This window comes from Papio anubis, chromosome 13 (genome assembly GCF_008728515.1).
Source record: "Papio anubis isolate 15944 chromosome 13, Panubis1.0, whole genome shotgun sequence".
NCBI lineage: Eukaryota > Metazoa > Chordata > Mammalia > Primates > Cercopithecidae > Papio > Papio anubis.
Window position 1 is genome coordinate 35,576,176 of NC_044988.1, and position 132,252 is coordinate 35,708,427.

A 132,252-nucleotide genomic window follows, 5' to 3' on the forward strand; every position below is an offset into this window, starting at 1 on the left:
AGGTAGTACATTTCAAACACTTAAAAGAATATCAAGCCGGGCACAGTGACTCACGCCTGTAATCCCAGCACTTGAGAGGCTGAGGTCAGCATTTGGAGGCCTGAGGTCAGGAGTTCGAGACCAGCCTGGCAAACATGGCAAAACCCCATCTCTATAAAAATACAAAAATTAGCCGGGTGTGGTTTTGGGCACCTGTAATCCCAGCTACTTTGGAGACTGAGGCAGGAGAATCATTTGAACCTGGGAGGCAGAGGTTGCAGTGAGCCGAGATTGCACCAATGCACTCCAGCCTGGGTGACAAGAGTGAAACTCTGTCTGAGAAGAAAAAAAAAAAAATTGTCTGATACTTGAGATGCACTATTTAATAGATATCATTTAATTATTATGTTAAAAAGGCCTATCACTTCTGTACTGCATTGTTAGGCTAAATTGTTGTATAAACTTTTTAAATATAAAAATAAGTGGAATACTTGCAGATAATTCAATAGAGCACCCAGACCTTATGTCCAGACCACTAGCATTAAAGCCTAGGGATACTGAGTAATGCTGGAGGAAGCTGCCATGCAAGGAACCAAGTAGTCAGGATTAGAGCATTTGCTACTTCTAGGGGAAAGTCATTTGTGACAGGCATGCTAGTTGCCGACCTAAAACCCATTCTCCCCCCGCTTTTTAAAAATTAACATACTCCTGATTTTGTTTGGGGCAGTAACATGCCCAGGTAAAATACTTCCCCACACTTCTTTGTAGCTGGGAGTGAGATTTGAACCGGTTTTGGCCAGCTGCAGCAGTTACTGAGTGGAACCTATTGGAAAACATTTCAAAAGAAGCAGACTTGGATGGAATCTGCCTTTTGCTCTTTTTTTTTTTTTTTTTGAGGCAAGATCTCACTCTGTTGCCCAGGCTGGAGTGCAGTGGTGCAATCTCAGCTCACTGCAACCTCTGCCTCCTGGGTTCAAGAAATTCTCCCACTTCAGCCTCCCAAATAGCTGGGACTACAGGTGTGCCCCACCATGCCCAGCTAATTTTTTGTATTTTTAGTAGAGATGGGGTTTCACTATGTTGGCCAGGCTGGTCTCTAACTCCTGACCTCAGGTGATCCTCCCGCCTCAGCCTCCCAAAGTGCTGGGATTACAGGCGTAAGCCATTGCGCATGGTCTTTGCTCTTCTCTTTTAATCCTGACTAGAATGGGTATGTGATGCCTGAAACTGCAATAGCCATCTTGAGATCATGCGGATGAAAACTATATGCAAAGGAAGGCAAAGCAGGAAAACTGAAGGAGAACCAGTGCTTGGCTTATTACCTCTGGACTTAAATGAGAAAAGATAAATTGCTATTTGATTGAACTTCCATAGCTGGAGTACAGTTACATGCAGTCTAACTCAATTCTAACAAAAAGGGCCAAAGTGGCCTTCACTGTTGACCAAGATGACAACTGTTTCTTCAGCCATCAAAGGCAAAACTGATGATGTAACAATGGCTATTGGGTTGGTTGGTCTCATTGCCCTTCAGCTCCCACTGAACCTAGGGTATAATGGTGGTAACACTATAAAGCAGACCAAGAAAAAGGCATTCTTTCAATCAAAATGCTTTTATTAGAATACTAATAAATGCAGATAAGAAAAACACAGAAAAAGAGGAAAACACTCAGAAATGTGATTACAGATTAGGCATATTAGGAGAAAAAGAATTCTTCAGGGTATACAAAATGTAAACATTTGCCCTGGGATTTCCCACAGATGGCACAGTCCATGCGGACTTTTTTGGAACAAATATATGTCTATTAAGTCTCCAGGCTAGCCTCTATGATGTCTGCAAACTTGCCACATTAAAAGTTAAAATTCCTAAAACTTTCTATGCAAAAAACAAAGTGGCTCCCAATCCAGGCAGCTGGCACATGTGGAAGCAGAATACCAAAGCAAATCCATCTTCCAACCAGCAGCTTCGACTCCCTCCAGCTACTGTATTTACATTTACCTTGACAGAGATTACAGAGATATACACAGTATATAAAACTCCTACTTGAGGCTGGGGTGGGAGATGAAATCTTTCTTGCTTATCAAATGATCTGGGGAGAGGCATCAAATCAGTCCCTTAAACTTAGGACTAAGAAGAGGCCCTCTTTTGTTCAGAAAATGGAGACTCATAAACTTCCATGGGTGGGCAGGTACAAACCAGGTGCTGATCTCCATATATGTCATCAATCCGGGCAATTGTTGGCCAGAATTTGTTCTCTGGTTTCACGAAGGGCTGCAAAGGACAAAAGATGGAAATGCTGTGAGATGTTCTGAGAGGTTTCTCTTAGGGAAAAGGAGTGGGCAATGCTATTCCCACAGCCTAAGACACCATCAGCCCAACAAATATTCTGAGAACCTAAAATCCAACCCTACATTACCAGTGAAAAAACGAGGCATCTCCCAGGAAACATCCCTGATCACCACCCCTGCTAAGCATCCCCATGTGCTGTTGATCTCTGGATCGTTTATAGCAAAGTTGTGTTTGAAGGACTTCAACCTCTTAAAGAAGACTTTGGAATCTACGTTTATGTATGCCCATTATATCCTTAAGTTTGGATATTTAGCTGACCTTCTCTCTTTTTTTTTTTTTTTTTTTTTTTTTTGAGACGGAGTCTCGCTCTGTCACCCAGGCTGGAGTGCAGTGGCGCGATCTCGGCTCACTGCAAGCTCCGCCTCCCAGGTTCACGCCATTCTCCTGCCTCAGCCTCCGAGTAGCTGGGACTACAGGCGCCCGCCACCACGCCCGGCTAGTTTTTTGTATTTTTAGTAGAGACGGGGTTTCACCATGTTAGCCAGGATGGTCTCGATCTCCTGACCTCGTGATCCACCCGCCTCGGCCTCCCAAAGTGCTGGGATTACAGGCTTGAGCCACCGCGCCCGGCCCCTGACCTTCTCTTTTAACATATGTCTAATTTATTTGCCATGTCATTTTCCATAAATTCAGTTTATTTAAAAGTTAATTTCTCTGCCAGGCATGGTGGCTCACGCCTTTAATCCCAGCACTTTGGGAGGCCGAGGTGGGCGAATCATCTAAGGTCAAGGAGTCTGAGACCAGCCTGACCATGGAGAAACCCCATCTCTACTAAAAATACAAAATTAGCTGGGCATGGTGGCGCATGCCTGTAATTCCAGCTACTTGGGAGGCTGAGGTAGGAGAATTGCTTTAACCGGGGAGGTAGAGGTTGTGGTGAGCCGAGATTGTGCCATTGCACTCCAGCCTGGGCAACAAGAGAGAAACTCTGTCTCAAAAAAAAAAAAAAAAAAGTTAATTTCTCATACTGTGCATAAAATAAAAGTTTGAACAATTAAAAAAAAAAGCATCAGCTGGGCGCGGTGGCTCACGCCTGCAATCCCAGCACTTTGGGAGGCCGAGGTGGGTGGATCACGAGGTCAGGAGATCAAGACCATCTTGGCTAACATGGTAGAACCCTGTCTCTACTAGAAATACAAAAAGTTAGGTAGGTGTGGTGGCAGGTGCCTGTGGTCCCAGCTACTTGGGAGGCTGAGGCAGGAGAATGGCGTGAACCCGGGAGGTGCAGCTTGCAGTGAGCCGAGATCATGCCACTGCACTCCAGCCTGGGTGACAGAGCAAGACTCTGTCTGTCTCAAAAAAAAAAAAAAAAAGCATCATTTTGTTTGCCCTCCTCTCCAATGACAACCATTATCCTGAATACAGGATTTACCATTCGCATTATGTTTTTATACTATTACTGCACAGATCCGTAAACCGCACATAGCATAATTTGGCACATTTTGAACCTTCTCCCTATCTCACTCAAACAGACTACACAGAACCTTCTCCTCCATATAAGAATCAGAAAGGAAAGGAAGGTTGCATTGGGCGCCATCTCCCTGTCCCACAGTGGAGGGAAGCACATCGGTCCACTGGGCAGGACTCGTATTCAGTTTTCCCCCACTGTGTTCCCTATGAGTTCCCAGACCTGTAGTTGATACTGTATGACCTCGCCTCTGAAAGCCAATTTCTTTGCTCCTCGTTCCTCGTCAAGGCCCTTATTTCACAAGGTGCGCCACATACAGTTTCTATAATGAGGAGGCTAAGAGTGTACACCCCTCAGGATAGTAGCTGGCCCGTGCCTTCCCAGCTGGCACATTCAGGTTCAGAGAACTTACGAGTGGGAACGCTGCCACCTCTCTGGAATAAGGCCGGTCCCAGTGGGAGGAGGTAACGCAGGTCAGGGAGTGTGGAGACATCTGAGACAGAGATATGGACAGGGGAGGGGTCAGAGCAATACACTCTCTTCTCCTCCCACCCTGCACCTCAACCCTCAAGCTTCTGACAGGAGCCCAGGCAGAGAAAGCTGTGGTTTTCTTTCAATTTAGGGGGTAGAATGTGATTTGTAATTGTGAAATATTTTAAATATCAGAATGTTATGGTAATAATCATCACATCTACCACCCAGCAGAGTCTAATGAACATTCTGTCATATTTGCTTCACCTTTTAGAAAAAATTACCTACACGTTTGGAGCTGCCTGTATATCCCCTTCCCAGTGCTAACCACTCTTCTGAATTTGGTGTTTACCATTCTCATCATGCTTTTATACTATTACTGCATATGTTGATAAACAGCATATAACATAATTTGGCTCATTTTAAAATCTGATATCATCCTATGAGCAGTATTACCCACTTGTATTATAACTATTATGCTCTTTGAAATGTTTATTGCCATTGAAAGAATAGCCTAAATTGCCTAAATCCTGAAAGAAGCAGGAGTCTTCAGAGAGAAAAGAGAAATAAATGGTGGTAAGCATAATCATCTTGTATGCCTCCATGACTGTGAACACACCTCTAGAGAGGTGCCTGCCTTCTGCAAGTCACTGGTCCCTGCCCTCTCCTGCAGGCAGGCAGTTCGGGAACCTGCCCCAGCTGCTGCAGCATATCAGACTTGTTCTCTGGGTTATAGCCATGAAGACACAACCACAGCCTTCATGGTATTCTCCACTCCTGATCTTCCAGCTTAATATCTGGACTAACAAGAAACTTAGGACTCTGACCACATATACAATTAACATGTTTTAGAAGAGGTAGAGTAATGCCCAACCAACTTTTCCCCAACATGGAGCATAAACATTGTAACATCCAGTCCAAATGCTAATACAGTTTTCTCAGAGATAACTGCTCTAATATAAGAATGTGTGCTTGTGCAGAGTTTGTGATGTGAATATGTAAATCTTATTTATGCCATAATCTCACTACAGTACATCAAACAGAGACATAGAATGTTACAAATTCTCCAACTAGACAGTTGTGGACAGTTTCCACAACCACATCATCCTTGAGTAACTGCTATGCTGTTCAAGACGATGCAAACTTCAGAGTAACAACTGCATCTTCTCAGAAGAATTACCTTATTCTAGGGAAGAGTATCATCCTCAGTTGAGAGTTCAGGAGGTGCTGGTACACTGTCCAGACATCATTTTCTAGTTTAAGGAACATTTCAAGCAAAGTTCCAGGGCCTACGCACCTTCAGCGGATTGACCCTGGGGTCGATGCGGCCCTCCTCAATGTCAGCAATTTCCTGCCGAATGCTGATCATGGCATCACAGAATCTGTCCAGCTCTGCCTTGTCCTCCGACTCAGTGGGCTCAACCATGAGGGTCCCTGCCACAGGCCAGGACATGGTAGGGGCGTGAAATCCTGCAAAGGGAGACAGGAGAAATTGCCTCACTGAACGTTAGTGGCCTACCCAGTTTGGAAGAAAAGTTCCTATCCCCTTTTATACTTTATCCTAAGAAAATCATCAGATACTTGCAAATGTATGTATATGGGGATTCATCTCAGCACTGTTTATAGAAGAAAAATTTAGGAAACAACCTAATATCCAACAATAGAGGATCAAATAAGCAAATTTTACAGAGCGCCCATACAGTAAATAGACAACCATTCAAAAGTATGTCAATTTGTTAAACTGGCTAAACATTCAAAAATATTAAGTAAAAAAAGCAAGCCACATAATGATATTCCATGTCTATATATAAATAAAAGAACAAAGTACTTATATAATATATGCACATCTTATGAGGGAAGATGCCTTGAAGAAAATATAAAATGTTAACTGTAACTATGGCCAGAAAATGAGACTGGGATTTTTATTTCACTTCGATTATACTTTAGAATCTTTCAGTAATTATCATGTATTACTTGTAATTAAGAGAAATAAAAATATAGCTTATCAAAAGTTAAATAATGAGATAACAAGAGCTAAGGACTCTGGAGCAAATCTTATTGTCCCCATTTTGTATAATAAGGAAACTGAAGTTTGGCCACTATGTGGAAAGCCTTTGCCTTTACATTGAATACAGGCTCAGTGTGTTTCTGTTTCCAAAGGTTTGCACGTAAGGTGATGCAACAAGACACATAGTCAAGAGAGAGATTTCCAGGACAAAAATCAAAAACAACATTTTCCATTTCTTGTATTTTTTCTATGAAGTTTTTTTTTTTTTTTTGAGACAGAGTCTTGCTCTATTGCTCAGGCTAGAGTACACTGGCACACTCACGGCTCACTGCAGCCTCAACCTTCTGGGCTCCAAAGATCCTCCCACCTAAGCCTTCCAAGTAACTGAGACTACAGGTGCACGCCACCATAGCCGGCTAATTTTTTTGTTGTTGCAGAGACAGGGTTTTGCCATGTTGTCCAGGCTGGTCTCCAGCTACCGAGGTCAACTGATCTGCCTGTCTCTGCCTCCCAACATGCAGGGATAACAGGCATGAGCCACCGCACCGGCCCTATGAAACTTTTAAAAGCTGAAGAACAACTCCCAAGTTGAGACACCTCTGAACTAATCTTGCCCCAATGTGCAGTGGTTCTCAAATTCTGGTGAGCATCACAATTACATGGGGTACTTTCGAGTCACATCTGCATGATTTAAAAAATTCTCTACCAACATTTTATTTAAAAATGTTCAGGCCAGGCGCTGTGGCTCACACACCTATAATCCCAGCACTTTGGGAGGCCAAAGCCAGCGGATTGCTTAAGCCCAGCAGTTTGAGACTTGCCTGGGCAATATGGCAAAACCCCGTCTCTACAAAAAATACAAAAATTAGCCAGGTGTAGTGGTATGTGCCTGTAGTTCCAGCTACTTAGAAAGCTGAGTTGGGAGGATCACTTGAACCCAGGAGTTGAGCCTGTAGTGAGTCAAGATCACAACACTGCACTCCAGCCTGGGTGACAGAGTGAGACCCTGTCTCTATTTAAAAACAAAAAAAAAACAAAAAACAAAAAAAAACCCACTAACATTCAGATGAGTTGAAAGGACTGTAGGTGAGCACCCATATACCCGCCACCTAGATTCTACAATGCCGTTGTTTGCTTTATCACATATCTACTCATCCAGCTATCTGCCTTACTTTCTGATGCATTTCAAAGTACACTGCAGTCATTAGTACACTTCACTCTTAAACCCTTCAGCATACATATCATGACTAGAATTCAATATCTGTTCACATATTTTTGTGATAAAACTTACAGTGAAATGCACAAATCCTAACTGTACCACTTAATGAGTTTTGGTAAATACATATACCTTTGTCACTCAAACCAGACTGGGATTTTTTTTTTTAAGAGAACAAGCTGATTACCTTGTTCTCTTAATTCCCTGTGTGAGCAAATTTAGTCCAACATATTCTGCTGTAGTGGTTCCCATATTTTGAACCACCTGAGTTCTTGCAAAAAAAATTCCTGCATCTGGACCCTGATTCAGGAAGTCCAAGGTAGGGCCCAAAAATCTATGAGTCATAAAACATGCCAGGTGATTCTGATAATAGGTCTGATAATTAGCCTGGAACTGCTGTCTAAGGCAGTATGCCCCCAACTTGCCTGAAAGACTCCTACAGGAGCTGTGTGTTAAATATACAGATTATTAGCTCTCTTCCTTAAAAATTCACATTTAGCAGTTATGCTTAAGACCTGGAAACTGTGTTGTCATGTTCCTTGCTTTTTGACTCAGCTATTCATTTGGTCTCCCATTTATTAACACTAGGTGTTGAGTGCCTACTGTATGCCAGGCACCTGGACAATTCTGGGCTTTTGGACAAGGGTGGAAACGGTTCTATCAATCATCAAAATAACACTGAGGTCGGGAGACAACATGATTTGGAAACACTGGGTGGTAACTTCAGTTACCATTTCCCTGTGAGCCCCTCCTCTCCTTGCAAATGCTGTTGCAGTTAGATGTGTGAAGTAGGCAAGGCATCCACAAAGTGAGTGTCTTATCCTGAATCGGCCATTACCCAATCACTAGCCGGGAGGCTGTCAGGAGAAAGGAGTTCTACTGTCAGGTTACAAGAGGTGTCAAGCGGAGATCTTGAGGATGGGATTGGTAATTTCATTAATGAAGCCTTTCTCTGGCTTTCCCATCTATTATCAGTGTAACTGCATAATAAGATCATTCATTTGAGAGTGAGTCACACACGTGGGATTCCCATTACGATGCATTAGTGAAACTATTAAATTTAAAAGATTTTTCTCTTTTCTTCCCAAAACAAGTCATTAAAACTCAGATAGGACTCCATATCCATCGAATGGCAAAGTTCTCCCCAACTTAGCCTTTCTGAGAATTGAAAGATCCTTGATACCATTAATATCATTTTCATATTATTATAATAGCAATATTGGCTGGGCGTGCTGGCTCACACCTGTAATCCCAGCACTTTTGGAGACCGAGGCAGGTGGACTGCCTGAGCTCAGGAGTCCGAGACCAGCCTGGCCAACATGGTGAAACCCCGTCTCTACTAAAAATACAAAAAAAAAAAGCTGGGTATGGTGGTGGGCACCTGTAGTTCAGCTACTTGGGAGGCTGAGGCACGAGAATCACTTGAACCTGGGAGGTGGAGGTTGCAGTGAGCTGAGATTGCACCACTGCACTCCAACCTGGGCAACAGAGTGAGACTCTGTCTTCCCAACCCCCTAAAAAGCAATACGATCTTAATATTATAATATTAATAACATTGTTCACTAGGAAAATGTAGTGAGCTGAGTTGAATGAACACCCACTAATGCACAGGTGAAGGATCCATGTCTTTCAAAATGCTTCAAAGAAAGTGGCATTTTCTTTGTGAAAACTGCTACACTTATTTCTTCATCTCCAGAAGCAGCTGAAACAGCTACGCCATGACGGAGGTGGCTATAAAACTCCAATGCCATTTGTCTCTCCCACTTCGATGGGTTACTTGCTCTGCTTCCTTCACCACTACACTCACTACAACTCACTGGGGTTTCAATTTTAATCATAAACACTTCTTTTCTTGGCTGTTAATGGATTCAAGATGCATATTTTAATATCTTCTGAAGGGCAGGACCAATGCAGTCATCAGGAAACTTTTTTCTCTATTATTTTGGAGGTTGCCAAGAATCCTGAGCTCCCCATTTATCCCCCAGATCAGTTTACTGTGGTGCCTGCACTTTCCATTTGTGCATTAGGAAGTTGTCCACAGCCAGCATGGGCGGCGGCATGAATGTCAAAAGCCACTTACCATAATCCTGGAGTCTCTTGGCCACATCCACAGCCTCAATATTTGCAGACTTTTTGAAGGGTCTCGTGTCCAAAATAAATTCATGACCCACATAACCTGTTCAGGAAAGTTGTTTCAGCCCAAGGTTAGCATCAGCTTATTGTTTTACCCAAACAAATGAATAAGTAATTTAATGATTAAGTGTGTCGGCTTTTTACGTGTATCAGTGAGGACCAAGAAGCCATGGGCACTGGGTAAGTTTATTGTTGGCAATAACGATTTTAGTCTTATTACAAATAAAAATGTTTAGCACATTGGGCCGATGTGTCTGATCTTCAGCTTACTACATACCTGTGAACCTGATTATGGCTAATGGCAGGTGGGAGGCATTACTGGAACATTTGACTGGAGGTGTCTGGGGATGAGATTATTTCTATTCTGAGGACGTAAAATCTACTGGCAACAGTTAAATGCATCACATAGTCCTGATTCTTTTATACAAAATATTTCTAGAGCCATTGACACTTTTCAGCAGCTTTACCCTCAATATCAAATAATTACTTTTGAGTGTATATAGATACGGATATATCAAAGATAATATCCATAAGACACATACAGAATTTTATGTTTCTTTGAAGGACCTTTTGATGTTTGGGTTTCAGGCTGCAAACAAAGAATTAGGAATATGTGATGTCAAACAATATACTGTAAGTAACAAGGAGTTAATGAGGCCAAAGTCTGTGCAACCCAGTTCACTTTGTTCTACCAATGACATATCCCTTATTTGAAATTGTAGATCTTTATTTGAGTCTCATGTTGGCACCCAAAAGTTTTGGATTTTCAGGCCAGGCACAGTGACTCATGCCGGTAATCTCTGCACTTTGGGAGGCTGAGGTGGGCAGATCATTTTAGATCAGAAGTTCCAGACCAGCCAGGGCAACATGGCAAAACCCTATCCCTACTAAAAATAGAATCACCTGAGCCTAGGAAGTCGAGGCTGCCGTGAGCCGCGATCACACGACTGCACTCCAGCCTGGGCAATAGGAGCGAGACTCTGTCTCAAAAAAATAAATACAAATTTTTAAGAAAACTTTTAGATTTTCAGATTAGGGATATGCAACCTGTAGTTCATAAACAGACTTCTTCTCTAGGTCCAGGCCGCCAGTAGCTCCCCAGAATGAGCTACTGACCACATAACCATCATCAGGAATAAACCATTAAGTCAGCGTTTTAATAAATAGACCAATATTCCTCCGGGGCCTCCCAAATTCCACGGTCCATCAACTCATGAATTTCCTTCCAGGAAAGTATCTACTCATGAGATAATGATGTACTCCTTCTTCTTAACCCACTTTCCTCACTCTCAGCAAAAATGAATCCACTTACAGAGACTCAGAGCAAGCATAACTTCTCAAGCCTGTGAAGAATAGATCTAGTAATTAATAGCCCCTGAAAATGGTCTACGAACTGCTATGCTTCTCATAGAATGAATAAATATGAAAGAAGTCACACCTATAATCTCAGCACTTTGGGAGGCTGAGGCAGGCAGATCACTTGAGGTCAGGAGTTAGAAACCAGCCTGGCCAATATGGTGAAACCTGTCTCTACGGGAAAAAAAAAAAAAAAAAAAAATTACAAAAATTAGCCAGGTGTAGGGGCAGGCACCTGTAGTTCCAGCTACTCGGGAGACTGAGTGAGAGAATCATTTGAACCTGGGAGGTGGTGGTTGCAGTGAGCCGAGATGGCACCACTGCACTCAAGCCTGGGAGACAAAGCGAGACTTCATCCTCCCGAAAATAAATAAATAAATAAAAGAAGTGGTTTTGTTTGAAAATAAAACTATAAAGAGCCTAAGACTCTGAATATATTGAAGCTGCATACTTTTAAACCACGCTTTAAGGAAAAAAAAAAAAAAAAAACTTTAAAAAAATTGAGACAGAGGCCAGGCGCGGTGGCTCAAGCCTGTAATCCCAGCACTTTGCGAGGTGGATCATGAGGTCAAGAGATCAAGACCATCCTGGCCAACGTGGTGAAACCCCGTCTCTACTAAAAATACAAAAATTAGCTGGGCGCAGTAGCACACGCCTGCAGTCCCAGTTACTTGGGAGGCTTAGACAGGAGAATCGCTTGAACCCGGGAGTCAGAGGTTGTAGTAAGCCAAGATCACGCCACTGCACTCCAGCCTGGCGACAGAGCGACACTCTGTCTCAAAGAAAAAAGAAATTGAGACAAGGTTGAGTGCTCTGTCACTCAGGCTGGAGTGCAGTAGTGCCATCACAGCTCACTGCAGCCTTGACCTCCTGAGCCCAAACAATCCTCCTAATTCAGCCTCCTGAGAGTAGCTGGGACTACAGGTGTGTACCACCATGCTCAGCTAATTTTTGTATTTTTTGTAGAGATGGGGTCTCACTATGGCTAGGTTGGTCTCAAACTCCTGGGCTCAAGTGATCCCCCCATCTCAGCCTCCCAAAGTGCTGGGATTACAGGCATGAGCCACTGCGCCCAGCCAAAATATGCTTTCTAACAGTGATGGAGAATAAATTGTAAGGAGTGTGATTCAAAAGCAGAAAATTCAGCCAGGCATGGTAGCTCACACTTGTAATCCCAGCATTTCAGGAGACTGAGGCAGGAAGATCGCTTGAGCTCAGGAGTTTGAAACAAGCCTGGGCAGCATAGTGAGAACTTGTTTCTACAAAAAAACAAAAAATTAGGTGCAGGTGTGCCTGCCTGTAGTACCAGCTACGTGTAAGGCTGAGGTGGGAGAATCGCTTGATCCCAGGAGGCTGAGGCTGCAGTGAGCTATGATAATGTGACTGCACTCCAGCCTGGGTAACAGAGCAAGACCGTCTCTTAAACAAAATAAAACAAAATGCCCTGATTGTGACAATGATTGGAGGACGAAAGCTAATGGAAGCTCGCTGCTCAGAATGACACCAGACAGCAGGGAGGGGAGGAAGGGAGGGACACAGTGGGGGAGGAGTCACTCTTGCTGGCAGCACAAGAGGAGAGTCTTCCAAGCAGAGGTTCAGTAATAGCTGAAAGGCACCATCAAGCCAAGCCCAACACAGCACTGCTAATACCACAGTGCCATCTGAAGAGGGCCCCACCACAGCCAAGAGGTTTAGGAAGGGCTCCATTTTCTAAATGAAGTTCAGATGTTAGTTTCTAAATCCATATTCTATTGCGTTCAAATAGAAACTGCAGTGGAATTCCAGCATCTCTCTCCATCTCTACGTGAGCCCTGAAAGGGATGAAATTTCTTTTCTTTTCTTTTTTTTTTTGAAACGGAGTCTCGCTCTGTCGCCCAGGCTGGAGTGCAGTGGCCGGATCTCAGCTCACTGCAAGCTCTGCCTCTCAGGTTCGCGCCATTCTCCTGCCTCAGCCTCCGGAGTAGCTGGGACTACAGGCGCCCGCCACCACGCTCAGCTAATTTTTTGTATTTTTAGTAGAGACGGAGTTTCACCGTGTTAGCCAGGATGGTCTCGATCTCATGACCTCGTGATCCGCCCATCTCGGCCTCCCAGAGTGCTGGGATTACAGGCTTGAGCCACTGCGCATGGCCAGGATGAAATTTCAACTTGGTGGCTGTCAGAAGCCAGATCCTAAGATGTTCTTTGCAGCTTTTAGGACACACAAACCTGCTATAGGGCAATGACGGGGCAATATCAAGTGGAAATTGAATAAACCACTCAGAACCAAGTTTCAGTGTTCACAGAGTAGGTGTTTCTGCTGGACCTAACCGTGACTATAGCTGAGAAGGTACCATGTGAAAGGGGCAAGGAGGACAGGAGCGGGTGGGATGAAGGAAAAGCAAGGTAAACATTGGGCGGCTAAGTGGGAACCACCGCCCCCATATATTGATTGTCTTCTGAGGGTAAGAACAATATGGGAATGTGCTGTGGAAAAACAGGGCTTCTCAAAACTCTCCTTGAGAGAAGGGACCAGACCTTACTTATCCCCCATCCTCAAGGTGGCTGCCAAGGAATAAATGAACTCACTTGGTAACTACTCTGGAAAGCTCTGCTGGGCAATCAATGCTTGGTCAAGCCTTTTAGCTGCAATCCACAGACCATGACTAACAGAATCAAACCTCCTGGCTGTTTCCTTGTAGTTCAAGCTAGAATGAGGTTTCCCTGAGAATGAGTTCAGGTAAGTGGGACTGAGCAGGGTCACTTGTGAGCCAAGGACGTGAGGGCCCAGCCCCTGAGGCCCCTGCCCACCCATACAGCAAGGGTCACCTGGAAACCTCTGCAGGGACAAGTATTTGCAGGCAGAGTTGGGTTTGTCTGATTTAAAAAAAAAAAAAAAGGCAGATGACCTGAGGTCAAGAGATCAAAATAAGCCTGGCCAACATGGCGAAACCTTGTCTCTACTAAAAATACAAAAATTAGCCAGGTGCAGTGGCGGGAGCCTGTATTCACAGTGGGAGGCTGAGGCAGGAGAATCGCTTGAGCCCAGGAGGCGGAGGTTGCAGTGAACTGAGATTACACCACTGGACTCTAGCTTGGGTGACAGAGCAAGACTCTGTCTCAAAAAAAAAAGATAGGCTTACAAGAAATTAAAACATAAAGAAAACATTGGGATACTAACAAAGTCATCTCCTCCTACTAATGGGAACTCCATTCAGATCAAACAGTGACCTTTGCCTCCCAAAGTAGACAGCTATGGATTTTTGCAATTCTTCCTTTAAAATGTATCCTCTTGCCTGGTGCAGTGGCTCACACCTGTAATCCCAGTACTTTGGGAGGCCAAGGTGGGCAGATAACCTGAGATCAGGAGTTCGAGACCAGCCTGACCAACATAGAGAAACTCCATCTCTACTAAAAATACAAAATTAGCCAGGCATGGTAGCGCATGCCTGTAATCCCAGCTATTCAGGAGGCTGAGGTAGGAGAATCACTTGAACCCGGGAGGCAGAGGTTGAGGTGAGCCGAGAAGGCGCCATTATAATCTAGTCTGGGCAACAAAAGCGAAACTGTCTCAAAAAAAAAAAAAAAAAAAAAGTATCATCTTACCTGGGTAATTCCTCTCTTTCCTCATTCTAGCAGAATACAGTCATGCATCACTTAATGAAGGGAATATATTCTGAGAAGTGCATTGTGAGATGACTTTGTCATTGTGCAAACAGCATTGTGGGCTTACATAAACTAGTTGGTAAAGTCTACTATATATACCTAGGCTACATGGTACAGCCTCTTGCTCCTACTGTACTGAATACTGTAGGCAATTGTAACACAGTGGTCCGAATCTGTGTATCTAAACATATTTCAACATAGAAAAGATAGAGCAAAAATACGACATAAAAGATAAAAAATGGTACACCTGTGTAGGGCACTTACCATGAACGGAGCTTGCAGGACTGGAAGTTGCTCTGGATGAGTCAGTGAGTGAGAGGTGAGTGAATGGGAAGATCTAGGACATTCCTGTGTACTACCATAGACTTTGTAAACACTGTACACTTAGGCTATATTAACTTTAAAAAAAAATTTTTTTTCTTCAATAATAAATTAACCTTAGCTTACTGTAACTTTTTTGAGGCAGAGTCTCAATCTGTGGCCCAGGCTGGAGTGCAGTGGCACAATCTTGGCTCACTGCAGCCTCCGCTTCCTGGGTTGAAGCGATTATCATGCCTCAGCCACCCAAGTAGCTGGGATTACGGGTGCACACCACCATGCCTGGTTCATTTTTGTATTTTTAGTAGAGACAGGGTTTCACCATTTGGCCAGGCTGGTCTCGAACTCCTGAGTTCAAGTGATCTGCCCGCCTCGGCCTCCCAAAGTGCTGGAATTACAGGCGTGAGCCACTGCGCCTGGCCTACTGTAACTTTTTTACTTTATAAACTTTTAAATTTTTAAAAACTTTCTGATGCTTTTGTAATAACACTTAAAACACAATTGTATAGCTGTACAAAAATATTTTCTTTCTCGATATCCTTATCCTATATGCTTTCTTCTACATTTAATTTCTTTTTACTTTTTAAACTTTTTTGTTAAAAACTAAGACACAAACACACACCTTTGTCTAGGCCTACAGATTCAGGATGCTCAATATCACTGTCTTCCACCTCCACATCTTTTTTTTTTTGAGACAGGGTCTCACTCTGTCCCCCAGGCTGGAGTGCAGTGGCACCATTACAACTCACTGCAGCCTCAACTTCCCAGGCTCAAGCAATCCTCCTGCCTCAACCTTCTAACTAGCTGGGACTACAGGTGTGTGCCACGATGGCGGTTAATTTTTTTTTTTTTTGAAGAGATGGGTCTCATGATGTTTCCCAGGCTGGTCTCAAACTCCTGGGCTCAAACAACCCTCCTGCCTTGGCCTCCCAAACTGCTGGGATTGCAGGCATGAGCCACAGCACTTGGCCCCACCTCCGACATCTTGTCCCTCTGGAAGGTGTTCAGGGACACTAACACACACAGAGCTGCTATCTCTTGTGATGACCATGCCTTCTTCTGGAATACCTCCTGAAGTGACTGCCCTGAGGCTGTTTTACAGTTAACATTTTTTTTACAGTAGAAGGAACACACTCTAAAATAATGATGGGGGCCAGGCGCAGTGGCTCACACCTGTAATCCCAGCATTTTGGGAGTCCAAGGTGGGAGGATCACCTGAGGTCAGGAGTTTGAGGCCAGCCCGGGCAACATGGCAAAACCCCATCTCTACTAAAAATACAAAAATCAGCCGAGCGTAGTGATGAACACCTATAGTCCCAGCTACTGGGGAAGCTGAGGCAGGAGAATTGCTTGAACCTGGGAGGTGGGGTTGCAGTGAGCCAAGATCGCGCCACTGCACTCCAGCCTGGGTGACCAAGCGAGACTCTGTCTTAAAAAAATAAAAATAATAATAATAATAAGCATTATGTAGTAAGTACATAAACCAGCAGCATAGTCTTTATCATTATTAAGTATTAGGTGCTATATGTAAATGTAAGTGTCATACTTTTAGACAACCCATCTCAGCCTCCCAAAGTGCTTGGATGACAGGCGTGAACCACCGCACCTGGCCACTACTAAATAAAATTAAACATAAGGAAGTTTAAAATATGAACAAATAAGCAATAAGGGAAAAAACCAATAGGATGCAGTTATATATCTTTTTAAAATATGGAAACAACATGATTTTAAGCTGTGAAATCAGAGAGCCGGCTGTGAAAGAGAGTGAAGTAGACAACAGATGGGGGAACACAGTTTCCCTGGATGGGCAAGGTTAGCACTAAGAACTGGGGAAACATTGAGAGCATTGGCTACATATACTAAAACAATAAGGTCATTTTCACCTATCAAATTGGCAACGATATATTTTCTTGTTCTTCTGTCTAGTTCTCAGTCCTCACTAGGCCCCCGTGTGATGGCCACTCTCATATGTTATCACTGAGAGATAAATTGGCACAAAGTCCCTGGGAAAAAAATTGAAGCCATACGTGTCAAGAGCTTCAGTGCATTCATATCCTCTGAGATAATAATTTTTTTTCTATGACTCTCTCCTAAGGAAATTATCAGGCAAGATTCTTTAAAATTTCAAGCAAAGGATACTCATTGCCACATTGTAATAAATGCAAACAAAGGGAACAAAAACTACACAATTGGTTAAATCATGGCACATCTATACAACGGAATTGACAGTGCCACTTTCTTTTTTTTTTTTTTTTTGAGACAGAGTCTCGCTCTGTCACCCAGGCTGGAGTGCAGTGGCCAGATCTCAGCTCACTGCAAGCTCTGCCTCCCGGGTTTATGACATTCTCCTGCCTCAGACTCCCGAGTAGCTGGGACTACAGGCGCCCGCCACCTCACCCGGCTAGTTTTTTTGTATTTTTTTAGTAAAGACAGGGTTTCATTGTGTTCGCCAGGATGATCTCGATCTCCTGACCTCGTGATCCGCCCGTCTCGGCCTCCCAAAGTGCTGGGATTACAGGCTTGAGCCACCGCGCCCGGCGACAGTGCCGCTTTCAAAGATTATTTAGTGACAGGGGAAAATGCTCATAATATACAGTTAAAAAACAGGCTAAAAATTGTATTTTTAGGGTGGGTGCAGTGGCTCACACCTATAACTCCAGCACTTTGGGAGGCCAAGGTGGGAGGATCACTTGAGCAGAGGAGTTCAAGACCAACCTGGGCAACAGAGCAAGACCCCATCTCTACAAAAATATATATATAAATAAATTAGCCAGGTGTGGGGGTGTGTGCCTGTGGTCCCAGCTACTTGGGAGGATGAGTTAGGAGGATCACTTGAACCCAGGAGCTCAAGACTGCAGTGAGCTACCATGGCACCACTGCACTTCAGCCCGGACAACAAACTAATAAAACTATCTGTAGTATGATCAATTGTACAAACAAAAGAGGAGAAGAAATACAGAAAATACTAGTAATGGCTATAACTGATTGATGGAACCATGGACCATTTACATTTTCTTCGTCATGCTTTATTATTTTCCAAAATTTCCATGCTGAGCATATATACATTATTTATATAATCAGACAGAATAAATATTGAAGCTATTCCTTAAAGCCAATACACAAGCAGGATACATTTCATGGAGCAGGAGCTAAGCTAGGTTTGAATTAATTAGTAACTCTTGTCACTTCTTTAGTACCCACTTCACAGAAGCATTTTATTGTGTTGCTTAGAGACATGTTGCCCACAACTGTGTTTTCTGCTCTCTGGGAAGCATTCTCAACCAGCGCTTCTGGTTATTTGGTCCTATTCTTTTTCAAACTGTGGAACCACCCCTTTGGATACAGATTTATGAGGTAAGACCAGCCATTAAATTAAAGATCACAGCTATAGAGGTATATTCCACCTGGACCAGAGAAACCAAGATCCCATAAGCACCTTGTTGCTGTTGCCAAGGTGCGGGTGAGTGTGCTGGTTCCTGATGTCTGTCTCTCTGATCCAAGCTCCAAGTCCCGATGTCTGTTCTGCTCCCACTCTGGGCCCATAGCAAGGACTCGTATCTGGTTCTCAGTTCCAGCCTTTCCCTTCCAGGGAGACTTTGTTCCCCCATCTGTTTTTCTCTCAAAGGTATCTTCACTCTCCCTTCTCACAGCTTAAAATCATGTTGTTTTTGTAGCTAAAAAGAAAATATAACTACAACCTACTGAAGCAGCCCCCTCCTCCCTCACTACCAAACTCCCCGCAAACATGGAATCCTTCTCCCCTCTCCTTCCCGACCTCCATCCATATCTCGGCCTATTTCCATCCAGCGTCTGCCTCACCATTGTACCCAAACTACTTTCAAAGGCTACCAAAGGCTTCCTAATTGTTACAGACAAAGGTTCCTTTTAAGACTCATAATTTAAAATCAGATGTCAATCATACCTCAGTAAAAGTGGAAAAAATCTAAATAAATACACTTAGGTAAGATTAAATCAGCCACCTGCCCTTTACAGTGTCTCTCCTTACTATGCGTCATCACGTGCATTTGTCTGTTGACTGCTAGAGAAACAAAGCAGGCGCAGCCTCCACCCTCTCCTGGACCCTGGAGTCAGATGGACAGAGCCAGACAATACCCAGTGGGAGAGCAGCTGCTCCGGGGTGGGGTCGGGAGTGGGCAAGAGGAAGGAGTGGAGGCTGCAGGGAGGAGGTGGAGCCACACGGCAGCAGGAGGGCCAGGCAGGGGTGGGGAGGGAGACGCACTGTGCCAAGTGCTGCCAGGGTTCTAAAGCCGCCTCAGGTGTGGAGTGCCCCTCACCAGGCACCCGACTTCTGCCTCCCTCTTAATGTAGCCATCTACTTGAGGTGTTTTGTTCTGGCTTCTCACCTTCAATATTCTTTCCTGGGGCCTCACCGCTTCCAAGACTCAGCTATGAGGTTCTGAGCCCACAGCCCAGTGTGTAAAAGGCTGCCTGGTTTTTAGTTCCCTCCCATCACTTCCAGGGTGACTTTGTTCCCCTGCCTATTATTCCCTCTGTTGTAAGCCCTAGAGGCTAACCTTAAATCACAGGTGTGATTACAGGATTGAGGGTGTGAGCCACCACCCCAGCCCCTTGCTGCCTCTAAGGCATGTTTCCCCCTTGTGCTGTCTTAATGATTGTAACAGTCTCTTCATGAATCCCTACACTCTCCTGCTCAAAAACCATTAATGGTTATTGTCCAGCTCAAGGGTGAAGTCCAGAGCCTTCCAAGACCTTCAAGGCCCCACGCTACCTTTGCAGCTTCATCGTCATTTGCTCCCTCTCCATCATCCATCCTTCACTCCAGACCAGACAGCTTCCTTTTCTCTGGTTTGCTCCTGGGTCTCTGCTTACTCAGGCTCTCATTGGCTACACTGGCTTCCGGGCCCATCTCAAATGGCTCCAGCGAGAAGTCACTCTCAACCATTCCATCCTGCCTCTACCCAGTCTGAGTTACTCTACTCTTTCGAAGCATATCCATAGCACTTTGTAAATAATTAGCTCATAGTATTTACGTACACATTTCAGTGTTGTGGACTCTTTATTGACCCAGGCTGCTGTGTAGACTAGGAGCCTAGGAGAAACTTGCATATAGTAATGTCCCTAAACTGTTAACTACAGTGGAGTTATGGCTGGGTGCAGTGGCTCACGCCTATAATCCCAGCACTTTGGGAGGCCAATACAGGTGGATCACCTGAGGTCAGGAGTTCGAGACCGGCCTGGCCAACATGGTGAAACCCCGTGTCTACTGAAAATATAAAAATTAGCCGGGCGTGGTGGTGCACACGTGTAGTCCCAGCTACTCAGGAGGCTGAGGCAGGAGAATCACTTGAACCCGGGAGGCAGAAGTTGCAGTGAGCCAAGATCCTGCCACTGGACTCCAGCCTGGGTGACAGAGCAAGACTCCATCTCAAAAATAAAAAAATAGGCCGGGTGCGGTGGCTCAAGCCTGTAATCCCAGCACTTTGGGAGGCCGAGACGGGCGGATCACGAGGTCAGGAGATCGAGACCATCCTGGCTAACACGGTGAAACTCCGTCTCTACTAAAAAAAACTATAAAAAACTAGCCGGGCGAGGTGGCGGGCGCCTAAAGTCCCAGCTACTCGGGAGGCTGAGGCAGGAGAATGGCATAAACCCAGGAGGCGGAGCTTGCAGTGAGCTGAGATCCGGCCACTGCACTCCAGCCTGGGCGACAGAGCGAGACTCCGTCTCAAAAAAAATAAATAAAAATTTTAAAAAATAAAATAAAAATAAAAAAATAAAATAAAATAAAATTAACCAGAGTTATTTCCAAGAACTCTCTACTATTGTCTGATACGTGCTAAGAAACAGAAGTCTCTTACCCAGGTCAGAAAAGCACATCTAGATCACACTTAGTTTGGCCAAGAAAAAACCAAAGTAATGATAGATTAAAGTTGATACTTGCCTCTTGCACCCCTGAAAAGAATTCTGTAGTGTTTTTCTAATCGCTTGGCCATGTAGTTGGCATTTAATATCGCAGTTTCTGTGGCCTGTTTAAGGCCCTTGCCTCCCATCATCTGCAACAGAGGGAAAAAGAGCCATTAGCCATTGAACGGGCAAACACAAAGGTCAAGACACCAACCAAAAGACATCCCCAGATAAATTCCACCCACAAAGGAAGGCAGCTCACAATGACTCTGGAGTAAAGATGAGTGGAAAATTCCAACAAGGACATCTGTCAGATCCCTCTAAGCCTGTAATACATTTTTGTTTTCCTCTTTTAATAGTAGTTTTATGTTTTTTATTATAGTAGCAAAGTCTACAACAGAGCAAGTTGACTACTGACTACTGTGTTATCTAAAGAGAGAAAAGAATTGTTCTCATATTACATGTGTTTTGGAGTTTTTTGTTTACTATGAATTTGAGAGATCTTGATAATTGCCAGGAATCTCATGGGATCTGGGCCAATAATACCTCCACTGAAGCAATTTTGTATGGTTTATTTTCCCATTGTCCCTAGTAGAGGCTGCTTATGTTTAAAAACTGCTCAGTATTGTCCTGGTAGTTAATAGTCCCTGTGATCATAAGGGATACATGTCATCACTGCAAAGAGCTTCAAATCAAGACTGTACCAATTCTGATGGCCTGCTTTCTTCCCAGAGTGCCTCACATGTGATGGAGTTGGCATATGTATTAAATACATAATTAATGTAAAGAGAATGAGAGAACACCAAATGAAACAACGGTAGTACTTTGGTATCATTAAGGGGGTCCAAAGTTAAAAGGGGCCACATTGCTCCAGGCCAATCAAAGAAGGTTTCCTAGATTAAGAGCCAGAACTTGGCTAGAAACTTAGAAATAAGTAGAATTTGGATAGGGAAGAGAAAGGGGAAGGCATACCAGGTGAGAAGAATGGCAGAAGTCAAGGCATAGAAGGGGAGGGCACATGACTGTCATCTGGGAGTGGATGTAGGGCAAGGTGAATTGTGACTCCATTTTTAAGCCCAAACCTTCTCTAGGAAGGACTTTGACTTTGTCCAGCCAACCCCTGGCTCTCAACCTATGTCTCATGGGGGAATTTTTTTAAAATGCAGATGGCTCAAGTCCAACCCTACATATGCTCAATTTGGTTCTCCCTGGAATGGGGCCTAGGCATGTGCATTCTGAAAGAATCCCTTAAGGATTTCGTGCAGGCTAGTGAGAACCAGGTAAAGCAATAGGAAGCCAGGAGAGGCATGTGGGTGCCTAGGGTGAGTCTGGCAGTCCTGTAGGTGCGCCTGTGGAATTGCAGCAGGGAGAGAAGCAGCTAAAGCTAGAGTCCAGGGGATTAGTAACAACAGCCTGAAATAAGAGAAGGCCCAAGGCCAGAGGGGGCAGCTTAAACCCTACTTTATTTATTTAGTTTTTAAACTGAGGCACCGGCTGGTGTTCCAGGCATGTAGCCAAACCAACCTTGGGGCATTTATTTTCTATATGTGGGAAGTCATCTCCAACCCAAATATGCTCATACAAATAACCCAGATTTACAGAACCCAGAGATCAAAAGGGAAGTGGGAATTTGATTCTGCTTACAAAGAAGCAGACCTTTATTCTGATTGCTTGTGTTGTTTGCAAAACAACTTGAGTATCATTTTTAAAAGCAAGTGTCAGTCTCCGAGGTACCGAATTGTTCTGGCTTCCAAGAAACTTTTTGTGAAGAATCATAAATGCCATACTGTTCCAGAAATAAACAGCCAGTTCCACAGAGTCCTCTGGCATGATTTGCATAGATGCGTTTTGGGGGTGCTGTTTCAGTGGGAGCCCCCCTTCCTTTAAAGAGGGGCACTGCTTTGGGGAGACTGCTCTAATTAGCAGCCAAACAAGTGTTCCTATTCACAGTCTTGTTGGTTCAGGAGGTGGGTAGGCCAGTCTGAACAAGAACTGTAGAAAATCAACTCTGGCTCTGGTGTTTTTTGGGATAAGACAAAGGAAGGAAGCCTGTTCTCTGACTAATTATGCAGAGAGCACAGCACTACAAGCCCTAAAGGCCGAAGAGCTCTGGGAAACCACTAGAGAAGCAAATTACCGCTACTTTTCATCTTCTCCTCCGGCCCCCTCAAGAAATACATAGCGAAGTGAGATATATAGCAGGATCTCAGCAAAATGGAATAATTAGTACATGCACTGCTTTTCACTCAGAAGGGGCTATATAAATCCTGCAGGAAACCAAAGGACGCGGCCAGAACATCCATATGACTCATGGAACTTAGCTGTGTCTGGAAAAATATATCTGGCGCTTCAGTTTCTCTGATGTTAAACCCAGTCTGAGAACCCAAAGGAAGTAGTGTAATGAAGAAGAGATGAAATGATTTTTAGCTCATCTCTTTAGGAAGGTTTCTTCCACCCAGGTGATCAGCAATATTCTTTGAACCACATCTCAGATCATGAATTTATTTGTTTTTAAGCCAAGAAGGAAGTCTGCAGTCTCTGGTCCCCACCCATAGCTGACGTCCCTGCCCACCTGTACATACTCCCAGGCCTCACCTTGATATAAGCCCAGGAAATGGGCAAAATGGAACTGGAGCCCCAGGGGGCCGCGCTGACGGTTCCCACAGGGCAGGCATCCTCATTCCGCTTCAGTGAAATGATGGGATGATTGGGCAAAAACGGGGCAAGATGTTTCTTCCTGTATTTTTTTTTTAAGTGCAAATTCAGAAAATGTAAACGATTCAGTTTAATCTAATGGGAAGGTTCTGGGCCCTCCCAGGAAGCCCTGTTCTTAGCAGAGGAGCTCTGACAATGATAGGGACCCTCCACCTGCTGGGAGGCAGATGTTCAAGAAGCGATCCTTCCTTCCTTCCTCCTCTGCTGGAGGTCCACCAGCCATCAGTGTCCTAGGCCTCACCCAAGAACTGTGGTGGAGGACTTGATAGAGGCAGGCAGTCATGAAACAGTGAAGTTCCATGCTCCTCCCTCCCCCTCCCAGCCCCATTCCCTCACCCCTATACACTTTCCCAAGGTAGATAGAGGAGGGGCTGATGAGAAGATGCCCCATGGGCTGACATGAACATCATTGTCCCCACCTCCCTGACGGCTGAAGCACTGGAGCTCACACCCTTACTAGAAACCATCATCATCAAAATGAATGTCACTTTAACAGCAGTCAAACAAAACAAAACAACAAAACAAAAAAAACAAGAAAGAAAGAAAAGAAGAAAAAAGTAAGAAGGCCAAGCTTCCAGCAACTCTGAAAACTGGCTTCTTTAGCATATTTTGGGGAGACTGAAGCAGCTCAGGAAACAGCTGCTCTCATCATCATTTTCCCAAGATGATTTGATTTCAGTGTGAAAAGTTATCAACAGCTAAGAAACATTCCTTCAGTCCTACTCTGGCTTCATCCAATTATTTCTAGTAACAAGGTTTGTTTTTTCCTTACTTATGTGTTACTTATCTTAACACCTTACATCTAATTCACTTTCAATGGAACCATTAGCTGACTTTAAAAAAGAAAAAAAAATGCTTAGAAATCCAGAAGTCCAAAAGGCACTTTCTAGTGCCAATATTCCAGTTACAATACATATGCTCAGGAAAAGTTCCCTATTCATTATTCTGTTAATAAACCTGCTGTCTATGTGCAACTGGAAGCTCAGTGAGGCCAGATGTAATGGTTAATAAAATCTAATTACACTTCTCTTTGGACATCCCCTAAAAGCACCCATTTCGCTGCTCCTCCCCCAGATCCTACAAGTGCACTACACCAATGAGGGTATCCTCAATACATGAGGACTTTGATGGGACGAGTAGTCTATTGGGGGCCACTCCTTCATTCTGTCTCCAAAGCCATCCTGAAACCAGCAGCCCAGAACTCACACTCCGATGGGCCCCATGCCAGGACCACCTCCTCCGTGGGGAATGCAGAAGGTCTTGTGAAGATTTAGGTGCGAGACATCAGACCCAAAGTCTCCAGGGCGACAGATTCCCACCTACCACAAAGGCAAGGGCCAAAAGCAAAAGTCAAGAGCTTGGAAGCACCCTCCAGCATGAAGGCCATGACTGGCTGGTGCTGCCTTCTCCCCTCAGGGGAAAAGCAGGCAGAGCCACATCCATGGTGTTCACAGAAATGTCCTCTATCTGGCCCAGTTCTGTAGTCACAACCTGGCATCCTATAGGCAGAGTGCTTGCGGTTGCTATGGAAACAGCGATTGACCATTTAGCCCAATTTAGATTTTAAAATATGGATTTAAATACACCGTCTCTTCCTAATTATCCACACCACAATGGAAGAGAAGTGTCTGTAACACAAGAAGGAGCAGAACCTCCATGTTGTTGAAATAGGCAACTCTTCCCTGAGCAGTGCTACCTTCCCCTGCATGGTCGGCTTTGGTATGATGTATGTTACCGAATGGCCCCGTTGGGCACAATGATGGCAGGGCCTGCAGGGGCACCAGAGAGAAGGCTGAACTGAGAGAGAGAAAGCAAGACTGGCAGTTTTCCTGACATGATCCAGACACCAGACACAATATCCCACTAGCCTTCCCACCATTTGGGTGTTAGGACTAGTTTTGATGGTGGCCAAAGATACAGAATTCATTTATGCTACAGAACCAACAGACAATCCCTGGATTACGCTTGTGAAATGAATCAGAACCAAAGACAGAGTCTAAAATGGTAGGGGGAAAAAAAAAAAAGAGGCCAGGCGTGGTGGATCACGCCTGTAATCCTAGCACTTTGGGAGGCCAAGGCAGGTGGATTGCCTGAGCTCAGGAGTTCAAGACCAGCCTGGGCAACACAATGAAACACCATCTCTACTAAAATTTAAAAAAATAAATAAAAATAAATAAAATTAGCCAGTGTGGCGATGTGCACCTGTAATCCCAGCTACTCAGGAGGCTGAGGCAGGAGAATTGCTTGAACCTAGGAGGTGGAGGTGGCAGTGAGCAGAGATTGTGCCACTGCACTCTAGCCTTGGTGACAGAGTGAGACTCTGTCAAAAGAAAGAAAGAAAGAGACAGAGAGAGAGAGAGAGAAAGAGAGAAAGAAAGAGGAAAAAAGCAAACACCAATAAGAGTCACAAAAAGATTATATCACTCCTCTCCTGCAGGGGCTCCCAACAGCATTTCTTCAGAGGTTCACAATACATAGACCCTCTGTCCCCCAAGTAATCAGGATTGGGCCCTCTGAGCCCCCGTTTCACAGTGATAAAGCTGACGCCAGGATAAATGACTTTCCAAGGCCATGAGAGATCAACAACCACCAGTGGTCAGGTCACGGGTCTGAGTTCCCTCAGGCAGGAAGCCTCTCAAGAAGTCAGAATTTTTTTTTTTTTCACTTATCCTTTTTCTCAGTGGGAACTAAGGGCAGGCCTCTCCAGTTCCCACCTGAGCATTCATATTTGCCCCGTCTAGGTAGACCTGTCCTCCATGTTGATGGATGAGGTCACACACGTCACTGATGTTCTCTTCAAACACCCCATTGGTGGATGGGTATGTAATCATGATGGCTGCTAGGTTCTCCTTGTGCTTATCCACCTGTGAAAGAAAAGGGGTAGAGAAGGACATGGAGGGAGGATATGTTTCTTTCTTGGCCAAATCCTCGCCTTTTATTTTAAAGGATGAAGAAAGATGAAGTCTTGGTCTTTACATTCCTGGAACTGTCTCAAAGTACAATGACAGCAATAAAAAAACCACAGCCATTACTCCCTTCATAAATCATTCCAAAGAAATAATAAGATTCTGGCTGGGTGTGGTGGCTCAAGCCCGTAATCCCAGCACTTTGGGAAGCCGAGGTGGGCAGATCACCTGAGGTCAAGAGTTGGAGACCAGCCTGGCCAACATGGTGAAACTTCGTCTCTACTAAAAATACAAAAATTAGCCGGGCATGGTGGCGGGTGCCTGTAATCCCAGCTACTCAGGAGGCTGAGGCAGGGACAATTGCTTGAACCAGGGAGGTGGAGGTTGCAGTGAGCCAAGATCACACCACTGAACTCCAGCTTGGGCAACAGAGCGAGACTCCAGGTCAAAAAAAAAAAAAAGAAATAATAAGATCTTTTCAGTCTAGGTCTCTATGGTCCAGAAGAAAAGGGCTATTCACAAGATTTTTGGATATTTTGGGCCCAATTCTCTAAGGTGGTTTTCGCTTGGCTCAAGTCATCTCAATAATGATTTCAGACGTTCGTGGTTCTAGGCGTATCCATTCTCATAGTTAATCTCTCTGCTCATCTTCTCATATCCATTCCTTTCCCTTGCCTTCTGTTGAAGTTAGAATTCCCAAATTACAGCTAGATAAGAGGAGTAAGTTGTAGAGTTCTATATCACTGCAGGATGACTATCTTTAACAATATATAATTTCAAATAGTTAGAAGGAAGATATTGAACGTTCCCTCAACCCGAAGAAATGATACATGTTTGAGATAATGGATATGCTGATTACCCTGATCTGATCTCTACACATTTTATGTGCAGAAACACCACTATGTATCCCATGACTATGTACAACTATTGTCATTTAAAAAGATAAAGAACAGAGGCCAGGCACAGTAGCTCATGCCTGTAATCTCAGCACTTTGGGAGGCTGAGGCGGGCGGATCACGAGGTCAGGAGATTGAGATCATCCTGGCCAACACAGTGAAACCCTGGTCTCTACTAAAAATACAAAAAATTAGCTGGGTGTGGTGGCGGGAGCCTGTAGTCCCAGCTACTCAGGAGGCTGAGGCAGGAGAATCACTTGAACCCAGGAGGCTGAGGTTGCAGTGAGCCGAGATCACGCCACTGTACTCCAGCCTGGGCGACAGGGTGAGACTCCATCTCAAAACAAACAAAAAGATAAAGAAAAGGAATTGAAAAAAAAAGAATTCCCACAAGGAGTGTTTCTGCTTAAATAAAAGTCTCCTTCATTCTTTCCTTTTACAGAAGGCAAGCATATATAAAAGTCATGTCCCTGTTTATTTTCCTGGCCAGCATATCAGAGCAAGCATGTTTGAAAACATGGGGGTGACCAGGGAAGTCATGTCCTATATTACCATAATGGAGGGACTTAATACTTTCAACTACTGGCCCGGAACACTTGTTGGAAAAAAACTTTATGGGGCAATGGAAGGGTAGGGGTGGATCGAAGAGAGGTGCAGCGTTGTGGATTTTCAGCTTCCTTCAGAAGGCAACTGCACAGAGTTCCCAGTCTCCATGCCTAATAACACCACCATCAAAATCACATTGCTATTCGACTGATTTCCTTCCCTCTTAAGATGCAGCCGCCAGTCCGCTGGTGGGAAGCAGATATGGTTGCTAAGCAACTTCTTCCTGGAGGTTGGGAGGTTGAAAGTGGGGGTTGGTGGAAACCAAGCTGCATGCTGCCTGGAATTCAGCACGCTGGGGCGGGCACAGTCATGGATATTTGCAAAGTTGACATTTGTGTTACAATTCCTGACACAAAGATTAAGTGTGTGACTGCCATTTTGATTATTAAGTGGGGAAGGGGAGAAGGAGATGGAAGATTGGGCAGAAAGAGGCAGGCAGGTCCCGCAAGGAGTACTCTTACTACCACCATGAATAATTCATTCAGTTTTTTACACAAGCTGGAATTAGAGAATGTTGGTGGTGGGAGGGGCAGAGTAGACTCTGGTCAAAGGAAGAACTGCAGACTTTTCATTAGAATGCAAGAGAAGACGTTTATATAATCCATCAAGTTCCTGATCCCCACCACCGCTCCCCACCCCGGCCTCTCCCATCTACTAAGGAGAAGACAAGTACCATGGCCTTGAGGTGAACTGCATCAATATTCCCATATTTATCCACCTCCACAGGCTGAATCTTCATGCCTGCCATGTGGGCACTTGCTGGGTTGGTCCCATGTGCTGATTTCGGAATGAGGCAAACCTGCAGAATAGAAAGGAAGCAAAGAAAGAGAAAAATCATCATCAGACTGTGAATAATAAGAGAAAAGTACTACAACATGCCTGTAGCACAAATTAGAAACCACCTGTTTTTATTTAAGCTGAACACTAGTGCTTTAAAATCTGCTACAATTTAATTATTTGTCATTGCAAAACAACGTCCAAAAAAAAAGTTTCCACTTGAATCCCTAAATATTGTTGCCTAAAGATGCTCAGGAAATCAATAAACTCTTCCCTTATCCCAATACACTAAAAATAGGCCTGGGCTTATTCTAACCTTGTCTCAGTTAGGATACACAGAAAGCACCTTAGAAGAACATGAGATTGGAAGTTAAACTCAAGGACTCAGTGCCCACATTACAGCTTCAGTGCTCTAGTTGGCTTATCCAGGACAGATGATAATGATAGATGTAATTCCAAGGCCTCCCAGTATCAATACACCAATTATATCAATATTTATTGGATGCTTACTCTGTAATAAATTATTAGTTTCTATAAGAACCATAACGTAAGCACTAAAAATGATCAACTGAGCCAGGTGCGGTGGCTCATGCATGTAATCCTAGCACTTTGGGAGGCCGATGTGGGTGGATCACCTGAGGTCAGGAGTTCAAGACCAGCCTAGCCAACATGGTGAAATCCTGTCTCTAGTAAAAATACAAAAAATAGCTGGGTGTGGTGGTAGGCGTCTGTAATCCCAGTTACTCGAGAGACTGAGGCAGGAGAATTGGTTGAAATCAAGAGGTGTAGGTTGCAGTGAGCCGAGATTGCGCCATTGCACTCCAGCCGGGGCAAGAGTGAAACTCCGTATTTTTTTTTTTTTAAAAAAAAGATCAACCTGGTCGGGCATGGTGGCTCACACCTGTAATCCCAACACTTTGGGAGGCTGAAGTCAGGAGTTCAAGACCAGCCTGGCCAACATGGTGAAACACTCTCTCTATTAAAAATACAAAAATTAGCCAGGCATGGTGATGCACGCCTGTAGTCCCAGCTACTCAGGAGGCTGAGACAGGAGAATTGCTTGAACCTGGTAGGTGGAGGTTGCAGTGAGCCAAGATCATGCCATTGCACTCCAGCCTGGGCAACAGAGCGACACTGTGTCTCAGAAATAAATAAATAAATAAATAAATAAAAAATGATCATCCCCTGCCCTGGGTTCACACAACTGACTCACTAACAATGGTGGCCTATGAATGACTGTCTAGAGTCCAGAGATGCAGCAGAAACATGGAGAAGAGGATGTGCCTTCAGGTTAAGGAAATCAAGGGAAAGTGCCTCAAGAGCTGAGCCTGAGTTAGAGCTGACAGCTGCACTGAATTTTTATGGAAGCTGGACAGTGGGTTCAATGCTAGAATTCTCAGACTCAAATCCTCCAAACCACCATGTGGATGCAGGCTCTTGCAGAACTGATGATGACGTATCCCAGTGGGAAAGTAAGTCACAAGGTTTTCCCCAACAAAAAGCATCAAGGAGAAGCCATGATTACCCTGAAAATCATCCTCCTATATTGTATCCCACAGCCAATATTGCAACCCCTTTGAAGATACGTGGGTTGGGCATTATTAAAAATAGGCTATGAAGTTAAATCTTAGCTTCCAGCTCTTTCCTCAAAAACAGCAAAGGAGTCTACTTAAGAAAAATACACGTGTACAAAAAGAAAATGTTAGCCAAAGGCAAACATGGACTACTTTACACTCTTCTACTGTCAGGTTTGTGCCCCTTTAGAATGGCTGTTGGTCTCATACTGGTTGTGTCACATTGTCCTGAAATCGTTTTCTTGTTTGGATGCTTCCCTTTTGTAGTTAATGTTTTTCTTTAATTTCTCAGGACCCACGCTGGAGGCACTGTCCTCTCTCACAGGTATTGTTAGTCTACAAAAGGATCGTTGGATGAAAGGATCCCTTCAGGGCAGAATATTGATAAGAAGGAGAAAGGTGAATATTAAAAATAAATATAAAATATTCATAGAAAACCAAAATGAAGAATTCATACCAGGTGAGTTCTGTTGAAACACAAACATGTAAAAAAGTCAACCACCCTCTGGTACACTGAATAACAGGCTCCCAAAGACATCCCTGTCCTAATCCTCAGAACCTGTGGGTGTGTCTTTATATGGCAAGGGGGACTTGAAGATGGGATTAGGGTAAGGAAAGATCTTGAGATGGAAAAATTATTCTGGATTTTGGGCTGGGCCCTAAATATATTCTTAAGTGTCCTCATCAGAGGGAAGCAGAGGGACATGGGACCACAGAGGGAGCAGGAGATGTGCTGACTGAAGCAGGAAGCTCGAGCCAAGGAACGCAGGGGGCCTGCAGACGCCAGGAAAGGCAAGGAAACAGATTCTTCCCTGTCTCCCCCAGAAGGAATCAGCCCTACCAACACTTTGACTTTAGCCCAGTGAAACCTTCTGACACCTGGCCTCTGCAACTATAAGAAAATTAATGTGTGTTGTTTTAGGCCGCTAAGTATGTAGATATTTATCATAGCAGCCATAAGAAACTAACACACATCCTGGTGCAAGAAGTGATGGAAAGAGAAGTCTCAGTGGCTTTGTCAAGGACTCATTTATATGTTCCTGTCAGACATTTCTGGTTTTCTATGAGGATTTAGAGGACTTTAATTATTCTTTATAATGTTAATTTTTTCCTCAGTTTAAAATTGTAGTGTTGGCTGGGTGAAGTGGCTCAAGCCTGTAATCCCAGCGCTTCGGGAGGCTGAGGCAGGCCGTTCACTTGAGGCCAGGAGTTCAAGACCAGCCTAGCCAACATGGTGAAACTCCTTCTCTACTAAAAATACAAAAATTAGCTAGGCATGGTGATGCATGCCTATAGTCCCACCTACTCGGGAGGCTGAGGCATGAGAATCACTTGAACCCAGGAGGCGGAGGTTGCAGTAAGCCAAGATCATACCACTGCACTCCAGCCTGGGCGACAGAGCGAGCCTCTGTCTTGGGGGAAAAAGAATTGTATTGTTGTGAGGGATATGGAAGTAACAGGACCCAGATTTGAAGCTTTGGTTTATCCAAAGCAAGTCCAGCTTTTGGTGCATTGATGCCCATTTAGGGGGGTGCTATGTTTTCTAGACTCCCCAGGGTGCGTGGCATAGAACAGGCATAGGTCATCCTTAGACTTGCTGAATGAGCGAAGGATTAAGGAGTTCTCCTGTGCAAGGGAAACTGATGTCTTACTACTGGTAAAATCTAACAACCAAAGGCCACTACTTTGTCTCAGGCAGCTGGGAAGAAAAAAATATTCCTATACAGGTTTTGAGCTTTCTTTGGTGATGTACATATACACATAATTTGTTTCCTTTGAACAATGTTTTCCCTTTGTATAGGAAACTCAGACTCTGAACAGCAAACTTAATTGTTTTTCTTTAGAGTTTTTATTTTTTCATAAGGAGGTCTGCTGAATAAGTTAGTATTTGACTAACAAATTGAAATATTAATTATAAAGTGTTAAAGGCCATGCCTGGCACATGGTAATTGCCATATAAGTGTTTGCTAAATAAATTTGTATTCTCCCAAAGTAAACTCATAAATCAAGAAGTTAGGCATTCCATTTTGGGAACCTCTGAAATTTAACCTAAGAGAAAATGTGAAAATAACTTCAAAAAGCAGTTTGAAAGGAAAAGACCCATCAGGAGCCCAGGCACTTCTGCAGCACATGATTTCCCCACACTCCCTTTCAAAAAAGAAGGATATATTTTGCTGGATTCCATTAGAATCTATTGTGTGGGAGCAGCTGCCTCAGACATCAGTGATGTGAAAAACATCTTCCCTGATTAGTGAATACTAAATCATTTTCTTCTCTAGCTAAGAAAGTTGGCTTTAAATTAAAAAAAAATTTTTTTGAGAGGGAGTCTCACTCTGTTGCCCAGGCTAGAGTGCCGTGGCGCAATCTCAGCTCACAGCAACCTCTGCCTCCTGGATTCAAGTGATTCTCCTGCCTCAGCCTCCCCAGTAGCTAGGATTACAGGCATGCACCACCATGCCTGGCTAATTTTTGTGTTTTTAGTAGAGACAGGGTTTCGCTATGTTGGCCAGGCTGGTCTTGAACTCCTGACCTTATGTGATCTGCCCGTCTCAGCCTCTCAATGTGCTGGGATTACAGGCATGAGCTACCATGCCCGAGCTAATTAAAATTTCTGATCCAGAAGGATGCCAACATTTCCAGGGTTATGAGCTTTGTATTTCTACCAGCTCAGTGGCTGGCGGGCTTCCCTGCCTCTCCCTTTCCCCCTCTCCCTGAAGCACAGCACCCAGCCCCTCTCCCCACTGCAGAATGAAATGGCCTCTCATGACACTTCGGTGATGGCAGGATGGGCAATGGGGCCAGGAGAAACATCACACACAGTGGGTGGAGAAGGGAAGGAGGACAGGAAAACACAAAGAGAGGGAACAGGAACCAGAAAGAATCCACAAGTCACGGAAGAACCCCGTCCAGGCCAAACCCAAAGGCCCTTCATTCTTTCTCCTTGGCCTTTCCAGTTTGGTCCCCAGCTGCTGGACATTCACAGCTACTTCCTGGTGTCAGACTGGGGAATTTGGGAAATGGCGAGGGGTGGGAAGCATCACTGCGTGGAAAGAATCTGGATTTTAGCTGGCCCTTTGCCATTAGCTAGTCACCTGCCTTCTCCAAACACCGCTTTCGGCGGCCTGTCCGCTAAGCAGTGGAGGAGTGGGGTGGAGATGTCACACAGGACCGGCTGCCCCTTTCCAGCATCCCCAGGTTCCTGGGCACCTCGTGGTGAAAGATGCTAATGAAGAGGAACTCCAGGGACGACCTTGGCACATGGAAGCCATGAGGGAAAAACAGACAAGAGAGAATCTTGCATTGTTTTACTGGCTGGACACCCGGAGCTCCAAAGTTTCCTTTCTGATTCAGTGACAGTGCCGAGACTCTCAGGTCCCAAGAGCAATTATAGTTCTAAACAAATCATTCCTTAGAAAGCTGAGAATTCAGAACCACAAATGAATAAACTGGGGGGGAATTTCAGGGTCTGTGTCTGTCTGGTTGGCCACTTCACTTCTCTCTGGACTGGCAAGCAGTCCTTGACCATGACCAGGGTTTAATCATTTATTCAATTCTTAAATGGTCTGTTTTTCAAAGATCTTTAGACATGAATTCTAGGGCCAGGTGCAGAGGGTCATGCCTGTAATCCTGGTCTCCCTAGCACTTTGGGAGGCTTCCTTGAGCCCATGAGTTCAAGGCTGCAGGGAGCTCAAAAAAAAAGGGCCAGGCACAGTGGCTCACGCCTATAATCCCAGCACTTTGGGAGGTCGAGGCAGGTGGAACACCCGAGGTCAGGAGTTCGAGACTAGCCTGACCAACATGGTGAAACCCTGTTTCTACTAAAAATACAAAAATTAGCCGGGCGTGTTGGCATGTGCCTGTAATCCCAGTTACTCAGGAGGCTGAGGCAGGAGAATCGCTTGAACCCGGGAGGCAGAGATTGCAGTGAGCCAAGATTGGGCCATTGCACTCCAGCCTGGGGGACAGGGCGAGACTCTGTCTAAAACAAATTCTATTCCCCAATCAAGATGAAGGCCTGAAAAGACACACTTGTGGAATCAGGATGACCTACGCAAGGGAAGGAGGGAAAAAAATGTTGCTTCTTTTCCCCTGTTATGAAAGGGAAGTGAAACACTTTCAGCATTCTTTATTGCCAGTTCCAGACAACTAGCCATAAGTAACCTTCCAGTGGTAATAAAACCAGAAATGGACTAAGACCGGGCCACTACCACTCCACCCTACTTACTTAGGCAGCCAGCACTACCCTACATACTTTGTCTCTAACTCGCTGGTACCAGTAGATGCTTTTGCCCTGCTCTCAGCTCCTAGGCGATGCTCCTACTAAGGACTCCCACTCGACAGCTCAGTAGAAACTCTAGCATAGTACTGGCCATCAAAATGAAGGAACCAGGAACACAGGCCTCCTCTGGCACAAGCTGAGGCCTAAGTTAGGTCACTGCTATAGGCACTGCCCCAGGGGGGTGAGTGGTGCCCATTAGTACCTGCTGGTCCCCAGAGTGATCCCCAAGAGGCGGTTGGGATCCTGGAGACCAGGTTCTCATATCCAAAGCAAACAATGAAACAGGACTGTGAACTCTGCTTTATGCCTTTTTAGGTGCTTGAAGTTGAGAATCATCTAATGGAGAATTTATTTATTCAACAAATATTTTTTGAGCATACGTATGACCAGAACTGGGCTTCAGCACAACAGGGGTTACTGAAGAAATAAAAGCGTGGTCTCTGCCCTTCATCCAGGCCCAGGGCCGGGGCTGAGCCAAGGAGAGGATGCTTGCAATGGCAACATTCCTGCCCTCTTCCTCCCTCTGCTCCCTAGAGAGCAGTTCCACAGCCAACTGGCTGACGTTTGCATTCTGGGTTTGAGCAAAAGTCTTTTATCTCTGAATGTTTTCCCTCAAAATGGTCAAGTGGGATGTCTTGGAAGCAAGGATCATAATGGCTAGTTCACAGAAATTTGTTTCTTGACTATATGCTCCCTCATCTGCTTCCAAGAAGGCTTGGAGGGAGTGTCCCACAAAGGAACCCTGAGAGCTAGGACTTCTGTGCCCCATGGTGAGCAAGCGCCACCTTCTGCCATACTCACCGTTCTGTGCCCCTCTCCTTTCTGGTCTAAGTAGGCTCGGATAGTGGCCAGTCCAGCATATTCTCCCTGGGCTCCGCTTGCAAAGATAAAAAGAAAAAGATCACAGTTAGGTCTTCTGGCTTTCATTTACTCATTCAGTATTTACTGGGCCCTGGCCAGGGCTTCACTAGCATGTGACACATGGTCACTGTCCAGACACTGAGAGAAGCTCATCAAGGAGCTCTGCCGGAGTCAAAAGGTCTTGAACAATCAAAACAATCAAAGCAACAGCATCCAGTTTGTGCACTACAGCTCAACCACTCCTACCCAAAGATGGAGCTTTCTATACCCTTGCTCAGGATCACGCATTGAAAATAGCCTTTTGTTATTATGAAAAATTTCAAAACTATACCAAAATACAGAGAAGAACAAAAGGAACCACTATGTGTGTGTCAGCCAGCTGTAACAATTTGGTTTATGGTCAATCTTGTTTCCAATTATATTCCTCACTAACCACTTTCATGCTGAACTATATTTTGAAGCAAACTTCAAACATCCTACCATCAGTTCAAATGTCAATATGCAGCCTTCAAAGATAAGTATTGTTTTTAAAAATATAACTACAGGCTGGGTGCAGTGGCTCATGTCTGTAATCCTAGCACTTTGGGAAGCCGATGTGCGCAGATTATTTGAGCTCAGGAGTTCAAGACCAGCCTGGGCAACATGGCGGAACAGTGTCTCCACTAAAAGAACAAAAAATTAGCCTGGTGCGGTAGCATGCATCTGTAGTACTAGCTACTGGGGAGGCTGACATGGAAGGATCACTTGAGTCTGTGAGGTGGAGATTGCAATAAGCCGAGATGGCGCCACTGCACTTCAACCTGGGTAACAGAGTGAGATCCCATCTCAAAAAAATAAATAAATAACTACAAACACAGTGGTCACACCTAAAACAATGAACTTCAATTTTTTCCTTTTTTTCCCCTTTTCTTTACCCCTTTAAATGGGTAATGTGTCAACATTTTAACAAGGTTCAAGGAAGGCACATCTCATACATGAGCATGAAAACCAATCATCACTCTTTATAATTTCTTAGTATCACCAAATATTGAGTCAAGTGCCTGATTAGCCCCAAAAGAATGAGGCACTTTTAATGTGACACCATTCCTGGCAGTCTCAGAGTCAAATCTCCCAGGTCTTGGATGCAGATGGTTGTTAGGGGCTGGCCATCCTCATCTCAACGGTCCTGGAAGGCGCCACTTTCAGGGCATATGCAATGACTAACATTCCGGTGAGCAATGCTGACTCAATCGTAGACTGTTATTTAATGTTCCCAGTACCCCGTGCAGAAAGGGAAGGGAAATGAGTAATAGATGTATCAGTCCCATTCAAAATGTGTATGTCTGCAGAAGCTGAAGGAAAAAATTAAATACTAAAAAAAGAAACAAAAATTTAAACTTTAAACAAATGAAAATTTAAAAATAAAATAACTTTTTAAAATGTTACCCACAGGAAATAGGTGAGAATTTTTAAAAATGTGTATGTTCTCCATGCCCTCACCCCAATTTTGCACAGAAACTGAGGTCAGAGTGCTACATGGCAAATGGCCAACGGTGACAGATGAAGACTTGGGTGTGGAGTCAGCCTGCCTCCCAGAGCTACAGGCTCCAGCTAGCAGTGCTTCTGGAGACACACTGGCTCAGGACAGAAAGAAAGTTGTGGGAGCAAATGCTGATTTTCTTTCACAGCAGAATTCTTGTCTGATTGATAGAACTGGGGGGTTTAGCTAAAACCAAAAAAGAAAGAAAAGAAAAGAAAAGAAAGAAAGGAAGGAAGAAGGAGAGGAAGAGGGAAGAAGGAAGGAAGGGAAAAGAAGGAAGAGGAAAAGAAAGCGGCGCAGAGCGCGCGGCGCGCACGCGCGCGCGCGCGCGCTCCAGCTCATCAGATCTCGATCGATCAGGTCAATATAAACTCTCGGCGCTCAAAAGACAAACTCGAGGTCATAATTAGGGTTCTTATTTAAAGATCAGATCGAGAGATAAATAAAGGGATAATGCCCAGGGTAAGAGGTGTTGATGAGTAGTGAGATCATTGATGTCAAATGCTTCTCAGCCAAATCCTGCCCATTCTTCAACTGGCTACAACTCTCTGCCAAGCCTTCCCCAAAGCCACCAATCCAGCTCTTTGTCACTTCCTCAGAGAGGCCTTCCCTGAAGGCAAGAATCTTGTCAACCTTGTTCACAACTGTATTCTCTATTCCAAGAACACTGACATAAAGAATATTTGATAGATTTATTAAAGAAATAATCCTCTACCTCATCCAAATTCTCATAGCGTTTTACTTTACAATCTTATCTGACATTACCATCATATACATGTAGTGGACATAGAAAATTATTACCAATTTCACATTTACTTTGTGTGCCTGTCTTATCTCAATTAGAGCATAAGGTCTGAAAGTAGGGTCTAATACTCAGAGTTCTGTATATTCTCCAACAGGGAATATATAGAATGGTACTCTGCATATAGTAGTTCTACAATAAGTATTTAGTAAATATTTTAAAAATTGAATTCCTCCAGCACAGGCAATCAATATGAATGTCATCCTTTCCCCTACAGTAAGGAACCTCAAGAAAAACATTTTACATTTATCCCTATGTTTTTCTTATGAATTCTGTTCATCTGACTTTCTTGAAAGGCCAACCAAGGTGTAGACTAGGAATGAAGGAAGAGTCAGATTACTGGCTGAGCCAGTAGTGTAGGAGAAAGGCAACATGCTAAAGACTTGATCAGAAATGCTGGATTTTTCTCTCTCTCTCTGGCCTTAAACATCTATAAAATCAGCTATGTTTCAAAAACTCAAAAAGTGCAGGTGATATATTCAAATGTGACACAAGGATTACTACTGGGGGATTATTAAAACAAATTGTTAGTGCCACCTGTTGGTAGAAAAGTATTATGAAAAAATAATTGCTTTTCTACATAACCCAGACTAAGCAACCATCAGCAAACTATTACATACGGAGGAGAGGCTAGGTCAGTGCTTTTCTGACATCTGTTTAAAATGAAGTAGTCAATGGTCTAGAGCTGCAGGGCTGGCCAGTGGACGGGGAGCCTCAGAAACACCAAGTTTATGTGAGCATAGCTTGAACTGTCTTAGAAAAACAAGGCCTCCAGGCTGGCGCATGGTGGCTCAAACCTGTAATCCCAACACTTTGGGAGGCCAAGGCAGGTGGATCACCTGAGGTCAGGAGTTCGAGACTAGCCTGGCCAACATGGTAAAACCCCGTTTCTACTAAAAACACAAACAATTAGCTGGGCATGGTGGTGCATGCCTGTAATCCCAGCTACTTGGGAGGCTGAGGTGGGAGAATCGCTTGAACCTGGGAGGCGGAGGTTGCAGTGAGCCGGCACCACGCCACTGCACTCCAGCCTGGGCCACAGGGTGAGACTTCACCTCAAGAAAAAAAAGAAGACAAGAAAAACAATAAGACTCTCCAGTGCATGGCATTCACTCAGGTTGATGAAGGAGCTGCTGTTTAATGCAGAACAGGAAAATTGAGCAGACAACTTCTTCCAAAACTCAGATTCATTCTACAAAGAATCCACAAGAAATTCAATAGAGTAGAAAAAGTAGAACAACTGAATAACAGGTATTAAGAACTCACAAGGTGAAAACAGTTGGAGTTGATGGAATTCAACACTATTGTGATGACTATAACCTAGGCCCTTTCAGTATCAGTGTATCATCATAGGTGTGCAAGTTCAGGAGAAATACTCAATGTAAACTTAGAAAAAAAAGAATTTGTAGATGACACGGCAGAGATAGGGTGACGGTGATAGTTCAGAAGAGCTAAAAGTTATTTAGCAAGGTTAGAACAGGAGTTCAAAGAAAAAACAAATTTTAAAGATTTTAAAAATTAATTTCTCTTTCCTTTTACTAAGAACCCTAGCCAAACATATTGAGAATTAGAAATGGATGTTGTGGCTGGGTGAAGTGGGTCATGCCTGTAATCCCAGCACTTTGGGAGGCCGAGGTGGGCAGATCACAAGGTCAGGAGTTTGAGACCAGACTGGACAATATGGTGAAACCCCATCTCTACTAAAAGTATAAAAATTAGCTGGGCGTGGTGGCGGGCACCTGTAGTCCCAGCAACTCGGGAAGCTGAGGTGGGAGAATCGCTTGAATCCGGAAGGCAGAGGTTGCAGTGAGCCGAGATCGTACCACTGCACTCTAGCCTGGACAGAGTAAGCCTCCATCTCAAAAACAAACAAACAAACAAACAAACAAACAAAAAAGAAATGGACGTTGCAGACCAGGCACAGTGGCTCATGCCTGCACGCCTGTAATCACAACACTTTGGGAGGCTGAGCCGAGCGGATTACCTGAGGTCAGAAGATCGACACCAGCCTGGCCAACATGGCAAAATCCTGTCTCTACTAAAAATACAAAAATTAGCCAGGTGTGGTGGTGCGCATCTGTAATCCCAGCTATTTGGGAGGCTGAGGCTGGAGAATCGCTTAAACCAAGGAGGTCGAAGCTGCAGTGATCCAATGTTGCGCCACTGCACTCCAGCCTGGGCGACAGAGTGAGACTCAGTCTCATGGGGGGAAAAAAAAAGAACATCGTGGCTAACTTTATAGACACCATAAGCCATTTCTCAGATGGTGACTGCTTTGGAATATTTGGAGATGGGTCACTATAGCTGCATGCTTTTTATATATGCAAAAAACATGAAACCCATTTTGCAAGATTGCAGAATGCACCAAAGTAATAATTTATGGTGAACACCAGCAGTCACCAAAACTCCCACTGAGTCACATTGTAATTATATGGAGAAAACAGTATTTGTGTTCTCAAATAGAATGTTGTGTTTTTATACAAGTCAAAAGATGTCAAAAATGTGCCATAAAGAAAAGACCATGCTTGGATTCTAAAGTTTTAAAAATTGTAGTACCAAGAAATTAAGATTTATATATTTTTGAATTACCAAATATCTAGATTGACCATATCTATTTTTGTTTTAATTTTCCCTAAATATTCTGAAAATCATTTTATAGTTTTTAACACACCATTATAGTTTGTGCACGGATGGCCACCTTTAGTGTGTGATTTCAGTGAAGGTCCCATTGAAGTTATTTATAAGCAGTGGACCTATTTTACTTCTTATATTTGAACTTCTTTTTTTTTTTTTTTTTGAGACGGAGTCTCGCGCTGTGTCACCCAGGCTGGAGTGCAGTGGCGATCTCGGCTCACTGCAAGCTCCGCCTCCCAGGTTCACGCCATTCTCCTGCCTCAGCCTCCGAGTAGCTGGGACTACAGGCGCCCGCCACCACGCCCGGCTAGTTTTTTGTATTTTTAGTAGAGACGGGGTTTCACCATGTTAGCCAGGATGGTCTCGATCTCCTGACCTCGTGATCCACCCACCTCGGCCTCCCAAAGTGCTGGGATTACAGGCTTGAGCCACCGCGCCCGGCCTATATTTGAACTTCTTAAGAAGATTCTTGACTAGGCGTGGTGGCTCACGCCTGTAATCCCAACAATTTGGGAGGCCGAGGCGGGCGGATCACCTGAGGTCAGGAGTTCAAGGCCAATCTGGCCCAAATGGCAAAACCTCTTCTCTACTAAAAACACAAAAATTAGCTGGGCATGGTGGCGGGTGCCTGTAATCCCAGCTACTCAGGAGGGTGAGCCAAGATAATCGCTTGAACCCAGCAGGTGGAAGTTCCAGTGAGCTGAGATCGCACCATTGCACTCCAGCCTGGGCAACAAGAGCAAAACTCAGTCTCAGAAAAAAAAAAGAAGTTTCTCAGGGTATGTTTTTTAAAAAAATATTTTATTACTGGTATATTTTTTCAAAAATATTTTATTACATTTAAAAAGATATTTTTTCATGAAAAAAATATTTATTTTATGAGTGATAAATTATAAGTTTAAATATGAGGTGAATTTGTTCCCTTTAACTACCTATAATATCTATAGCATCTAGCACACAGCCCTTTGTACAAAATGTAACATTTAGAAGCTAAAATATACATCATCCTCCCCCAAAAGAATGATTTTCTTGTAGACATAAGCAAGATTATTCTAAAATGCATATGTAAAGGCAAAGTAACTGGAATAGCTACTTAAAAAAAAAAAAGAAAGAAAGAAACTGGCACAAATCAATTTATCTGATGTCAAGGCTTATTAACAGTAGCCCCCTCTTATCTGCAGGAAATATCTTCCAGGACACCCAGTGGGTGCCTGAAACCACGGATGGCACCCAACACCACGTATACTATGAATTTTCCTATACATACATATGTATGATAAAATCTAACTTATAAATTAGGCACAGTTAGAGATTAACAACAATAACTGAGAATAAATAGAACAACTATAACACTATACCATTATCACTATTCTTGTGCTTTGGGTCCACCACTAAATAAAATAAGGGTTACTTGAAAACAAGCACTGTGACAGCATAGCAGTTGATCTGATAACCAAGGCAGCTACTAAGTGACTGACGGGTAGGTAGCATATACACAGTGGATATGCTGGACAAAGGGCTGATTCACATCCCAGGTGGGATGGAACAAGATGCTGCAAGGTTTCATCACACTACTCAGAATGGTGCACAATTTAAAACTTAGGATGAATTGCTTATTTCTGGAATTTTCCATTTAATATTTTTGAGCCCGTTGACCATGGGTAACTGAAACTGCAAATAAGTGGGGACTATCATATATAGCTACAATAATCAAGCCTAGGTACACATAGATCACACACACATCAGTGGAACAGAATATAGAATCCAGAAATAGAGCCACACAAATATACCCAACTATTTTTGACAAAGTTGCAAAAGCAATTCAATGGAGGAAAGATCGCCTTTTCAATAAATGAAACTGAAACACTTGGACATCCATAGGTACAATCTAAGTCTCACAGCTTATATAAAAATCACCTGTAAATGGATCATGGACTTAAATGTAAAACATAAAACTATGAAACTTCTGGGAAAAACAAAAAACAATAAAACTTACTGGGATCTAGGGTAGATTGGAAACCAAAAGCACAATTCATAAAAGAAAAAAATTGATTGATAAATTGAACTCCATCATAATTAAAAATTTTTGCTCCCATTAGGGATACAAGGACAAGCTATAGAATGAGAGAAAGTATCTGCAAACTACCATAGCCAACAAACAGTAAGGACGAATGGAATTCAGAAAATGATGCTGGGAAGATGACATGTGGACATGTTGTCAATGTGCTTAGAAGTACAAAGGAGGGTTACCTTAGGATGTTGAAAATCCACTGGGTTTTCATTGGTGCTGAGTTTAGAGGTGTGTGTGGGAGTGCAGAGCCTTTCAGTGGCTTTATTATCTGGGGGAATTCCCTCTTTGTGTGAGCCTATGGGAGAGACAGGGTCCTACACTCCCCTAAGAAAGCAAAAAGGATTAGACATTCCCAGTCACTAAACACTAATAAGACATGGGGGTGTGAAACAGCCTGCAAAATACTCCACCCGGGACATTATGAATCTGGATGGGCAGACCGAAGGAATGGGACAGTTAAAGATTTTCCACAGTGAGGATGGTGACTCTTCCCATGGTGAGACTCCATTTTGTTCTCTGCTGCCAGCCTCTCTTGGGTCTTATTCACTGCTGAAGTCTTATTCTCCAGCTTTTCCATCAACTCTGTTAACTGCCCAATAACTTCCCTGTAAATTATTCTTCTGCTGAAGTTAACACAAGCCATTTTCTGTTGTTTGCAAACAGGAGCCCTTAGGTGGCATTTATTGTTAAATGTTTCCTACAACAAGATCATGTTAAAGTCACTCATTCCCAGGCAGATCTCACAAACAGATAGTTCCTGCAGCCACCCTGGAGTTTCTCTTGCCTCTAATATCAAAGTTGTTTTTTATTTGCTGCCCCTTTTCAAAGTTGTTTGGCTCCAAGCAAATTATTCCTCTGGATCTCATCTGTCACATGCACATAATGCTACCTATTTCACAGGTGAACTTAAAATTTTTATGATAGAATACATTTATGTGGGCTGGGCATGGTGGCTCACGCCTGTAATCCCAGCTACTCGGGAGGCTGAGGCACAAGAATCGCTGTAATCCCAGCACTTTGGGAGGCTGAGGCAGGTGGAGGCAGGTGGATTACCTGAGGTCAGGAGTTCAAGATCAGCCTGGCCAACATGGAGAAACTCCATCTCTAATAAAAATACAAAAATTAGCCAGGTGTGGTGGTGCACACCTGTAATCCCAGCTACTCAGAACTGAGACTCAAGAATTGCTTGAGTCCAGCAGGCGGACATTGCAGTGAGCTGAGATCATGCCACTGTACTCCAGCCTGGGTAACACAGCAAGACTCTATCTTAAAAATAAATAAATAAAAGAATACATTTGTGTGATTAAAAAAAAAAATCCATCATCAGTGTAGAAGGGTTATAAAGCAAAAAAGCCACCCCCATCCATCCTGCCCAGTGTCACCCCCCAGAAGGAAATACCTCACAATTTCTTGTGATACGTAAGGGTTTTGGTATTGGACATCTTTGATGTCAAACTCCCCTCATCCAAACTCTCCTTTACTTTGAGAAACAAAAGTGATGCAAGTGAAACATCAGCTAAGAAAACTGATACGGTAAAAATGACGGCAGTAAAATGATCCTAACAACCACTGTTGAAATGACCCACTTCAGTTCACGGCAACTTCAGAGGACCACTCTCAAGAAAATAAGGTAAAAATAGGTGCAGATTCCTATCTTCCAGGTGGAAAAAACAGGTGACTAACAATTTAACAGTACAAATACCTTGGAAACAGTATGATTTTAACCAGTGAAACTCCATGTATTGCATGTCTCAAGTACCCTAACGTTACCCAGGTCTCTATCTCTACAGGTTTAAAATCAAAACCCCTCAACACATCATTCTGTAATGTTCTTACCAACCTGTATCAATTTGCCATAAGTTTAGTTCCATGATTAACCTTTGCTATCTAGTCAAAAAACATAGATAAATCAGCTGGTAGCAGAAGAGCACCTCAGAGCAGTGGTTCTCACGCTCAGTCTAGTCCCCAGACAATAGAGAGCATCAGCATCAGCTGGGAACTTGTTAGAAATGCAAATTCGGGTCAGCACTTTGGGAGGCAGATCACCTGAGGTCAGGAGTTCAAGATCAGCCTGGCCAACATAGTGAAACCCCATCTTTACTAAAATTCAAAAATTAGCTGGGCATGGTGGCGGCTGCCTGTAATTCCAGTACTTGAGGGGCTGAGGCAAGAGGATGGCTTGAACCTGGGAGGTGGAGGTTACAGTGAGCCGAGATTTTGCCACTACACTCTAGCCTGGGTGACACAGCAAGACTCCGTCTCAAGAAAAAAGAAAAGAAAACAAATGCAAATTCGTAGGCTCCACTCCAGGAATACTGAATCAGAAATTCTGAGGCTGAGAGTGGTGGCTCACGCCTGTAATCCCAGCACTTTGCAAGGCCGAGGTGGGTAGATCACCTGAGGCCAGGAGTTCGAGACCAGCCTGGTCAACATGGTGAAACTCTGTATGGCCGGGCGTGGTGGCTCACGCCTGTAATCCCAGCACTTTGGGAGACTGAGGCGGGTGGATCATGAGGTCAGGAGATCGAGACCATCCTGGCTAACACAGTGAAACCCCATCTGTACTGAAAATACAAAAAATTAGCCGGGCATGGTGGCGGGCGCCTGTAGTCCCAGCTACTCAGGACACTGAGGCAGGAGAATGGCATGAACCCGGGAGGCGGAGCTTGCAGTGAGCTGAGATCGCACCACTGCACTCCAGACTGGGCGACAGAGTGAGGCTTTGTCAAAAAAAGAAAAAAAAAGAAAAAGAAATTCTGGGGTGCAGTCCAATGTTAGAACCACTGCCCTAAAGTCTAACAAACTTCAAAAATCAAAATATACTCTTGAGAGTTAAGGAAACTGGGGGAAAGGAGCTCCTTCTGACTGCTTTACATTTCCCCAAAGATGGCTCTCCTCATCCCTCACCCTGCTTTCTCTCCTTCCTGGCATTCTGAGTATTTCTTTGGGAAATCAGGGAAGACTCACAGGTCTCTCGTATTTGACCCCCAGAGCACTCTGTTTCTGAAGTTGCACTAGGCTTGGTGGAAAACTTATCAGAAATGATCAAAGACGTCAACCATGAGCTCAGGAAGGGAGGGGAGGGAGACGGCAAATAGCAGGCTTTTGACCCTCCCTGCTCTAAATTATTTGTGATATGCACATGATAGCCACCTCTATCTTGCTAAAACTCTCTTTGGTGTTCCTCCAGGTCAAATTGCTCTCCAACCCAGTGATGCACATTAGAATTAGAGAGTTTTTTTTGCTTGAAAACTCTCTCACTTCTTAGCCAGGTGTGGTGGCGGGCACCTGTAGTGCCAGTTAACTACTTGGGAGGCTAAGGCAGGAAAATCACTTGAATCCAGGAGTCAGAGGTTGCAGTGAGATGAGATCGTGCCACTGCACTCCAGCCTGGGTGACAGAGTGAGACTCCGTCTCAAAAAAAGCAAAAAAAAAATCCCAAAACTCTCCCACACGAGCTCCACCCCCAGCAAAGATTCTGAGGTAATTGGTTTGTGCAGTAGGTAGAGCATCTGAGTTCTTCAAAGTCTCCCCAGGTAACTCTAACATGCAGCCAGGTCCAAGAATCTCTGTAAACCCAGTGGTTTTCACAGGCTGGTAGCCAAACCAGCAGCCTCAGTATCATCTGGGAATTTGTTAAAAATGCAAATTCTGGGGCCCTACTCCAGACTTCCTGAATCAGAAACTCTGCAGGGTGAGGCTTAGTAATTGCAGAAGCCCTCCAGGTGATTCTCATGCACAATTAATTCTGACAGCCATTGAGAGCCCTGTTCACACCTCAATTTAAGAATCTTCCCATGAAGGAGATTCTGAGAAAAGCAATGGCCAGCTCCGTCTACATTCACAATCACAGTTTGCAGTTTTTAAGGACAAAAACAACTACCTCAATTTTTTAAGCCAAGTAAGCTAATAATAATTCCAACTTGTCTTTCACTTTACATATCCATGGGAGGTGTTAATTACTCTTTCTGTCTGCCTTAAACATCACATCATAATTCTAAACCAGCAATTCCTAGAATGTACTTGTGAGATGCTGAATGATTTAAAGAGTGGCAAAGTGTTATGGAGAAAAAGCTGAAGCAAGCCCCGCTGGGCTCAGTGGGAAATGAAAAGGTAATTAAATATTATTTGGCTGTTTTCTACACCAAGCTGGAAATCCTCCCTGGGGTTTATGGGTTGAACAAATAAACAGGAGAAAATAGGGATAAGCTTCTTGACATTTTTTCTTTCAGGCCCTTCAAACACCCTTGGGATCAAAATGTCCTAAGGAAACTAGGAAGACCTGTGAAGACTTGGCTATATCAAGCAAAGTTTCTTGACAAAATTTATGGTTATTGTCTTAATCCATCCAGGTGCTATAACAAAACGTCAAAAACTGGGTGGCTTATAAACAACAGAAAGCTATTTCCCGTTGTTCTAGAGGCCGAGATGTTGAAGATCCTAGAAGCCAGCAGACTTAGTGTCTAGTGAGGACGCACTTCCTGGTTCATAGATGGCTGTGGTCTTGCTGTGTCCTCACGTGGTAGAAGGGGTAAGGAGCTCTCTGGGGTCTTTCTTAAAATAAGGGCAGTATTCCCATTCAGGAGTATACAACCCTCATGACCTAATTACCTGCCAAAGCTCTCACCTCCTAATGCCATCACCTTGGAGTTAGAATTTTTCTTCTTTCTTTTTTTGAGATGGGGTTTCGCTCTTGTTGCCCAGGCTGGGGTGCAGTGGTGTGATCTTGGCTCACTGAAACCTCTGCCTCCCGGATTCAAGCAATTGTCCTTCCTCAGCCTCCCGAGTAGCTGGGATTACAGGCACCTGCCACCACACCTGGCTAATTTTTGTATTTGCAGCAGAGATGGGGTTTCACTACGTTGGCCAGGCTGGTCTCAAACTCCTGACCTCAGGTGATCTGCCTGCTTCAGCCTCCCAAAGTGCTGGGATTACAGGCTTAAGCCACCACGCCTGGCCTGGAGTTAGGATTTCAATAGGCGAATTTTGAAGGAATGCAAACATTCAACCTATAGCACTTATAAAACCTTTTTATGATCCATATTGACTGTCTATTCCTGAATTAAATCTCATTCACTTTTCTGTTGCTAGGAGAGAAACCTACAACATGACTCGGTAGGAAGCCACATAACAGACTCTTCAAAAACCTCACGTTTTCTAGATCTTAACCTTTCCCTTGAGCTGATGAATTCTCTCTTAGAAAGAAAATTCACTGACGAGAAAGGTCCCTGCTGCAGTATATATGTGGGCAGGGAATGACTGCAGAAAGAACAAAAGCCTTCTGTGCGCATAACAGAAACGCCCTGGATGAGAAGACAGCGCGGAAAGGCGCAGCAGCAAGGATGAGGCTGAGCCAGCAGGGCCACACGCAGAGAAATCCAGATGCAGGCCTGAAAGTTACATTTCATTCTGCTACTTGGTCATTTGAGAACCAGGGAGTTGTATTTGGAGTCCACTTGATGTTAAATGTTATCCTATTCTGCAGAGTTTGAACTGGGAGCCTTGGGAGACTTCCTCACTGTATTTATTAGGATGGAGGGCTGGTAAGGTGGATGGAGGGCTGGTAAGGTGGATGGAGGTGGTACGTTTTGCCTTCAGCCCCAGGGCAAGCTTCAAAGCCAAATTTATCACACATCCATCAGCTGATGGAGAAACCCTCTGAGCTCAGGAGAACCAGGTGCGAATGAGCCTATAACCAACTTACTATGCATTTAGTTGTTTCACAATATGCATGTTCCCCACCATAAAAATATCTCTTTTTTGAATTGACTAAATAACATATGATCAAGGCTCTAAAAAATTTAAATAATCTGGCCGGGCACGGTGGCTCACGCCTGTAATCCCAGCACTTTGGGAGGCCGAGGCGGGTGGATCACAAGGTCAGGAGATCGAGACCACGGTGAAACCCCGTCTCTACTAAAAATACAAAAAATTAGCCGGGCGCAGTTGTGGGTGCCTGTAGTCCCAGCTACTCGGGAGGCTGAGGCAGGAGAATGGCGTGAACCCGGGAGGCGGAGCTTGCAGTGAGCCGAGATCGCACCACTGCACTCCAGCTTGGGCGACAGAGCGAGACTCCGTCTCAAAAAAAAAAAAAAAAAAAAAAATTTAAATAATCTAAAAACGTAAGGACAAAAAGTAAAATCACCTGATATTCTACCACCTAGAGACAACTGTTTGAGTCCCATCTTTTCACATATCTTTCCACCTATGCTCCTGTGGACACACACATATGCAGTTTTACACAGCTAAGATCTGTTGTTCTAAATTTTATTTCACTATATTTTATTTTCTTATAATTCCCCTCCTCTCCTGCTCCCTGTCTCTATGTTATTGACTTTTTTGCTTGAATCCTGATTCTTTCCTTCTTTCTGCTTGCTTTGAGCTTAATTTACTTCTTTCTCTGTTGTCATAGGGTGGAAGATTAGGTTGGTTTAATATCTTTCTTCTTTTTTCTTTTTTTAAAACAGGGTCACCCAGGCTGGAGTGCAGTGGCACCATCACAGTTCACTGCAGCCTCAACCTTCTGGGCTCAAGCAATCCTCTGGCCTCGGCCTCTCGAGTAGCTGGGACTGCAGAAACTCGCCACCGTGCCTGGCTACTTTTTTAATTTTTTGTAGAGACTAAGTCTCACTATCTGGTCCAGACTTCTTCTTCTTCTTCTTTTTTATTTAAGACAGGATCTTGCTCTGTCACAGGCTGGGGTGCAATGGTGTGATCATGGCTCACTGCAGCCTAGACCTCTAGGTGTAAGTGATCCTCCCACTTCAGCCTCCCAAATAGCTGGGACCACAGATGCATGCCACCATGCCTGGCTAATTTTTTAATTTGTGGAAACAGGGTCCCACTATGTTGGTCTTGAACTCCTGGGCTCAAGTGATCCTCTCACCTCAGACTCCCAAAGTGTTGGGATTACAGGCATGAACCATGGCACCCAGCTCTTTCTTCTTTTTTAATGTAGTCATTTACAGCTATAAACTTTCCTGTTAGCACTGTTTTAGCTACAGCCCATGATGTTTGATATGTTGTATCTTCATTCTGATTCATTGGAAAGTACTTCCTCTCTTTTTTTCTTCTCTTAGAAACAGGGTCTCACTCTGTTGTCCAGGCCAGAGTACAGTGGTGTGATCATGACTCACTGCAGCCTCAACCTCCTGGACTCAAGCGATCCTCCCATCTCAGCCCCCAGAGTAGCTGGGACCACAGGTGCTTGCCACCACGCTAGGCTATTATTTTGGAGAGATGAGGTCTTGCTATGTTGCCCAGGCTAGTCTTGAACTCCTGGGCTCAAGTGATCCTCCTGCCTCAGCCTCCCAAAGTGCTGCAATTATAAGCATGAGCTACTGCACCTGGCTTCAAAGTACTTTCTAGTTTTCCTTGTGATTCCTCTTTGTTCCACTGGTTATTTATGTGGGTGTTATTTAATTTCCACATATTTGTGAATTTTGCTCATCTTTCTGTTATTTCTAGTTTCACTCCATGTGATCAGCCTCTGTTAATCTGTTTTCAACATGCCCTTATGTTCCTAAATGTTTGTTAAGAAATCATTTATTTCTCTATGTTTTTAAATTTGTTTTTAAAAATGTTGGGTAGCATATGCTCTTCTTTTATAATTCTTTTTATCTTATCTATATCTGAGTATGTTCTCTCTCATTTCTTATTTGTATATACATATTTTTTCCTTAGGCAAGAAAAAAGTTAACTGATTTCACTGGATTTTTCCAATAATCAGTTTTTGTATTTATTAATCCTTGTGACTATTTTATCTTCTAGGTCATTCATTCTAGCTTTTATCTTTAATCATTTCATTTTTTACCATCATTTTGGTTATATGATTTTTTTCTCACTTCTTCAGATGAGTATTAATTAACTCTTCCATGTTCTCATCCCCAAATGCTGGGTCTTCTGAATCTGTCTTCTGAGTTCCTTAACATTTCCCTCATAGCTTTAATCTGTATTTTGGGTTTTTGTTTTGGAATATTTCCTCTAAGTAATTTTCCAAGTCACTAATTTTGTATTCAAGAGTATCCCATCCTGATTATTTATTGGATAATTTTATTATTTTTTTGTAGATGGGGTCTTCCTATGTCACCCAGGCTGGTCTCAAACTCCTGGCCTTATGTGATCCTCCTATCTCAGCCTCCCAAAGTGCTGGGATTGTGAGTCACTGTGCCCAGTCCTGATTGTTTAGAATTAAAACTCATGATTTTAGTTCCAGAATGTCCTTTTTACTTAATACTGAATGTCAGCCAGCTCTGAGATCAAAATTGTACTGCTATAACTAGTTGACTTTGCCTCATGCCAGTGCCTATAGTGCTGGCTGCCCGGGCAACCTGTTCTGAGCACTCTCCCTGTGATTCCTCTCTGTTGCTGGGTCCACTGAGGTGCGCAGCTATTTTCCCTTTGCTGGCTGTGGCTCCATTCACCCTTAGGGCTGAGTTCAGGTTGTTGCAATATCTTAAGCAGCAGAACCAGTCTGCAAGCTGTCAGTCCACTGTTGGGGGCAGTGGGAGCATCCCTGGGAGAATCTCCTCACCTACAAAGGCTAGAATCCACAGTCTCAGAACTACGGAAGACCTGGCCCCACTCTTCCTTCCCCCTGAAGTACTCTGAGGGTCAGAGAGACCTTCAACCCAGGAACATTCCTTCAGACAACTGCCTTTCCTCTCAGGGTTTATGGATCTCCATAAGCCAAGTTCTCTTCAGGCCCCAAAGAACTCCTGCCCTCACCTTAGGGCTCCCTGACTCCTACAGGCTCTCTGCTTCTATAATCGCAGGACCAGCCCACACTGGGCCTATTCTGTTGATAACAAAATGTTGAGTTACCTTATAACAGGGTCCACAGCTGCAAGTCATGTAGCCTGGGCATGTGCAATAGAAAAAGCTTTGACTTCTAACAACACCCAGAACCAGGGATTCCTCCCCTTGGAACCAACAAGACTGGAACAGAACCAGACCCTGCATGCCAGAACTTCTTCAGAAGTGAGGGGTCTACAGACCTGGAAGAATACCTTACCGTAAGCTGTCAAATCTGAAGCACTCTAATTACACCTTGCCAAGCCAGCATTCCCAAATCCCTTCCCCTGCCTTCTGATCCCTTAAAACTTGCCCCAGACCCCAAATTGAGGAGAGAAATTTCAGCTGACTCCTGTCTCCTTGCGGGCTAGTTTTGCAATAAATAAAGCCCTTCTTTTCTCAAAAGCTGGTGCCATAATTATTGGCTTCTGTGCGCATCAGGCAGCAAGCACATTTGCTCAATAACACTTCCTGATCCTACCTTCCTGTCAGTCCACTTCTCCATTCAGGACCCATTCAGGCTGCCATCTTTCCCTGAAAGGCACTGGCATCTCTTCTCCTTCCTTAATCTAGTTATATAATACTTATTATCCATTTGCCAAAAGCCATGCCTACTACAGGCAACCTGTAGCAGACAGGATCATTGTCCTGCTCAGAGGTCTTTGTTTCATCCTGAAGCTCACTTCCAGCCTCTGTGGACAGTTCCCATATGAAATTACTGTATCTGAACTCAAGCATCTGTGTCTCTCCACCTGAGGACATTCTCTGCCAGGCATGTTCTTGGTTAAAAGACAGGCCATAACTACCAAGCCTCAAGTATTGAGGGGTTAAGGCCCCCAGGGAGAGGCCCTCAACAAATGAAGAACAAGTATTGCTGACTCCAGCCTCTCAGTCCTTCCTGGGCAACGAAGGAGCAGTTGGTAAATATTCTGGCTTCCTCAGCTCTTCACTGGGACAAACCGAAGGCATGTTCCATCCAGTCTCCCACAGTGTTCCCAATGGGACCTAGCTCTAGAACCCCACACAGTGATGGTGATAACCTAGTCACTAATACAACCTTTTCCAGATGTCCTCACTTCCCTGTCTCACCTCTGTACTTCTCCACTGTGCTGTCTGGGATCAGCAACCAGATAAACTTCTTGTACTGAAGTCCCTGTTTCAGGGTCTGACTTTGGGAAACCCCAAATAAGACACAACATACCAGAGGCATAGTGGCATCTCTGACAGACAGTTGCCAGCATTCAGGGCCAACTGGCATCTGGGTCAATAACATAGCATTTCCTGTGCAGGGCCCTTCTCTCCAGTCAGGGTCTATGTCTCCTTCATGGGTCGGGTCAATGCAGATAATACAGAATATAAATCTAAATTGCACCATGGTAGATCATGGATAGTAGGAATGAAAAAGTTAATGTAAATAAAAAGGACTAAGAGTGGGTAAATGTTAGACTCTCCGGGTTGACCAAAAGATAATATTTACCAGAGAAGGCCGCAGACATTGTGCTAGATAAGGTGCAAATCCTTTATGTTTATTGTAGATTTAGAGTTGCCTTCGTGCATCAAAAAACAGTGAAAAAGAAACTCATGGAATGAGAGGTGATGTTTGTAAATCATATATCTGATAAGGAATTAAGAATACATAGGCTGGGCATGGTGCTCACGCCTGTAATCCCAGCACTTTGGGAGGCCGAGGTGGGAGGATCACCTGAGATCAGGAGTTGGAGACCAGCCTGGCCAACATAGTGAAACCCCATCTCTACTAAAAATACAAAAACTAGTCAGGTGTGGTAGTGGGCACCTGTAATCCCAGCTACTTGGGAGGCTGAGGCAGGAGAATCATTTGAACCTGGGAGGCGGAGGTTGCGGTGAGCCAAGATCGCTCCACTGCACTCCAGCCTGGGCGACAGAGCAAGACTTCGTCTCAAAAAAAAAAAAAAAAAAAAAAAGCTAGGCATGGTATCTCACACCTGTAATCCCAGCACTTTGGGAGGATGAGGTGGGCGGACCACCTGAAATCAGGAGTTTGAGACCAGCATGGCCAACATGGCGAAACCCTGTCTCTACTAAAAATACAAAAAAATTCGCTGGCCACGGGGGCAGGTGCCTGTAGTCCCAGCTACTCAGGAGGCTGAGGCACGAGAATTGCTTGAACCTGGGAGGTGGAGGTTCCAGTGAGCCAAGATGGTGTCACTGCGCTCCAGCCTGGGCAACAGAGTGGGACTCCATCGCAAAAAAAAAAAAAAAAGGGGATATAAAGAACTGCTATAACTCAACAACAAATCTCCTAAGAAACCCAATTTTAAAAAGGGCAAAGGACTTAAATACACATTCTCCACAGAAGATGTACAAATGCATGGTAAGCATATGAAAAGATGCTCAACATCGCCAATCATTGGGGAAATGGCCATCAAAACCACAATGAGATACCACTTTACACCTCTCACAATTGCTATTACTTGAAGAAACAGAAAATAACAAATGTTGGTGGGGGATATGGAGAAATCAGAACCTTTGTGCACTGCTGGGGGGAATGGCTATTCCTCAAAAAATTAAACATAAAATTGCCCTATATCCAACAACTCCACTTCTGGATATATACCAAAACAAAAACAGAAAGCAGGGCCTCAACTAGATACTTGCACATCAATGTAAAGTGGCATTATTCACTATAGCCGAAAGGATGGAACAACCCTAGTGTCCCTCGATGGATAAATGGATAAACAAAATGTGCTATATATATGCAGTGAAATATTCCTCCTTAAAAGGAAGTAGGCCGCCGGGCGCGGTGGCTCACGCCTGTAATCCCAGCACTTTGGGAGGCCGAGGCGGGCGGATCACAAGGTCAGGAGATCGAGACCACAGTGAAACCCCGTCTCTACTAAAAATACAAAAAATTAGCCGGGCGCGGTGGCGGGCGCCTGTAGTCCCAGCTGCTCAGGAGGCTGAGGCAGGAGAATGGCGTGAACCCAGGAGGCGGAGCTTGCAGTGAGCCGAGATCGCGCCACTGCACTCCAGTCTGGGTGACAGCGTGAGACTCTGTCTCAAAAAAAAAAAAAAAAAAAAAAAAAAAGGAAGTAGGCCAGGCGCAGGAGATCATGCTTGTAATCCCAGGACTTTGGGAGGCCAAGGCAGAAGGACTACTTCAGGTCAGGAGTTCCAGACCAGCCTGGGCAACATAGCGAGACCCCTGTCTCTACAAAAATGTTTAAAAATAGCCAGTCATAATGGTGCGTGCCAGTAGTCCGAGCTAAGTGGGAGGAAGCTAAGTGAGGCAGGAAGATCGCTTGAGCCTGGGAGGCCACGGTTGCAGTGAGCCAAGATCCTGCTACTGCACTCCAGCCTGGGCAAAAGAATGAGACCCTATCTGAAAAAAAGAAAAAAGGAAGTAAATTCTGACACACGCCACAACATTGATGAACCTTGAAGACATTATGCTAAGTAAAATAAGCCAGACACAAAAGGACAAATATTGTATGATCCAGTTATATGAGATTCCTAAAGTAATCAAATTCATGGAGCCAGAAAGTAGAACAGTGGCCGCCAGGGGCCAGGGAAAAGAGGAAAGAGGAAATGAAGAGTTACTGTTTAACAGGTCCTGAGCTTGAATTTGAGAAAATTAAAAAGCTCTCAGATGGATAATGGTGATGGTTGTACAACAATGTGAATATACTTAATGCCTCTGAACTGTACACTTAAAAATACTTAAAATAGTAAATTTTGTGTTATGTATATTTTACCACAATAAAAAATACTTTAGAGTTGTGAAATACTACTAAGGCTACTTCCTAAAAATACGTCGTGCTTATATCTGAAATATCATACAATAATGAAAAGGAAAGGAAACATTCAAATTCAAAACTTTTTGTGACTACAGAACTCTACAGACACACTGACTGACTCTAATTAGTCAGGTATAAATGAAATTACCAGGAAATGGTTCCTTGATGATACCTGTGACTGCGCCTGCTATTTTGAGTATAATGTCAGTGGCTGACATGGTATTCAAAATTCTTCCTCTGTGCAGAGTAGTCAAGAAGCCTGTGTTTCTTCTTACAAAAAACGTGAAGTGCATATAGGTCCCCTAGATTTCACTGGACTCTAGCCAGCAGTACATCATGACAAATTAGCCAACATATAAGCCCTGTTGTAGACACAGAATAATTCTAAGACAAGGAACTTGTCATCCACTTGTGCAGCGATTAGCACAAATAAGCCAAAATAGGAGTTGAAACAAGGTCAAAAAGAAATCACTTATATATGGAATAGGTGGTGTATCCCTTCTTTTTTTCTGCAACTTAAGACACCAAATTGCTTTTACTCACCAGAAGCATGGCCCTTGTACTTTCTCAACAAAGAATAAGGCATTTTCCCATCTGTCACAGCAGCTTCTGCTGATGACCAGAAACATCCTTCATTCCTTCATCTAAGCCTAAACCTTATGCAAAGCCCCTGCCACGCTCAAATCAGCTCTTGGGAATGGATGTTATAGCTGGGAATCTCAGGAACCAGAGAAGACATCATTACCAGGAATGACATTGTGATAAAGATCTCTTGCCTTCTGCAAGACTGGGATAGGGTGTGGAGTCTCACTGTCCATCATACAAATGAGAAAAATTAGGACAAAGAAAGAACACCAGGTATGTAAGGAAAAGCAATGGAGAAATGTCTAAGACACTAGTTCTCAACCTTGGCTGCAAGTTGCAATCATGTAGGGAATTGTAAAGAAATACTCACGCCTGGGTCCCTTCCATCACCCCAGTCATTCTCCATTGAGATTATGATTCAATCTGGGATTGTGATACGGGCATCAGGAATGTTATAAAGTCACCATGGGATCTAATTCCTCGCCAAGGTTGTAAACCACTGCTTTAAAAAGACAAATTTCCTGATTCTTAGGTCAGTCTTCTGGGACCCTGGCTGGAATCACAATTTACTGCAAGAGCTAATAACCAGAATTAAAATAGTCTTGAAAAAACACTCTCCAATATGATAGTGAAGATGTGATTATATTCCGTCACTAGAGGGCGAAATTTCTTAATTTTCAACATTTAATAACTATCATTGCCTCAAGGCTAAGAATTCACTGAGGTTCCTCTCTTTAAACAAAACAAAACAAAAACGAGTAATGAAGTTCTAACAAAGGTATACTAAAGCCTGACTTTCATGCTATCAGCTCCTACCTATTTATGAAGTGAGACTTTAAGACACAATCGAGAGCACTGTATCCTTTCATTGCCACATACCCTCTTCCCAAAGGGTTTGTATTTTATAGGGTGTATTGTTTCTACAAAGTACATGGCTTTGCTGTGTAGTCTATGTTACAAAACAGGAGGAAGGGCATCTTGAAACAGAAATTTTGTGTTACTAACCAGCTCCCAGAGGGATCAACTCTGAGGCTGCTGGTAGAGAACTACACTTTGAGCAGCAGGAGGTGGAAAACCTAGGGGCAGATACCATAACTCATTTTCTGAAGATGTTCTAACATGGAAACTCACACACTGATAATATGTTTCCTGCCCATCTATCATTCATCTATCTATGTATCTATCAATCTATCATCTGTCTATCTGTCATCTATCATCATGAAGGCAGAGAGACCGCAAATCCAGGGGATTCCAAATTGACCTGGTATTAGAATCACTTGGTTTTGTCTTAAAAATAAAGATTCTAGGCCAGGCGTGGTGGCTCATGCCTCTAATCCCAGCACTTTGGGAGGCCAAGCCAGGCACATCACCTGAGGTTAGGAGTTAGAGACCAGGCTGACCAACATGGAGAAACCCCATTTCTACCAAAAATGCAAAATTAGCTGGGTGTGGGGGCGCATGCCTGTAATCCCAGCTACTTGGGAGGCTGAGGCAGGAGAATTGCTTGAATGTGGGAGGCGGAGGTTGCGGTGAGCCAAGATCATGCCATTGTACTCCAACATGGGCAATAAGAGCAAAACCCCATCTCAAAAAATAAATAAATGAATAAAAATAAAAATAAATTTAAAAATAAAAATAAAGATTCTTAGTCTCAACCCCTGGAGGTTATGATCAGTACCTCTGGAGTGGGGCCTGGATTTGTATTTTTAACAAGTGCCCAGGAGATTTTGCTGGAGGCTGTTGCTTTTGAAAATCACTTTTCTTCTTCAAAGTTTTTCCTTTACAAAGAAATTGAGGCTGGAAGAGGAGACAGGACCTTTCAAAGTTAGTGACATTACCAAAACAGGATCCAGGTTCTCCTGGCCCTGCTAAACTGAGACACTTGTTGGAATTCAGCATGTGTGCTTGATTCTTCTTCTTATGCTGTGTCACTGACAGGTGCAGTAAGCTAGCTTCCAAAGATGGCCCACAATGAACCACATCTCCCAACATTCACACCCAGGTGTTGCCCCCCCCCGATTCAATCTGGGCTCGCCCTGTGACTTGCTTTAATAGATAGACTAATCTGGAAGGAATGCAGTGTAACTTAGGAGGTTGGGCCATTAGAGATTCGCAGCTTCTGCATGCTTCATCTGGGAACACGCATTTTGAACCCTGACACTGTGCTGTAAGGAACAAGGAAGCTCAAGGACCTACAAGGAGAGCCCCATATGGAGAAAAATCAAGGCCCTAGTGAACATCCTCAAATGCACTCCTAGCCCACAGCTCCTCACCAGCTATGTGAGGGAGAACACGGTGCACCTTCTAGCCATGCCCTCCCCAGTGTAGTGGAACTGTCTAGCAAGTCATAGAATAACATAAATAACAAGTTGTTGTTCTAAGCCTTGAGGTTTTGGGGTGTATGCTATAAAACAATAGGTTGCTGAAACAACAAGAAAAGAAATGCCCTTACCTGTTTGGCTGGAAACAGATCTGGTCATAACCTGTGAGTTCACACAAATCCTTCTCAAGCTCTCGGAAAAGCTGCTGATATCCTTGAGCTTGGTCCAGAGGCACAAAGGGGTGGATGTTTGCAAATTCTTTCCATGTGATAGGCTGAAAAGAAAGAGAACAAAAACGCATATATACATATGATAATAGCAACAGCAATCATAACTTTAAGAATAATGATGATGATGAGAAAAGCTATGTGCCAGGCACTGTTCTAAGCACTAAACATACGTTAATTTATTTAAGTTCCACCACAACCTTATAAGGTAAGTACCATTACTGTCTTCATTTAAAAGTGGGACATAGTTGCCCAGAAAGGGAACTTATACAAAAATGCAACGTTTTGCTAGCTTTTCAGGGAAAAAAAAGCCCCCCAAATAGATTTCTTTCCATGAAACACAATGAGTTGCTTCAGGTATGCTTGGCATAAACTCTTATATAGCAATATATTGTTCTCTTTCTTCACTAAGTGGAACAAGAAACAAACACAAAAGTAAATGGGTAGGCCAGGTGCAGTGGTTCACACCTATAATTCCAGAACTTTGGGAAGCCGAGGTGGGAGGACTGCTTGAGGCCAGGAGTCTGAGATCAGACTGGCCAACATAGCATGACCCTGATTCTATTTTTTTTTAAAAAATGAATGGAGAGGGAAATCTTATCACGATATAAAATGATTTCTTTTGTCTGATATGATTTGTCACATCAGAATAAACATAAGAAATGAAAGGAAAAAAAAAAAAACGCTTTGCTAAAATGGATCCTGGCCTAATAGAGATACTTGCCAACCACAACAGCGAGTTGCATAGATCTTCTGTTGACTTGAACCCCTATCTTTCTGATACAGGAATGGATTTCTAGAAAGAAGGCTTAAGGTTCTTAATTCTACCTGAGATTTAGAACTATAAACAATTTTTTTCAAAAAGCTTTTAATATGACAGGTTTAAAGGGGGTGGGGGTGGGTGAGGGATAGGATAGAAAGGCATAAATACCATATATATTTAATAAATCTTATTGAAAAAATAAGTTTACTCATACATTTAAATGATGAAGTGAGAAATACAGGGATTCTCCCAAGATTGGTGAATAGCAAGGTGAAGAATTATTAAAATAGTTCTTCAATCACAGAATCACAGTCCCAGTAGATTTCACTAGTTCTGGGCTTAGCTGGAAGCCAGAACACTGCCCTTTGCTGAGTATCCACTTATAGAACTGAGCCACTTACTGCGAGTTCAGACGAACTGTTCAGTTTCATGGTGCAGGATCCCTTTAAGAAGCACATCCAAAATGTATCACATTAGTGATTTTCTATAGTCCATCAATCAACCCTCCATTCTCCCAGCATGGCCACCCCTTTGTTGCTCTTGGAGCATATTAGGTAGGACCAAGAGAGGTGGGATTGGGGTAGCTTGGAAATGAGAAAAAAGGCCACAAATAACTACCAGTGGAATCATGCTGTGAACAAGGGAAATGTCTTTATTTTCCAGTTTCTTCATATACCGGACAATATTTGTTTCAGAGTGGTAACTGTGAACACAAAACATAGAATTAGGGGCCCTAAAAGTAGGTATGAGGCCATGCACATCCTCCTGAAATATAAGACACACCAAAATCTACCTTCAAAATGCAGATCAATTTTGGCCATGGACAATATGTCAACTACACTCAGAGAGAAGGGCACAGACCCCCACAAACCTCAGAGGATGCCTGGGACAATAAGCTGACTATGGGTATGAGTCGAAGGTTGGGAAGAAGAGGATATAGGGCTCTTGGGAATGAACTTCAGCCTGGCAATTATTCATCCCACATCCCTGCTTCTTGACTGTGCCAAGGGAGCAGAGCCACCAGGAAACAAAGTGTGCTTTTCCCAAGTCAGGAACGGGATGCTTACGAGGATGAGATACTTGTGAGCCATGGCTGAGCCACGATAACCAGGCCACAGCAGGCAAAGTCAGCAGCAGCACTCTGCCGAGCTCCCTAGCTGATTGCCAAAGCACCAAACGCAGAAGTCACACAAGACACACAAACCTGTTGAACACTTGATGGGTGAGGAACGGGCTGGTCCTCTTGAACACGGACCCTGGAATACCTCTGCACTCCTCTCCCATGCTTTCAGCAACCAGTTCCTGAAGGAGAAACACAGAGATGACAGGGCCAGAGCTGTGCCTGGAGCCACATGTGGACATCCAGGCTTCTGGGTGGCTGGGCCACAAAGCATTCAAAATGGATCAAATATATAATTGTACTCATTTATTTACTTTTTTTTTTTTTTTTTTAAGACAGGGTCTTGCTCTAGCACCCAGGCTGGAGTGCAGTGTCACAATCTCAACTCACTGTAGCCTCGGCCTTACTGGGCTCGATCCTCCTACCTCAGTCTCCTGAGTAGCTGGGGCTACAGGTGCCTGCCACCACACCTGGCTGATTTTTGTATTTTTCTAGAGACAAGGTTTCACCATGCTGTCCAGGCTGGTCACGAACTCCTGGCTCAAGCAATCTGCCTGCCTTGGCTTCCCAAAGTACTGGGATTACAGTCATGGGCCACTGTGCCTGGCCAAAGACGTAAATTTAAAAGCTAAAACTACTAAAGCTTAGAAGAAAATAGGCCGGTGCGGTGGCTCACGCCTGTAATCCCAGCACTTTGGGAGGCCAAGGCAGGCAGATCATGAGGTCAGGAGATCAAGGCCATCCTGGCTAACATGGTGAAACCCTGTCTTTACTAAAAATACAAAAAAATTAGCCGGGCTTGTTGGCGGGCACCTGTGGTCCCAGCTACTTGGGAGGCTGAGGCAGGAGAATGGAGTGAACCCGAGAGGTGGAGCTTGCAATGAGCGGAGATCACAACGCTGCACTCCAGCCTGGGCAATAGAGCAAGACTCCAACTCAAAAAAAAGAAAATACAGGCGCTAATCTGCATGACCTTGGATCTGGCAATGGTTTCTTAAATTGACACCAAAGGAATAAACAATAAACATACATAAAAATTAGATAAATTGAATTTCTATAAAATTTGAAACGTGTGTGCGTCAAAGAACATTATCAAGAAAGTTAAGAGACAGCCGGGCGCGGTGGCTCAAGCCTGTAATCCCAGCACTTTGGGAGGCCGAGGCGGGTGGATCACAAGGTCAGGAGATCGAGACTATCCCTGGCTAACATGGTGAAACCCCGTCTCTACTAAAAATACAAAAAACTAGCCGGGCGCGGTAGCGGGCGCCTGTAGTCCCAGCTACTCGGGAGGCTGAGGCGGGAGAATGGCGTGAACCCGGGGGGCGGAGCTTGCAGTGAGCCGAGATCTGGCCACTGCGCTCCAGCCTGGGAGACACAGCGAGACTCCGTCTCAAAAAAAAAAAAAAAAAAAAAAAAAAAAAAAAAAAAAAAGAAAGTTAAGAGACTACCCACAGAATGGAAGAAAATATATGTAAGTCATATATCTGATAAGGGTTGAATAGCCAGAATATATAATTAATACATGGCTTGATCCTCATTCCTCGCCAGGCTAATAACATGACTAATACAGATTGAACACTTGTCCCCTCCAGATCTCAAGGTGAAATGTGATCCCCAGGGTTGAAGATGGGCTTGGTGCTGTCTTCACAGTAATGAGTGAGTTCTCACTCTACTAGTTCCCATGAGAACTGATGAGAAATGATTGCTAAAAAGAGCCTGGCACCTCCCTCCTCTCTCTTTTCCTTTTTCTTTCACCATGTGATACCTGCTCCCCTTCCCCTTCTTCCACGAGAGGAAGCTTCCTGAAACCCTCACCAGAAACAGACGCTTCTTGCACAGCACACCCTGCAGAACCATGAGCCAAATAAACCTCTTTTATTTATAAATTACTTAGCCTCAGGTACTCCAATGCAAATGAACTAAAACAATGGCCCTGTTGACTCCTTAGTGATGCTCCAGAAACATTTCTGAAATGCATGAACCAAATTTAACCACTGATTAAATTTAGTGCAGAGTTCTACAGAGAAGGAGCTAACTCAGTCCTGTTTATTAATTGAGCTTTAAAAGAGAACACCGTGATGCTTCTTTAATGATTTATGAATGCTATCTGTTATAACCCTTTGAAGTCCTCTCTCAAAGAGAGCGCAGATAAGCAAGACAGCACCACTCAGCACTCTGGAATGTATTTCTACTTCCTTTCATCTATCCATTTAACAAATATTTACTTAGTGATTAATACACACCAGGCAGTGTAGGCTGTTGTGATTAACACCTTGCCATAGGTCTAGGTAGCTACTGTCTGCTCTCTTTCACTCTCATCCCATGGAATAGTAACTCTTCTCTTGCTTGTCCCCGCTTCTTCGTATTTTAGAAAGTAACTCATTACACTGAACTGCTTATAACTTTCATGTACTCCCTCTCCCAGCCTTTGTGACTGCTTTCTCCAGTGTCTAGAACACTGGGACCCCATCTTCCTTTCCCTCTATTGTGCCATCTTGGTCTAGATAACTCCTGCTCATCTTGTTAGTAAGGAGCTCATCCTGTGAGCTCCCAGAACATCTTCACACATCACCCACCTGGATTCTAATCTTAAGCTTATCTGAATCCCTAATAAACTGTAAGCTCCATGAGGACAAGAAGCATGTCTAATTCACCACTGTGTCCTCAGGGCCTAGCATAGCACCTGATACATATTGGGTCCTCAATAAATATGTATTAAATGAATATCATAGTTTTCCAATGAATGACATAACCAAGACACCAATGTCTTGCATCTTTATATTAGAGGCAGTTTCTTTCTTTTTTCTTTTTTTTTCTGAGATGGAGTTTTGCTCTTGTTGCCCAGGCTAGAGTGCAATGGTGCAATCTCAGCTCACTGCAACCTCCACCTCCCGGGTTCAAGTGATTCTTCCGCCTCAGCCTCCTGAGTAGCTGGGATTACAGGTATGCACCACCACGCCTGGATAATTTTGTATTTTCAGCAGAGACGGGGTTTCTCCATGTTGGTCAGGCTGGTCTCGAACTCCTGACCTCAGGTGATCCATCCCCGCTTGATCTCCCAAAGTGCTGGGATTACAGGCGTGAGCCACCGTGCCCAGCCTAGAGGCATGTTCAGTGAAACACCATTAACCATCTTTCCAACTAGCCTGGCTGCATATTACTGGCTGAAGCCCTATAGCAGTGGCCTCCAGCTGTCAGCAGTGACCAGCAAGTGACAGTCAGTGGAATAATTTTAACAACAAGCTACCAGTGTCACACTTGAGCCCCTTCTCCCTCACACCCAGGGGATAAGCTACCTTCACTACCACCTCTAATAGCCATGACGGGGAATGTGTGCTTTTATTTTACTTACTGCCGATGACTCACAACCAAAGATCCACAACAAATCGTCCAGATCTTTTTCATTGACTGTTTCATCAAGAGAAATACCAAGCTACAGAAACAAAAACAAAATGGAAAACATCAACTCTAAACTCCAAGATCGCTGGAGGAATCCCAAGAGAGGTCAAAGGGGAGAAATCCCGTCATTCCAAAATATCAGGGCACAATTATATCCAAGCTAAGGCTTAGAGGAAGGTGGCTAGACCAGTCCCAGGCTTCCCAAGGCTTCGAGTTTTGCCAGCCACCTCTGAACTCTAACATTCCATGGCTTCAGGACACTCCTTTTGAAGCTAGACATACTTATCTTTTTCTTCCCTTAATCTACTTTACCTTATCAGTTATCAAAGTCTTTATCTTAAAGTCAGTCACACTGTGAAGAGAGGAGTATTATTGTGGGGAAAAGAAAGAGAGATCAGACTGTTACTGTGTCTATATAGAAAGAAGTAGACATGGCCGGGCGCGGTGGCTCAAACCTGTAATCCCAGCACTTTGGGAGGCCGAGGCGGGTGGATCACGAGGTCAGGAGATCGAGACCATCCTGGCTAACATGGTGAAACCCCGTCTCTACTAAAAATACAAAAAAACTAGCCGGGCGTGGTGGCGGGCGCCTGTAGTCCCAGCTACTCGGAGGCTGAGGCAGGAGAATGGCGTAAAACCCGGGAGGCGGAGCTTGCAGTGAGCTGAGATCCGGCCACTGCACTCCAGCCTGGGTGACACAGCGAGACTCCGTCTCAAAAAAAAAAAAAAAAAAAAAAAAAAAAAAGAAAGAAGTAGACATAAGAGACTCCATTTTGTTCTGTATTTGAGATGCTGTTAATCTGTGACCCTACCACCAACCTTGTCCTTGCAAAAGACATGTGCTGTGGTGACTCAAGATTTAAAGGATTTGGGGCTGTGCAGGGTGTGTTTTGTTAAACAAGTGCCTGAAGGCAGTATGCTTGTGAAAAGTCATCACCATTCTCTTAATCTCAAGTACCCAGGGACATGTACACTGCCAAAGGTCGCAGGGACCTCTGCCTAGGAAAGCTAGGCATTGTCCAAGGTTTCTCCCCATGTGATAGTCTGAAATATGGCCTCGTGGGAAGGGAAAGACCTGATCATCCCCCAGCCTGACACCTGTGAAGGGTCTGTGCTGAGGAAGACTAGTATAAGTGGAAAGAAGGCCTCTTGGCAGTTGAGATAGAGAAAAGCATCTGTCTCCTGCCCGTCCCTGGGCAATGGAACATCTTGGTGTAAAATCCGATTGTATGTTCTATTTACTAAGATGGGAGAAAACCACCTTAGGGAGAAAGGTGGGACTTGCTAGTGCAATGCTGCTCTTTATGCACTAAAAAGGTTTATGGAGTTGTTTGCATATGCATATCAAGGCATAGCACTTTTCCTTAAACTCATTCAAGTCACAGAGATCTTTATTCATTTGTCTAACTGCTGACCTTCTCCCTAAGATGATCCTATTATCCTGCCACTTCCCTTTTTCTAAGATGGTAAAGATAATGATCAATAAATACTGAGGGAACAGAGACTGGTGCCCGCGTGGGTCCTCTGTAAGCTGAGCGCTGGTCCCCTGGGCCCACTTTTTCTTTCTCTTTATTTGTCTCTGTGTCTCGTTTCTTTTCTCAAGTCTCTCATTCCACCTAACGAGAAATGCCCACAGGTGTGGAGGGGCAGAGCCACCCCTTCAATTATAAGCAAAATATGTGCATTTCAGTCCCACATATGAAAACACAAAGTCTAAAAGAAAGCAAAGGGTAAATGATCCTTTACTGAAAAGATCACAGTATTGCATATTGTAAATAACACTTGTTCATGAAAAAATAGACTGTGCCTAAAGTTTTACTTTTGACTTTTTAAAAACAAAGAGAAAAGCTTTTAATGAGAAGGGATGTGAAAATTTGAAAAACTGGTAAAAATACTGAAAATTTGACTTACCGTGCCATCCTCAAAGAGCCGAAAATTGATCTGCCGCTGAGCAGCCCTGCCCAAGACCTCCTTCACTGAGCAGCCACACTGAATCTTCAAGGTATCAAAGAACAGGTCATGCTGGAGTTGATGCCCTGCTCGCTTGAGACCTACACAAGATAGGAGAACCCCAATCTCTGATATAGAAACCTGCTCCTCAGCCATTGACATGTCACAGAATAATAGAGATAAATTCTACTAGACTCTTGCTGGTCCTGGGGAGTGCTTTGGTGACTGCTTTTTTTTTTTTTTTTTTTTTTTTTTTTTTTTTTTGAGGCAGGGAGTCTCAGCGCTGTCACAGGCTGGAGTGCAGTGGTAGCGTTCTCGGCTCACTTTCTGGCCTCCGCCTCCCAGGTTCAGGCCATTCTCCTGCCTCAGCCTCCGATGCTGGACTACAGCCCTGCGCCCGGCTAGTTTTTCTTGAGTTATCAAGCTGTTTCATCCTTCAGAGATCCCAGCAGCCCGGCAGCTACTTTTTAAAAACTAAACATGTTTATTATTACGCTGTAGAAAATTATGAAATACATATCAAAGAGTAAGGAAAATCACCATACCATTGCATTATTGCTTACATTTTGGTGAATTATTTCTCAAGAAATGGGGGAGCAGGTAATACCAGATATATATACCTTTTTTTTTTTCTTGAGATGGAGATGGAGTCTCGCTCTGTTGCCCAGGCTGGACTACAGTGGCATGATCTCAGCTCACTGCAAGCCCCGCCTCCCGGGTTCACGCCATTCTCCTGCCTCAGCCCCCCCAAGTAGCTGGGACTACAGGCGCCCGCCACTACGCTCAGCTAATTTTTTTAGTAGAGACGGGGTTTCTCTGTGTTGGCCAGGATGGTCTTGATCTCCTGACCTCATGATCTGCCTGCCTCGGCCTCCCAAAGTGCCAGGATTACAGGCGTGAGCTACCGCGCCCGGTCTTTTTTTTTTTTTTTAGAGATAGGGTCTCACTCAGTTGTCCAGGGTGAAACGCAGTGGTACGATCATAGCTGATTGCATCCTCAAACTCCTGGGCTCAAGCTCATGCAATCCCCTTGCCTCAGCCTCCCAAGTAACTGGGATCAAGGGCTCATGCCACCACACCCGGCTAACAATTTTTTAAAATTTTTGAAGATAGTGATCTTGCCATGTTGCCCAGGCTGGCCTTGAACTCTGGGACTCAAGCAATTCTCCCACCTCAGCCTCCGGAAATGATGGGATTATAGGTGTGAACAACCACACCTGGTCTCATCTATGCTTTCCTATAGATTACTATCTTAAATCATTTTTAATGGCTGTATAATAGTCAAACATACGGATGCACCATGATTGAATCACTTTTTTTTTTTTTTTTGAGAGATGGAGTCTCACTCTGTCCCCCAGGATGGAGTACAGTGGAGTGATCTCAGCTCACTGCAACCTCCGCCTCCCAGGTTCAAGCGATTCTCCTGCCTCAGCTTTCCGAGTAGCTGGGACTACAGGTGTTTGCCACCACACCGAGCTGGTTTTTGTATTTTCAGTAGAGACAGGGTTTCACTATGTTGGCCAGGCTGCTCTTGAACTCCTGATCTCAAGTGATCCACCTGCCTCAGCCTCCCAGAGTGCTAGGATTACAGATGTGAGCCACTGTGCCTGGACTATTTTTGTTTTTTATAGAGATGCGGTCTCGCTCTTGCCCACGCTGGTCTTGAACTCCTGGCCTCAAGCAATCCTCCTGGCTCAGCCTCCAGACTAGCTGAAATTACAGACACGAGTAACCATGTCCAACTCACTACACAGCAGCATTCTTCTGATTGTCAATGTAATGGGATAAATACTAGTTTATTGCTTTATTTTATATCTCTTTCATTAATAGTGAGGCTAAAATTATATATCTATTGACCATTTATTTGTATACTTATTTCTTTTAAAATTACATTTAATGTCTTTTGCCTATTTTTCTATTAAGGTGTTCATCCTTCTATGTTTGGGGCTGGTGGGAGAGTAAGAGTCCGATATATTAAAAATATCACAGCTTGCCAGGAGTAAAAGAGAAAAAAATGTTAACACTTAGTCTAGGCCAGGCATGGTGGCTCACGCCTGTAATCCTAGCACTTTGAGAGGCTCAGGTGGGTGGATCACTTGAGGTCAGGAGTTCGAGACCAGCCTGGAAAACATGGCAAAGCCCTGTGTCTACCAAAAATACAAAAATTAGCCAGATGCGGTGGCGTGTACCTCGGGTAATCCCAGTTACCTGAGAGGCTGAGGCAGGACAATCACTTGAATCCAGAAGGCGGAGGTTATAGCAAGCCAAGATCGTGCCACTGCACTCCAGCCTGGGAGACAGACAGAGCAAGACTCCATGAAGCAAGCAAGCAAGCAAGCAAGAAAGAAAGAAAACAAGAAAGCAAGCAAGCAAGTAAAAAAGAAAGAAAGGAAGGAAGGAAGGAAGGAAGGAAGGAAGGAAGGAAGGAAGGAAGGAAGGAAGGAGAAAGAAAGAAAGAAAGAAAACAACAACAAAATACTCAATCATAGGTGTTGAAAGTATTTTTCCTGGGCCGGGCGCGGTGGCTCAAGCCTGTAATCCCAGCACTTTGGGAGGCCGAGGCGGGTGGATCACGAGGTCAGGAGATCGAGACCATCCTGGCTAACATGGTGAAACCCCGTCTCTACTAAAAATACAAAAAACTAGCCGGGCGTGGTGGCGGGCGCCTGTAGTCCCAGCTACTCGGAGGCTGAGGCGGGAGAATGGCGTGAACCCGGGAGGCGGAGCTTGCAGTGAGCCGAGATCGCGCCACTGCACTCCAGCCTGGGCGACAGAGCGAGACTCCGTCTCAAAAAAAAAAAAAAAAAAAAAAAAAGAAAGTATTTTTCCTGGATTCTCATTTGACTTAATTTTGCATACAGTATTGGATATACAATATTTTCAATTTTACTTACTGAACTTTATCAATTTTATTATGCCCAAACGTTTTAGACAGATTACCAACTCACCTTCCGACAAAATCAAAGTGGCATTATGTACCCTCCTAGCAATATGCTCCAGCCCATGGGAACCATGGTAGATTGCAAACATGGCAGCCATATTCGCCAAGAGGGCCTAAAAGATAAGAACATTTAAAGAATCATTTAAAGAATCACGTGATGGAAGACAATTAGTGGGAGGGAGTAATTACCTGACTTGGGGTGCCAAAACTGAAGACAGGGACAAAACAAAATGATGAGATTGCCTACATTCTTTGATAGTTGTGGACAATTAATGTATAACCTGCCTGACTACCTGAAGGGAACCAGCATCCAAGACACCCTGGAGTTATTACTGTACTAAACCTTCACATTTGACCATTACAAAGGGCTTCTTCCACGCAAAGAAATCATGTCACCCTTAAGGGCAAAGATCACACTACCATCAGATATTGAGAAGCAATATTTAATGTTGGAAGACGGTGAAGCAATAAAGATCTCAGGGAGAAAAGTGAGATCTGAGAATTTTACACTCAATCAGGCAATTCTTCAAGAATAAAAAGGAACAAGCAATTTTCAAACATTCAAGAACTTTGGGAATAAAATTCTCCTAAGACCTTAAATAAAACACTAGAGGTTGAACTTCTGCCAACCAAGAGTTGAATGGAGAATTTGTGGCAAAGGACTGGCAAAAATGGAAATGTGCACTTCAGCTGCGAGCAGGGTGGTGTGCAATTGTAGTCCCAGTGACTCCAGAAGCCGAGATGGATCACTTGAACCCAGGATTTTGAGGTTACAGTGACCTATGATTGCGCCACTGGACTCCAGCTTTGTTGACAACGCGAAACCATGTCTCTGCACGATACAGTTGATGTTCAATACTGAGTCCGTTCTGTTAGGTACATCTTTTTTTCTGCTAGACTGCTAGAGGAAATCTCTACGGAGCCAATGCAAAATAAGAAACAGTTTCCAAAGGTGAAGTTGGCAGACAATGAAGTAAATGAGGAGATAGAAACAACAGAAAACACGGAAATAGATGTTCTTGTACTTCTTGTACTAAAAGTCTTAGACAAAGTGTAAACACTCTTGTGAACTGCTTACAACAATCAGAATAGGCTGGGTGTGGTGGCTCACGCCTGTATTCCCAGCACTTTGGGAGGCCGAGGCGGGTGGATCACGAGGTCAGGAGTTCAAGACCAGCCTGGCCAAGATGCTGAAACCCCATCTCTACTAAAAACACAAAAAAAATTAGCTGGGCGTGGTGGCGGGTGCCTGTAGTCCCAGCCACTCAGGAGGCTGAAGTAGAGAATTGCTTGAACCTGGGAAGCAGAGCTTGCAGGGAGCCGAGATCGCGCCACTGCAATCCAGCCTGGGGGACAGCGCGAGACTCGTCTAAAACAAACAAACAAGCAAAAAAATCAGAAATAAATACAGAAAATCCACAGCACTTTACAACTGTGGAGAAGGAAAGGCTGAGGTAAAGATTCTGTGACACACTGTGCCCAAATGCTCATGGCTGTGTTGCTGGGGAACAGAAACCCAGGCCTGACATTCACAGAATGCCCTGGAAGCCTCCACCACAATATTGTAGAGGTTGGTTCATGTCTCTTTTTAATCTAGAGATGATTCCTTCCATAATCAGAAGGCTATATCACACGGCTGAACAACACATTGATGAGAAGTGTAAAACCACTTTTTAAAAACTTCAAAGGGCATTAGAATATCAAAAGAAGAACCAAGAAATTAACATAGAGACCAAGAAAATGACAATTTCTTCCACAAATTGGACAAACTTAAAAATACAATGGGCTTGAATCGGTGGTTCCCACCTGTAATTCCAAGACTTTGGGAGGCTAAGGTAGGAGGATTGCTTTAGCCCAGGAGTTCAAGATGAGAAAGAAGAACATAGCAAGACCCCATCTCTAAAATAAATAAATAAAATAACCATAATACAATTAAGGTACTTAAAAGCATCAAAAGCTAATGAATGTTCAAAATTATTAGTTATTAGGGAAATGCAAAACAAAACCACAATGAGATTATCACTTCACATCCAATAGGATGGCTATAACCAAAGGATAGGCAGTAATAAACATTGGTGAAAATACGGACAAATTAGAATATTCATATGCTGCTGGTAGGAAAGTAAAATAATGCAGCCACTTTGGAAAATGTCTGGAAGTTCCTCAAAATGTAGAGTTATATGACCCAGCAATTTCACTGCTAGGAATATACCCAAGAGAACTGAAAACATCACATCCACACAAAAATTTACACAGAAATGTTCACAGCAGGCTTATTTAAAACACTCCAAATGTTTACCAATTGATGAATGGATAAACAAAATGTGGCATGTCCAAACAACGGGATGTTACCCAGCCATAGAAAAGAATTAAGTACACATTCATGCTACAATATGGATGAACCTTGAAAACCTTATACCAAAGAAGCCAGGTACAAAAGGCCACACATTGTACGATCCCATTTATGTGAATATCCAGAATAGGCAAATCTAGGGAGACAGAAAGTAGAATAGCAGTTGCCAGGGGCTATAGGAAAGGGAGAGGGATGAGGACTGATTACTTCATAGGACTAAAATTTATTTTTGGGGTAATAAAAATATTCTGAAATTAAATACTGGTGATAGTTGCACAACCTTGTAAATATAATAAAAGCCATTGAGCTGTATACTTGCAATGGGTGAAACTTATGGTGAGTTACATCTCAATAAAAAAACTAATAAAGCGTAAATTATTCCTTACTACACCTGACTTTAGAAAAGCCAACAAGGCTGGACGCAGTGGCTCACACCAGTGATCCCAACACTTTGGGAGGCTGAGGCAGGAGGATCACTTGAGGCCTGGAGGTCAAGACTAGCCTGGGCAACAAAGTAAGACTCCCATCTCTATTTTAGAAAGATTTTTATGTTAAAAATAAGAACAGCTAATCAAAGAGCTGCTCATTGTGGTAGAAGCTAAGAAATAAGAGAATATAAAGAACAGAACATAACGAAAATTCAGACATCTGTAGTAATGCCACAAATTTATAGAAAAATTGTTTCTTTTCCTTTTTGTTTTGTAGAGGTGGGGTCTGGTTCTGTCACCCAGGCTGGAGTGCAGTGGCATGATCACAGCTCACTGCAGCCTGGACCTTCCAGGGTCAAGCAATCCTCCCACCTCAGCCTCCTGAGTAGCTGGGATACAGGTGTGCACCACAATGCCTGGCTAATTTTTGTACTTTTTTGTAAAGACAGCAGTCTCACTATGTTGCCTGGGATAGATATGAACTCCTGGACTCAAGCAGTCCGCCTGCCTTGGCCTCCCAAAGTGTTGAGATTACAGGTGTGAGCCACCACACCCTGTTTTTTTGGTTTTGTTTTAGAATGGGGCCTGTTGAGCCAGAATAGGCTCAGAGAGATTCCCTAGAGAAAATTTTATTTAAAAAAGAATTCATTAACACACTTTCAGAGTAAAAAAGAGTTATACCCCATCAATGATACAAAACTAAGAGTGGATCCCCCAGTGCCAAGACAGAAGAACAAGAGTGAGAAGAATGTGGAACAGCTGCTACAACAGAATGCGTGGGTCAAAGACATACAGCACAAAAGGAGCAACTCAAAAGACACCAGTCATCTCCTGACAAAACAGGGAGACTTGCATGCTTACAAAGAGTGAAACTGCAGTTATGAGTAATTCTTTTATGCAATCAATTATGAAAAGACACATATGCAGTGAATTAGACAACGAAGAGTTAGAAGATCATCAAAATAAGAGGATGAAAATCACACAAGCTGGAGTATGGCCATCTCCAGGGCAAACATTTTAACAATTGCTGGAAAAGATACGGACCTTTCAACCCAAGTTAAATAATAAATTATCAGCTATACATGAACTGGAAGAAATTAAGCTACAGGAACATAAGGCTGGGCACACTGACTCATCCCTGTAATCCCAGCACTTTGGGAGGCTGAGGTGGGTGGATTACCTGAGGCCAGGAGTTCGAGACCAGCCTGGCCAGCATGGTGAAACCCCATCTCTTCTAAAAATACAAAAAATATTAGTCAGGCATGGTGGTGGGTGCCTGTAATCCCAGCTACTCAGGAGACTGAGGCAGAAGAATCGCTTGAACCCGGGAGGCGGAGGTTTCAGTGAGCTGAGATCGCACTACTGCACTCCAGCCTGGGTGACAGAGCAAAAGTCTATCTCAAAAAACAAACAAACAAACCAAAAAACAAAAACAAATAAATAAATAAAGATCAGCTTGCTGTTTAACAGAGGAAAAGCTTGTGCCAACCAGCTTTCCTTCCTATGATACTGGAAGAGCTCTTATTTGAAAAGAGGTGGCACTTTCCTGAGGCAAAACATAATACAAAAGGACCAACTGAGGAAATGGCTCCAAAGACCCGTGGCTGCAGAACCAACTATAAGAAGATCTTATTGACCACTGCTTTCCTGGAGAAGCTTTTCAGAGGTGGTTCTAGATGCCAAAGCCCTGAGACGAAAGAGCACTATACCTCCCATTGAAGTATCCGTGATATCTCTTTCTGACACTTCATAGAAGAGATGCAATTACAATGGCCACGCATGGTGGCTCATGCCTATAATCCTATCACTATGGGAGGCCAAGATAGGATCACTTGAGCTCAGGAGTTTGAGACCAACCTGAGCAACAAAGCGAGACCTCGTCTCTACAAAACATGTTTTTGAAAATCAGCTGGGTGTGGTGGAATGTACCCACAGTCCCAGCTACTTAGGAGGCTGAGGCCGGAGAATAATTTGAGCCCTGGAGATTGAGGGTTGAGGCTGCAGTGAGCTATGACCATGCCACTGCACTTCAGAATGGGCAACAGAGCAAGAATCTGTTTCAAGAAAAAAAAAAAAAGAGGCCAGGTGCCATGGCTCACACTTATAATCCCAGGACTTTGGGAGGCCCAGGCAGGACCATCACTTGAGGTCAGGAGTTTGAGACCAACCTGGCCAACATGATGAAACCTGCCTCTACTAAAAATACAAAAATTATCTGAGTGTGATGGCATGTGCCTGTAATTCCAGCTATTCAGGAGGCTGACGCACAAGAATCACTTGAACCCAGGAGGCAGAGGTTGCAGTGAGCCAAGATTGTGCCACCCCACTCCAGCCTGGGTGACAGAGGAACAAGACTCTGTCTCAAAGCAAAAAAAAAAAGAGAGAGAGAGAGATGTACTTAGAATGGATCCTGTGCTCAGGAGTGGGCCTCCAACTGATCCTAGGGGCTGGCTGGGTTTCACAAACACGTCGACCTAAGCCCTAGAGCAACTTCAAGGAGCAGAACCCAGAACCCTGGTCAGAACCCAGGAAACTCTTCCTACTTTGTCCCATCCTTTTAAAGAATGCCAGACATGGCCGGGTGCAGTGGCTCACATCTGTAATCCCAGTACTTTGGAAGGCTGAGGTGGGTGGATCACGACGTCAGGGGTTCAAGACCAACCTGGCCAAGACAGTGAAACCCTGTCTGTACTAAAAATACAAAAACTAGCATGACGTGGTGGCAGGCACCTGTAATCCCAGTTACTCAGGAGGCTGAGGCAGGAGAATTGCTTGAACACGGGTAGCAGAGGTTGCAGTGAGCTGAGATTGCACCACTGCACTCCAGCCTGGGCGACCGAGTGAGACTCTGTCTCAAAAAAAAGAATGCCAGTCCTAATCTCCAAGTAAGAGTGCCTCGTGACTACCACCATCCCCTCAAGCAGTCATCTCAAATGCCCTCACTTTGCCTTCCTCAACCCATTCCTGGAGAGGCTCCTTCTCAGCCCTAAGACAGGGTGTCTCAACTGTCACCCACAACAAACCTGGCCAGATGCTAAGAACACTAGAGACCCTGATATCCATCTTTCTATTTACACATATTTTAAGTGTGTATGTAAAAGTGAAGAGTAGCCTCTTTTGTCCTTTCTTAAGCTTAGCCTACTCAGGATATGAAGATGTGATTATGGGTAAAATGAAACCAATAATGCCCTTTTTTTTTTAATATTAAAACATTTATGGTGAAGAGAATGCATAGGCAAAGGGTGTGCATAGAGAGAACACCAGTAAAACATAGTGTATTTTTTTCAACTTTTTTTGTGGGGGGCAGGAGTTGGGGACATAGTCTCCCTCTGTCACTCAGGCTGGAGTGCAGTGGCATGATCATGGCTCACTGCAGCCTCAACCTCCCAGGTTCTGGTGATCCTCCTACCTAAGCCTCCCTAGCACCTGGAACTACAGGAGCATACCACCACTGCCAGCTAATTTATTTTATTTTATTTTTCATAGAGACGGGGTTTTGCCATGTCACCCAGGCAGGTTTCCAACTCCTGGGCTCCAGCAAACTGCCTGCCTTGGCCTCACAAAGTGCTGGGATTATAGGCACGAGCCACCACACCCAACCAACACTGTATTTTGGTTCTCATAAGACAACGAGCCTTCTACACCAATAAGATCTTGCCATTTCTGGTGTGCTCACTGCTCAGGAGGTGGTGAATAAATGAATGAATGAATGAATGAGTAGCTCATTTCTGTATATCATAAGGCATTCAGTAGTCAGGTCAGACGTGATTTACCTGAGCTGTACAGATGTTGCTGGTAGCTTTGTCTCTCCGGATGTGTTGCTCCCTGGTTTGAAGAGCAAGACGATACACTTCTTTCCCAGTGGTGTCTCTACACCAAGAATAAGGCATCCAGTTAGCACAGATAATCACAGCAGTAGGGGCTGCTATAAATAGAATTACTTCTTTCCTTCCCAGCTTGAAGTTAATTCAGCAAATGCACTTGGGTGCAAGTTCATAAAGAAACAATTTCTAAACGTTCCTCGTCTAAACAGGATTACTGATTTTTTTTTTTTTTTTTTTTGAGACAGTTTCACTCTTTTGCCCAGGCTGGAGTGCAATGGCGTGATCTCGGCTCACTGCAACCTCCGTCTTCTGGTTTCAAGCAATTCTCCTACCTCAGCCTCCCGAAACCACGCCCGGCTAATTTTTGTATTTTTAGTAGAGACAGGGTTTCACCAGGTTGGCCAGGCTGGTCTCAAACTCCTGACCTCAGGTGATCCACCCGCCTCAGCCTCCCAAAGTGCTGAGATTACAGGCATGAGCCACTGTGCCCAGCAGGATTACTGATTTTTAGATTGTACTCTGAGACACCAAGATATATACAATAAGTCTAGGAATTTTGAAAGAAAATTTTGCAGGAATTTCCAAGATGAATATAATAATGGTGACTGGGAGGATTAAGTTTCACTCTGAACTTCTCAGGAGACACAGGAAAAGTGGAAATAGCTGACGAAATTGAAAAGAGTTGGCTCTCTGTGGATTCTGCACCACAGATTCAACCAATCACAGACTGAAAACATTTGAAAAACTAAAAAATAATACAACAATTAAAACTCACACAAATTTTATGAGCCGGGCATGGTGGCTCACACCTATAATCTCAGCACTTTGTGGGGCCAAGGTGGGCGGATTACCTGAAGTCCAGAGTTTGAGACCAGCCTGACCAACATGATGAAACCCCATTTCTACTAAAAATACAAAAATTAGCCAGACATGGTGACAGGCACCTGTAATCCCAGTTACTCAGGAGGCTGAGGCTCGGGAATCACTTGAACCTGGGAGGCGGAGGTTGCAGTGAGCCAAGATCATATCACTGCACTCCAACCTGGGTGACAGTGAGATTTCGTCTCAAAAAAAAAAAAAAAAAAAATCACACAAATTTTTAAAAACAATACAGTGTAACAACTAGAGCATAACATTAGTGTTGTAAGATGATTTAAAGTATACAGGGGCCAGGCATGGTGGCTCACACCTGTAAATCCCAGCATTTTGGGAGGCTGGGGTGGGCAGATCACTTGGGCCCTAAGACCACCCTGAGCAATATGGTAAAACCCTGTTTTTACAAAAAATTTTAAAAATTAGTTGGACACAGTGGCCATGTTTATACCACTGCACTCTAGTCTGGGTGACAGAGTGAGATTTGGTCTCAAAATAAATAAGTAAATAAATAAAATTTTAAAAAACACACACTTCACATTATCATCACATCATTCACTAATTCAGGCTACTCACGTTAAACTCCAGCTTTTATAAAAGGTCAAAAAGATAATCTTTTCTCTAAATTTCCCCAGTAATAATCCTGGAATGCATCTAGGTCCCCCGCTCCTTTTTTTTCCTTCCTTTTTTTTTTTGAGATGGAGTTTCGCTCTGTCGCCCAAGCTGAAGTGCAGCGGTGCCATCTTGGGTCACTGCAACCTCCACCGCCAGGGTTCAAGTGATTCTCCTGGCTCAGTCTCCCGAGTAGCTGGCACTACTTACTCCCAGTTGTGGCACCTGCCACCACGGCCAGCTAGTTTTTGTGTTTTTAGTAGAGACAGGGTTTCACCATATTGGCCAGGCTGGTCTCAAGCTCCTGACCTTGTGATCTGCCCAACTCGGCCTCCCAGAATGCTGGGATTACAGGTGTGAGCCACTGCACCCGGCCCTTTTTTTTCTTTTTTTTTTTTTAAGGAACAAAGACTACTTCTGAACACCTACGTTTTTAATCTGAGAAGTTTCACCAATGAGAAGCAATCAGGAAAGTACATTTGGAAATCTGGAAATTACTCAAATGGCCATGTGGCAGAAGCCTCTAGGAAGGAACGCGGAGCAAACTCAGTGTGTGCTTTGTAGTCTTTCAGCGCATTTGTCTTTACAGAGCCTTGTGGCATAATGCTTTTGAGAACAAAACTGTCTAAACACAAAACATGCCTAAAATATTTAGTCTTTCAAGGCTTCCATCAACCTAAGCAAATGCGTTATATGACTTCGATACATTATAAATTATACACAAAATTTTTCAAAACTTTACAAATTTACGGTATTTGAGAAGTACTAGCTCATACCCCAAACAGAATTGTTCTTCTGAATCTATGTTGTATATTTCCTTAACTGACTCAACATGGCCCAGTTGAATTCAGATAGAAATCAACATCTGTGGTCAGAAGGAATCAGGGAAATCATAATCACAATAAAAGGAGAGAAACATGAGCCCCTTTACCTTGTCACCCCCACCATTCTTCCAGGCATCATTCTCACCAAGCTTTCTCGGACAGCAAAAAAGGCTGCGTGGGGTCCCCCATAGCCCAGTGGCACTCCAAATCTCTGTGAGCTGCCCAGGGCGATGTCTACCCCAAATTCTCCAGGTGGCCTCAAGATGCACAGAGCTAAAAGGTCAGTAGCACAGCAGGCCAGGCTCTAGAAAGGAAATGAGAGAAAAGAGAAAAGGCGTAAGATCGCTACCTTTCCCTGAGAGTAGTGGGAGAGTAGCAAATTACCTTAACTACAGGAAGACTGGCAGAGTATGTTTACATCCTGTGAACTCCATTTGCTCATTCATTCATTCATTCAGTAAATATGTACTGAGTGCCCATGATGTGCCAGGAATCAGTGAACAGAACAAAGTTGCAGCAAGGAGGCAGGAACGAGAGTTTTACCATCGCATGTGATAATGGTAAAGAAATTAAGGCACATGAAAAGACAGAGAGAGAGAGACAGGTAGACAGACAGATACAAGTTGGGATACACCTCCATGGACCCCCACAAGAAAGGTATGCCTACCCCACTCTGATGAGCTCTCTCCACGAGTTCCGTAAAGTCTTCCACCTTCCCCTCCGTGTCTGGGTACTGGAACAACACTCCGCTGACATCTTTTCCACTGAAGTCCATTTCACAGGGTAACTTCAGCTCAGTGAGGACTCCAGTGTATCTGGAAAGACAGACAACAAAGAACAATTGTGCTTTTGGTTTACAAGGGAAAATTAATTAATTAACGCTTCTTTTTCAGTAAGACAGCATTCATTTTCTGTGCCCTCTCACAGTGTCCTCCCGTCCCTGCCCCATCCCATCCCACACCAGGCCCTTCAGTGGTAACCGTGTCACAGCAACTCAAGAGCATCCGACAGCTCTGCTTCTGTTCCTCTCTTCCATCCTATGACTCCCCTTTGCCTTTTCCTGTCACAATCTCTTCCTGAGAGAGACCCAGGAGTATTGCTTCCTAGGGCTAATGAGCCAATATTTGTAACAACAGAGCCATCGCCTCTTTCACCTGGGATCACTCTCAAGTGAATAGAAAACCATTAGTAAGACAAGGAGGGAGCGGAGGGGGTGCAGTGGCTCACACCTGTAATCCCAGCACTTTGGGAGGCTGAGGCGAGTGGATCATGAGGTCAGGAGATCAAGACCATCCCAGTTAACACAGTGAAACCCCGTCTCTACTAAAAATACAAAAAAATTAGCCAGGCGTGGTGGCGGGCGCCTGTAGTCCCAGCTACTCAGGAAGCTGAGGCAGGAGAATGGCATGAACCGGGGAGGTGGAGATTGCAGTGAGCAGAAGTTGCACCACTGCACTCCAGCCTGGGCGACAGAGTCTCAAAAAAAAAAAAAAAGACAAGGAGGAAGAACTTCCTTAGATTGCTGAAACTAATGCCAATTATATGTCGGAAACCCTCCTCTGAAGGGATGGTGGTATGGGTAGAGGAAAGAATGCTCAACTTTTACAAAGGAGAAAGCAAATACCTACAAATAGCGGTCGTTGCGAGGTTTGTTTTACCTGATTACAGCACGAACGAAAGGCACCACACTTTAAACTATATCGCATCTCACCTAGAGACTCTGTGCATCATCTGTAAACTACGTTTGCGAGGAATACACACAAAATCGTAACAGTTGTATGTGAGTCCCATTTTTTTTCCAAACTTTCCAGAACCTAATCAAAACCATATTTTTATTTTCTTTTCACAAAAAGAAAACACAACACAACAACTTACTGTAAAGCAATGGCAACTGTGTATTTCCCCACTCAATTCTGACACAGCTTACTTACCAGAGAGATCCCCGAAGAAAGTAAGAGGGAAGGCAAAACTCAGAACCCCAATTTAAACCGCAAAAAAGCCTGTTTCAGATTCACCTCCAATCAGTTTGGAAGTAAGAAAAGAGAAAGAAACAGCAGAGATGAACATGACATTGTCCTGAGTTTAAAACACGAATAAAATTAATTACTTGGCTCGAGTCTGGACAACAGCTATTGTCTGTGGGTGGCAACGGGGGTCAACAAAGAACTTCCTCCTCTTGTTGTGTCTATTGAAAAGAAAAAGCACATTCCAATATGAACATTAAATAAATCAGACTATCTTCTAAGAATGCAAAGCAAACATGGTACCGAGGGTAAGTCTAAGCACAGTATAAAAAATACTGAGTAAGCCAGGTGCGGTGGCTCACACCTGTAGTCCCAGCACTTTGGGAGCCCGAGGTGGGCAGATTACCTGAGGTCAGGAGTTCGAGACCAGCCTGGCCAACATGATAAAACCCCATCTCTACTAAAAATACAAAATTAGCTGGGTGTGATGGTGCATGCCTGTAATCCCAGCTACTTGGGAGGCTGAGGCCGGAGAATTGCTTGAACCAGGGAGGTGGAGGTTGCAGTGAGCCAAGATCGCACCACTGCTGCACTCCATCCTGCATAGAAGAGCGAAACTCTGTCTCAAAACAAGAACAACAACAGCAACAACAAAAAACACTGAGCCATCAATAACTAATGGCATTTACTGATTAGCATTGCTCATAGATCCAATTCCCATTCTAACCCCATTTAGAAAGTCAGTCTTAAGATGGTTCAATTTCTATGTTTATTCAATAACAATTATTTAATAATGGTTCAAAATTTTAAAAATATACCACGAGGAAAAAGAAAATAAAGCAAAGGACAGTGATTAGATACAACTGTAAACTGGACAGGTGTGGTGGCTCACACCTGTAATCCCAGTACTACAGGAGGCCGAGGCAGGTAGATCACCTGAGGTCAGGAGTTCAAGATCAGCCTGGCCAACATAGCGAAACCCCAGCTCTACTAAAACTACAAAACTTAGCCAGGCATGGTGGTGCGTGCCTGTAATCCCAGCTACTCGGGAGGCTGAGGCAGGAGAATTGCTTGAACCCGGGAGGCAGAGGTTGCAGTGAGCTGAGATGGCATCACTGCACGCCAGCCTAGGCCACAGAGTAAGACTCCGTCTTAAATAAATAAAAACATACATACATAAATTAATAAATAAAATAGTTTATTTATTTTTATTTTATTTTATTTTTATTTTTATTTTTTTGAGGTGGAGTCTCGCTCTGTTGCCCAGGCTGGAGTGCAGCTCCGCCTCCCGGGTTCACGCCATTCTCCTGCCTCAGCCTCCCGAGTAGCTGGGACTACAGGCGCCCACCACCACACCCGGCTAATTTTTTTGTATTTTTAGTAGAGACGGGGTTTCACCGTGTTAGTCAGGAAGGTCTCGATCTCCTGATCTTGTGATCCACCCGTCTCGGCCTCCCAAAGTGCTGGGATTACAGGCGTGAGCCACCGTGCCTGGCCTTATTTTATTTTTTCGTGGAGGGAACAGGGTCTCACTTTGTCGCCCAGGCTGGAGTGTAGTGGTGCAATCACAGCCCATTGCAACCTCGACCTCCCAGGCTCAAGTGATCCTTCCACCTCAGCACACTGCCCCCACATAGTTGGGACTACAGGCATGTGCCACCATGCCCAGCCAATTTTTGTATTAAAAAAATAAAATTGGCCAGTCATGGTGGCTCATGCCTGTAATCCTTGTACTTTGGGAGGCTGAGGCGAGTGGATTGCTCGAGCTCAGGAGTTCAAGACCAGCTTAGGCAACATGGCAAAACCCCATCTCCACAAAAAATACAAAAATTAGCTGGGCATGGTGGCACAGGCCTACAGTCCCAGCTACTTGGGGGGATGAGGCAAGAGGATCACTTGAACTGGCGAAGTCAAGGCTGCAGTGAGCTGAGATTGTGCACCCCAGTCTGGGTGACAAAGTCAAATCCTGCCTTAAAAAAATAAATGAAGGCCGGATGTGGTGGCTCACGTCTATAATCCCAGCACTTTGGGAGGCAGAGGTGGGTGGATCATGAGGTCAGGAGATCGAGACCCTCCTGGCTAACACAGTGAAACTCCATCTCTACTAAAAATAATAATAATAAAACTTAGCCAGGTGTGGTGGTAGGCACCTGTAGTCCCAGCTACACGGGAGGCTGAGGCAGGAGAATAGCGTGAACCCGCAAGGTAGAGCTTGCAGTGAGCTGAGATCGCACCACTGCACTCCAGCCTGGGCAACAGAGCAAGACTCCGTCTCGGGGAAAAAAAAAAAATTAAAATAAATAAATAAATGAAATAAAAAGCAATTTTTTTAAAAAAAAGAGGGAAGATGAAAATTAGTGAAAAGCTAAGAATAATAACCAGAGAGGCAGGTGGACGGCACCCCTTTGTTGCTGTGTGTCCCTGACACAGGGAGAACCTGAACTCACCCCCAACGGCTGCTCAGGAATCAGAAAGGCTGATGGCTGGAATGTACCAGAGGCCCCCAAACCTGCTGAACAAGTATGGAGCTCACTCCCCACCCCAAGTCTGCAGAAGCCAAAAAAGAGGCTTACACGGGCATTCAGAGCTAGGGGCACGAGACCTAAGACACAGCGTGAATGTGTACACCTTTCCCAACCAGATGACCATCTACATGAGAATTCCACCAGGAAGGTAGGCTCCTAAGTACTGGCAAGGCAAATGAGGGAAGGGGATGAGCTGGAGAACCACTGTGAATTGTCCATCCTGATTCAGTAACTCCACTTCTAGAAATGGCTCTTCAGGAAATAATCAGAAGTTTTGACAAAGATTTATTATAAGGATGCACACGAAGCACTATTAATAACAGTAAAAGATGGAAATAAACTAAATGTGTAATAGACAAGAGATTAAATAAATTATGGCACTTCCATGCAAGTGCCATGGAGATAATGGAAGTCCTCCTCTATGGGCCTGAGAATCCACCCTCGACCACAGTGCCATGACCTTTGTTGCTACCCTCTTACAACCCCACCAAACGGAGGCCCTCACACCTTTCCACTCAGCTATGCTGTCAAGGTTTGGAACAACGGAGAGGCTCCCAAGTGCTCAGTCATGTGTGTGTATTATGGGGGGATCCTCACGACTAACCCACACTCGCCCTCAAAGCAGCACCCTCACCCCCACCCCCAGCCACATCTATCCAAAGTCCACTTCTAATTGAGCTTCCCCCTCCCCTGCTCCCGCCCTCTGCCCTCCCAAAGCAAGGTGCCGAGTCAGCTGTTTAAGGTCACGTTGCCACCCTAACCTCACTGCCTTGCCTTGAGAGACCTCGCCCTGTTCCCCAAACAACCCCGCTGGCCCCTGGAGCCACCCTTGCAGCCCCCAGGCATGCGCTTGGCTGCTTCCCCATGCCAGCACTTCCCAGTGGGGGACCTGGCACCGGCTCCTTGTCCTTCCTCCCAAAAATGGTACCCTCACCAAACGTGCAGATGTCTTCACCCCTCGCCTGCCAACCTCAGCCCTCCCGTCTAATCTTCCCCAACCCCAACCAAAATCCGGGCGGAGACACCAAGAAGGACCCTGGGAGGAAATATCCAACTTCTAGGTTTTTGAACCTCTTGAGTTTTTCAGTTTCTTTAGAAAGTCATACTCTAGCCGGGCGCGGTGGCTCAAGCCTGTAATCCCAGCACTTTGGGAGGCTGAGGCGGGCGGATCACGAGGTCAGGAGATCAAGACCATCCTGGCTAACACGGTGAAACCCCGTCTCTACTAAAAAATACAAAAAACTAGCCGGGCGAGATGGCGGGCGCCTGTAGTCCCAGCTACTCGGGAGGCTGAGACAGGAGAATGGCGGGAACCCGGGAGGCGGAGCTTGCAGTGAGCTGAGATCCGGCCACTGCACTCCAGCCTGGGCGACAGAGCGACACTCCGTCTCAAAAAAAAAAAAAAGACAAAAAAAAAAGAAAGTCATACTCTAGAAAGCTGACTAAAGTAATATTCACAATATACTATAAAAAGAAAACAAGGCCGAATGAGGTGGCCCACACCTGGAATCCCAGCACTTTGGGAGGCCTCTCACCTGTGGCACAGCTGCAGCGCCTCTGCGGCTGCAGTCCCCTCATCCAGCAGGGATGCATTGGCCATGTCCAGGCCTGTGATGTCACACACCATGGTCTGGTAGTTGAGTAAACTCTCCAGCCTCCCCTGAGACACCTCAGGCTGGTATGGAGTATACTGGGTGATCCTGCAAGGGAAACAAAAGGTCTTGTCCAAACTCTGACTCTGCTGTTTAGAGAAGCACACAAAATACCTTCGTTTTAGGATTCAGTACCTGAAAATAATTAGCCTATCTTAAAGAGAATTACATAACACATCAGTAAGCTTCTTTTTGGCCTTTGTAAAGAAGCTTAGAATTAAATCACAGTAACAATATTACCCTTTGTTTGGGGATAAGCAGTACTTATTTTTGTGTCTCTGGTTTTCTTTTTTCTTTTTTTTTTTTTTTGAGACAGGGTCTCACTCTGTCACCCAGGCTGGAGTGCAATAGCATGATCACGACTCCCTGAGCCTCAATGTACAAGGCTCAAGAGATCCTCTGGCCTAAGTCTCCAAAGTGGCTGGGACAACAAGCACATGCCATCATGCTCGGCTAATGTTTGTATTCTTTGTAGAGCCAGGGTTTTACCATGTTGCCCAAGCTGGTCTTAAACTCCTGAGCTCAAGCAATCCACCTGCCTCGGCCTGCCAATGTGCTGGGATTACAGGCATGAGCCACTGCACTTGAGGCTACCTATAATATTATAAACACAAATTTTATTTGCTATTATCTTTCCCCTAGATAAAAGACTCATTCACAGTTTACAATAGGAAAGCATCCAAGAATCTAACATGTAATACTCAAATATTTTATTTATATATTTATTAGGATATTTGTTTTATGTTAACCAGGAGAAGTTCTACATGCTAAGAAATTAATAAAGGTCTACTTAAGAATACTCATTATCCAGTTACTAAGAGTCCATGGCAGTTAACTCTATGGCTATTGAAATTCCAGGATGGAAATGTTTAGAAGGCAACATAAACATGGATTCTAACTTTATCTCCTTCAATTATTAGCCAAGAATGTGGCTTTGGATATGTGAGTTAGCCAATTGAGTTCCTTCGTCCTTACAGGTGAGAGCCACCATGCCTAACCTATTTTACTTGGAAGGCTGAGGCGGGCAGATCACGAAGTCAGGAGATTGAGACCATCCTGGCTAACACGGTGAAACCCCGTCTCTACTAAAAACACAAAAAATTAGCCGGGCATGGTGGCACACGCCTGTAGTCCCAGCTACTCAGGAGGCTGAGGCAGAAGAATCACTTGAACCTGGGGGTGCAGAGGTTGCAGTGAGCTGAGATCGCGCCACTGCACTCCAGGCTAGGCGACAGAGCAAGACTCTCCATCTCAAAAAAAAAAAAAAATTAGTATATTATGAACATCTCTCGCATCAGCAAATATTTTTTACAGCATCATTTTCAATGAGTGCATAGTATTATATTCATATTGTCTAATTATCATTTCCTTTTAGCAGACACTGCTTGTTTTTCCTGTTCTCTTCTGTGCTGTGATGAATTCTTTGGAATATTGTTCTCTCTCTTCCTATTATACATCCTGTGCCTGTCTTTATGGATACACTAAGTCTTTCCTGTTTATCAGATGGACTGACTTGTATGTGTGTATACCTGCGTGTGTATGTATTTCTACACAGCAAATAATGATTCCGAGTAAAATGAAAGTTTTTTATTAGTCAAGCAATCTAAATACTTGGCTGGAGTAGTGCCACATCTGTCTTCATGGTGTCAAGCCATGTGTGTAGCTCTTGTCTGATTCGAGATCACAACTGCCTGCCTGTTGTCTATGCCTTTTATATGACCCCGTTTCTGTTCAGATTTCCCTTTCTATTTGCCTGCACCATGTATTGTGTGCCTCATTCATTCCAGTTCACCACCCACTTAGAATTTGGCAAACTAATTTACAGTTGCTGAGCCAGTCTGTTCAAGCAAAAATCCATTCTGTTGTACACACACACACACAGTCTCTCTCTCTCACACACAAACACACACTCTCTGTCACGCACATACTCTCTTTCTCTCTCTCACACACACATACACACACCCACACACCAACACCCCAATACAAGTCTCAGGAAATTATTTCAAAGTCCTGATACTGTACTGCTTGGAAAGGCAACCTCCCCACCACACTGCCTGTCAAAGATAAGAAGATGTTGGTTTCAAAGCTTTCAAAAAAGAAAGAAAGAAAAGTAGATGGAGGCTGGGTGCGGTGGCTCACACCTGTAATCCTTGCACTTAGGGAGACTGAGATGGGCAATCACTTGAGCCCAGGAGTTCGAGACCAGCCGGGGCAATATATGAAACCTCACCCCTACAAAAAACTAAGGCTGGGTACAGTGGCTCGTGCCTGTAATCCCAGCACATTGGAAGGCAGAGGCGGGCGGATCACGAGGTCAGGAGTTCAAGACCAGCCTGGCCAATATGGTGAAACCCTGTCTCTACTAAAAATACAAAAATTAGCTGGGCATGGTGGTGCGTGCTTATAGTCCCAGCTACTTGTGAGGCTGAGGCAGAAAAATCGCTTGAAACCAGGAGGCGGAGGTTGCAGTGAGCCAAGATCAAGCCACTGCACTCCAGCCTGGGTGACAGAGCAAGACTCTGTCTCAAAACACAAACAAACAAAAAAAAACACATGAGGCTGGAGGATAGGTTGAGGCTACAATGAGCCGCCATCACACGAGCTGCGATCACACCACTGCACTCCCACCTGGGTGACGGGAGTGAGACCCTGTCTCAAAAAATAAATTCGTAAAATACAAAATGATCTTGTTTTTATAAGTTTGTAAGAACACATAGATGAACCAAAATGTAAGCTGGTTTTCTCTGGGTGGTGAGATGATTAACACAATTTTTTTTTTTTTTTATTGTGTGTTTCAAATGTTAAAGAAACCAGCTACCATTCATTAACCATCTCTTATGTGTCAGGAACACATTTACTACCTTTTTTATGATTATATTATACATGTTCTTTGTAACAAAAGAACCCAGATAACTATTGAGAAATAAAATCACTCAATTTCCAAACTTTAACATAACTACAGTTAACATTCAGGTGCATTTTTTCCAATCTCTTTTCTACATCATAAACTATTTATACTAAAAGTAGTATTGGCCAGGCATGGAGGCTTACACCTGTAATAACAACATTTTGGGAAGCCAGGGTGGGAAGATCACTTGCACCAGGAGTTCAAGACCAGCCTGGGCAACATAGCAAGACTCTGTCTCTACTAAAAATAAAAGAAGTTTTTGTATCTTAACTTTTTTCAGTTAACATTATTCCATGAACAATGCCTAACATCTTTAAATACAATTCAAAACCATAATTTTAACTGCTCTATGGTATTAAATAATTTATGAAATAAATTATTTAAGTTATAATTTCTTCATGTAAATCTTAATTTATTTAATGCATTCCTTCCAGTTGAATACTACTTTTGATTTCAAATATTAGAAATGGCATAATAGTGAAGATCCTTATCTCTGTCTTATTTCCTAAGGATACATTCTTAGAAGTAGAATTCCAAATTATATGTGATAATTAGTTTTTTGGGGCTTTTGTTTTTTAGATGGGGTCTTGCTCTGTCATCCAGGCTGGAGTGCAGTGGCGCGATCTCGGTTCAGTGCAACCTCCACCTCTTGGGTTCAAGCCATTCTCTTGCCTCAGCCTCCTGAGTAGCTGGGATTACAGGTTTGCGACACCACACCCAGCTAAATTTTGTATTTTTAGTTGAGATAGAGTTTCACCATGTTGGCCAGGCTGGTCTCGAACTCCCGACTCAGATGATCCGCCCACCTTGGCTTCCCAAAGTGCTGGGATTACAGGTGTGAGTCACGCGTAATTATCACGCCCAGTCTGATAATTAGTTCTGAGGCTCCCAGCGCATAGTGCCGTGTTCCTCTTCAGAAAGAGCATATCTGTCTGCATTCTCTTAAACAGTACAGTGATTTACAGTATCCCTGCATCTTGAAAACTACTAAGTATTAAGAAGCACTGAGTTTTTGTTTTTGTTTTGTTTTTTGAGACAGAGTCTTGCTCTGTCACACAGGCTAGAGTGTAGTGGCCTGATCCTGGCTCGCTGCAACCTCCACCTCCTGGGCTTAAGCAATCCTTGCACCTCAGCCTCCCGAGTGGCTGGGACTACAGGTATGCACCACCACGCCCAGCTAATTTTTATATTTTTTTGTAGAGATGGAGTTTCACCATGTTGGCCAGGCTGGTCTCAAACTCCTGGGCTCAACGACCCTGCCCACCTCGGCCTCCCAAAATGTTGGGATTATAGGTGTGAGCCACCACACCCAGCTGAAGCCCTGGGTTTTAATCTTTTTTTTTTTTTTTTAAATAGAGACAGGGTATTACTATGTTGTCCAGGCTGGTCTCAAATTCCTGGGCTCAAGTGATCCTTCCATCTCAGCCTCTCAAATTTCTGGGATAACAGGAGTGAGCCACTATGCCAAGGCTTAATCTTACTAATTTTCTACAGTCATGCATGGCTTAACAGAAACGTGTTCTGAGAAATCCATCATTAGGTGATTTAGTCATTGTTGTGTGAACCTCAAAGAGTGTACTTACACGTACTTAGAAGGTATAGCCTACTACACACCTAGGCTACATGGCATAGCCTATCACTCCCAGGCTACCAACATGTACAGCACGTAACTGTACTGAATACTATAGGCAATTGTAAAACAATGGTTAAGTATTTGTGTTTCTAAATACAGAAAAGTTACAGTAAAAATACAGAAATACAATTTTATGGGACCACTGTCATATACACAATCTGTCAGTGACCAAAATATCACTACACAGGGCATGAGTGTACTTGTGAATGGGGACAAATAACTAAACCTCACTCTAGCCAGTATCTCTTGGCTCTCAGTGGAAATAACATCGTCTATATGAGAGATTTTTCTTTTTTTTTTTTTTTTTTTGAGACGGAGTCTCGCGCTGTGTCACCCAGGCTGGAGTGCAGTGGCGCGATCTCGGCTCACTGCAAGCTCCGCCTCCCAGGTTCAGGCCATTCTCCTGCCTCAGCCTCCGAGTAGCTGGGACTACAGGCGCCCGCCACCATGCCCGGCTAGTTTTTTGTATTTTTAGTAGAGACGGGGTTTCACCATGTTAGCCAGGATGGTCTCGATCTCCTGACCTCGTGATCCGCCCGCCTCGGCCTCCCAAAGTGCTGGGATTACAGGCTTGAGCCACCGCGCCCGGCCAATATATGAGAGATTTTTCTTAACGCTCAAATCAGACTAATGTACTGTCCAAAGATTATTCAAGTCAATAATAGCAACCGTAAATTAGCATCTGTAAATTATTTTGAATTTATAAGAACACTCAAAAACTTTTAAAATCCCTAGTTTTCTGTCTATATGTGTCTATGTGTTTTAAGACTCAGTATACAGGCTAGGTGTGGTGGCTCACACCTGTCAGCACTTTGGGAGGAAAATCTCTTGGGGCAAGTAGTTCAAGATCAACCTGGGCAACATAGAGAAACCTTGTCTCTATTAAAAATTAAAAAAAAAAAAAAAAATTAGCCTGCTGAGAAACCTGTAAGTCCTACCTACTCAGGAGGCTGAGGTGGGAGGATTAGGTGAGCCAAGGAGTTCCAGTTTACAGTGAGCTATTAGAGCACCACTGTGTGCTAGTCCAGGTGACAGACAGAGACCCTGTCTAAAAAAAAAAAACTTAGTATTTAACCAGTATTTTCTTTTCCTTTTTCTTTTTTTTTTTTTTGAAACGGAGTCTCACTGTCACCCAGGCTAGAGTGCAGTGGTGCAATCTCCACTCACTGTAGCCTCCTCCTCCTGGGTTCAAGTGATTCTCCTCCTTCAGCCTCCCGAGTATTACAGGTGCCGAGATTACAGGTGCCCACCACTATGCCTGGCTACATTTTTTTGTATTTTTTGTAGAGAGAGGGTTTCGCCATGTTGGCCAGGCTGGTCTCAAACACCTGACCTCAACTGATCTGCCCACCTCGGCCTCCCAAAGTGCTGGGATACAGGTGTGAGCCACCGCACTTGGCCTAATCAGTATTTTCTTTTCTGTTGTTTGTATACAGGCTTGTGCTATGCTACCCAGGCTGGAGTGCAGTGGCTGTTCACAGGTGCAATGATTGGGCACTATAGCCTCAAACTTCTGGACTCATGTGATCTTCCTGCCTCGGCCTCCCAAGGAGCTGGAACCACAGGCACAAGCCACCATGCCTGGCTTAAGATCAGTATTTTCAGTGACCCACTGGCTCTTGAAAAGTTGGAGTTTTTTTTCATTTTCATCTTCAAAAAAATGTTTAAAGCATATGCTGATAGACCTTTCCCAAAAGGACTTCCCCAGAATTCTATTTAGATATTATTACATATTTCCACTTAAAAACTATTTATTCTAATTAGTTACATCTTTTTCATCCCTTATGTAATATTTCTCTCTCAACTCTTTTATAAGTCCAAGGTGAGGTTAATGTTATTTAGCACTGCTAAAGGTAGAGACCTTTAAAATTGTTGTTTTGCAAAGATGCCAAATATGTAATCTCACTCCTTTCACTGTAAACTTCTTGTATTAGTCTACAGGTTTTTGGCACTACTGAAATAAAACAGGTATTAATGCTCTTAACAATGATCTATTAAAGGACAGTAAGCCTCGGATCTGAGGGATGATAAATAACCCTCATTTCAGGAGAAAAATGCTATCAAAAGGCCTGCCATCATGTTTACAAGAGTTTGACTCAATTAGGTAAAACATAGTGATTAAGAAAATGTGTCTGTGATCTATAAAGTCTATGTTCCAACTGACTAACTCAACTGGTTTGTTCCTAAATATATTTTAACATGTAAAAAGGTATCTGCACATCCAAGAAGGCATTTAGCTCAGCTCAAACAGGAGGCTTGATATATTCAACATGGCATTAACATTTCACCCGAAATATTCAGTGTTCTCTATCATTTTTACTGTCTTTTGGAATTAATTGGGAAAGGGGGTCATGGGGGTTTGCAGGACAAACACTCCTGAGATTCTCTCATTTTAACCCTGCTGCCAAAATTATACCAAACAGAAATAGCTACAAGGAAAATGTAAATGTTCTGATGTTATCAGTAGTTGAAAATTTGGAATAGTGAACCCCGTAAAATAAATTCTAGACCTGATGTAAATTGTCTTTCAAGAGCCCAAATGTTTGTTTTCTTTCGAGGCTATGTCATCCATTTATTTTCCCCTCACGTCACCGGAATTTGTTGGTTCCATCTCTATGGAAACCATTCAGAAGGATGATAATGTGAAGTCTACCACCCACATATGCACAGCCCTCCCTATCAGCAGTGGTGGGGCGCAGTATCACTCTCTGGTTCAGATCAGCTTTCAGAGAATAGAAAGAAACAGTATTTAGAATGCACCCGAAAAACAAATGAAAAGTATAGGACAACATCATCTCCTTCTCAAAACACTGGCTGCTCCTACAGTAAATTAACATCTGCCCACAGCCAGAAAGCAATATGGTGAATATTCTGTATAGTCACCAAGAGCAAAGGCTGCTGGCCAGTATTCAGACGGCTGGAATGCTGCAGCCCGTTCATGTACTTTTGAGGCTTTTCTTAAGGGGGAAGAGAAACAGGCCATTTTCTTTTGAAATTAACCTTGGAGTTTACCATTCAAATTTTTACCAATACCACAATGAAAAAGAAGCCTTCATGAATGCAAACGCATTCATATACACTACAGAGAAATTAGTTCTTTGATTTTCCTGTCCCCTTATTTTTTTTTTTTTTTTTTTTTGAGACGGAGTCTAGCTCTGTCGCCCAGGCTGGAGTGCAGTGGCCAGATCTCAGCTCACTGCAAGCTCCGCCTCCCGGGTTTACGCCATTCTCCTGGCTCAGCCTCCCGAGTAGCTGGGACTACAGGCGCCTGCCACCTCGCCCGGCTAGTTTTTTTGTATTTTTTAGTAGAGACGGGGTTTCACCGTGTTAACCAGGATGGTCTCGATCTCCTGACCTTGTGATCCGCCCGTCTCGGCCTCCCAAAGTGCTGGGATTACAGGCTTGAGCCACCGCGCCCGGCCTCCTGTCCCCTTATTAATAAAGTGGAACATACTGAAACTAAGGGTTATGTACAGAGACAGCAATACAGGAATGATTGTGCTGAGACATCTGGCTCCTATAATGATAAAAATAATTGCATCTAGGACAAAGCGCATGCACGCACCAGGATTATGTTTGGAATGATGGAAAAGCAGACAAAGATGCAAAGTGTTGATCAAATTGTTAACACTCATTGATTGGGAGCATGTCCTTGGGTATTTCAAAAGCTCCTGTTGATGCAACTTATGATTTTCCATTAGTGAAACCTGAATTGCCTTTAGGAAAGTTGGTTTTTACATATGTTAATCTGAAAGCCAGTATGTGCCCCTTGCTAGGAATACCTTTGAATTGCAGAGGCAACAACTTACTCTATCCTCATATCATGATGATCCTGCTAGAAATTAAAGTTATCTCTTCCACAAACTAACTTTTAAAAAATCACCTAGGCCGGGTGCGGTGGCTCAAGCCTGTAATCCCAGCACTTTGGGAGGCCGAGGCGGGTGGATCACGAGGTCAGGAGATCGAGACCATCCTGGCTAACATGGTGAAACCCCGTCTCTACTAAAAATACAAAAAACTAGCCGGGCGTGGTGGCGGGCGCCTGTAGTCCCAGCTACTCGGAGGCTGAGGCAGGAGAATGGCATGAACCTGGGAGGCGGAGATTGCAGTGAGCCGAGATCGCGCCACTGCACTCCAGCCTGGGTGACACAGCGCGAGACTCCGTCTCAAAAAATAAAAAAAAATTAAAAAAAAATAAAAAATCACCTGGGAATTATCATCATACTTCATCTATATTTGATTTGTTTCCATGCTGGAAATGAAAAGTGTACACCTATATTTTCAAACAAGATGTCTTCCTGGCCGGGCGCGGTGGCTCAAGCCTGTAATCCCAGCACTTTGGGAGACCGAGACGGGCGGATCACGAGGTCAGGAGATCGAGACCATCCTGGCTAACACGGTGAAACCCCGTCTCTATTAAGAAATACAAAAAAAAACTAGCCGGGCGAGGTGGCGGGCGCCTGTAGTCCCAGCTACTCGGGAGGCTGAGGCCGGAGAATGGCGTGAACCCGGGAGGCGTAGCTTGCCGTGAGCTGAGATCCGGCCACTGCACTCCAGCCTGGGTGACAGAGCGAGACTCCGTCTCAAAAGGAGACTCCTAAGCAAAAGATGTCTTCCTTTTAAGACTAAAAATTTTAAGTCTTAAAATTTCATTTGAAATAAAATTTTAACTCAATGTTTCTGGTGTCTAAAATGGCACCAATCCAAAAAGATGGGAAAGAAGGGCTTAGGAGTCCCCACCTTTCCTCCTCCACAGTTAGACATTATTTCCCAATGAACAGAAGAGGCAGATGTCCTGAACTCCCCAGGCTGGAGTGCAATGCTGCAATCTCGGCTCACCACAACCTCCGCCTCCCAGGTTCAAGCGATTCTTCTGCCTCAGCCTCCCAAGTAGCTGGGATTATAGGCATGTGCCACCATGCCCGACTAATTTTGTATTTTCAGTAGAGATGGGGTTTCTCCATGTTGGTCAGGCTGGTCTCAAACTCCTGACCTCAGGTGATCTACCCGCCTCAGGCTCCCAAAGTGCTGGGATTACAGGCATGAGCCCCCGCGCCTGGCCTATTTGATTATTTACATCATACAGCAAACAACAATGGAAAACAATGAAATAGCATGGAAGTGGACTAGAAGTATTTTCTCAAATGCAGGAGAAATGCTTTCAGTGTTGTTCTATCAGTGAGGGCTGGAGTGGGCAGGAGACACAAACATGGATGGACAGACACACACACACACACACACACCCCACCATCAGTGAGGACCAGAGTGGACAGGAGACAGACACAAATGGACACACACACACACACACACACACACACACACACACCCCCACCCCTAGAAGTAGGAGTGATGGCCCGGCGCGGTGGCTCATGCCTGTAATTCCAGCACTTTGGAGGCCGAGGCGGGTGGATCACGAGGTCAGGAGTTCAAGACCAGCCTGGCCAAGATGGTGAAACCCTGTCTCTACTAAAAATGCAAAAAATTAGCCAGGCGCTGTGGCTGGCGCCTATATTCCCAGTTACTCTGGAGGCTGAGGCAGGAGAATCGCTTGAACTCAGAGGGCAGAGGTTGCAGTGAGCTGAGATTGTGCCACTGCACTCCAGCCTGGGCGACAGAGTGAGACTCTGTCTCAGGGAGAAAAAAAAAAAGGAGTGATTTATCTAACTGTTGAGGTGAGACTGGAATAAGTAACTGAGCATGCATAGCTCAGGCTTCTCTCTTATCTTTTCTAGAAGAGCCTGTCTACAGAATGCACATGTTCTCTTTCTCTAGAAAGTGCTAGCAATAAAGCTGATATTATGATCTCCAACACTATGTCTTTTTGTTAGTCAGTTGTGAATCAAAAATTTTGGGGGTGGAAGGGGAAGGGAACACGATTATCTGTCCCCCTTAAAAATCCTGACAGAAGAGCTGGGTGTGGTGGCTCATGCCTGTAATCCCAACACTTTGGGAGGCCGAGGCGGGCAGATCACCTGAGGTCAGGAGTTCAAGACCAACATGGTGAAACCCCGTCTCTACTAAAAATACAAAATTAGTCCAGCATATGGCGCGCACCTGTAATCCCAGCTACTTGGGAGACTGAGGCAGGAGAATTGCTTGAACCTGGGAGGCAGAGGTTGCAATGAGCCAAGATCATGCCACTGTACTCCAGACTGGGATACACAGCAAGACTCCATCTGGGCAGGGTGGTCAGGTGGAATCCTGACAGAAGACAGTGGACCAAGATTCTCTCCCAGACTCCACCACTGACTCACTGAGACAGCTCAGAAGTAGCCTAAGTCCCAGGGTCTCCAAGGAGGAGTAAAGCCCTGAATCTACCCACCTGCAGGTTTCACATCTTACTCAAATACAGCACAGAAATTAAGTTGGAGAAGAGGAAGAGATGATCAGATCCACAATTTAGCATCCTAGCAGATTTTATGGGACTAGAAGTAGGAAGAAACTTCTATTTCCTCAACATTTGAGCAAGAACATTTCCCAATCCGGAGAAACCTGGTAGGTTCCCGGAGGTTGGCACAGCACTGGGGGGTGGGTGTCAGTGTGGAGTCTCTGAGACTGCCAGGGGACAGATGGAGGATGGAGAGAATTATGCAAATCATAGTAGTCCTGTTCCTGAACCGAGAAATACATTACCATCCTGAGTTCTCCAGTAAGTTCCGCAAAATCGTCTGTGGCACTGAGCAGTTATAATAGCCCATGCCAATATATGATCTCCAGATCTGGTTTTTGCTTGAAATGGCATGCAGAGTTGCAAGGATTTCATTTTCACCTGATTGTGGGAAAAAGAGAAATGTTACAGAGAGAAGATGTCTCAGAAAGAAGCTCTAATTACAGTTTAAAATCCTCACTTTGTTTGAATATTTATGAGAGAATAACTATATGGAAAACGTTAAGAGTCTTCCATCCAACCATCACTAAGTACTGTATGCGATATCTCAAAAAAAAAAAAATTCCCAAACAACACTCAATTTCTCCTCAAGGTTGGTCCCTCGTCATTGTTTTGACTCTTCCTTATTCAGTTCTGTTTGCTAGAATTGCCCATTTTTACACTTGCCTCATTCCAGGCTTTTTCTGTTCCCTTTCTGTTTCTGCTGTATATACGCTAAATAAAAATTCTGTCTTACTCCCAGTAAAATACTGTGTTTTACCTTCTAAACTGCCTTATACTCTCTGGAAGTAGACACGGCTTCAGTCTAATTAACACATAACCTACATTTTCTCTAAAACTGTTCTACTCAGTTACACATTCCTCCTTTGTGTCACTGAAACGGCAACTTATAAAAAGGCCATCACCCAAAAATAGAAAATATCAGTTGTAATCAAAGACCCTCATGCAAAGCTGGGGACAGTGGCTCACACCTGTAATCCCAGAACTTTGAGAGGCTGAGGTGGGCGGATCGCTTGTGCTCAGGAGTTCAAGTCCAGCCTGGGCAACACGGTGAAACCCCGTCTCTACCAAAAATGCAAAAAATTAGCCAGGCGTGGTGGTTCGCACCTGTGGTCCGGGATTCTTGGGAGGCTGACGTGGGAGGATCACATGAGCCTGGGAGGTGGAGGTTGTAGTGAGCTAAGATGGCGCCACTGCACTCAAACCTGGGTGACAGAGTGAGACCCCCATCTCAAAAACAAAAACAAAAACAAAAACAAAACAAAAACAAAACACCCTCATGCAGTTTCTACCAGCATTCTCATGCAGGCGCTTTGGTAATTAAGAAGTATAAACGTACTTGGATGCAGGTGGGACCCTTTCTCGGGTCATTCGTATAATAACAAAATAATAGCATTTGATATTTATTGAACATTATTCTGCCAGGAATTGTACCATATGCTTTTCATGCGGCCTGGGACACTGAGGATTGAAGACAGTCATTTGGCCGGGGTCACACAACTTTAAATTAAAGGATTACTAATCCAGTCTCACACTTTAATCCATTGGACTAAATTGAGAGTTGCTACATGGACAGCTCTTACACTGAAGGGTACCCTTTTTTTTTTTTTTTTTTTTTTTTTTTGAGAGGGAGTCTTGCTCTGTCACCCAGGCTGGAGTGCAGTGGCTTGATCTTGGCTCACTGCAACCTCTGCCTCCCAGGTTCAAGTGATTCTTCTGCCTCAGCCTCCTGAGTAGGCGGGACTACAGGTGCACACCACCACACCCAACTAATTTTTGTATTTTTAGTAGAGACAGGGTTTCACCATATTGGCCAGGCTGGTCTCAAACTCCTGACCATGTGATCCACTCACCTCAGCCTCCCAAAGTGCTGGGATTACAGGCGTGAGCCACCGCGCCCAGCCACTGAAGGGTACTTTTTAGATACAAATGACATCATATGGTTCTTTATTTGCCTCTCCGCATAGAGATAGATTGTGTTACTAAAATTTAACTGGGATTTAACTACTTAGGCAAATGTCTGTCTCCTTTAAGATCTTCTTAGGGACTCAGTCACTTAACTCTGGGAAATGATTTATTTTATTGTTCCCTTATCAGAGAAAAATGTAGATACAGCAAAATCCAAGAGAGCAAACTGGCAAGAAGACACTTAACATGTTTTAACCCTACTGAACTCTATCTGAATATTATTTGCATCAATCTTTATCCTCAGGTAAAATACTTTCACCCTCCACCACACACACACACACACACACACATACACACACTCCCCACTCCACATGCTTTCCCAGGAAATAAATTCACAGGAGATATGGTACTTTGCCAGAGTAGAGTAAGAAAGAAAAGAGTGGATAGTCTTGAAGGTATTAATTCCATGAGTAATATAATCTAACTACCTTATGGAAGATGATCTTGCCTTCTTCCACTGAAAGTTTAGGAAATAAGTAAAAATGCAATAAACCCACATCTGAGAAGACAGGCAAGGACAGCATCCCTAGGAACAATCATGCAAGAAGTCCAGTCACCTCCCAAATAATCTTCTTAGGGGCAGAATGATTCAGACGCCCAGTAGGAGGAAAGATTAATTAGCGGTGCCTTGTAGGCGAGTCCAGCTTCAATTATGATCCTGTGCAGGGGGGACAGGTCCCTGTTCCACACCGGTCCAGCTCTCCAATGACAACAGCCTGTGAAGGGCTCTGTCTGTCAAACTGAGTTTAGCCTTTGGAAATCAAGCTGGAGAATATGATTCTTTTTACAATATAAGAAGATAATTCTACTGATGGTGTGGAAAGGTCACTGAGGGGAGACCCTGGCCCAGGGAGATACAGTAAGAGGCCAGCACTATAGTTCAGGAGAGAGATGGGTAAGAGGAGTGTTACGAGTTGAACTGTGTTCCCAAAAATGATACTTTCAAATCCTAACCCCATGGTACCTCTGACTACAACCTTACTTGAAAATAGGGTCTCCACTGATGTAATCAAGTTAAAATGAGATCATGCTGGATTAGGGTCAGCCCTAATCCAATGATTGGTGTCCTTATAAGAAGAGCAAAATTGGGACATGCAGACACACACGCAAGAAGAACGCCATATCTGATGGCAGCACAGGTTGGAGCAATGCATCCACAGGCCGAGGAGTGCCACGGACTGCTAGCAACCCCCAGAAGCTGGGAGAGAGGCAGGGAACTGATCCTCCTTCAGAGCTCCCAGAAAGGAGCCAACCCTGCCAACATCTTGATTTCTGACTACGGAACTGGGAGTGAACAGGCTCCTGTTGTTTTAAGCCACCTAGTTTGTGGTACTATAGTACATGGCAGCCACAGAAAACTAATAAAGAAACTATATCAGTCATTTTTAGGAGACATGGTAATACTCTTGGGCCCAGCTGACCAGTTAAAAAAGGCTCGGGTTGGCCGGGTGCAGTGGTTCACACCTGTAATCCCAGCACTTTGGGAGGCTGAGGCAGGAGGATCACTTGAGGTCAAGGAGTTCAAGACCAGCCTGGCCAACATGGTGAAACCCCGTCTCTACTAAAAACACAAAAATCAGCTGGGCCTGGTGGCGTGCGCCTGTAATCCCAGCTACTTCAGAGGCTGGAGCAGGAGAATTGCTTGAGCCCGGGAGGTAGAGGTTGCAGTCAGCCGAGATCACGCCAATGCACTCCAGCCTGGGCGACAGAGCGAGACACTGTCTCCAAAAAAACAAAAAAAGGCTCAGGTGAACTCCAGCACTTTGCCAGACACGGTTTCCCACGCATCATTAAGATTCTACTAGTGGAAGTAATCGACCCCCATAGTACCATTCTCTTTACTAACCAACATCATCCACTGGCGTAAGAGAGCTGGTGCTACGGTACTGGAATGTGTTGGAAGTCTGTGCAGAGGGGTGCAGCAACCTCTCCCACAGTCCCTCAGAGTGACGCGGCCAGAGGTCAAACCAGCAGGCCAAACCAGCACCACCAGTTATCTAGCCCAAAGATTTGCACTGATTGCTCTCTCACTTACATGGCCTGGCATGGGAAAGGAAAGCAGTATAGCCTTGCAGTCAGGTTGTTCCACAAGCAGCATGGCTGAGAGAACCAACTCAATGGCTGACTGTTAATTGGCTGCATACCTGGAGAAAACTAATGTAATAGTAGTTGAAATAATTAGAAATAGCTAAATGGACATTGGTGGGAGCCAAAAGGGTTATTTAAACCAACAGTCCCCATAGTGAGTGAAACTGCTAACGTAATTCTTCCAGTGCAGGACTCTCCTTCCTCATACCCAGCCCCAGGAGACAAAATAGGATTAGAGAGATAGGAATTTGGCTATTGTGCCAAGAGCCACAATCCCTAGTGAGGGACTGTAGCAAAAATCTAGCTCTCGCCCCGTATAGAGGTGCTCAAATGTGTTGTTTTGATTTTGCTTGTAGACTTTTGGAAGGTCTTTTTACCGTGGTTTTATTTTCCACTCCTGTGATAGTAGCCCTAGCTGTTAGGTGACTTCCCACTGATAGGAAAGGTGGGGTTAAAGTTGTATGGGTCTGCAGCAGAGGCCGCCTCCTGGGAAGGAGTAGATAGGCTCTCACCCAAAGGAAGGGGAATAGTAGGATCCACGTTTTCTGAAAAATGCACTTCAAGGACTCAGATTCAGGAAAGTCATGGAGGTGACAGAAGGCCTGGAGCTCGGGGCTAGAAGCTGAGAAGAATCCTAAACTAAACCAAACTCCAGATCGCTTCCCTCTGAGAACACAAAATGCCACCCCTCTGCCTGCCTTCAGCAAAAATCTGCACTGTCGCCCCATATAGAGGTGCTCAAATATGTTTAGATTTTGCTTGTAGACTTTTGGAGGTCTTTTTACTATGGTTTTATTTTCCACTCCTGTGATAGTAGCCCCAGCTGTTATGTTCATTCCCACTGATAGGAAAGGTGGGGTTAAAGTTTTACAGGTCAGCAGAGGCCACCTCCTGGGAAGGAGTAGATAGGATCTCACCCAAAGGAAGGGGGAGGCTAGGATCCCACGAAGGGGGTGGGGCACCACTCTAGTCCTGACAATTAGCTCCGGGAGACCAGTCAAGAAGCTCAATTGACTACAGAAGGAGCAGGATTGAAATAAAAGATAAAAAATAAAAAGAAGCAGCTCAATTGAACAGGAGTGTTGTGGAAGGTGAAAATGGTAGTTTATTTTTTCACTTGACAGAAGAAGGAACACAAGAACTAAGATGGTGCCTGCCACTGTGTTTCAAGATTGACCACTTTTATGCTGCTGGGTCTTTATAATTAATTGTTTTGTTCTTCATTTATACTAATTGGCCTTTTAAAAATTTCAAGTGTTTCATTCAAATGTGAAAATCATCAGAGCTACTATGGGGGATGGTGATGTCTGGAGTCCCTAGACTCTCAAGTAGAAGAGAGATTTGAATTTTCCTTTCACAAGAAAACCCGTTCCCTCATACCTCTCTGCAGAGCTGTCCAGGAGGTAATAGGTAAAGGTCAAGCCCCTTGTGAGAGAGCCCTGAGTACAGCCCAGTTCCCATCTCCCTCCCTTCAGTCTCCACCTGCCACTCAGGAAGTGTTCCTGCCCTGCCCCATGTCCTCAAACAGTTAAGGAAGAGAAGATGTCACATTAGACCAGCCAGGAACCCACTGGCCCGATCCACATGAGTTCCGGGTCTCCAGATACAAATCAGCATCCTGCAGAGCAGCCACTGATGTCTTACACACTTGAATCAAACACCTGAAAAATTTAAAAGGCAAACTAGTGGGCCGGGTGCAGTAGCTCATGCCTGCAATCCCAGCACTTTGGGAGGCCGAGGCAGGTGGATCACAAGGTCAGGAGATCAAGACCATCCTGGCTAACACAGTGAAACCCCACCTCTACTAAAAATATTTTAAAAATTAGCCAGGCGTGGTGGCAGGTGCCTGTAGTCCCAGCTACTCAGGAGGCTGAGGCAGGAGAACGGCATGAACCCGGGAGAGGGAGGTTACAGTGAGCCGAGATCGTGCCACTGCACTCCAACCTGGGCAACAGAGCAAGACTCCATCTAGGGAAAAAAAAAAAAAAAGGCAAACTAGTTTAAATAAAGAACAAAATATCTATAAGACCCAGAAGCATAAAAGATGTCAAACATGAGACAAAGAAGTTTCTAAGGCGATAAATATATACTCTAGTCTCTATAGGACTAGCCAAACTTCTCAAGGACCTGTGAACTCTGTCCCTATCCAGCTTGGGACTAATGAGTTTTCCTGGATTGGTTCTCATGATAGCCTGGTAGTTATGCCCAATTTTACCTTCTGTTGAGAACAAAGTGAGTTAATAGAATGAGCTGTCCCCTATACAACAAGTTAATGGACACTTTTGAGCCATTAAGGGCAAGTCCCTAGTCATGCTTCTTTCCATTCACTCATCCATCGCCCAACGCTACAAAATTTCCCAAGGAAAAATTCCCAGCTAGAAGCCAAGACTGTCTGTGACTTGATGAACAGAGGGGTAAGCTTACTGTGACAAAATCTAAGACCTCAGGCTTCCACAGCCACATATAATAAAAATAATTCCCCAAACATACAGCCTAGTTAGTGTCTGAATTGTTTCAAATGTTTGTTCACTGGCTGCCATTTCTCAGACCCACTCATGAAATGCCAGATCTGTAGGAGAGCCAGCCCAGTGTACCTAGAAGCCCAGAGTTTGAGTTACTTTGATGTCAAGACAGCAATAGATGCAGAGAAAAGGAGAGAAGACAGAAAAGTCCATGTTCAGAGATCTACCTGCTGAACCAACCTGAAATTGAACTTCACAGAATCCAGTCTTTAAGTCCAAATTAAGGGACATGATGATGTCTAAATAAAACCCCAAATCCTAACTAAGCACACAATTCACACCTCTTCTGCTGAAAAGAGCTCCCTTTCTAGAGGAAACTGTATGGGGTCCTTAAATCCCAAAGTGGCAGCCTTTTCCTCCTGCGTAGTAAAAGAAGCATTCTGAGAAATGATTGTGCCATCCAAACCTTGGGCAGCAGATGGGAAAGGGAAAAAGAAAACTAGATTTTCCCACCAGAGCAAAGCTCACAGCAGAGCACATTCCTCACACTTTTCCTTTCAACTGGACAAAACCAGCTTGCTCCTGTGCACAAGCCTAATTCCTGAACATGAACTAAAACGAAACTAACCAGCAGGGAAAGAGACCAAATGAGAAAGGGGGGCGTCCATTAAGAAATGACTGAAGGCCGGGGACAGTGGCTCACGCCTGTAATCCCAGCACTTTGGGAGGCTGAGGCAGAAGGATTGTTTGAGCCCAGGAGTGTAAGCCTGACCAACATAGTGAGACCTTGTCTCTACCAAAAAAAATCAAAGAATGAGGCAGGGGGATTGGTTGAGCCCAGGAGGTCAAGGCTGCAGTGAGCTGTGATTGCGCCAATGCACTCCCACCTGGGTGACAGAGTGAGACCCTGCCTAAAGAAAAAGAAACACTTGGAGACAAGACGTCATCTTCCAGATGCTTGCCTACAGCTATGCAGGGCAGCCAGCAACTGTGCATTATTTTGCACTCTCGGCCATGAAGGAATTCAGGCAATCCTTCAGGAACCTACACAGTAAGTTCTTTTCTTGCAGAATAAATGCCTGCTTCTGACCTTGTTTATTCTTCTGCCTCAGAGCATTGCATAATCTCCTGGTCCTAATGTACCAAGAACAGAGTTCAGTGGCCTCTAGGTATCACTTCCTAAGAACTGCAGGTAAGAACTTGCACTGCTGCTTCTCAGTATTTCGTCTTTACATCATTCCACATAAGAGCCTTGCTATAGCAACTCCCTTGCCATTGCGCCTAAAATAGCAACAGTTTTGCACTAACCAATGCACCAAATAAATGCTTTCCAATAGCAATAAGGTGATTTTGCTGTTAAATTTTCTTTTTTCTTTTTGAGATGAAGTCTTACTCTGTCGCCCAGGCTGGAATGCAATGGCACGATCTCGGCTCACTGCAACCTCCGCCTCCTGGGTTCAAGCGATTCTCCTGCCTCAGCCTCCTGAGTAGCTGGGATTAGAGGCGCCCGCCATCATGCCTAGCTAATTTTTGTATTTTTAGTGGACATGGGGTTTCAGCATATTGGACAGGCTGGTCTTGAACTCCTGACCTCAGGTGATCTGCCCGCCTCGGCCCCCAACAGCTGTTAAATTTTCAATACATTACTAGGACTAGGTTTTAATATCCTATTTATGTAAATTTCCACAAGAACTGGAAAAGTGTCATTAACATGGACAGTCAATCTGTATGAGTCAAGATACCTGCTACAACTAAACACACACACACATACACACATTGTTTCCCATCCTTAACCCCATTACCCCAAACACAAGCCTACAATTTCTTTTGGCCTCAATTATAAGGGAAAATGTTTTGGTTTTTGCTTCTTTGACAATCTAAAATTGCTATACCTAAAGTTTTACACTACATATACACATATACACATACAATATTATGTTATCATTTATATTTTTAAAATAATTATATATGCATATGTTTATATATTAGCAGAACATCTTTGCAATGATTCACAAGAAATTGATAATAAATAGAAGATAATAGATGTGGGAGGGAGGCTTGCTTTTCACTGTATATCTTTTTTTTTCCCTTTTTTTTAAGAGAGACAAGGTCCCGCGATGTTTCCCAGGCTGGTTTCAAATCCTGGCCTCAAGCAATCTTCCAGTCTCAGCCTCCCAAAGTGCTGGGATTACAGGCATGAGCCACGCCGCCTGGTCTCCCTGTAGATATTTTTGTGCTTTTGAGTTTTGAACAATGTGTCTATATTGTTTATTTGAAATTAACATTAAAATGTTGCATGTAGAATGAAATCCTCCTTGTAAAATACATGGGTATGTGGGTGTATACGCCATCAGTCCTGGGCTTCGGCAGGCCATCCACAAAGCATGGTTCTGGGGGGCCCAGCCAGCAGCACCTCACACACAGCAGCCACTAACTGCGTGAGAGCCTCCCTCACTCTTCGCCCTCCATGTGCTTGGCAAGACACTAGGAAAAGGTCTCCAAGGAAGTCATCAGGACTGAAAACCAACACACTCATATTTGAATTTGCCCAATGTCACCAATTTGAGAAAGGCCTTTCTCTGCTAGAGGGTAAGGGGAAAGCTGGGGCCAGAATGTGAGGACAGAGACTGCCTGGGCAGATTGTTCTTGCCAACATCTTTTTTTTTTTTTTTGGAGATGGAGTCTCGCTCTGTCGCCCAGGCTGGAGTGCAGTGGCCAGATCTCAGCTCACTGCAAGCTCCGCCTCCCGGGTTTACGCCATTCTCCTGCCTCAGCCTCCCGAGTAGCTGGGACTACAGGCGCCCGCCACCTCGCCCGGCTAGTTTTTTGTATTTTTTTAGTAGAGACGGGGTTTCACCGTGTTAGCCAGGATGGTCTTGATCTCCTGACCTCGTGATCCGCCCGTCTCGGCCTCCCAAAGTGCTGGGATTACAGGCTTGAGCCACCGCGCCCGGCCTTTGCCAACATCTTAATCCTTGGCTGTAAATCTGCGTAGGAACCATGGCATGGGGCTAGGTGTCAATCAAGATAAACAAACCATGAATGACAGCACAGCAGGACTTTCTCTTCTTTCTGAAGGGAATTCAGAATTTGGATGCAAATTCCATCTGCATGCTGAGCCTTTCCCCAACATCATCCAGTCATTTATAGCACTCCTTTCTCTCCCCTATAGCCACCTGGATCAAGCCCACTTACCCAGTCCATAGACCCAACTCCCTATTACTTGTCAAGTTTCCTCCCTGGGCAGAGGAGGGTTTCACTACCTAAGTCAGCTGAATCACAGAATGTGTTGAATCATTCCAGGAAGCCAAGCCAATCCATACACTCTGCACAGTGTACAGAGGAAACTGAACCTAAAATCCTTGCAGACCGGCAGAGCTGTGCCATGTGTGAGGATGTGGTCAGGGCAGCAGCACGCTGGCCCAACCTGGGGCTCTGAGTCTCCTTGCTCTAATCCTGCCAGGCTCTTCCCTGTCTTCTTGCTCAGCCAATTAATACCACATCTCCTTCAGTCCTTCATGACCCTCAGGGGTTACCACCCTCCTCAGGACATCTCCACTCAAAAGGAGCTGAGGCGTGTCCCATCTGTGTTTCTGATGACTCCATGGTTCCTTGTCTCTGTAGGAGTGAGCAGTCTCTGCAGCTATTCCTGATCACCCGAGAGATGCACAACTTCAAGACCCTACTAGCTGTAGCAAAGCAAAACAACATTCACAGTGGGGAGTGGGACAAGTGATGCCATGTCTGTTATTTTACTCCTTGAACTTGGATCATACTCCTTCCTGTGGGAGGCCCCTTTTCATTTAATCTACAAATGTTTTTTAAAGAAATGTACAGAGAAACATTGCAATTCATAGAATTTATCTGGAATACCAACTAACCTATGTAATGAGGCCAAATGCTGAGTTTGAAATGAGAATCAGTGGAAGTCCCAGAGGATTTGTTTTCTCTCTTTGCTGCCCCAAAGGTACATTGTCATGGCCTGCAGAGCAAGAACAAGAAGGGAAGGCTATGTCCTAAGAATCCAACTCAAACAATGTATGATGCTTGAGAAAAAGATAATTTTTTATAGATTAAAGGCATACGGGCCAGGCATGGTGGCTCATGCCTGTAATCCCAGCACTTTGGGAGGCTAAGCGGGGAGGATGGTTTGAACCCAGGAGTTTGAGACCAGTCTAGGCAACACAGCAAGACCCCCATCTCTACAAAATAAAATAAATTAGTCCATGTGGTGGCACATGCCTGTAGTCCAGTTACTTGGGAGGCTGAAGTGGGAGGATCTCTTGGGCCCAGGAGGTTGAGGCTGCAGTGAGCCATGATCATGCCACTGCACTCCAACCTCAGTGACAAAGTGAGACCCTGCCTCAAAAAAAAAAAAAAGGCATAGTGGGCCGGGTGCAGTGGCTCATGCCTGTAATCTCAGCACTTTGGGAGGCCGAGGCGGGTGGATCACAAGGTCAGGAGATCAAGACCATCCTGGCCAATATGGTGAAACCCCATGTCTGCTAAAAATACAAAAATTAGCTGGGCGCGGTGGCGCGTGCCTGTAATCCCAGCTACTCAGGAGGCTGAGGCAGGAGAATAGCTTGAACCAGGGAGTTGGAGGCTGCAGTGAGCCAAGATTGTGCCCCTGCACTCCAGCCTGGTGACAGAGCGAGACTCCGTCTCAAAAAAAAGGCATATGGAGAAATTTGTGGTCTAACCCAGAATCACACCAAGTGAATTGTAATCTTTTATAGTAAATGCTCGGAAAATACAGGTGAATCAACATGTTGCAATGAAAATTCACCTAAACTTCCACATACAGCTAGCTCAATATTCCCAGGAACTCACCCTTTACAGAATCATGATGATAAATAATGCACAAATTGTTCCCACATTTGGTTCAACTACGTCTCAAAGTGCATGAGCCTCAGAGAAACATTTATCAGTGGAAACCTGCAGCTATTAAGAAAGTTGTATAAAATAATGCAGTGTCGCCGGACGCGGTGGCTCACGCCTGTAATCCCAGCACTTTGGGAGGCCGAGGCGGGCGGATCACAAGGTCAGGAGATCGAGACTACGGTGAAACGCCGTCTCTACTAAAAATACAAAAAATTAGCTGGGCGCGGTGGCAGGCGCCTGTAGTCCCAGCTACTCGGGAGGCTGAGGCAGGAGAATGGCGTGAACCCGGGAGACGGAGCTTGCAGTGAGCCGAGATCGCGCCACTGCACTCCAGCCTGGGCGACAGCGTGAGACTCCGTCTCAAAAAAAAAAAAACAAAAAACAAAATAATGCAGTGTCTACAATAATTTCAGATTTTCCAAAATTTTATTTCTTCCTTGTTCAGTCAGTTAGCATGTTGATGATACAGGCATTGAGAATTCTTACTAAAATTCTCAGTTTGCATTTTTGTATAAATACTCTGGACTTACAAAAAGTAAAGCAAATTTGAGTCAAAATGAGATCAAAGTTATTCGTACATCATATAACTGACACTTGTTAAAACAAGGCACAGTGCTATTTAGCGGGGTGGGAAGAGGACATAAAGAATGGAAGTCACAACACAGATTCACCCACAGCAGCTCACGTCCCTGTTCTCTAGCACCCGCCCTCGTACAGCCTGGGCCCTCACTCCCAGCCTCCTGAGGCGGGTCACTGAGCTTTCAGGCAGAATGTGGGTGGGACTGCCCCACCTCTCTCTCAACCTCACTGAGCTGACTAACGGACCTTGAAGTCCTCCCCTTGGCTGAACTCAGTCACCACATTTCTCTGTTCCTACTTCCAGATCACTGACCGACGGTGGGGTGGAGGACACTCAAACAGGCCTTACAAATTCCCACCATTTAATCTCAGCAGACCCTGTCTGCAGGGCGATCGAGGGTCCTCACCACCCAGATGCTCTCAGCAGACCCTGCCTGCAGGCCGATCGAGGGTCCTCGCCACCCAGATGCACACAATAGCTCTTCTGAAATTCACTTTTCCCTAGTGCTCAATCTCAGCTTCCTGTCTCTCATGCAGAGAGATCGTCAGACCCTCAGACCCGTAGCCCCTCAACTCCTCCCACCTCGGAGGATCCTTATGTCTTTATGCAGACTTTCTTCCCTCTTCTGCCTAAGAAAGGTCCAGAATATGACACAGGGGTCCACAACTCACTGCCTGAAAATATATCCTCCTGCCTCTGATGACTTCATTTCAGACTGCCCTGCCTCTCTTCTTCTGCATGTTTCATTTCCCTATATCCTGGTTTCTGCTTTCTTCCCCACACTCCATCCCTGGGAAATTTCACTAATTCTCACGAATTTATTCAGAAAACTCACTAAATCTGCAACTCCATCTCTTCTCTTTCTGGATCTCTAGACTCTACTTTCCAACTCTTGCTTCAACTTTTCCAAATGCATATTCCACGAATATCTAAAACCCAATTCTGCTCAAGACCCAATCTCTCCTTCCTCTTCTCCCTGTTACCCCTCTGTTAATGAATGACATCAACATCACTACCCCATCTAGAAACTGACTGACACCTCACCTCCTGCCTCTCTGGATCAACCACCATGTCTACACAAAAACCATGCTCCTGGCCAGGCATGGTGGCTCACACCTATAATCCCAGCACTTGGGAGGCTGAGGAGGGTGGATCACCTGAGGTCAGGAGTTGGAGACCAGCCTGGTCAACACAGCAAAATTCCATCTCTACTGAAAATACAAAAATGAGCTAGGTGTGTAATTCTAGCTACTTGGGAGGCTGAGGCAGGACAATCGCTTGAACCTGGGAGGTGGAGGCTGCAGTGAGCTGGGATCGTGCCACTGTACTCCAGCCTGGGCAACAGAGTAAGACTCTGTCTCAAAAAGAAAAAAACAAACAAACCCAAAACCATGCTCCTCACGCCTCTAATTCCAGCACTTTGAGAGGCAGAGGCAGGCAGGTTGCTTGAGCTCAGAAGTTCAAGACCAGCCTGGGAAACATGGTGAAACTCTGTCTCTACAAAAAATACAAAATTTAGCCGGGCGTGGTGGCTCACACCAACAGTCCCAGCTACTAGGGAGGCTGAGGAGGGAGGATCGCTTGAGCCTGGGAGGCAGAGGTTGCAGTGAACCAAGATCATACCACTGCACTTGAGCCTGGGTGACATGGCCAGACCCTGTCTCAAAAAAACAAAAACAAAAAAACCGCCATGCTTCTCCTGGGCTGCCCCAAGCCAGTGACTAAGCTCTGCAGGAAAACTAATGCAGACTCATTCATTCTCTAGAGATATGAGACTCCTCCCACGGGCAGCTGTAGCTCCAGGACTCCATGTGGGCCTGATGGAAACTCTCTTAGATCTGCTCTGTACTGTAAGACTCTTTCTACCCGGTCTTCATTCTACTTCTCTCCCTTTCCACCAAAGTTAGACCTGCATTAGTTTGGAGGCTCCCCTGCCCTCTCCTGCTTCTACCCCCAGTGAAAATGTCTTGTGTATCTAACATCATTTTGGTGTCTGCTATCTGGTGGACCTGAACTAATGCACATTTACATCTCACATGTAAAGTCTCCAATAGTCTCCCAGTTGGTTTCACTGCCTCTGATCTCAGAGGCACTCTGCAAAACACAGGATCAATCCTTCCACTTCTCCCTATAGTAACTTTTCCTGTCTACCCATTACTTAGAGGGGGAAAAATAAATCCCTTTTGGCTCTGAGCCCTCCATATTGTGGCCCCACACCTTGTTTTCCATGTGCCTCTGCAATCTAACATTCTAACCACATGGTCTATTCACCATCCCTCAAACCACCATGTATTTCCACACTTTCATGCCTCTGCTCGTGCCATAACTTCAGACTAAGTCTCCATCCTATTCACAGATCCATCAAATTATTCAATATCTATTTCCTTATAAGTTATAACCTATAGCTGGGGATATCTTTATCGTCTTTTACCTCCTGACTTTTGTACACCAAGTGCCTAAAGCAGTATCTTATCTTCTACAACTGACTCTCAATAAGTGCAGAATGGAAGCAGATGGAGGAAGCTGTAGAAGGAGATTTGGCAATAGCAGCTTAATAACCCACTGATAACAAAGGTGATAGCAAACACCAATCCAAAAACCAAAAGCTGAGTAGTCTAGGGCACTTTATGTATGGGCAAATGGTCCTATGTACCATAAGAGTCCTCAAGAATAGCACTATATTTATAATACAGTATAACTGATTTCAGTTTGATAGCACTGAATACGTTTTGAGGTTAGAGTGAGTTATAGTCACACCACAGCACTCTAGTCTGGGTGACAGTGCAAGACTCTGTCTCTAAATAATAATAATAATAATAATATAATAATAATAATAGGATCTGGGCATGGTGGCTCACACTTATAATCCCAGCATGTTGGGAGACCAGAATGAGAGAATCACTTAAGCCCAGGAGCTTGAGACCAGCCTGGGCTTGAGACCCCCATCTTTACAAAAAATATTAAAAATTAGCTGGGTGTGGTGGTCCTCCTTGTGGTCTAAGCTACTTGGAAGGCTGAGGTAAGAGGATTGCCTGAGCCAGGGAGGTCGAGGTTGCACAGAGCTGTGATCATGCCACTGTAGTCAAGCCTGGGTGACATAGTAAGATACTGTCTCAAAGAAAATAAATAAAATTAAATGAAAATAAAAGATTTTAAAATAAAAAAGATAATAATGAATAGATGTTACACTACAGTTGTCTAAACCCCTAGAATGTACAACACCAAGACTGAATCCTAACACAAACAATCTTCACTTTGGGTGAGGCCAGGCGCAGTGGCTCACCTGTAATCCCAGCACTTTGGGAGGCCAAGGTGGGTGGATCACCTGAGGTCAGGAGTTCAAGACCAGCCTGGCCAACATGGTGAAACTCCCATCTCTACTAAAAATACAAAAATTAGCCAGGCCTGGTGGTTCATGCCTGTAGTCTCCGCTACTCGGGAGGCTGAGGCAGAAGAATCGCATGAACCCAGGAGGTGGAGGTTGCAGTGATCCAAGATCGCGCCTGCACCACTGCACTCCAGCCTGGGTGACAGAGTGAGACTCCATCTCAAAAAATAAATAAATAAATAAATAAAAACTTTGGGTGATAATGGTGCATTAACATAGGTTCAATTGTAGCAAATGCTCTGGTAGGCAATGCTGATAATGGGAGACTCCACGCTTGTGTGGGGGCAGTGGGTTTAATGGGAAATCTTTGTACGTTCACTCAGTTTTGCTATGAACCTAAAACTGCTCTAAAAAATAAAGTTGGTCGGGCAAGGTGGCTCACGCCTATGATCCTAGTATTTTGGGAGGTAGAATCGGAAGCGTTTCTTGAGCCTGGGAGTTTGAGACCAGCATGGGCAATACAGTAAGGCTGTCTCTAGAAAAAATACAAAAATTAGCTGGGCATGGTGGCATGCGCCTGTAGTCCCAGCTGCTTGGGAGGCTGAGGTGTGAGATCACTTGAATCCAGGAGGTTGAGGCTGCAGTGAGCTGTGATCGCACCACTGCACTCCAGCCTGGGCAACAGAGTGAGACACCGTCTCAAAAATAAAATTAAAAAACCCAAAATTGGCCGGGCACAGTGGCTCATGATTGTAATCCTAGCACTTTTAGGCTGAGGTGGACAGATCACTTGAGATCAGGAGTTCAAGGCCAGCCTGACCAACATGTTGAAACCCCATCTCAACTAAAAATACAAAAATTAGTTGGGCGTGGTGGTGGGTGCCTGTAAACCCAGCTACTCGGGAGGCTAAGGCAGGAGAATTACTTGAATCCAGGAGGCGGAGGTTGCAGTGAGCCGAGATGGAGCCATTGCACTCAAACCTGGGGGATAAGAGCGAGACTTCTCTCAAACAAACAAACAAAAAAGATGCTTTATTACTTTATCAAGATTGAGGGTTTAATTTTGTTTTGTTTTTTGTTTTTTGAGATGAAGCCTTATTCTGTCGCCCAGGCTGGAGTGCAGGGGCGCAATCATGGCTCACTGCAACCTTCTCTTCCCTGCAATCTCCACCTCCCAGGTTCAAGCGATTCTCCTGCCTCAGCCTCCTGAGCAGCTGGAACAACAGGCATGCACCAACACAGCCAGTTAATTTTTGTATTTTTAGTAGAGACAGGGTTTTGCCATGTTGCCCAGGCTGATGTTGAACTCCTGGCCTCAAGTGATCCACCCGCCTCAGCCTCCCAAAGTGCTAAGATTACAGGCATGAGCCACTGCGCCCAGCCAAGACTGAGATTTCTAGTTTGGGCTTCTAGTTTTAATAAGAAAGGAAAAACTGATCATAATTTATTTTAGGACTCAACACATTAAAAAAAATTTTTTTTTTCTTTTTTTTTTTTAAAGAGACAGGATGTTGCCCAGGCTGGTTTTGAACTACTCGGCTCAAGCAATGCACCCACCTTAGCCTCCCAAAGTGCTGAGATTACAGGTGTGAACCACCACACCTAGCCTCATCACTTTTAAAACAAATATTTTCACCCCTCCACTTTTACCATGATATACTTCAACATTTATCTGAATATCCCCCAAATAATTGATAGCATAATTATTTAAGATTCCATCAAGGACGATCCTGCAACAATACTCAAGTGCTTGCCGAATTATGTCTTGCACATTGCATTTTTCCACTTCCTTTTTCTCAGTGAAGGTACTGCCTTTCCTTGAGGTTTTTTTTTTTTTTTTTTTTGAGACGAGTTTATTATTGTTTATTCTAAGTAAGTAGGTTAGTTTCCTGGACAGGTGTGGGTGAAAGTTCTATTTTTAAATATGGTCTGGTAATTGCCCATTTGTATATGTAGTCCCTCACAGCAGAATCTGTTTTGTCTCTGTCCTAACATAAACAATCTGTCTACGTAATCCCAGGTTGCCATCCCTCAAATAACCATGTGTCGCCCAGGTTGGAGTGCAATGGCGCGACTTAGCTCACTGCAATCTCCACCTCCTGGTTTCAAGCGATTCTTCTGCCTCAGCCTCAGCGTTCCAAGTAGCTGGGATTACAGGCATGCGCCACTACGCCCAGCTAATTTTTGTATTTTTAGTAGAGACAGGGCTTCACCATGTTGGTCAGGCTGGTTTTGAACTCCTGACCTCAGGTGATCCACCCACGTCACCCTCCCAAAGTGCTGGGATTACAGGTGTGAGCCACTGGGCCCAGCTTCATCTTTGCTTCTTTACATTGAGAAGATATATTCCAACTCCTAACTCTGTCTTTCCGTCCCATTTCACATCATTTCTGGACACTCATGACATTTTACCCACAGCTCTCATGGCACCTGGAACTTTTTAACTGTCTGACCTATTTATATTAAGAAGGTGAGATGTAAGCTCCTTAGAGACAGTGACTATGTTTATTCAAATGTATATCCTTACTGGGCGCGGAGGCTCATGCCTATAATCCCAGCACTTTGGGAGGCTGAGGCAGGCAGATCACGAAGTCAGGAGTTTTAGACCAGCCTGACCAACATAGTGAAACCCTGTCTCTACTAAAAATATAAAAATTAGCTGAGCATGGTGGTGTGCACCTGTAGTCTCAGCTACTCGGGAGGCTGAGGCAGGAGAATCACTTGAACCCAGGAGACAGAGATTGTGGTGAGCCAAGACTGTGCCACTGCACTCCAGACTGGGCAACAGAGCGAGACTCTGTCTCAAAAAAAAAAAAAAAAAAAAAGGGGATATCCTCAGAGTGTCTTCCAATAGTAATCGGTAAACGTTTAACAATTTAGGCAACAGGGTGACTGTCCAAGGTTATCAGTCAAGTATCTGCCTATTGAAAATTAATGACAAAAATATAAGGGCAAAGCAGATTCTGCTGTGAGGGACTACATATACCACACCATATTTAAAAATAGAACTTTCACCCACACCTGTCCAGGAAACTAACCCACTTACTTAGAATAAACAATCCAGGAAGCCAGCCTGCTACAAATTAGACTTACAGAGAAAGCCAGATTGCTATCTCTAGTGACAATCCAGGAAACCGAACAATAACTTCCATAACAATTGGCCCCAAATGGCCAGAACTTGATTAATAACTGATAGCTTCCCTAATTTTTGTCCCACTTCCAACATAGGACCAACCAGGCGAAGCCAAATATGTACCCATAACCAATCATATCAGATGCCCGACTTCTAGTTAACCCTCAGACAGCTTCCCTTGTAAACAACCTCCAATCAGAACATACCTAAAGCCTTTCCTTTTTTCCACAATAAAGCTTTCCTCTCCTCTGTCAAAATGGAAGTCTGACTCCCTTGCTGCAGCAAGTTCATTATAGCCTTTGTTTCTCTCATTTAGCTAGTCTTTACTGCCACAGTCGTTTAATGGAAATTTATTAGAATCATCCTAAAAAAGAAATCATAATTCCTATAAGTTGGGAACTGATGAGCCAGGAATGGCCAAAGGAAAGCCTTGTCACAGACTGCAGGCAGGAGTCTGTGCAATGGGAATGGACCTGGCAATGGGCATCATCTGGCTAAAGACAAGTCGTGGCCTCGGACTGGGGAACAGCTGCCCCGGCCTAGTTGCCCCTGGGGTCAGCTCAGGAGAGTGCACAACCCAATGAGGGTGACAAAGCCAACACCTGCAGCTGCATTACACAATGCTCCCTCCCTCCACTCACTGCCCTCCATTAACCATTTAGTAGAAATCACTCTGGAACATTCAGCTGGCACAAGTCCACCATTCTGACAACTCATCTCCTCAGCTCTAGTTGAATAATGTGAACATTGGAGGGTTTAGTTTCTCCTCTCTCTTCCACAAGCAATGTGCAATTTTGTGTAAACTTTAATCCCTGCAGTTTATCTAAGATTAGTTCAGTCTAGTTCAGTCTAGTTACCTTGAGATGAATTCACTGAAAAGACTACACAGCCAGGCATACCACAGCTAAAAGTAACTGGCTTTGGTCATAAAGTAATTTTTAACTTTGAATTAATTATAAAATGAATACCTACACTGCAGAAAATTCCAAAACTGCAAAGTAATTAAGGGAAAGCTAAAACCACTAATAAGGGCACCATTCAGAGAAACCAGTGTTCCCAGTGACACATATCCTTCTAGTCTTTTGTTGTTGTTGAGTGCGTGTGGTTGGGGAATGGGGGATTCACTTGAACAGGATAGGATTTTGAACTGAATAGCTTTGCTTGTTTCTCTGAATAATGACTTACTTAACAGCCAGTTCATGATCAAAGTATTTTTTCAAGGCACTTCCTGAATTGTCCAAGAAGAGGGGGAGCATCCTTTATGACTGATGAATCACCCATCCTTCCCTGGTTCTGTCCGGCCATTCTGTCCTATACATGTTAATCCCACTACCTCCAGCACCCTCCCCCAGATTTATCTAGCAGAGCATCACTGCTCATTCTTCAGTATTGCACTTCCGTGACCCCTTCCCTCGCCCTGGCAGCAGGCCTGAGTGTTCCCACATCTGTGCTGCCAGGAAGCTGCTACAATTCTGCTGAGGCAGTTGGCATATGGCAGCATGCTTCTAGTGCAACTGGGTTTGTGCACATCTGTAAACTGGACATTCCAGGTGAGTCAGGACAGAAGTTTTCCACTTTGTACACCCACAACCTTACAAAGGACAAAATGAAGAGAGAGCAAAGTAGTGGATGGAGTGTGGACAGTGGAGCTGGGCTGCCTGGATTTGAATTCGGCCTCCACCACTTACCAGTTATGACCTTGGGCAAGTCATGCATCATCTGAATGTGGTTTCTTCATTTTTAAAACAGAAGTATTAATGGTATTTTCCTCATAGGATTGTAATATACATTAATACACGAGAGCATGTTAAAGAGTGTCCAGTACATGGTAAGCATTACGCAAATGTCTGAGATTACTGAGTTATGTGTAATAAGTAACCCAAGTATTTCCTAACTGATTACAACCCTCACAATCTTTACTCTGCAATGAGGACATTTAACACTCCTATAACTAGCTCTCACTACAGCTTTCTCTGTACATGGCAAACAAATATTTAATCCAGAATTCCTCTGACTACACTAGAACACAGGCATTCACATGAAACCAAGTTTGAGTAATGGTGCTCCACTATTAAATGGAAATGCTACTACCAGAACTTACATGCACCGATTTGCTCTCCCTACCTGGAGAATATTCATTCACCATGAAACGCTCACACCTCAGAGTCAAAATTCCTCCTTTGCAGGTGCATCCTCCTCCATTCTCCCAACACCCCAGCTCACTATTCCAAGAAGCAAGCTTTATTGGAGAACTGGTCCATTTCAGGGAATGGGGGGACTTCTGATTGTGCAATATTTTCTGGGTGAATCATCCCAAACGAGATGGAATGAGCCCAAAATGTCACAGAAGCTACTAGGTTTAAAGTTTATATGGCATGGGCGTGGTGGCTCACGCCTGTAAACCCAGCACTTTGGGAGGCCAAGGCGGGTGGATCACCTGAGGTCAGGAGTTGACCAGCCTGGTCAATATGGAGAAATCCCATCTCTACTAAAAATACAAAAAATTAGCCAGGAGTGGTGGTGTACGTCTGTAATCCCAGCTACTCAGGAGGCTGAGGTAGGAGAATAGCTTGAACCAGGGAGACAGAGGTTGTAGTGAGCTGAGATCATGCCACTGCACTCCAGCCTGGGCAACCGAACAAGAATCCATTTCAAAAAATAAAAAATAAAAAAATAAAGTTTATACTCAAGTTGCAAATTACTTTTCAGGAGCCCGCTTCCACAGTGAAGAATCAGAATCCCTTGATGTTCAAATTATTCAGCTGGAACCAAGAACTAAACTAAAAAAGGACACACAACTTCGCCATGTTTCCCAGGCTCTAATGCTCTGAAAAGAACATTTTATTTTAGAGTATATATATTATAAAAATAGCTAACCTAAACCTTCCCTGACTTTGAAAATCTCAGGAAGCGATTCACTTGTTCAAATATTCACCTAAAATATCCTGCTTTAAAGATACACAACTTTTCACTCTTCACACATCAAATGAATTAGGATTCTGATTTTCTCTTCTTTTCTTTCTTTCATTCTTTTTTTTTTTTTTTTTTTTTTTTTTGAGACAGGGTCTCATTCTATTACTCAGGCTGAAGTGCAGTGAAGCCATTTTGGCTCACTGCAACCTCCACTGCCCGACTCAAGTGTTCCTCCCACATTAGCCTCCAGAGTAGCTGGGAAGACAGGTGCACACCACCACGCCTGGCTGATTTTTGTATTTTTTGTAGAGATGGGGTCTCCCCACGTTGCCCAAGCTGGTCTCAAACTGCTGGCCTCAAGCAATCCACCTACCTAGACCTCCCAAAATGCTGAGATTATAGGCGTGAGCCACCATGCCCAGCCAGGATTCTGATTTTCTAAAATGGAAATAGATAAGGCTCCTTCCAGCTATCCGTACATCCCAATTAGTTCAATGCAACAAAACATGCAGCTTTTCTTCAATGACCATCAGATTGGAAACCAACAAAGGCAGCAGCCCTCAGCATAGCCTAAGCAGCCAACCTGAAGCAGATAGACTCCATACCTCAAATGTCCACCTTCACACAAAATAAAGCAAATAAAGCTTGCCATCTGCAGGCTATATCCTTTCTATCACAGCAACAAAATAAAACAGCTGCTGTCTCTTCATTTTACTCTAGAAGAAAAAGAGGTAAGTATCTCCATGATTGAAAGTGAGATAACCAGATGAGATTTTTTTTTTTTTTTTGAGACGGAGTCTGTCTCTGTCTGCCCAGGCTGGAGTGCAGTGGCCGGATCTCAGCTCACTGCAAGCTCCGCTTCCCGGGTTTACGCCATTCTCCTGCCTCAGCCTCCCGAGTAGCTGGGACTATAGGCGCTCGCCACCTCACCCGGCTAGTTTTTTGTATTTTTTTAGTAGAGATGGGGTTTCACCGTGTTAGCCAGGATAGTCTCGATCTCCTGACCTCGTGATCCGCCCGTCTCGGCCTCCCAAAGTGCTGGGATTACAGGCTTGAGCCACCGCGCCCGGCCCCCAGATGAGATTTTTTTTAAGAGCTCTGCCTGTGCCCTTGACTTATAGATTGTCTTCCCACCCCATGCAAGTCAAATACCCACATAAAAATACCTGTGAAAAGCAATCTTGGACCATTAAAAATATTTTAAACCTAAAATAAAATTCTAAGAAACTCTATGACTAAACTGACCTTTCTTAACCAAATGTAAATCTTACTTGCGTGTTTTTCTAGAAAAACCATTTGGGGTTGGGCACAGTGACTCGCGCCTGTAATCCTAGCACTTTGGGTGGCCGAGGCGGACGGATTGCCTGAGGTCAGGAGTTCGAGACCAGCCTGGCCAACATGAAGAAACCCTGTCTCTACTAAAAATATAAAAATGAGCCTGGTGTGGTGGTGCGCCCCGGTAATCCCAGCTAGTCCAGAGGCTGAGGCAGGAGAATTGCTTGAACCGGGGAGGCGGAGGTTACAGTGAGCGGAGATCAAGCCACAGCGCTCCAGCCTGGGCGACAGAGACTCTGCCTTAAAAAAAAAAAAAAAGAGGCCGGGCGCGGTGGCTCAAGCCTGTAATCCCAGCACTTTGGGAGGCCGAGACGGGCGGATCACGAGGTCAGGAGATCGAGACCATCCTGGCTAACACGGTGAAACCTCGTCTCTACTAAAAATACAAAAAAACTAGCCGGGCGAGGTGGCGGGCGCCTGTAGTCCCAGCTGCTTGGGAGGCTGAGGCAGGAGAATGGCGTAAACCCGGGAGGCGGAGCTTGCAGTGAGCTGAGATCCGGCCACTGCACTCCAGCCTGGGCGGCAGAGCCAGACTCCGTCTCAACAAAAAAAAAAAAAAAGAGAGAGAGAAAAAGGAAAGAAAAGTAAAACCATTCGGACTCGGAAAGTACTGCTGCCTTTCAGTTGGTAAATAATAAAATTTGGACGTGAGATAAGAAAACAACTGGAAACTACTGCGATCTAAAGAAGCGTGGGGGAGGGAGGCCAGATGTCTGGTCACTTCCCCAGTTGCACAACCTTAGGCAATTCCTAGATCCTTTGAGTCTATCCAGATCTGCGCAGGTGATGACACCTCTCAACCCAAAGTATGAGAGCACCCTGACCGGTGACAGGGTGCCTAGGAAGTGGGGAATCTGCTACAAAACGCAGGGGAACCTGCGGGGGCCCTAGGATAAAGATCAAGAACCGCACAACATCGACTCCCTCCTAACACAAAACTGTCTGCTCCAAGAACCAAATATCCCACCCTCTGACGGTTCCGGAGGTACCCGCCACTGTTTTATTTTCATCCATACATTCCCAGTCCTGAGCAATCCTAACCCCAGAGCTGGATCTTCAGGAAACCACAAAAGGCAAACAGGCCAGAATAAGCCGAGTCCAAGGGAGCCCTCCCGGCCACTTACAAACAGGGTCTTCCATTTTCAAGGGTCTTTTCAAACGGATGTTGGCAGGAACCGTCTTCTCGATCAATTCATCAATGCTCTAAAATTAAAACGCAAGGCAGAGGAAAGCGCCTCTGAGTTAAAAGAGTCACCTCTGTGTTTTGCAACTACAAAGGCTTGTGGGAACCTCATTTAAATCGCCTAATTAGGGTTCTTTTTAAAGAGAAAAGGAAAACTTTGAGCAAGCCAGAATGACTTGGAGGAAAGAAAATCATGAAGCGGGGTGGAGATTCCGCCACTGGGGGTTGGATTTCAATTGCAACCGGAGCTAACCGGTAAGCCCACTCTTAACCAGGGGGTCTTCCTCCTCTTGCAAAGTTAAGGTTCATCCACAGGGCTACATGGCCTGGGGGTGGTTTAAAAAAGTACACTTTTGAGGCACGAAGACTGGGTGCAGGAGAAGGTAAGCAGTTAAGACGTGAGAAGGCACAAGGACCAAAGGCACGAATTCGCTTCCACGCCACGGCCCGGGACCCAGGGTGCGGGGACCACGCGGAGCGCAGCAGAGCTCAGGGCAGGAGCCGGGAGGCCGCGCAGGCAGAACCCGGGCGGGGCGGAGGGGAGGCCGCGGAGGGCCGGGTGGAGGTCCTTACCGCCAGCCCCAAGGTCTGCAGCATCTCCCTCTGGTCTTTGTCCCCAGGGCCGATGTGTCTCCGAGCGAAGTCGTCGTGTCTGGGCAGAAGGCGCTCCAGGAGGCGCGAGGCCCCAGCCGCGGCGCTGTCCCCGCCGCCACTGCTGCTGTCCCGGCCCCGCGGCGCCCAGCAGGGCCCCGATCCCTCAGCCAGGCGGCGGCCGCCCCCGACCCCGCGGCCCACGCGCAGCCCCCACGCCCTGGCACAGGACTGCATGGCCGCGGCCACAGTCCCCTGCCCCGGCCCGAAAGGTTCAGCCGCGTTCTCGGCCCCTTTCCTGGCCTGGGTCCCCCGGTTGGCTGCTGCGTCCGGCCTGGAGCCCCTTTCGCTGGACCGCCGGCCGGACAGATGGATGGACGCTCGCGGGCAATGAATGGGCGCTGCGCTCAACGAAGACACTCGCGCAAAGTTGTGGCTCCACCCAAGGCACCTGCTCCGCACACTTTAAGCGGCGCCCTGGAGGCGGGAGGTGGGTTGGGGCCAGGAAGCCTTGGCCAATGAAAGTAGACAGAGGGGACGGGGCGGAACAGTTCCCGCCCCCGCCCCCTCTCCCTACCCTCTTCCCAGCCCTTCCGTAGAGTCCCGCTTTCCCTGGACCGGAGGCTGCCATCTCCAGTCCTGCCCACTCCGACGCTGGCTGGTGCCTGGGCCCGGGACGCTCCGTACGCCCCCTGCCAGGGTGTGGAGCCGCAATGGTGCAGGATCAGGTGGGACAGCCCAAAGATTCCAGGCCAAGTTCCTGGGGGACTCCGTGGAGATGGAAGACGATTCTCGAAGCTCTCCATTTCCTTAATTTTGAGGTATCTTTCCCTGTCATGTTTCATCTCAGGGAAATTAATATGGGCAGATGGCGGTTCTTTTATCTTTGCGGGAGCGTGATCAAGTTACTCAACCTCTCAGAGCTTCAGTTTTCTCATCTCAACAGAGCTGGATGGGATTTTAAAAAGAGATTATATGTACACGGAAAGCACTTGAAAGTAGATTTGAACACCCTCTGTATATATATGTTTTCTCTTCTCTTCTCTTTTCTCTTCCTTCTCTCTCTCTCTTCCCCCGCCCCCATATGTAACGCTATGGCTCACGCCTGTCATCGCGACAATTTCGGAAACCCACGCGGTAGGATAGCTTGAGCCCAGGAGTTCGAGATCAGCTTGGGCAACATTGTGAAACCATGTCTCTACAAAAAATACAAAAATTGGTCGGGCGTTGTTGCGTGCGCCTGAAGTCCCAGCTACTCTGGAGGCTTAGGTGGGAGGATTGCTTGAGTCCGGGAGTTTCAGGCTGCAGTGAGATCTGATCGCACCACTGCACTCCAGCCTGGGCCACAGAACGAGACTCAGGAAAAAAAAAAAAAGGAGAGAGTGTGTGTGTGTGTGTGTGTATACACACATATATATACTGATATATACTGTATATACATATATGTGTGTGTGTAAAAGTACAAAGGATATTTTGTTGTTGTTGTTTTTGAGACGGAATCTCGCTCTGTCGCCCAGGCTGGAGTGCAGTGGCGTGATCTGGGCTCACTGCAACCTCCACCTCCCGGGTTCAAGCGATCGTCCTACCTCAGGCTCCTGAGCTCCTGAGTAGCTGGGACTACAGGCACGTGCCACCAGCCCGGCCAATTTTTTTTTTTTTTTTTTTTTTTTGTATTTTTAGTAGAGCCGGGATTTCACCGTGTTAGGCAGGATGGTCTCCATCTCCTGACTTCGTGATCCATCATTACAGGCGTGAGCCACTGTGCCCGGCAAAAGTACAAAGGATATTAAGATATACATTTTTACTGTCATCTTACTTTGAAAGTTAGCCATCTAGAACTGGATTTTTTGTAAATGTACCATCTCCAGCTGTCTCATGACAGTTTTAGCAAGAGAATGAAGTTTTAACATTCCAGTTGTTCTAATATGGGGAAGAGAGGACAGAGTAATCAGAACATTACTTGTACTTAGACTAGGGGAAAATAGAACTTGTTCTCATTCTTGCTTATCTGCTAAGTTTCCTCCTCCACTCACCCTTAACAGATTCTGGGCTCTGTACCCAGGAGGCTCAGACTATTCAGAGAGGCAGGAAAGTAGAGATGGAAAAGAGGGCAGGAAAATACACCACAAAGAACAGTAGGTAAAATGTCTGTGTGGCAGGTGGAGGCGAGTGGTGAGCTAGGAGGGCTGGGCTGAATGTCTCTGAAGAGATTTTCAGCCATTTGGAATTGAAATTACAGTCTTCATAAAAGTTGGGAGATCTCCTCAGTGCCAGATGGTGGGGGTTGTGGGGAAGGATTGGAGGGAGGAGGTAATCTGCATTTATTCTTATTCCTGTCTATGTTCTATGTATCAGAGGGACTGGAAGCCAGGGAACAATAATTCCCAGATCCCTTTGGCTCCGCGGTGGTGGATGTTATTTGCCTCCTGCCAAAAAAAAAAAATATATATATATATATATATATATATATATATATATGAATGAGAATTGGGGCTGGATGCGGTGGCTCGCTCCTGTAATCCCAGCACTTTGGGAGGCTAAGGCGGGTGGGTCACTTGAGGACAGGACTTCAAGACCAGCTTGGCCAAGATGGTGAAACCCCATCTCTACTACAAATACAAAAAAAATGTACCCAGGTTTGGTGGGTGTGCTTGTAGTCCTAGCTACTCAGGAGGCTAAGGCACGATAATCGCTTGAACCTGGGAGGCAGAGGTTTCAGTGAGCCGAGAGCGCACCACTCCAGCCTGGGTGATAGAGCAAGACTCTGCCTCAAAAGAAAAAAAGAGAGAGAGAGAGAGAGAGAATTGGGAAATGGAACAAAGGTAAAAACTGTTTTCTTATTTTCTGACTGCAGCAGACAGATGCATAGACCACTGCAGACATGATGTGCTTCCTTACCAGCACCCCACCTTGACGTAGCTGGGAAGCTGTGTCCATCAATGGGGATGTCCTGCAGTTCCCCAGCAGGAATTTCTGTGTACTAGACTAGACCTTCAGTGGTTGACTTGAAGATAGTGTTGGTATTCCCCGGTTTTTGCTCTTCCAGTTTTTCGAGTGGTTTTGTATGCACCTATTCCTGACATTTAATTCTCCTCTGCTTGAAATGCATTGAGAGTTTTTTATTTGTGTGTGTGATGTTGTGAAATACATATCTGGTATTCATCCCATTTCCTGGCCTACAACTCCTAAAGTCCTGGGAATCTCCAGACTCCTGCCTTTTTGTATGCTAATGTGACGGATGGCTCCTAATGAAGCCTCTATAAAAACCAAAGGCCGGCTCACACCTGTAATCCCAGCACTTTGGGAGGCCAAGGCGGGCGGATCACTTGATGTCGGGAGTTTGAAACCAGCCTGGCCAACATGGTGAAATCCTGTCTCTACTAAAAATACAAAAATTAGCTGGGCATGGTGATGGGCGCCTGTGGTCCCAGCTACTCAAGAGGCTGAGTCAGGAGAATCACTTGAACCCGGGAGGTGGAGGTTGCAATGAGCCAAGATCGTGCCACTGCACTCCAGCCTAGACGACAGAGCGAGACTCTGTCTCAAAAAACAAAAACAACACACACACAAAAACCCAAGAGGACAGGTTTCAGAGAGCTTCTGGATAGCTGAATATACACGGAGTGGCACATGCAGAGAGGCCATGGAAGGTCCTCGCCCCTTCTCCCATACCTACCTCACCCTGCTTATCTCTTCATCTGTGTTATTTGTAATATCCTTTATAAAAAAATCAGTAGACAGGCCGGGCGCGGTGGCTCAAGCCTGTAATCCCAGCACTTTGGGAGGCCGAGACGGGCGGATCACGAGGTCAGGAGATCGAGACCATCCTGGCTAACACGGTGAAACCCCGTCTCTACTAAAAATACAAAAAAACTAGCCGGGTGAGGTGGCGGGCGCCTGTAGTCCCAGCTACTCGGGAGGCTGAGGCAGGAGAATGGCATAAACCTGGGAGACAGAGCTTGCAGTGAGCTGAGATCCGGCCACTGTACTTCAGCCTGGGTGACAGAGCGAGACTCCGTCTCAAAAAAAAAAAAAAAAAAAAAAAATCAGTAGACATAAGTGGTTCCCTGAGTTCTGTAAGCTGTTCTTCTACCAAAGAAGGCATCATGGAATCCCCAGCTTGAAGCTGATCTGTTAGAAGTTCTGGAGGTCTAGAATTGCAACTGGTGTCTTGGGGACTGAGCCCTCAACCCTTGGGATCTGCCACTATCTCTAGATAGAGTGTCAGAATTGAAGTGGAGGGCACCCAGCTGGTGTCTGCCTCAGAACCAACTGCTTGCTTGTTCCTGGGGAGAAATCCCCATATATTTTGGGATCACGGAAGTCATCATCTTCTTTTTTTATTCCATTGAGACAGTCTTGGTCTGTTGCCCAGGCTAGAGTGCAGTGGTGTGATCTCAGCTCACTGTGACCTCCACCTCACAGTTTCAAGTGATTCTCCTGCTTCAACCTCCGGAGTAGCAGGGACTACAGGCACATACCACCACGCGCAACTAATTTTTGCATTTTTTTTTTTAGTAGAGACGGGGTTGGCCAGGCTAGTCTCAAACTCCTGACCTCAAGTGATCCGCCTGCCTTGGCCTCCAAAAGCGTTGGGATTACAGGCATGAGCCACCACGCCTAGCCTGATCATGGAAGTCTTTTGTATTGATTGTTGTAGTATGCTGTGAGACCAGAGGAAGCACAGTTATATAGTGCTTTTTCAAAACAATTCGTTTTCCGAATAAACCCAAACAGAGGCTATAATGGAAGCCAAAAGCAGATTCAGGAGGGCTTAATGTTTGGGTGAAAAAGGCAAGAGATTCCTGAGAGGCACATTCACTCCCTGCCATTGTATGAGTTTTCAGGGAGTTTTTTCCTTTGCCTCCATTTTTTTTTTTTTTTTTTTTTTGAGTTTTGCTCTTGTTGCCCAGGCTGGAGTGCAATGGCCTGATCTCAGCTGACTGCAACCTCCGCCTCCCAGGTTCAAGCAATTCTCCTGCCTCAGCCTCCCGAGTAGCTGGGATTACAGGCATGCACCACCACGCCCGGCTAATTTTTTTGGATTTTTAGTAGAGACGGGGTTTCTCCATGTTGGTCAGGCTGGTCTCAAACTCCCAACTTCAGGTGATCCACCGCCTTAGCCTCCCAAAGTGCTGGGATTACAGGCATGAGCTATTGCACCTGGCCTGCCTCCACTTTTGTTCCTCCGCTGCCTGTTCTGCTCTAGTACAAATATTTTGTCCTGAATGTAGAATACAAATATTCTACCTCTTATTCAGAAGTCTCATCAGAATACTATTTTTTTTTTTTTTTTTTTTGAGACAGAGTCGTGCTCTGTTGCCCAGGCTGGAGTGCAATGGCGTGGTCTCAGTTCACTGCAACCTCCACCTCCCGGGTTCAAACGATTCTCTTGCCTCAGCCTCCCGAGTAGCTGGGATTACAGGTGCCCACCACCATGCCCAGCTATTGTTTGTATTTTTAGTAGAGATGGGGTTTCACCATGTTGGCCAGGCTGGTCTCAAACTCCTAACCTCGTGATCCGCCGGCCTCGGCCTCCCAAAGTGCTGGGATTACAGGCATGAGCCACCACAACTGGCATTCATCAGAATATTCTTATGTGAAGTCTAAAAGAACGAAGACTTAAAAATCAGAAGAAAAAAAGCAAAGAGAAGAAAAGAAAAAGAGCAGAGGATAAAGAAACCCAATTTGAGGTTGTTAGAATCTGGTGGACAATAACATAAGAAACTTGGTGACATTTCGGGAACCACAGCCCTTGAAATGAATAAACGGGCCAGGCGCGGAGGCTTACGCCTGTAATCCTAGCACTTTGGGAGGCCAAGGTGGGTAGATCACCTGAGGTCAAGAGTTTGAGACCAGGCCGGGCGCGGTGGCTCAAGCCTGTAATCCCAGCACTTTGGGAGGCCGAGACGGGTGGATCACAATGTCAGGAGATCGAGACCATCCTGGCTAACCCGGTGAAACCCCGTCTCTACTAAAAAATACAAAAAACTAGCCGGGCGAGGTGGCGGGCGCCTGTAATCCCAGCTACTCGGAGGCTGAGGCAGGAGAATGGCGTAAACCCGGGAGGCGGAGCTTGCAGTGAGCTGAGATCCGGCCACAGCACTCCAGCCTGGGCGATAGAGCGAGACTCTGTCTCAAAAAAAAAAAAAAAAGAGTTTGAGACCAGCCTGGCCAATGTGGTGAAACCCCATCTCTACCAAAAAATACAAAAATTATCCAGGCGTGGTGGCACACATCTGTAGTCCCAGCTACTTGGGAGGCTGAGGCAGAGAATCGTTTAGACCTGGCAGGTGGAGGTTGCAGTATGCTGAGATCACCACTGCACTCCAGCCTGGGCGACAGAGTGAGACTCTGTCTCAAATTAAAAAAAAAAAAAAGAAAGAAATGAATAAATGAACTTATATATGTGCAGTTGGCAATGGTCTTTTTACACAGAGCTATACATATAGAAGTTGTTTATGGGGCTGAGCGTGATGGCACATGCCTGTAGTCCTAGCCACTCGGGAGGCTGAGGTGGGAGGATTGCTTGAACCCAGGAGTTCTCTAGACCAGCCTGGGGAGCCCAGCAAAACCCCATCTCAAAAAAGTTGGGGAGAGTTGATGCAGACCCTAGACTTGAACAGTTTACAGGTGTTAAATTGCCTGATTCCAGAATTGCTCTGAATTCTGGCTATGGGTAACATGGCATAAATTCAGATGAACTTCTTGGGCACTGTGATGAAATTGGACCATATGTGAAATTTTGGAATTAATTGGAAACCCTCGGTATCCATGAGTTCTTGGGAGTACTGCTTCAGGAGTCCCAGCTATTTAAAGTTAAAAAAAAAAAAAAATGGCTTGGGCAACAGAGTGAGACTCTGTCTCGAATAAAAAAAAAAATGAAATGAATAAATGAACTTATATATGTGCAGTTGATGATCGCCTTTTTACACACAGCTATACATACAGAAGTTGTTTATGGGGCTGAGCATGATGGCACATGCCTGTAGTCCTATAATCTCGGCACTTCAGGAGGCTGAGGAAGAAGCATTGCTTGGGACCAGGAGTTTGAGACCAGCCTGGGCAGCATAGCCTGGCTGTCTCTACAAAAAATTTAAAAATTAGCCAGGACTGGGCATGGTGGTTCATGCCTGTAATCCCAGCACTTTGGGAGGCCAAGGTAGGTGGATCACCTGAGGTCAGGAGTTTGAGACCAGCCTGGCCAACATGGTGAAACCTCATCTCTACTAAAAATACAAAAATTAGCCAGGCATGCTGGCAGGTGCCTGTAATCCCAGCAACTCGGGAGGCTGAGGCAGGAGAATCACTTGAACCTGGGAAGTGGAGGTTGTGGTGAGCCCAGATCGCGCCACTGCACTCCAGTCTGGGTGGCAGAGTGGGAATCCATCTCAAAAAAAAAAAAAAAAAAAAAAGCCAGGTGTTGTGACACATCTGTGGTCCTAGCTATAACCACAGCACTGCATTCCATCTTGGGCAACAGTAACACTCCATCTCTTAAATGAGAAAGAAATGGCCAGGTGCAGTGGCTCATGTATGTAATCCCAACACTTTGGGAGGCCGAGGTGAGTGGATTTCTTGAGGTCAGGAGTTCGAGACCAGCCTGGGCAACATGGTGAAACCCCATCTCTACTAAAAATACAAACATTAGCTGGGCTTGGTGGCAGGCGCCTGTAATCCCAGCTACTCAGGAAGCTGAGACAGGAGAATTGCTTGAACCCGGGAGGTGGAGGTTGCAGTCACCCCAGATTGAGACACTGCACTCCAACCTGGGCAACAGAGCAAGACTCCGTTTCAAAGAAAGAGAGAGACGGGGGCGGGAGGGAGGAAGGGAGGGAGGGAGGGAAAGAGAAAGAAAGAGAAAGAAAAGAAATCCTTGAACTTGGAATGGGAACATTTTTATAGCTTGGAATGAATTCTATTGTCTTGAAACCCCAAATCCCACTGAGTCTCCTTTGATAGGTAAACCCATTCCTCCTGCCCTCTTTCATAAACTGGCCATACCTTGCATGAAGATCCTGTAATGACTTGGCTAAAGGCACTAACCTTGCGATGGAATGTCAGTGCTTCTTTGCTTTCAGATCCACAACCAGAATCAGATCTTAGCATACCCATAGAAGATGAGTAGAACATTTGACACCAGAGGAGAAGCTTATACAAGAAAAGAATTGCAAAATGTTGCTAATATATATTATCAACAGAGGATTTCTATGTGGGAGTGGATTCTAAACCAGACAAAAAGGAATGTAAAGTTGAAATTATTGATTTATTTGTAGTACAAGAGATTCTGGTTTCAGTGTGTTAGCTCAATCAGCCGGGAGTGGCTTTTTAGTTTGCTGAGTTGGTTGATGAAACCATACTTAACAGTGGCCTTCATTAAATTAGGTTAAGATACTACGACTTCTGTCTGGGCACATAGTGGCTTGCACCTGTAATCCCAGCACTTTGGGAGGCTGGGGAGGGTGGATCTCTTGAACCCAGGAATTTCAGACCAGCCTGAGCAACATGATGAGACCTCTGTCTCTACAAAAAAAATATGTAACTTCGCTGGGTGTGGTGGCACGCCCCTGTGGTGCTAGCTACTCTGGAGGCTAAGGAAGGAGGACTGCTTGAGTCTGGGAGGTTGAGGCTGTAATGAATCATGATTGTGCCACTGCACTCCAGCCTGAGTGACAGAGCAAGACCTTGTCTCCAAAAAAAAAAAAAAAAAGATACTAGAAGTTTCTTGGAATAATAGAGAAGGATCTAAGTCTTGGTGAGAAAGGAATGTTGGAGTAGATTTGTCATGAGTAACACACTCTTCCACGCTTTCAGTGTATCCCTCAGAAGAAACCAGAGGACAATCCCTTCACCAGAGTATTGAGAAGTCCTTTGGTAAGAGGAGCACCAGTGTTTTTGAACAGTTCTGTGGCTGCTGTCCTCTACAGGTATAAGATGGTGTTACACAATGGAACTGTTGAGATGTGCTCCTTGATTCTAATGTTAATGGTGGAATCCTGGGGTGGTAGAAGCCAAGTGGCAGCACTAGTCAATAGAGAAAGATGAGCAACGTTGTCATAATGGGCAGTGGATCAGAAGGGTAACCTGTCAGATGATCCACGGGGATCTTTGGTGTTCACAAATTGATGGGTAGACTACTAAAGACACAATTTGATCTGGTGAACAAAAACTTGATATAAGTCACCAAAATTGAGAGACCCAGCTTCTCAACCAATTCCCTGACTTCAAACAGTTCATAGACCCAGATGAAGGGGATGTTGAAGAAGGACTCTTGAAAAAAGATCTTACCCCGCTATGAGTATATACTATAAATCTTCCTCCTGAACTCCCCAAAGATACCTGTGTCCATTTACTAGGAAACAAAAATACCCAGGCATTGGGTGGATTACTAGAACCTGACTCTAAGATAATGGTAAACCCTACGTATCTAAAACCACTCTGGGCTGGACACAGGAGGCTGAGGCAGGAGGAGCACTTCAGCCCAGGATTTTGAGGCTTTGGCAAGCTATGATTTTGACACTGCACTCCAACTTGGGTGACAGAGCAAGACCCTGTCTTAAGAATAAATACATAATAATAAAGGCTAGGCTCACGCATGTAATCCCAACACTTTGGGAGGCCAATGTGGGTGGATCACTTGAGGTCAGGAGTTCGAGACCAACCTGGCCAATATGGTGAAACCCCATCTCTACTAAAAATACAAAACTTAGTTGGGCATGGTGGCTTATGCCTGTAGTCCCAGCTACTCAGGAGGCTGAGGCATGAGAAACGCTTGAAGCTACTAGATGGAGGTTTCAGTGAGCTGAGATGGCACCACAGCACTCCAACCTGGGTGACAGAACAAGAGTCCATCTCAAAAAAAAAAAAATGAACAGATTGATAATCAATAAAATTTTTTGACACATTAGGTAGGAACACGTAAATGGTAATATTTTTGATAAATTAAGGAAGGCTGAGTGTGGACAGGTTTGAGGAGCATATCCAGAGCTTTCTTCATAGCAAAAGCCTACTCTCCGAAGGGAAGGACTTTGCCAGAGCTTTATCCCAGCTGAGGAATGGAATGCCTCCTACTCTAGCCTCCTCCAGCCTTCTTGTTTTACATAATGAAGGAAAAATAAAACAAAACAAAGCAGAATAAACAGGGGTCAGGGCTTAGAGGAAATCAACCGTCGACTCTGCAGCCAGAGAGAGAGTACAGGGCAGAAGAGAAAGGAACTGTATCACTGGAAAAACGCTTGTGAAGTTCATAGCCCAAGTCAGAGGGCTGTGAAAATACCAATATTTAATTGGAACATTATAGAACACACCCTGTTTCCAAAACGTGCCACAGCACCAGCAGGGCTTTCAGAGTAACAACTGAAGGTGCTGCAATACACAGACTGCCCCTGAAGAAGAGTGCAGTAGACCCCCTTATTTGTGGGTTCGCTTTTCATGGTTTCAGTTACCTGCAGTCAACCACCTTCTGAAACCATAAATGGAAAATCCCAGAAATAAACAGTTCATAAGTCGTTTTTTTTCTTCTTCTTTTTTTTTTTTTGAGACTGAGTTTTGCTTTTGTTGCCCAGGCTGGAGTATAGTGGCATGAGCCCAGCTCACCGCAACCTCCACCTCCCGGATTCAAGCGATTCTCCTGCCTCAGCCTCCTGAGTAGCTGGGATTACAGGCATGTGCCACCATGCCCAGCTAATTTTGTAGTAGAGACGGGGCTTCTCCATGTTGGTCAGGCTGGTCTTGAACTCCTGACCCCAGGTGATCCACCCACCTCAGCCTCCCAAAGTGCCGGGATTACAGGCATGAGCCACCGTGCACGGCCAACAGTTCATAAGTTTTAAGCTACGCGCTGTTCCAAGGAGCATGACAAAATCTCGCACTGTCCTGCCCCATCGTGCCTGGGATGTGATTCATCCCTTCGTCCAGTGTATCCATGCCCCTTATGCTGTGCACCCTCAATCGCTTTGTAGCCTTCTCAGTTGTCCCATTCTCAGATTGACCGTCAGGATATTGCAGTGTTGTGTTTTACTTAATAATGGCCCAAAATTTCAGAATAGTGATGCTAGCAATTTGGATATGCCACAGAGAAGCTGTAAAGCACTTCCTTTAAATGAAAAGGTGAAAGTCCTTGACTTAATAATATGTACACCATGGAATACTATGCAGCCATAAAAAAGAATGAGTTCATGTCCTTTGCAAGGACATGGATGAAACTGGAAACCATCTTTCTCAGCAAACTAACACAGGAACAGAAAACCAAACACTGCATGTTCTCAATCATAAGTGAGTGGGAGTTGAGCAATGAGAACACATGGACACAGGGAGGGGAACATCACACACTGGGGTCTGTTAGGAAGTGGGGGCAAGGGGAGGGATAGCATGAGGACAAATATCTAATGCATGCAGGGCTTAAAACCTAGATGATGGGCATGTCTGTAATCCCAGCCCTTTGGGAGGCCTAGGCAGGCAGATCACGAGGTCAGGAGGTCAAGACCATCCTGACTAACATGGTGAAATCCCGTCTCTACTAAAAATACAAAAAATAAGCTGGGCGTGGTGGCAGGCGTCTGTAGTCCCGGCTACTCGGGAGGCTGAGGCAGGAGAATGGCATGAACCCAGGAGGCGGAGCTTGCAGTGAGCCGAGATTGCGCCATTGCACTCCAGCCTGGGCGACAGAGCGAGACTCCGTCTAAAAAAAAAAAAAAAACCTAGATGATGGGGCTGGGCTCGGTGGCCCACGCCTGTAATCCTAGCACTTTGGGAGGCCAAGGTGGGAGGATCACCTGAGGTCAGGAGTTCAAGACCTGCCTGGCCAACATGGTGAAACCCCGTCTCTATTAAAAATACAAAAATTAGCTGGGTGTGGTGGTGTGTGCCTGTAATCCCAGCTTCTAGGGGGCTTGAGGCAGGAAGATCGCTTGAACCTGGGAGGCAGAGGTTGCAGTGAGCCAAGATTGTGCCACTGCACTCCAGCCTGGGCAACAAGAGCAAGACACCGTCTCAAAAAAAAAAAAAAACCCTAGATGACAGGTTGATGGATGCAGCAAACCACCATGGCACATGTATACCTATGTAACAAACCTGCACGGTCAGCACATGTATCCCAGAACTTAAAGTATAATAAAAAGAAGTAATAAAAAGAAAAACAAAAATAGTATATATGGAGTTTAGTACTATTCAAGGTTTCAGGCATTGACTAGGGATCTTGGAATGCATCCCTTAAGGATGCATTTAGAAAATGCAAGAGAAGGAAAGTTGATTGTATTTATACTTTTTTTCACTATTGTTTTTTAGTCTTTTCTGATGTTCCAAGAGTCCTTCTTTTGTCATTTGCTTTTTGTCTAGACAAATTTCTTTTCTTTCTTTTTTTTTGAGACAGAGTTTCATGCTTGTTGCCCAGGCGGGAGTGTAATGGCACGATCTTGGCTCACTGCAACCTCTGCCTCCCGGGTTCAAGCAATTCTCCTGCCTCAGCATCCTGTGTAGCTGGGATTACAGGCATGCGCCACCATGCCCGGCTAATTTTCTATTTTTGGTAGAGACCGGGTTTCTCCATGTTGGTCAGGCTGGTCTCAAACTCCCAACCTCAGGTGATCCACCTGCCTCAGCCTCCCCAAGTGTTGGGATTACAAGCATGAGCCACCTCACCCAGCTAGAGAAATTCTTTTAGACATTTTTTTTTAAAGTTGGCGACCAACTGAGAATGATTCAATTTCCCTTCATTATTGAAGGATATTTTTGTGGGATATAGAATTCTGAGTTGACAGTTATTTTCTTTCAGCACTTCAAAAATGCCGTGCCACCTCCTTTTGGCCTCCATTGTTTCAATGAGAAATGTGTTGTCACTCAAATAGTTTAACCTCTATAGATATCAGTTCTCTTTCGCTTCTTTCAGGATTTTCTTCCTGTCTTTGGTATTCAAGAGTTTGAAGTTCATGCCAAGTTTGACTGTGATGTGACTTAGCATGGATTTCATTAGGCTTATGTTGTCTGATGTTCATTTAGAGCTTTTAAATCTGTACATTTATTTATTTTTTGCCAAATTTCAGACATTTTCAACCATTATTTCTTCTCTCTCTCTCTTTTTTGGAGACAAAGTCTCACTCTGCCTCCCAGGCTGGAGTGCAGTGGCATGAACTTGGCTCACTGGGTTCAAGAGAGTCTCCTGCCTCAGCCTCCAGAGTAGTTGGGATTACAGGCATGCACCACCATGCCTGACTAATTTTTGTATTTTTAGTAGAGACGGGATTTCACCATGTTGGCCAGGCTAGTCTCAAACTCCTGACCTCAGGTGATCTGCCCACCTTGGCCTCCCAAAGCACTGAGATTACAGGTGTGAGTCACTGTGCCTGGCCTTTTGTTGTTGTTGTTGTTGTTGTTTTCTTACATTAGGAGACAGGGTCTTGCTCCGTCACTAGGCTAAAGTGCAGTAGTGTGATTGTGGCTCACTGCAGCCTCAAACTCCTGGGCTCAAGCAATCCTCCCACCTCAGCCTCTCCAGTTTCAAGGACTACAGGCACATGCCACCAC

General features: G+C 44.7%; 1 protein-coding gene and 1 non-coding gene across 3 annotated transcripts; both read right to left on the bottom strand.

The window, feature by feature from the left end:
• Positions 1-1,570: 1,570 nt before the first annotated feature.
• GLDC (glycine decarboxylase) lies at positions 1,571-119,245 on the bottom strand. 2 transcript variants are annotated; one of them, XM_031654222.1, is made up of 25 exons: positions 118,714-119,245; positions 118,082-118,160; positions 94,512-94,647; positions 83,221-83,385; positions 79,304-79,381; positions 77,864-78,011; positions 77,304-77,500; positions 74,837-74,933; positions 68,290-68,395; positions 65,303-65,442; positions 63,345-63,425; positions 60,077-60,174; positions 59,491-59,575; positions 59,274-59,315; positions 58,014-58,156; positions 35,322-35,397; positions 28,564-28,689; positions 26,197-26,346; positions 24,689-24,801; positions 23,363-23,504; positions 20,805-20,916; positions 9,510-9,605; positions 5,503-5,675; positions 4,147-4,227; positions 1,571-2,248 (listed from the first exon to the last, which is right to left on the bottom strand). In XM_031654222.1, the coding sequence occupies exons 1-25, from the start codon at positions 118,966-118,968 to the stop codon at positions 2,105-2,107; spliced, it is 3,063 nt and encodes a 1,020-aa protein (XP_031510082.1). In that variant the 5' UTR covers positions 118,969-119,245; the 3' UTR covers positions 1,571-2,104. The 2 variants fall into 2 exon arrangements, with proteins under 2 accessions (XP_031510082.1, XP_031510083.1); XM_031654223.1 differs by lacking the exon at positions 79,304-79,381.
• On the bottom strand, positions 36,298-36,399 carry LOC116270181. The gene has a single exon (XR_004178106.1). It is a non-coding gene; the product is annotated as a small nucleolar RNA U13 (small nucleolar RNA).
• Positions 119,246-132,252: the final 13,007 nt, after the last annotated feature.

What these genes read in the sequence shown, in the direction of transcription:
- GLDC (XM_031654222.1), bottom strand. Translation starts at nt 118,968, where the DNA reads ATGCAGTCCTGTGCCAGGGCGTGGGGGCTGCGCGTGGGCCGCGGGGTC. An exon ending in GGCATGGGGCCCATCGGAGT is followed by an intron (nt 23,505 to 24,688) that starts GTGAGTTCTGGG and finishes AAAAAAATACAG; the next exon opens with GAAGAAACATCTTGCCCCGT. An exon ending in CAAGAGACTCCAGGATTATG is followed by an intron (nt 5,676 to 9,509) that starts GTAAGTGGCTTT and finishes CTCCCTTTGCAG; the next exon opens with GATTTCACGCCCCTACCATG.